Source organism: Nelumbo nucifera, chromosome 3 (genome assembly GCF_055504915.1).
Source record: "Nelumbo nucifera cultivar China Antique chromosome 3, China Antique-T2T, whole genome shotgun sequence".
In the NCBI taxonomy this organism is placed as follows: Eukaryota; Viridiplantae; Streptophyta; class Magnoliopsida; order Proteales; family Nelumbonaceae; genus Nelumbo; species Nelumbo nucifera.
This window is the reverse complement of record NC_142651.1, coordinates 102,158,018-102,293,903: the sequence shown is the minus strand read 5'-3', so window position 1 is coordinate 102,293,903 and position 135,886 is coordinate 102,158,018. Positions and strand designations below refer to the sequence as shown.

The 135,886-nt window shown below is 40.9% G+C and overlaps 5 protein-coding genes and 1 pseudogene across 7 annotated transcripts; 4 read left to right on the top strand and 2 right to left on the bottom strand.

Moving 5' to 3' along the window:
• The first annotated feature begins 20,958 nt into the window (after nucleotides 1–20,958).
• On the top strand, nucleotides 20,959–24,405 carry LOC104599064 ((-)-germacrene D synthase-like). The gene is made up of 6 exons (XM_088900425.1): nucleotides 20,959–21,037; nucleotides 21,122–21,494; nucleotides 22,014–22,232; nucleotides 22,369–22,507; nucleotides 22,615–22,863; nucleotides 24,002–24,405. Exons 1-6 carry the CDS (start codon nucleotides 20,959–20,961, stop codon nucleotides 24,290–24,292), a joined length of 1,350 nt encoding a protein of 449 aa, XP_088756551.1. The 3' UTR covers nucleotides 24,293–24,405.
• Nucleotides 24,406–27,519: 3,114 nt separating this feature from the next.
• LOC104598972 (translocase of chloroplast 159, chloroplastic) lies at nucleotides 27,520–32,376 on the top strand. The gene has a single exon (XM_010261303.3). The coding sequence runs from the start codon at nucleotides 27,860–27,862 to the stop codon at nucleotides 32,150–32,152; it is 4,293 nt and encodes a 1,430-aa protein (XP_010259605.1). The 5' UTR covers nucleotides 27,520–27,859; the 3' UTR covers nucleotides 32,153–32,376.
• An 8,688-nt stretch (nucleotides 32,377–41,064) lies between these two features.
• LOC104599065 (protein SLE3 pseudogene) lies at nucleotides 41,065–42,517 on the top strand (annotated as a pseudogene).
• A 10,450-nt stretch (nucleotides 42,518–52,967) lies between these two features.
• LOC148801790 (uncharacterized) lies at nucleotides 52,968–55,752 on the top strand. Its single transcript, XM_088900424.1, has 3 exons — nucleotides 52,968–53,000; nucleotides 55,378–55,539; nucleotides 55,618–55,752. Exons 1-3 carry the CDS (start codon nucleotides 52,968–52,970, stop codon nucleotides 55,750–55,752), a joined length of 330 nt encoding a protein of 109 aa, XP_088756550.1.
• A 5,680-nt stretch (nucleotides 55,753–61,432) lies between these two features.
• Nucleotides 61,433–63,365, bottom strand: LOC104598973 (stress-related protein-like). The gene is made up of 3 exons (XM_010261304.3): nucleotides 63,099–63,365; nucleotides 62,421–62,645; nucleotides 61,433–62,165 (listed from the first exon to the last, which is right to left on the bottom strand). The coding sequence occupies exons 1-3, from the start codon at nucleotides 63,129–63,131 to the stop codon at nucleotides 61,692–61,694; spliced, it is 732 nt and encodes a 243-aa protein (XP_010259606.1). The 5' UTR covers nucleotides 63,132–63,365; the 3' UTR covers nucleotides 61,433–61,691.
• Nucleotides 63,366–90,158: 26,793 nt separating this feature from the next.
• On the bottom strand, nucleotides 90,159–134,697 carry LOC104598974 (putative histone-arginine methyltransferase CARM1). 3 transcript variants are annotated; one of them, XM_010261307.3, is made up of 15 exons: nucleotides 134,256–134,697; nucleotides 134,036–134,104; nucleotides 133,738–133,843; nucleotides 132,641–132,784; nucleotides 132,312–132,415; nucleotides 132,103–132,201; nucleotides 131,924–131,993; nucleotides 126,603–126,699; nucleotides 115,431–115,485; nucleotides 112,793–112,876; nucleotides 106,256–106,333; nucleotides 105,749–105,852; nucleotides 105,485–105,657; nucleotides 105,243–105,394; nucleotides 90,159–90,463 (listed from the first exon to the last, which is right to left on the bottom strand). In XM_010261307.3, exons 1-15 carry the CDS (start codon nucleotides 134,454–134,456, stop codon nucleotides 90,407–90,409), a joined length of 1,593 nt encoding a protein of 530 aa, XP_010259609.1. In that variant the 5' UTR covers nucleotides 134,457–134,697; the 3' UTR covers nucleotides 90,159–90,406. The 3 variants fall into 3 exon arrangements, with proteins under 3 accessions (XP_010259609.1, XP_010259610.1, XP_010259608.1); XM_010261308.3 differs by having other exon boundaries at nucleotides 90,252–90,442; XM_010261306.3 differs by lacking the exon at nucleotides 90,159–90,463 and adding an exon at nucleotides 99,591–100,444.
• Nucleotides 134,698–135,886: the final 1,189 nt, after the last annotated feature.

Below are 135,886 nucleotides of genomic sequence, written 5' to 3'. Positions count from 1 at the left end.
GAGTTGTAAGAAGAGTGTTGAAGCTGAATAGAGAAGCTTGAGAGTCGTCACCTCGGCTCTTTTTGACATTGCCACATCTCCATCACAAGAGGATAAATGATAAAGATTTGGTTTGGTATTGTATTTCGTGGTTTAATTCTACTTCCACATTCCACCGATGTTAGCTCTCGTGATGCTAGCATGATTTGAGGATAGGAACCAAAGGGTAGCTGACAAAGGAGAGACTTCATTAGAGCCGCCATGGATAATCACTACACCTCGTCTTTGCTCATCTCTCACACTTACGATCCCTCAGGCTCAGCTTGGAAGGAGTACAAATGTATTATAAGGTGTAAAACCTTGTATTTTGTATGTATTTGCACTCTGCAAATTTGCATTTGTACTCCTTCCAAACAGAGCCTCAATGATACCAGTGAAACTCTCTGGCCTTGATTTGTCAACAAAGAGCCCGTCATTGGTTTTCCTCCATCTTCTTCCACTTCCCTTCTAAGTAGGGGTGGAGCCAAATATAAAGTTGAGTTCGACTTGGTTAGGGCAAGTCTGTGCTAACACCGTTCCAACAACCTCTTGTAATCTTGCATTGAGAATATCTACCCATGAAATAAAGCACATAAGTAGGGAGATATTCCCAATGCAAGGCTGTAAAGGTTATTGGAAAGGGCTCTTCCCTGACTAAAGCCAGATTCTATAAAGTTGGGGTCCTTACCCCCCTCCTCCCCAAACATTTTGTTAAAACAAGTAGACCTTTGTATAGCAATTAGTTAGAGGAATTCCCAAAATTATAAAAACAAAAATGAAATGTTTATTTTTCTTACATAAAAAATTCATAATAGACCCAAAACCTCTTGCTTTATTTTTCTCCAAGTCCTATATGTTCTCTATCTAATTTTCTTGTTTTTGCCAAGAAAATAGACCATAGGAAAAACAAGTCAATTACATTGAGAATTAAGTGGTACTTACGGGATTTGGGAGTTGCCACAAAGCCTATAACCAACTGATAATGGAAGTCCTCTTACCCCTAATATCATTTATGCATTTCTAACTTTCTGCAATGATATTTATGTTGTAAATCTGTATAATGTAATTGACTTGTTAACATAATTTTTTCATTACCATAAACCAAAAAAATATTCATATAACATTATTTTTTATTTTGGGTTAAAAAAAAAAACTTGCCCCCCCCCAAAAAAAGAAAATTCCTGTCTCCATAATTGCTTCTAAGAGATTTGAGTGGATGGTAGATAAAGAAAGTTAGATGACACCCAAAGGACATTTGTGTCTTTTCACATGACACTTAATGGCTTGTTAACAGTAGGTACTACATTGGCATGGATGTAGCTCGATATACTTGGGTCGTAATGTGTGATAGTAAGATGTGGTGTGAACTCTATCTAGAGGCTTGCAAGAGAGAGAATGTTAGAGAGCCTGGGTTGTGAGCCTAGGCAAGAGAGCTCCGACGGTCAAGTTAGTGTCGAGCTAGATGATCTGAAAGAGTATGCCGAGTAGAGAGAGCGAAATAAGCCAATTCTTCTCCTTAAGAGAGTGTACCTTGCAAGGGCTAACGTCTCGATGGGTGCCTCCGAGATTTTTGGGAGTAACGAACCTTGATGGCCAGACTCTTAGGGATTCTCGGGAGCATTCACCGGATAGGACGCTCATTGTTTCCCTAAGATGTGGGGAGATTCATGTTGTTATTGCTGATTGTGTGGCACACCTTCAAGGATTTCGGGGGCATTAAATCTTTCGAAATGTATTCCCTGTGCTGACATGGTAGGTCGACCTTATGAGGTCGGAGAACCAATCTAGTGCCTAGGTTGTTTAGGTGTCCCGAGTTGTTTGGGGTGAAACCGAGATCTTGGTCAGTCAAGACGGATTACCTTCAATGACCTCCCGGGGTCTCTTGATAAACACGAAGCCGCCCTAAAGGTGGATGAGTCCAAATCTGTTGTTGCAAATTTTGAGGGTCCCGAGGTGATACATGGCATCAGGTGATTGGCGTGCCAGTTTTGTCCATCATCAAGCACATTTTGAAGTTCGGGGACCAAAGTCAGACTAGGTCCAAAGTACATGGTACTAATCTGTAATTTTCCCTAATTATTATTTATTTCATTAATTACTCCCCCTGAACTCTCATTTGTGATAAAAACCCTCTATCATGAGTATTGTGATAATTACCTCCAAATTTTTATTTACAATAAAGGCCCACCCTAACTTTCACATTGTGATAAATACCTCGTGTCTATTAAGGTCGATGATAGAATGCATTAAATTACCAAAATACCCACATGAACTTTCCTTATTTTATTTTTTTGTCATTTTCTCTTAAATCTTAATTGACCCAAAAATGCCTCTATTTTATTCAAACAAAACCAACTAAAATAACAAAAACCATTTTACTAACATAGGAAAACAAGCTTTTTAAGGCTTTTTTAGAGTTCACCCCCCTTAAAATTGTTTATTGGTTTCCCAAATGTATTTACACCCACCCCCATAAAAACCACCCCCTTGTGAATTGGGAATCTTTCCCCCTTAATAATGATTCAAACTGTATGATCACATTAGAAATTCTGAGGGGGACTGAACTCAAATTACCTTTTTTCTAAATAATATAAAATTATTCACTCCATCATCCAATAAATCAAGAAAAAACCATTTTACTAACATAGGAAAACAAGCTTTTTAAGGCTTTTTTAGAGTTCACCCCCCTTAAATTACACCCCCCCCCCATAAAAACCACCCCCTTGTGAATTGGGAATCTTTCCCCCTTAATACTGACTGAAACTGTATGATCACATTAGGAATTTTGAGGGGGACTGAACTCAAATTACCCTTTTTCTAAATAATATAAAATTATTCACTCCATCATCCAATGAATCAAGAAAAAACAAATAAAAACTTAAATTTATATTTATTAGAAATAAATAAGGGTGCAAATGGATTGGATGACTTGAACTTTATTATTGCATTAGGAATTTTGAGGGGAACTGAACTCAAATTACCCCCCCCCCCCCCTTTTTAAATTATTGTTTCATTCACTCACATGAAAGTCTCTCTTCATCTTAAAATATAAAAAATATTCACTCCATCCTCTAATAAATCAAGAAAAAAACAAATGAAACCTAAAATTTATATGTATTAGAAGTAAATAAGGTGTAAATGGTTCATATCATGATCCATTCCAATCCGAATCCAATCCTATTTTTGTTGGACTCGAATAGCCATTTATTAGATTTTCAGACCGGAGTGGATCGAATAATCTGAAATTTGGATCATCCCATATTCGGTCTAAAAGGATCCGATCCAATCATATATATGTGTGTGTATTTATAAATATATTTACTTATAAGAATACATGTATATATTAATATATTTATTTATAAATATGTTTATATTGCATTTTTTATATTTTTTATAAAAAGACATGCATATATTAATATATATGATGAAAATAGTTGAAAAAATACTAGTATAATATTTTGTTTTTCTTTTTATAAAATCTCATGTTTTTTCTTTTAATAATTTATTAAATTTTCATAAATCGAATCGGATCAAAATCTTGGATATCTACTTGGGATGGCAACGAGGCGAGTATGGGGTGGGGCACCCCCTCCCCGTCCCCACCCCATGGCTAGAATCCCCACACCCGTCCCCGCCCCGTCCCTGGTATCGGGTAAAGGTTCAACCCCTATCCTCAGCCCCGTCGGGGATGAGAAATCCCTGACTTGTACCCGCCCCGCAACCAATGATCTGGGGACGGGTGATCCCTGACATTTCCCTATCCCCATGACTAATCCAACTCTAACTTCCAAAAGTTTAAAGAGAAGATCAAAGTTTTGGTTGTAGAACCTAATGCCATTCATTTTATTGTAAAAATAATTTTGAAATTATTTCTTTTTCAAGCTGATATTTTGAGCTATATATCTCCTTGTTCTACTACGAAAAACCCTATTTTTGTTCTTTTGTTTTTTTTTACACTAGGAAAATTAGAAAAATGATTCATCCTCCATTAAAATACCATTTTCCAAGAAAATCATTATTTTTACAACCAAATACAGCAGGCCACTCCTAGGCCCTAGCTACAAGAAAAGCATCATCTCATTATCATATTTACCTGAAGATTGAGCTAAGTTCTATTTTGCTTGACCAATGACCAACCATGTCCTGCAACAAATTGTTTCTTTAGTCTTTACTGTGTGGCACCATTTCTGTTTGTTTATAGCTGCGATTTGCACTTACCTGATCATACAAGATCTGTACCTTTTCTTCACATTTGCACCCACCGGTAATGTTTGCACTACCTTAGCTTAGATCATACCATAGTGCTTCCAATCACACTCTTACACAAATAACCCCAACCTCCTCTCTCCTTTGTTTCTTATAAAGTGAGTATTACTTCATTTTATTTCTCATTATTTCACAAAAAAATAAGATGCATTCAATTCTGAAATAAAAGTAAACCACAATTTCACAAACAAATGGACAACGAGAGTACAGAGAAATATGCTCACTCTTAATGCGCTACTGTGCCGTTTATTGCTCTAGTAGCGATAGCGATACAGAGGGCTTCTGCGGGCGATTCTGTAACCGCAGGCAGCCCAGGCCCGACTTCATGAGGGCCGCGCATGAGATTGCAAGAGACGAGTTCCTTTATGAGTCGTCCGATGCAGGATGACTGGGAAGTCTGCTGCTACAACAGCGGCGGTGCCCGACAGTCGGCGGACGAATGAAGAGCAAACAGAGGGATGAAGAACTGGGCTGTTAGTGTTAGATCTGTTACAAACGGAGAGAAGAACTCGGCGGTTCCTCTGTGCTACGGCGGTCGGAGGTTCCTTGTGCTACAGCGGCGGCGGCGGCGCCCAGCGGTCGGCGGACGAACGGAGAGCAGACAGAGAGATGAAGAACTGGGCTGTTAGTGTTAGATCTGTTACAAACTGAGAGATGAAAAACTGGGCTGTTAGTGTTAGATCTGTTACAAACGAAGAGAAAAAGAACTCGCTGGTTCCTCTGTGCTACGGCGGTCGGCGATCGGAGGTTCTTCTGTGCTACGGCGGAGGCGGCGGCGCCCAGTGGTCGGAGGTTGTGCAAAGGTTGAAGGAATAGTATAGTGAGACGGTGACTCTCTGAGTCTCTATATGTGCGAACTGAAGAAGAGGACACAGGAGGCTAAGTTTGAAATATTGAAGTCCTCTATGTTGTTTTAATAAATCATTTATTAAACATGGGGATGAAATGGTAGAGGTTTATTTCTAGAGATGCAAATGGATCGGATCATATATTCAAGTCAGAATATATCTGAATCCAATCCAATAGTAAATAATGGAGATGACAATTTTACCTACAAATCGGGTCTCCGATCCGCTCCGAATGAGACAGATTTCTTCGATCACAAATGCATACGGATCGGGTTCGGGGAATTTTCTTTTACCTCGGAACGGGGATGGATTCTGCTTATAAATCCCCAATCCCCGACCCCCTTGTAAATTATAAGCATACCCTTATATATAATCTATTAAGGTATAGGTATTATTATTACGTATTAGGTTTAGGAGCATTCAAATAAATAAGAAAAGGGTAATTAGGAGATTTAAAAATATCTTAAATTATCCCTAAGTTTTAGAAAGTGGATTAAAACCGTCCCCACTGTTTGCAAAATCCCATTAACGTATCCTTAAGTTTTCTAAAATTGAGTATTTCTACCCCTACCGTTATAACACTTTCACATGTGATTACACGTGATTGCTGTAACTTTTTCAAACCCAATTTTGCGTTTTGAAGGTTTATTTTCCCAAACCCCAAAACTAAAGCATCCCAAACCTTTCCTCCCTCACGAAGAGCTTAGCCTCAATGAAACTCCGACATCTCTTCAAATGACGACATAATGGACTGGAAATCTTTGTTCGTATTCTCACATTATTAAGATACTCTTCGACTAAGAAAAATTCGTTCTCCTAGTATCTAATTTGCCTTTTTGTCTTGTCTGGTTAGATATGCTTTGACGAACAATCTCAACTAGTGCTAGAGGTATATAAAATCATCCATTTGTAAATTGGGAATTTGACGACACCGTTGAATTTCTTGTTCTTTTAATTAACCTGAGGGAATCGAGCGGGAACACAGAGAGAATAAAGATGTTTCATACAGAGAAAGAAAGAAACGGGTTCTTGGTTTACTGTGCTGTATTTGGTTTTGTGGGTATTTATTGAAAAAATATCATTACATCAGCGCTATATAAGAGTTGGTGTTTATTGCATATGAAGTAAAATAAAATAACTATTTGATTTCATCATTTATCAAATAAATGATAGAAAATTGAAACACTTTGATTTTTATTCTTAGGCATTTGGGGAAACGTTAAATTCTTGTTTCCCTAATATCTCATTATTTCTTAAAATCAAATACTGATATGACACACTTTAATGAATATTAATCTGAAGTGGAAAATAAAAAACATTTAAAATAAAAATTATAAATAAACTTCTATAGTGAAAAAGTACAAATATGTTTACCCAAAAATTCAATCATTCTCTTCTCTTGCATGCATATCTTGCTTGGCCCGGTGCATAGTACAACCTTTGTTCATTTTCTGCTTTGGTGAGCTGCACTTTCTAGGGAGGAGGAGGAGATTTTTTGTTATCTGTACTCTATACCAAATCCCCATTTTTGAGAGAGGCATAATCTCTACATAGAGTTCTTACCAAAATAAAGAAGAAAAAAAATATATTATGCATAGAGTTACAATACCCAATATGCCTTATTCCCATTTTCGAGATTTGCATAAGCTCTGTAATTCCTAGAAAAGAGGACTAAAAGTCTAACCTTTTTAAGTTAAAGACTGAAACAGGATAAGCAACAATATGAAGTACCTCGCATAAGATCACGTGGCATGGTTTAAAAAAATGACCCAAAAACGGAACTGTTTTGGCCACCAGTTTCTGGGTCGATAGTTTGATCGTCCAATTCGAATGAATGGTCCATTTTGATAAAAAAATTAAAAATTAAAAATAAAAAACGGTAAAAAACCGTTGAACGGATTGAGGGTTCAACTGTCCAGGTCAATGGGTCGTTGACTGATTCAACAGTTTTTGGCCAATGACCGGGTTTGAGGTAAAATGGAACCGATTCCCTAAATGGTTTTCGGGCCAAACGGTTTGACCATCCAAGTCAACAACGACTTGAAAACCATGGTCTTCTTCTGGTGACCACCCTCTTTTCTTGCATTTTGAAGTTAAGTAAGTGTACCATATGAGGGTAAATCAAAGAAGTTGGCCTAAGGTCAATTGATTCATTTCAGGTGTGACATAGAATAGTATCACTTGAAACAATTTCCTACATTTTAGAACTTAGAAGATTATTCTCCTATCTCTTTCTCCGTATATTCTAATAAAAAAAGTTAAAATCGTGAAGAAGGGGAAGAAAAGAGAAGATTGAGCTTGAGAGAATATTCTATATATTTTAATCAAAGGTCATTTTATGCTTTTGATCTGTTGGGTTTTGTTTTAAAAAAATTGAAAAATAATGAAGGGTAAATTTGATATATTGTTATTTTTCTATCAATGTTTAACAATGATGTCAATTGTCAAAAACACTTAAGGGTACTTTAAGGGATTTTGCAAATAATAGGGGAAATTTGTAGTCCATTTTGGATAAGCAATGGGTATTTGTCGTAAAGTAAACGTGTAGGGGATCTTTGTCATAAATAAAAATTCAAAGGATAAGCTATGGGTATTTGTCATAAAGTAAAAGTGTAGGGGATCTTTGTCATAAATAAAAATTCAAAAGTGGTCATTTTATGCTTTTGATCTATTGGGTTTGTTTTAAAAAACTTGAAAAATAATAAAGGGTAAACTTGACATTTTATTATTTTTTCTGTCAATGTTTAACAATGATGTTAATTGTCAAAAAACTTAGGGGTACTTTAAGGGATTTTGCAAATAGTAGGGGAAATTTTTAGTCAATTTCGGATAAGCTATGGGTATTTGTCATAAAGTAAAAGTGTAGGGGTTCAACCACCCAGGTCAATGCATCTTTGGCTGATTCAACGGTTTTTGGCTAAGGACCGGGTTTGAGGTAAAATAGAACCGATTGCTTGAATGGTTCTTGAACCAAATGGTTTGACCATCCGAGACAATAATGATTCAAAAACCATAGTCTTCTTCTGGTGACCACCCTCCTTTCTTGCATTTTGAATTTAAGTAGGTGTACCGTATGAGCGTAAATCAGAGAAGTTGGCCTAAGGTCAATTGATTCATTTCAGGTGTAACATAGAATAGTATCACTTGAAACAATTTCCTACATTTTAGAACTTAGAAGATTATTCTTCTCTCTCTATGTATATTCTAATAAAAAAAAGTTAAAATCGTGAAGAAGGGGAAGAAGAGAGAAGATTGAGCTTGAGAGAATATTCTATATATTTTAATCAAAAGTGGTTGTTTTATGCTTTTGATATGTTGGGTTCGGTTTTAAAAAAATTGAAAAATAATGAAGGGTAAACTTGACATATTGTTAATTTTCCATCAATGTTTAACAATGATGTCAATTGTAAAAAAACTTAAGGGTACTTTATGTTAGACAATGCCTATACTCCAATCAGATTGATGTACAGATCCATTTATTGTAAATGAGTAAATGTACATAATTGATTAATGTTATATCATGTGTCTTTTTGTGTAATTACCCTTAATCTGGACACTTATGAGACTCGTGTTAATTTAAAATGTTCTTAGCTGTTGGATAGACTTAGGGAAGTTTATCCTGCCAAGATTGACACTAATGTACTGCCAAGTAGGTTAGGCAGCTTGTCTAGCTACCAGGGTTAGACATGAAGCACATGTAGTGTGTGTTTATTTGAAACACTGAACCCATACCATTTTCTAGTTATGCCCTGTACCTTGTAGACTGGTGGACAAAATTGTAAAGTTACACATAACCCTTAGACTCGATTATGGTACTGCATTGCGTGCCAGATTGGGTTGTCTTTGATATGCTAATCAGTGAGATCCTTTGGGGGTCAAAACATGGGTATGCTAGGGTTGTCTGAGAATTTACTCGAGTGGCTAATCATAGTGACAGGATCAACCCCTTTGTCGGACAAAATGAATGATCGGGACTGCACTCTCTCTAATGGAAACCAAAACTACCACCAGTCGATTTCAAATTTGTTTGAGATTTGTTTTGCAAAATATATCTATATGACATATAGATTTTAATTCCCATGATCCATCCGAGTAGAGAGTGCAACACTGCACCTTGCAGCCAGGGGAGGGGTCCTTCCCTGTCGAGTAGTGTTTGATTATTAAGGGCAGAGAGGTTAAGAGTAAGAGACCATTTAGGGCTAGTTTACTTGATGGGCTATATATCACTTAAGTTCATTGTCCATGGGCCTTCATAAGATGACTGAACTCAATGACCGTTTAGTGTAAATGTTGGGCACATTAAGAGCCCATGCTGATGGACTCAGGGGTTCATTATGCTTATCAGTGAATTCGACCAAGTTTTTTTCACAGAAGCTGGGTTGAACCCATATGGGCTTATGTAATGTCATTGTTGGGGTCCCACGCCATACAAAGGGAGCCAAAATGGCCAACAACTAATTGGGGACGTGAGCCACTTACTTAATGGGCCTAAAGCCCATGATTAATTGGATTAAGTGGGATGTCACATGACTGCTTAAAGATCAGCACTCCTAATCCAATTGGATTAATTGGATATGGGTTTGGATAAGTGTGTCTGGAGCAATTCACCTCCTCCTCCTTTTATAAGCCTTAAAGATCAGCACTCCTAATCCAATTAGGAGGAGTCTTTAATCCAAATCTTTATTTGGATCTGGACTCTTTAAGTGGATAAGAGTTGTCCTCTTATCCCAATAGATGATCCAAACCCATATCCATACCCATATTTGCCAAAGTCACATGATCGCTTAAGCTGTCATGTGACATCCTTATTAGTCCAATTAATCATGGGCCTTAGGCCCATTAAGCAAGTGGCTCACGTCCTCTTTTAGTTGCTGGTCAATTTGGCTCTCTTTGTATGGCGTGAGACCTCAACAATGATCTCACATAAGCCCGTATGGGTTCGGCCAAGCTTCTATGAAAGAGCCTGGCCGAATTCACTGATAAGCACAGTGAACCCCTAAGTCTATCAGTATGGGCTTTTAATGGGCCCAACATTTACACTAAATGGTCCTTGAGTCCAGCCATCGTATGAAGGCCCAAGGACAATGGACTTAAGTGAGATATAACCCATCAGGTAAAATATCCCTAAATGGTCTCTTACACTTAATCTCTCAGCCCTTAATGATCGAACATTGCCTGACAGAGAAGGACCTCTCCCCTGGTTGCAAAGTGCAGTGTTGCACTCTCTGCTCGGATGGATCCTGGGAAGTTTGAAATCGACTGCCAGTAGTTTTGGTTTCCATCAGAGAGAGTGTAGTCCCGATCATTCACTTTGTCTGACAAAGGGGCTGATCTTGTCACTATGATCATCCATTGGAGTGAATTCTAAGACTTCCCCAACATACCCAGGTTTTGACCCTCAAAGGATATCATTGATTGGCATATCAAAGACAACCCAATCGGTCACACAGTGAAGTACCAAAATCGAGTCTAGGGGTAATGTGTAACTCTCTAGTTTTGCCCACTAGTATCCAAGGTCCAGGGCATTAACTGAAAAATAGTATGGGTTTAGTGTTTCAAACAAACACACATTACATGTGCTATGGGTCTAACCCTAGCAGCTGAGACAAGCTACCCCAACCTACTTGGCAGCACATTCGTGTCAGCCTTGGCAGGATAAATTCCCCAAGTCTATCCAATATCTGAGAACATTCTAAACTAACACGAGTCTCATAAGTGTCTAGTTTAAGGGTAATTACACAGAAACACACCAAATATAACATGAATCAATTTTGTACTTTTATTCATTTACACTGTCTAATACAATCTGGTTTGACTAGACCGATCCTAATCCAAATGGTTCAACCACTCTTGATGTGACTAGCTTGAAGACAAATCCAGTTAGATTGTTCAATTTGGTTTAACTGATTTGAACCTAAGTGGTTCGGTCAAACTAAAACCCGAACATAATCAATGGCTTTGCCACTTGTGTAAAATTAATATGCACTGTAATGTAATTTGAACCTTCACCACTTGTGTAAATAACAACTATTCTTACAACCAAGGTACCGCCAACTTGTTTATTAAGTGGGAGTTAGTTTTTAGTTTTAAGTACAAAAATATAAGACTAATGGGTTTGGGCAGGTTGGATTGAATGAAGGCGGGTTTGGGTTGAACCCAACCCATTTAATTTTATATAATTGGGTCATTAATGGGTTGGCGGGTTAGATGGATTAGGTTGAAGCTCAACCCAAACCAAATCCAATCCACCCAATTGCCACTGCTATTTATAGGTGAAGAGCTTATTGAATGATGACAAGTCTGGTAATGTTCCCCTAGTTGGGAGAGTGGATGTGCTCCTTACACATGGCACCTCACACTGACATCACAGGCACATCCCATAGTGCATTGAGAACATCTCAGTACTTATGTGTTATTATTTACGAGAGATGTTCCCAATGCATAGTGAGGTGTGCCTGTGAAGTCGTTGTGAGGCACCTTGTCATTGTATCGGATTGTCTAAGGATGCTATGATGTAGCAGCGGGCAAGGGAATTTTTCTCTTCCCATTCTTGGTAATCCCTCCTACGAGCCTCAGAAGCCCTATCACCCGGATGTTCCGGAGCAAGATTTTTATCTACTTTGTCCAACTTTTCTGATGTCAGGACCAGCATAAGGTTTCGGTACCAGTCAGCGTAGTTAGGGTCCTTAAGTTTGTTTTCATCCAACAATTTTGCAAATTGTCCGTTTGCCATTTCTGATAAGAAGCAAATATTAGTCAACAACCTTATTTGATTCATGTTATCTACATAGATATGGCTTTTAATCTATGTTCCATTCCCATTTGTTCATCTCTGAGATTTTCCTCCTATCTCAGGAATGGAGACTGCGAATTATGTCTCTAGAAATGTAGGAAATCACATAGGGTGCATGGAGCCAACTGTTTCAGCTGCATAACCCCACCACCTTTTGTAAAGGATCAATACCCACTCATCTTATGAACTTTCCCTTTGGCTTCTATCAAACAAGGTTCAATGCCATTTTAGGTTAAACCTTTCTGTCTAGTGAGTGCTCATCCATCATATTCGTGAACGCCAAAGTACCGTGAGAGAGTCTTCCAGTTTAGGATAGCCCCTCCCACATCGGTCTATGACGCCCCTATCATCGTATGAAACATTCTAACAGATCCAACAGCAAATGGATAGCCCAATTTTATGGTGTGTTTCCTCATTACTGAAGGACCCATCTTCATGCTAATGATGAAATGCGTTTAGAGAGTTCATCATATAAATCTCCCTATCACCTACACTCATATTTCAACGGAGGGAACGAAATATTACGCCCTAGTTTAATTTAGGTCAAACCAAAGTGGCTCCCACTGGCTTTCATAAAGCCAGATTTAGGTGGACCCTAAACGGATAGGGTTCCGCACGGTTCTTCTTGGGGAGGTGTGGGGCCCACCACGAAGAGAGATCATCCAATGATCTTATGGACACCATGACAATGATGTGCATTCAGCCATGGTATGCGCAAGAGCCACTATCGTATCAGCATGGGCCAAGTACTTATGGCCCATGCATGTTCCACATCACACATCCATACATCACATACATGAAATAAGAATTGATCCAATCAATTAATATCTATAAAACCCATAATTAAAGCCCATAATTATCCATAATATTACTGATTAATATTATCTTTAAATTATATCATTTTTATTTAAATCATGACATTGGAAATCGAAAATGTAAAGTGAGATAGTTCGTGCAATAGTTTATTATAATTTCAGACGTTTATGCATGGAAAATTGAGGTGGAAATACCTTTCAAATACAATAAACAATATTAAACATCATTCACTCAGCACCCCTATAGTCTATATAAAGAATAGTGTGACCATCAGAAGTGAAATATACCCAATCAATTACATTTGACGCCAATAGAAGAAGAAGGCAAGAGCAGAAGAAGGCGTCAGTCCAACTGTATGCTGTCCTCTCTCTTGTATCAGTAAGATTGAAGGATGATCTAGAGGTTCGCCCTGCTCCTCTATTTATACCCTTAAAGAGTGGTTCTCCTAACCCCATTAGGAGTTTCTTATTCCAAATCTTGTATTTGGATCTGGACTCTCTTTAAGAGATAAGGATAATCCCTTATTTAATCTGTAGATAAAGATCAACCCTCTTAATCTAATTAGGAGTTTCCAGATCTAAATCTCTATTTGGATCTGGACTCTCTGAGTGGATAGGGACAATCCCTTATCCTATCTGCTGATCTAAATCCCATAACCGCCCCTCTTTAATTAATCTAATTAAGCCAATTCGGATTGGGCTTTAGGCCCATTAAGTCTATGTGCTCATTTATCCTCAAAACTGCTGCCCAGTTGGATGTCCTTGTATTGCGTGGGACCCAAATACTAATCTACATATCAGCCACATGGGTTCAACCTAGCCTCTGTTACAAGGCCTGGCCGAATTCACTGTAGGAGACAGTGAACCTCTGAGCCCATTACCATGGGCTCTTAATGGACCCAACATTTACACTAAATGGTCCCTGGGTCAAGCTACCTTATAAAAACTCACGGACTGTGGGCAGATGCAAGATTAACCCATCAGGTATTACCCTTAATGGTCTTACACTTAACCTCTCAGCCCAGAATGATCAAATACTGTCCGACAAGAGATGACCTCTCCCTTGGCTGCAAGGTAGAGTGTTGCACTCTCTACTCATATGGATCCCGAGAATTAAAACATTTTGCAAATAATTTGAAACCATAATATATATATATATATGTATATCTCTATATAAATATATTTTGCAAAGCAAATTTCAACTGTTGAAATCGGATGTCGGTAGCTTTGGTTTCCATCAGAGGGAATGCATCCCCGATCATTCATTTTGTTTGACAAAGGGGCTGATCCTGTCACTATGATCACCCACTCAGATGAATTCTCGAACTGTCTCAACATACCCAGGTTTTGACCCCCTCTAAGGATCTCACTGATTGACATATCAAAGGCAGCCCAATCCGACACCTAGTGTAGTATCATAATCGAGTGTAGGGGTCAGGTGTAACATTTCAGTTTTGCCCATCTATCTCCAAGGTCCAGGGCAATATTGGTATTCTGGTCCAGTTCAAGGTTTCAAGAAACCCACACTGCATGTACATCAGGTCTCACCCTGATAGCTGAGACAAGCCACCCCAACCAACTTGGCAGCACATCAGTGTTAGCCTTGACAGGATAAATCTCCCTAGATCTATCAAATAGCTGTGAAGATTCTAAACTAACACGAGTCTCATAAGTGTCTAGTTTAAGGGTATTACACAGAAACACACCATAATAACATGAATTAAATATGTAATTTATTCTTTTACATTAAATGTCATAATGTACATCATTCTGATTGGAGCTAAGGGCATACACTGTCTAACAGCTCCCACTTGAACTTAGGTTCAATCTGGTATAAGCCGGAGTTCCATGCTTTCCACGTGTTTTTCAAACACTTTCTATGTCAATGGCTTAGTCAATGTGTCTATTACATTTTCTATTGATGCTCCTTTTTGAATTAGGACGTCCCCTTTTCCAACTATCTCCCGCAGTACGTGGTACTTCCTCTCGATGTGATTCGACTTCGAGTGGGCTCGTGGCTTCTTAGCTTGAGCGATAGCTCCAGTGTTGTCACACAACAATGGAATGGGTGATGTGCTGGATGGAACTACTCCCAATTTGTGAATGAACTTCTTCATCTAAATGATTTCTTTGGCAGTTTCACTTGTGGCAATGTATTCGGTTTCGGTTGTGGAATCCGCCGTGGACCCCTGTTTGCTGCTTTTCCAGCAAACAACACACGATCCTATCGTGAAAATGTATCCAGATGTAGACTTTCTATCATCTGGATTTAACTTGAAGTTGGCATCAGTATACCTCTGGATCTGTAGTGAACTACTATTGAATACCAAACAAAACTCTTTTGTCCTTCGAAGGTACTTGAGTATGTTTTTCACAGCAGTCCAATGCTCTTGCCCTGGGTTTGACTGGAATCTGCTTACCACACTCACTGCCTGAGCGATGTCAGGACGAGTGCACAACATAGCATACATGATGCTCCATACGGCTGAGGCATAGGGAACGTCTTTCATGTCCTCAATCTCCTCAGGAGTCTTAGGAGACATACCCTTGGAGAGAGTAACTCCATGCCTGAAAGGAACATTTCCTTTCTTGGAGTTCTCCATGATGTATCTCTTGACTATTTTGTCAATGTAAGCAGATTGGGATAATCTTATTATCCTCTTTGATTTATCTTTATAGAGCCAAAGACCCAGTATATAGAAGCTTCTCCTAGATCTTTCATGGAGAATTACTGTGAAAGCCATACTTTCACCATAGTCAACATTCCTACATCATTCCCAATGAGTAGAATGTCATTTACATACAGAACCAGGAACGTAACCTTATCCCCACAGGATTTCCTGTAAACACAGGGCTCATCCGGATTTTGCTCATAGTCAAACTTTTTGACGGTAGAGTCAAACCATATGTTCCAACTCCTAGAAACTTGCTTAAGTCCATATATGGATCGGTTTAATTTACATACCATGTGTTCCTGACCAATAACTATAAAACTTTGTGGTTGCTGCATATAGATATCTTCACTAAGATTTCCATTCAGGAATGCAATTTTGACATCCATTTGCCAAATCTCGTAATCAGGGTACGCTACTACAGATAGCAGGATCCTAATGGATTTAAGCATGGCCACCGACGCAAAGGTTTCCTCATAATCGATTCCTCTTTCTGAGTAAACCCTTTTGCCACAAGACGAGCCTTGTAGGTCTCAACCTTACCATTGGGGCCCTTATTTCTCTTATAGATCCATTTGCAACCAATTACTTTTACCCCAGGGGCGGATCTACTAGAGTCCAGACTCCATTGGTTTCCATTGAGTCCATCTCGGCTCTCATGGCATCTACCTACTTCAAGGAATCTATGTCCAACATAGCTTCCGTATAAATTACGAGATACTACTCACTGGTCGTGGCTTCCACCAAGTAACTATCCTAGTCATAGCCGAAACGAACTGGAGGCCTAGAAATCTGGGTAGATCTTCTGGGTTGGTCATTACCTGGAGTTTGTGGGACATCTGTCACTACCTCTAAGCTCACCTCATCAAGATCAACTTTTGACGATGATTGTTCAGGATGTAATCATTTTTCAAGAAATGGGCATTTCGACTACATAACACTTTCTGTTCTCCTGGGTCATAGAATAGGTAACCCATAGAGCCTTTGGGGTAGCTAATGAATAGGCAACGACTGGTCTTGGATTCCAATTTGTCCGCACTCATTCTTTTAACATGTGCCGGACAACCCTAAATCTTCAAGCATCTAATGCTTGGTCTTTCCTCTGCCTCTTGGACTTAGTAGCTTTCTTCTGAGGCTTTTTCTTAGCCTTCCTCTTCTTCTTGCCTGATTTGCCAAATTCAACAAGCATGGCAATGGGCTCATCCTATTGATCAGTTCCTCGGCCCTTTGCAACATATTGTTGAGTTTCTGGATGCTAACATTTAGCTTGTTCATGTTATAGTTCATGATGAACTGATTGAAGAAAGGAGGCAAAGAATTTAGGATGGTATCCACCTTAGTGACATAGTCAAGCCCGGATCCAAGAGCCTCAAGTTCATTGATATATCCCATCATCTTAAGACAATGGCCATGAACCTGCTGGTTCTTGGACATCTGTGCGGTCATGAACTATTTCAAGACCTTTTGACGAATAGAACGATTCTGCTCCTCATATATCATCATCAAACTGTTCATCGAACTGTCATTGTATCGGATTGTCTAAGGATGCTATGATGTAGCAGCGGGCAAGGGAATTTTTCTCTTCCCATTCTTGGTAATCCCTCCTACGGGCCTCAGAAGCCCTATCACCCAGCGTTCCGGAGCAGGATTTTTAGCTACTTTGTCCAACTTTTCTGATGTCTGGACCAGCATATGGTTTTGGTACCAGTCAGCGTAGTTAGGGTCCTTAAGTTTGTTGTCATCCAACAATTTTGCGAATTGTCCGTTTGCCATTTCTGATAAAAAGCAAATATTAGTCCACAACCTTATTTGATTCGTGTTATGTACATAGATATGGCTTTTAATCTATGTTCCATTCCCATTTGTTCATCTCTGAGATTTTCCTCCTATCTCAGTGATGGAGACTGCGAATTATGTCTCTGGAAATGTGGGAAATCGCATAGGGTGCATGGAGCCAACTGTTTCAACTGCATAACCCCACCACCTTTTTGTGAAGGATCAATACCCACTCATCTTATGAACTTTCCCTTTGGCCTTTGTCAAACAAGGTTCAATGCCATTTTAGGTTAAACATTTCTGTCTAGTGAGTGCTCATCCATCATATTCGTGAATGCCAAGGTACCGTGAGAGAGTCTTCCATTTTAGGATAGGCCCCTCCCACATCGGTCTATGACACCCCTATCATCTTATGAAACATTTCAACAGATTCAACAGCAAATGGATAGCCCAATTTTATGGTGCGTTTCCCCATAACCGAAGGACCCATCTTCATGCTATTGATGGAAGGCGTTTAGAGAGTTCATCATATGAATCTCCCTATCACCTACACTCATATTTCAACGGAGGGAACGAAATATTACGCCCTAGTTTAATTTAGGTCAAACCAAAGTGGCTCCCACTGGCTTTCATAAAGCCAGATTTAGGTGGACCCTAAACAGATAGGGTTCCACACGGTTTTTCTTGGGGAGGTGTGGGGCCCACCATAAAGAGAGATCATCCAATGATCTTATGGACACCATGACAATGATGTGCATTCAGCCATGGTATGCGCAAGAGCCACTATCGTATCAGCATGGGCCAAGTGCTTATGGCCCATGAACGTTGCACATCACACATCCATACATCACATGCATAAAAACAGAATTGATCCAATCAATTAATATCTGTAAAACCCACAATTAAAGCCCATAATTATCCATAATATTATTGATTAATTTTATTTATAAATTATATCATTTTTATTTAAATTATGACATTGGAAATCGAAAAAGTAAAGTGAATTCATTTGTGCAATAGTTTATTATAATTTCAGACGTTTATGAATGGAAAATTGAGGTGGAAATACCTTTCAAATACAATAAACAATATTAAACATCATTCACTCAGCACCATGGTGTGACCATCAGAAGTTAAATAATACCCAATCAATTACATTTGACGTCAAATCATCCATGGCGCTTATGTGGAGTCAAAACGAATGAACATGCAAAATTGTCCATTGCAGAAAACAAGTCTTAGTTTAAATTAATATGCATGTGATTTGATTCATTTGAACTTTATTGTTATGGGTTTAATTCATTTGAACTTTATTGTTTGAGAATGAATAAACGCATGAAGCTCATGCATTTTGACAATTTGGCTAATCATTTTCTAAGGAGTAACTATGTAAAAGTTGCCTGATTTTCTTCCACAGCATGCTTGCAATTGGGTTAGGAATGGCAACAGGGCGGGGCATCCCTTCTCATCGCTGCCCCGTGGTTAAAATCCTCTAACCCGTCTCCGCCCCATTTAGATTTAACTCCCATCCTCGGCCCTGTCAGATATGGGGAATTTCCGACATGTATCCACCCTATTACCATTGAACTTGGAAACATATAATCCCCGATATACCCACCCTGTTGACTGTTACTTCAAAATCTATTATACTCTCTTTCTGTTTTTTTTTTTTTTTTTTTTTTTTCTCATTTAACTAAGGTTGGTTTGAGGCTGTTCTCAATCTATAAGATGACATCAGTAGATTGTTTTCTAAACACTAAAGATTGGTTTACCTATAAACACTAAATATTGTTTTCTCGTATCAAATTTTTATTTTATTTTGTTGAACCTATTTTCAATCTTTCATAATTTCATTCAAACTTTTATGTTATGGTCATTGTTGGATTCATGGAATGCTTTAAACGAGCCATGTCTTTAGATGAAAATGGCACAAGGGATTTAAAATCATGCAATAACAAGCAGGAAATCACTAATCGGAAATCAATATTATTATCTGCGGCACCAAATAAATTGATTTCAAAATTTGTAAACGATAAAATGATTTTGTAATAATCATACCACTACAAAAGACGATTCTGTAGTGGCTATGTAGTGGCCGAGTAGAGGGAGAAACAGAGAGGACGATGGTATTAGTGTCTCATTGTTGCTATGGCAGACCACTGTAGTCTGTGGTCTGCCGAACTGAGAAGAAAATAAAGCCTAATTCAGTAACTTACAAACACACACACGTGTAATTTACAACTGGGTTCGGGGATTTATATGCAGAACCCATCCTCGCCCGGTCCCCGGTTTGGGATAAAATTAAGAAAAAGCCCCAAACCTGACCCGCTCCAATTTTGATCGGGGAAAATCTGCCCCGTTCGGGTCAGGTTGGATTAGGGACCTGGTTTTTGTGGGTAAAACTTCTATCCCTATTTGGGCTTGGTCCGTTCAAGGTTTAACAAGTTTTCACAATCCAATCCAACCAAGTTGCAGCCTCCAGCTCTAGTGATTGAATATGTTACCTACAAGATGTTACAGCTGCGCATCTCAAACATTTTTCATACTTGTAATTTGTCATTAATGGGGTCATATGTGATATCCGGACTTCCTAGTCTTAAGGTTCTATTCGCATTTTAGTAAGTTGCTTGTTTGGATAAGTATTTCTTAAGAAACACTTATCTAGGTAGGTAAGTGTGTATATATATATATATTTGATAAATTGGGTAAATGCATATTTATTCATGTTTTTTTATTTCCTAGAAAATTGGATAAATGCATATTTACTCATGTTTATTTTATTTCCTAGAAAATTGGGTAAATGCATATTTACTCAATTTATCGAATATCCAATAAGGATTCTATTTATCTATCTGTCTATCTAATGATCTATTTCAATCTGATTTTGAAACGGATACCATTTTGCACTTTTATATTTGGTTCATATTCGAATTGGATTCGTTCCGTCTTCACTTTTCACCCTAGAATCAAGTTTATAATTGTCTACCCATCACAGGTTAACAAGCCATAAGCTCACAGGGTTTTTTATTAAAAGCATATAGGGTATTGTTATATAAATATTAAATATTTTTATGCATTTATCATTTTTTTATTTTTCTATTCTATTAATATTTTTCATCTTTTCTTTTTCTCTAACTTGTCTTGGTGACGTGACATAGACTACAGATGATTATGGACTGGGACGAGTTTTTACAGGGTAGTAAAATCATTTTGGGCCTCTCGGGCCCATCCTAGCCCAAACCATGGACCTGGTAATAAGGGTGTCAATGGACCAGTTTTGGATTGGATCCCGTCCAGTCCAAAATCAATTGGGACAGATTGGACGGACCAACAAGACATATTGGATTGGATCAATCCAATCCAAAATATTTATTAGATTGGATTGGACCTGGTCTGTCTGTAACAAATTTATATTGGATTGTGTTGGATTAAGCCAATATCTGGTCCATTGATATAAGATAAGAACACATGTGTCAATGGACGGAGTTTGGGTTGAAAGTTGAAACCAATCTAAATTAAAATGAATTAGAACAGATTGGATGGTCCAGATATTGAATTAGACCAGTCCAAATTGGTCCAAAACATTCATTAGATTGAATTGGACCGGGTCCATTTATAATGGACACACATTGGACTGGATTGGATTAGACCAAATCCAGCCCAATTGACACCCCTACCTGGTAATATATATTAAGGCTGGGATGAGCCGTAAAAAATCTAACAACATCCCACAACACATCCCCACTGTGTATTAGAAACATCTCCCGATGATGGCATCATCATTTCTGATATTACCATCGGAAGTTATTCTCAATACACAGCGGGAATGTGCTGTAGGATGCCGTGGGGGTAATCTCGTGGGGGCTGATTTGATCTCGACTTATTTGATTATGTTATTGTCCATCAATTACTAATTTTCTGCTGGTCAATCAGATGTATTGAATAAATTCAGAGATGAACATGGAAAATTCAGAAATGGCTTAACCAGAGACACACGAGGAATGCTGAGTTTGTATGAAGCTGCACATCTTGGGATACGTGGAGAAGAAATTTTAGATGAAGCCCTTTCTTTTACTACTGCCCACCTCAAGTCTGTGGCTACCAATTCAAGTTCCCCTCTTGTAGAACAAGTGATTCATGCCCTAGAGCAGTCTCTCCACAGGGGTATGACTAAACTAGAGGCACGGCATTATATCTCCTTCTATGAGAAAGACCCATCACGAAATGAGGTTTTGCTTAAGCTTGCAAAGCTAGATTTCAACAGATTACAGTCATTGCATCTCGAGGAGCTAGGTGAAATATCAAGGTAAGTTTCTTCAACTGTCCCCTCCTCCAGTAGGGGTGTCAGTTGGACCAGATTTGGTCCAATCTGATCTGGTCCAATATGAATCCATTACAAGTGGATCAGATCCAATCTAATCTGATGAATACTTCTGGTCATTTTGGACATGTCCAATTTAATGATTGGATCATCCAATCTGTTCATACTGGTTTTAAGTTAGAAAAGTTCCAATCCAAACCTAGTCTATCGTTGACACCTAAATTTTTATCTTCTATCAATGGACTGAATATTGGTTCAATCTGACTCTATCCAATATAAATATATTATAATGGACCAGATCCAATTCAATCCAATAAATACTCAGGATCATTAAGTCTGGCTGGTCCAATTCAATATATTTTATTGGTCCGTGTCTGTCCAATCTGTCAAAATTGATTTTGATTTGGACGAGGTCCAACCCAAAACCGATCCATTGACACCCATATCTCTGAAGTTTGGTGATTACCTTAACCATGTATATGTAATCTATGTATACAATTACAGGTGGTGGAAGGATCTAGACTTGGCATCAAAGATACCTTATGCAAGAAACAGAGTGGTGGAGTGCTATTTTTGTATAATGGGAGTTTATCCTGAACCCCAATACTCCTTTGGACGAACCATCCTCACCAAAGTAACAGCCATGACTTCAATTTTAGACGATACTTATGATGCATATGGTACATTTGAAGAGCTCCAACTGTTTACTGATGCAATTGAAAGGTTTGAAACCAAAACATCTTGATTATCTCCTGTAATTGCTCAGAATTTTAACAAGTCTGGGTTCAATTTCAACAGGCGGGATGTGTCTATATTGTTCTTCACTGCTCTTCTCACTCAATACAGTTCATGAATTCAGGTGGGATGTCGATGAAACTGATAAGCTGCCAGAATACATGAAAGCGATATATCTTGCACTCTTAGATATATACAATGAAATTGAAGAAGAGATGAGGAATGAAGGAAGATCTTATTGTGTCTCTTATGCAAAAGAAGAAGTACGTTATATATACATGGCTCTGCCTCTCCTTTCTGGTTTGTTCCATCTTGAGATCTACCTTAGTTAAGCAAAGGTATCTGACTTTAATTTTTGATTGTGCTCCAGATGAAAGTATTGATTAGAACCTACTTCACTGAAGCCAAATGGTTCTCTGAAGGCCACATTCCTACATTTAAGGAGTCTCTGGAGAATGCCTTGGTTAGCTGTGGTTACGCCATGATACTACTTACATCCTTTGTGGGTATGGGAGAAATTGCAACAAAGGAGGTCTTTGATTGGGTGTCAAAAACACCTAAAATTGTTCGGAGTGCATGTTTGATTGGTCGTCTCATGGATGATATCGTGTCTAACGAGGTACTATTAATTTGTGTATCGATACATATATATTTAATTCTTTTTTTTTTCCAGAATATATCAAGGGATCAGTTTAAAGGCTGTTTAACATTTAAAAATCAAACTTTTGGGGAAAAACCTTATAAAAAAGTGTATCTACAGCCACGATAAAATATACGATACGTCCCATACAAAAGATGTATTGTGTTAAAATTTTGCACCTTGGTTGAAATACTTCGGCTGTATTTGGTTGCAATGCAAATAAATTTGCATTGCTGCAAAATCATAACAGTGCAAATGATTTTAATGTAAATTTTAACTTAATTTTGTTTCAAATTTTAGCTTATTTTATTTTATTGCAGTATAAATAAAATAAATTAAGACATAAAGCAGAATAAAGTAAAATCCGAAACAAAATTAAACAAGAATTTTCATTTTTTATATTTGTACTTACATGCATTTGTACTAGTGCAAATAAATTTGTATTCCAAACAAATACAGCCTTAGGCTTCATTTGAAAGGAATACAAGTACAAATATGTAGAACGTAAAATCTTATAATTTGTATTGTACATATTTGTATTTGTACTCTTTCCAAACTGAGCCTTAGTAGTTAGTATGCATCTATAGCTAGGGGTGTCAATGCAACGGTTTTGGATTGGACCCCGTCCAAACCAAAATCAATTTGGATTGATTGGACGAACCAACAAGTCATATTGAATTGGATCGGTCTAGACTTAATAGTCCAAAGTATTTATTGGATTGGATTGGACCTGGTCTATCTATAATGAATTTATATTGGATTAGATTGGATTTAGCCACCATTTGGTCCATTAATAGTAGACAAAGAATATAGGTGTCAATGGACCAGGTTTGGATTAGAATTAATCCAAATTAAAATAAATTTGAACAGATCGAACAGTGCAAACATTAAATTTGACTAATACAAAATGATCCAAAATATTCATTGAATTGGGACAGACCCGATCCATTTGTAATGTACTCCCGTTGGACTGGATCGGATTGGACCAAATTCAATCCAATTAACACCCCTATCTATAAATCTGGTGTAGATGTACATTTTAAGTGAATTGAGCTCTTGTCTACAAATACAAATATGTTTGCTAATTAACCATGCGTTGTGATTCTTATGTTTGAAGTTTGAGCAAGAGAGAGGACATGTCAGTTCTGCTATTGAATGCTATATGAATGAAAATGGTGTGTCAAGGGAAGAAGCAATCACTGAGATACGCAAGCTGATCAATAATACATGGAAGGATATAAACGAACAGTGCGTCAGACCAACTGCCGCAGCAATGCCTCCGCTAATGCGAGCTGTGAACCTTGCACGCGTGTTCGATGTCGCCTACAAGCGTGAAGATGGCTACACCAACGCCCATGTGTTGAAAGCTCACATCGTGCTTTTGCTCATTGATCCCATACCAATCTGAGCACCCACGATTACACTTGCTTTGTTTCACTTTCACCATTAATTAATAATTTGTATGAAAGTCAAGTCACTGTGTTATTTGACTATTTCAACGAGGTCATTGAGTGTTGTATTTGTGGTTTTAATTAGTTGAGAAATTCAATAGTTCATGTATTCATGCTTGCTTCAGTGGAATCTATATCAGAGAGTTTTGCCGTCCATCTTTTAACAATTTTGGTACGTCTTTAGTCATTACATTACAGCATTTCAGAGAAAGCAAAAGTCACATGACGCCCCTAATTTCAAAGAATACTGAGGCAGGTATTGTTTTGGCTATTCATATAGCAATAGTTGATTTCAAATATAAGCCAGTTTAGGAGATTTTTTTTGTTTTGGCCATTTTAGTTTTTCTTTTCTTTTTTTTTAATTTATTTAGGCCTAGTGTTATTTTCGTCTATGAACTTTAAAATGCGACAATTCAGTATCCAAACTTTCAAAACGTGTTAATTTAATATCTACCGTTAATCAACTGTTAAGTGATATTGGAAAAGACACAAATACCTTTTGAATGCTATCTAATTTTTTTTATCAACCATCCAGATGTTGACAAAAAACGAGCAGTCCCAAATCTTTGTCTCTATCAACCCAGATGTTAAGTGATAGAGTTTTTATTTTTATTCTTTCATCTTTTACTTCTATACGTGCATGGGAAAGCTCTTGATTAGTATCTTGTACTTTGGGCCTAGTGTCACTTTGGTCTCCTGAACTTTAAAACACGATAATTCAATGCTCAAGCTTTCAAAATATGCCAATTTAGTACATACCGTTAATTAGCCGTTTAAGTGGCATTTGAAAAAACACAAATACCCTTTGGCTATCATCTACTTTTCTTTATTAACCATCCAGATGTTGACAAAAAATGAGCAGTCCCAAATCTTTGCCTCTTCTATTCAAGAAAGTTGGGGTCACTAGAATGCCCACTAAGACATGACCCCAACATTTTTGAATAGAAGAGACAATGATTTGGGACTGCTCATTTTTTGTCAACGTCTAGATGGTTGATAAAGAAAATTAGATGATAGTCAAAGGGTATTTGTGTTTTTTCAAATGCCACTTAACGGCTAATTAACGGTATGTACTAAATTGGCATATTTTGAAAGTTTGAGTATTGAATTATCGTGTTTTAAAGTTCAGGAGACCAAAGTGACACTAGGTCCTACAAGATACTAATCAAGAACTTTCCCATGCACGTATAGAAGTAAAAGATGAAAGAATAAAAATAAAAACTCTATCCATATCCAAAGAAGGGAGGTGAGGGGTCCTCTCACCACAAAGCTTACACAGAAATCCTCTCCTCGTTTTTCACACATATGGTTATTTATTTTTGAATTAAATTATTAGAAATAAAATTTAAGTCTATCTTAGGATACACATATAATAGATTGTGTTATGGGCCAAATTATGAAAACCAACCCAAGATAAGGATCCTATCCTGAACTTAAAATGATGTTAATACCCAAATTTGCCAACCGATGTTCCCGACTTGGGTTGGTTTGTATTGGGAATTAATACCCATGAGCCTGAACCCTAATCCAAGTCTAATATATTTGAAAAGTTTTCAAATTAAGCAAACTTGTTTTGCAGTCTTATAAGATGGTATTTGATAACACTTTTCAAATGTCTAAAGTATATAAAACTTATTGCTCAAAGGTAAGAGGTGTTTGAAATTATGTCTATTTTTAACATCTATAATATTATCAAACAATCTATTTTTAAGGGTAAAATAGTAAACTTGATAGTTTCAGACATTGGAGAATTGCTCCAACCCTAACAATCTTATCTTTTCAAAGCCTTTAAAAAGCAAAAAAAAAAAAAAAAATCATTTCTATTTCTTTTCCAAATTTCAAATCCAAATAATAGATTTTCCACCTTTTAGACATCAAAGTTTAAGTTTATCAAATGCCACCAAAATCTAACCAAATTTCTATCTAACCTCATGCATTAAATGGGTTTACTTGCTAATACAATATGGTGCAAGTGAATACGTGATTTAACTTTTATGGTATATGGGGGAAATAGGCTATAACATGTGAAAGCAAAAATGAAAGAGTGAAAAAATGAAAACACTTACATAATATTAATGTGAGAACACGTGCTATGTATATCTACAAATATTAATCATATATAATATATGGTATTTAGATTTAACTTTTATGGCTTATACCAAACCCAAGGCAAGTATATGTTTTATATATGATAAATTGTGCCAATAAACACGCATGGACACCAAGGCAAGTATCCCTTTTACATAGTATAGATATAGATAAATATGACTCCCAAGCTTCTACTAGCCACAAGGCTTCCAATGTATATAGGATAGATGATGCTAGAAAACATGCATGGACACCAAGGCAAGTATCCCTTTTATAGATATAGATAGATGTGACTCACAAGCTTCTAGCTACTAGCCACAAGGCTTCCAATGTATTCACTTTTTTTATTTTTGTAATTAATTCCCCAACAATTTCATAATAACCTACAAAAAATTGAAAAAAAAATCATTAAAACAGAAAACATAGTAGTAATAGAAGGTTCTGTAAGCAACCACTCCATTTCCATGGTCCACTTTTTAAATCATCTGCCCTCACAGAAAGAATAAATTAACAAAGACACCAACAAAAGAACCAGTAAGGATAAAAAAAACTAACTAGGCATAATGTTAGAGAATAAAAACCTATTCAGCAACCTCACCTTATACTAACTACCGGTGCTCATGGTGCTCATGTTATGGTATTGGCCAAATAAGAAGATTTTAAAACAACAATTAAATCATCTCCAAGTTTAATACACAAAAACAAAGATCAGCACATAGAAAGATTATGTGAAGAACATCAGAATCTTTCTTTTTCTGTCAAAAAAAAAAAAACTGGGATGAGTAACCCAGCTTGATTGTTCAATCCATATGGTTCAAAATTATCTCTCTTCTACATCTATATTGACCGTTCACCATTTTGATTGTTCAATCCAATCTGAGTCTGCCAAAACTATTTCTCTTTCCAAATGATGACGAAAATAAATTGACAAGAAATGACCGAGAATTGCCTCACTTTGTAACGGTGATGCGGCAAACACCTTTAACACCATCGATTATGTACGTCCCAAGTCCAAACTTGTTTCTGGACCGCGGCGACCGCCCTGGAGGCCAGAACCAGAAGAATCTACAAAGGGAAAAAACATCTTGTGCAGGGGTAATTATGTCGCCATAATAAACAAATATAAAAGGGATCTTACCAAAAAAATAATAAATATAAAAGAGAAACTCCTGCGAGAAATCTTCCACCTTATCTCACCTTCCTCGAGCTCGAGGCTCTCCGTGCAACCTCATATCAAAGATCCTATCTTTGTAATCCTAACTGCAACCGAGGAGACGGGGAGAATTTGTTGGAGAGGAAGAGAATCGAAAGTAATGAAAAATCAATAAGACAAGTAGACAACGCCAATCTTTTATCATTCCCAGCACTCCGCTCTTTGCTGTGTAACCTCTGCTTCGGCATCTGCGTGTTTTAGTAGGAAACAAAAGCTTACGTCCATGGATTCACAGCCGTCTGTTCCGCTTTACGCAACACAGTCGACCCCATCACCAGCGGAGGAGTCCCAACCGCAACAACCACCATCCGGGTCACCAGGTATCGGAGCTCCTCCTCCTGATTTTGATATCGAAACCTCTATAGAAAACGTTGGTGATAAGCAACGCAATAGGAGTAGCTTCAGCAGTCGCAGCAGCGACTATAGTTATAAGTCCGAGGGCTTCATGAGCGGTGAGGACGAGTTCGAAACCGCTTCCGAGAGGCACCTTGTTGCAGAACCAGAAGAAGGTCTGGAAACAGCTACGGAGGGGGAACACTCTAGCGTTCCTTTCGTTCAACCTGTTTTGGGTTCTTCGATTTTCCCTCTTCCGAAGACTGCGGTTCCAATTAAGCAGCAACCGAGGGACGATGGTGATGTTACTGCCGAGGATGAGGAGCTTGTGAGTGAAGTGGAGGATCAAAGGATTTTGGGCCTTGTTGGTTTTCCTTCCGTCGCTGGATTGGAGGAGTCTGGTGGCGTGGATGAGCTTTCCTTGGGCAGGGATTTTGCTTCTGTTGAAGTATTGAATTCGGGTTCTCTTCGATCGGGACTGAATGGGTACGGGGTTCCTGAGCCACTTGTGGTTGCTGGCAAGGATTCTGAGACTGTTGAGGAAGACGGGAGCAATGAAGAAGAGACCTTGTCTGAAGGTGTGTATTTGGACGAGGATATAAAGCCTGCAGTTCAAGAAAGCTATGCACCGGGAATGCAGGAAGTAGATGGGACTGAATCGGAGGATAAGGTTTTGGAAGAGAATTATACCGTCAAAGTGAATTCTTCAGTACCTGTTGTTGAAGAATTGGTAAGTTCAAATTTCGTTGAGGCGGATAATATGAGTTCTGTGACCGGAGGGGATTCAGTTGATGAAACCAGACAGGCCATTTTATTGGGTTTGGGATCTGGTGTTGGAGATAAGGTCCATAAGCAAGAAAATGGAGTTTCTGAAACTCAAGGAGTGGAGCAATCGGGAGAGACAAGTTTGATCTTGGGTACTTGGTCTGATCAACCAAACCCTGCTGTTGAACATCCTGTTGTTTCCAAGTTGATGGAAGCAGATACTGATGTTACAAAGATAGAGGATTATGGTGCTCTTGAACATGAAACTGCAATAAACCCTGTGCATGAGGCCATAGAACTGGGGCCACTTGGACCAAAAACTGATATGGTAGAAGTGGTGGAAATTGATGGTTTGGACACTGGATCTGGCTTTGTTGATTTTGTAATGAATGTTTCTGCAAATGACCAAAACCAAAAGGGCAAAAAGGATGGTGTTGTTGATCCAAGTGTTTCTATAAATGAAGTTGGTAAGGTTGGAAAACCTGAACTTGAAACTGAGCAACAGACCACACTGTTATCTGTCAATGAAGTTGATTCAGAATCAGGTGGAAATAAGATTCAGAGTGTGGACTCTAACGTTAGTTCCATGGAACCTGTTGTCAAGGAGAAGTATTTGGAGAATGGTGATGCATCAGTCGCTGGATCTGCCCAGAGTGATCAATTGGAAGACAGGGCCTCTAGAAAATCTGAAACACCTCAATCCATGGTACCAGTTTCCATCTTAGACTCAGAAGTGAAGCTGGAAACTGAAGCTATACTAAACCCTGGTCCAGAAGAAGAAGATTATGATGACAATGATGATGGTAGTGACAATGAAGGTCCAGTTTCGGATGAAGATGCTGAAGGTATGATCTTTGGAATCTCTGAAGCTGCCAAACAGATGATGAAGGAGTTGGAGCAAGGATCAGGCACTAGTTCTCACTCGGGTGCTCAAAGTTATCTTGATCATCCTCAGAGAATTGAGGGACAGATTGCTACAGACTCAGATGATGAAGTGGACACTGATGATGAGGGAGATGGGAAAGAGTTATTTGATTCTGCTGCATTGACTGCTCTCCTAAAAGCAGCATCTAATGCAGGATCAGACACTGGCAGTGTTACAATTACCTCTCCAGATGGTTCCAGGCTTTTCTCTATTGAGCGACCTGCTGGTTTGGGATCCTCTATGCAGACTGTGAAGCCTGCACCCCGACCAAATCGTCCCAACTTTTTTATTCCTCCAGTTCTCACAGCTGGGGGGGAATCAGAAGACAATTTGAGTGAAGAACAAAAGAATAAGCTGGAGAAGATACAATTCACAAGAGTGAAATTCTTGAGGCTTGTCCAGAGACTGGGCCATTCTCCTGAAGACTCTATTGTGGCACAGGTTTTATACAGGATGGTTATAGCTGCAGGGAGGCAAACCAGTCAAGTGTTTAACCTGGAAATTGCCAAGAGGACAGCAATGCAGCTGGAGGCAGAGGGTAAAGATGATCTCAACTTCTCTTTGAACATCCTTGTACTAGGGAAAACTGGAGTGGGCAAGAGTGCAACCATTAATTCCATTTTTGGTGAACAGAAGTCAGTTGTTGATGCATTTGAATATACTACAACTTCTGTGAAAGAGATCGTTGGATCAGTAGATGGAGTTAAGATCCGGGTCTTTGACACACCGGGTCTCAGATCTTCTGTGATGGAACAATCCTTTAACCGGAAAGTCTTATCATCTATAAAGAAGTTCATTAAGAAAAGCCCACCGGATATTGTCCTCTATATAGACCGGCTAGATGCCCAGACCAGAGATCTTAACGATCTGCCATTGTTAAGGTCAATCACCAGTGTTCTTGGTTCATCACTATGGCAGAGTGCTATTGTCACTCTCACCCATGCTGCTACAGCACCTCCAGATGGACCATCTGGGTCCCCCTTAAGCTATGAGGTTTTTGTTGCTCAACGTTCCCATGTTGTACAGCAGTGCATTGGACAAGCAGTAGGTGATTTGCGCCTGATGAATCCAAGTTTGATGAACCCTGTGTCTCTCGTTGAAAACCATCCTTCATGCAGGAAGAACAGAGAAGGCCAAAAAATTCTCCCTAACGGCCAAAATTGGAGATCCCAGTTATTGCTTTTGTGCTACTCAATGAAGATCTTATCTGAAGTTAGTTCCTTGTCAAAACCTCAAGACCCATTTGACCACAGGAAGCTATTTGGACTCCGTGTTCGCTCACCACCTCTACCATACCTGTTGTCTTCACTGCTGCAGTCCCGTTCCCACCCAAAACTATCTGCCGATCAGGGTGATGAGAATGGTGACTCTGATGTTGACCTGGACTTCTCTGATTCTGATCAAGAAGAAGAGGATGAATATGACCAGCTCCCACCGTTTAAACCCCTGAAGAAAGCTCAGGTTGCTGAGCTCAGCAAGGAGCAGAGGAAGGCATATTTTGATGAGTATGATTATCGGATGAAGCTCCTTCAGAAGAAACAGTGGAGAGAGGAAGTAAGAAGATTGAGGGAAATAAAGAAGAAAGGAAAAGCTGATGGGATTGACTATGGTTATATGGGGGAAGATGTGGATCAGGAAGAAAATGGAAGTCCTGCGGCTGTGCCAGTTCCGTTACCTGACATGGTCCTGCCACCTTCCTTTGATGGAGATAATCCAGCTTACAGGTACCGATTCTTGGAGCCGACATCACAGCTCCTGGCAAGGCCAGTCCTTGACACACATGGGTGGGATCATGATTGTGGGTATGATGGTGTCAGCCTTGAACATAATCTTGCAATTGCAGGTCAGTTTCCAGCAGGAGTTGCTGTTCAAATTACCGAAGATAAGAAGGAGTTCAACATCCATTTGAATTCCTCAGTTTCAGCCAAGCACGGAGACAATGGATCAACCCTAGCAGGCTTTGACATTCAGAACATTGGAAGGCAGCTTGGATACATCCTCATAGGTGAAACAAAATTCAAGAATGTGAAAAAGAACAAGACAGCTGCTGGATTATCCATTACTTTCTTAGGAGAGAATGTAGCCACTGGACTCAAAATTGAGGATCAGATTGCAATTGGAAAACGCTTAGTTTTGGTGGGGAGCACTGGTGCAGTTCAATCTCAGGGTGATATAGCATACGGGGCCAACTTGGAGGCCAGACTGAAGGAGAAGGATTATCCAATTGGTCAAGACCAATCCACTTTGAGCCTGTCTCTGATGAGATGGAGAGGTGACCTGGCTCTGGGCGCTAATCTGCAGTCTCAGTTCTCCCTTGGTCGGAATTCGAAGATGGCTGTTCGTATGGGATTGAACAACAAGCTCAGTGGACAAATCACAGTTAGGACAAGCTGTACGGAGCAGCTTCAGATTGCACTTGTGGGTATTCTTCCAATTGCCAGTGCTATCTTCAGGACCATCTGGCCTACTGGTGAGACCTACTCAGTGTACTAGATTGTGTTTCCCTTAGCCATTTAAGGTCACTATAGGATTTAAGCTAAAAGTTGAGCATGGTTTTGTCACTATCTTATCTCCTGAGTAATATTTTATTCTAGTTGATGTAGAACTCCTGCTATTTGAATTCATGTTCTTAGGATGAGGTGGAACCAAGAGGGCATTTAATAATGTTTGATTGTTAATGAATTTTTTAATCTATTTTATCTAGTAATTGATTTTAAGCTCTCATTCTGATTTAAAGTTTCATTGCTAAATTGATTTTGCCCAACAAGACTGGTTGAATTTATGGCTGAAGTGGTTGTGCTGTAATGAAGGAAATTGAGAGGTTATGTCAGCTTGGTTGAACCAGCCTTAGTAATTTTGTGATATTTGTATTTATGTGTGTAGGAAAAAAAATTGTATTTTGGAGTTTAGAAATGTGAATATAAGAAATTCAACAGAAGGCTTCTATCTTGCATCCCTTTTTATGCTTTCATTGTATAGTATTATACAAAAATTATACAGCATCTCAATTCTTTTTAGCTTACTCTTTATTTTCCTTTTCTGTTTATTGATTTTGTGTAGCCATATTTTAGGGTTCTTGTTGTATTGTCCAATTCAGAAAGATCATCAATTTTCCATGTCGTGTCTTAGAATTTGCTAGTTACCTTACATAACAAGAGGCAATTAGTTGCATCATGATTTCTCAAGGACAATTTTGTCCATCCAATTTAGTATTGTAATAATTGATTTTTAATATTTTACCTTTAGGAAAATAGTATGTTAGATACCACATTATTTCCCTTATAGATTATTGCAATTTTAGTATTTTTACCTTCAAAATAAATATCACACTTAAGCTATCATTTATATTGTTTTCCTTATCTTTGTTCTCTTCCAATTATGAACTCCTTTTTTCTACACCTTTTATGGTGGATTTTGTTCAGCAATACCTTGAACCTTGGTTTGGGATTTAGACTAAACAATCTTAGCGCAGGTGATGATCTGGGTCAACATTGAACAATGGGTTGAAAACACTGCTGTCAGATCATTGGGTTCATCAGTTTAACTGCCTGAATAACATCAGATTGAAAACATGTTCAGCCTTCAGGGCATAACTTTTTCAAAAATAAGAAGGCTGTTGGAAAGTAGAAGATTGATTCTCCATAATTTTAGGTCCATCGGTTTAGGAAACATACATAAGTTAGTTTCCTAGAATCATGGAATATCCTAGAATTATGGGATATCCTAGAATCATGGGATATTAATTGGAGAATCCCACTGATATAGAAATTAGTTTTCTAGGAAAAGTTAGTTTCCTATTTTATCGCCCTGTAAGCTAGCTCTGTAATTCTATATAAAGCTGTGTATATGCTCCTTCCAAGACAATACAATCAATTCATTTTTTCTCTCAAATTCTCTCATGGTATCAGAGCTAGTCACGACCTAATCTACACATAGTATCTCTTCGGTCATCTTTGTTGCTGCTGGTTCAAGAACTCTCTAACAGTATTTGGGAGGTTCTTGAGTGTCCATTCTTCTTCAAGATCGGCTACAGATCTGAACTCTACATTTTTTTTTCTTCTGGGCTGCTACGCCATCGGATTCATCCTTTTTCTTGGATCTCTTTGTAGAGACATCGGATCAGTCTGAAATCTTAGATCTGGTGTTGCCCAGAGCATATTTACTGAATCCCTTTGGTTTGGTTTGGATCAGTTTGAAATTTTGAGAGGTTTTGATCCACTCTTCAGTTTGGTGGAGCATTACAGTTACCTTTTTTTGGACATTGGCTGAAAGATTCTTTAGGCCTTCATCGCCAACCCTTACTAAATTTTTCAGACCTTCATTGTCTGTTTTTCTCTCTTTTTTGAAGCCCGCCCAATATGTCAGAAGCCACTGTATCAAATACCACTGCACAATCGGAAGAAGTCTCCTCCCATCAAGCATCTAGCGACCTGCAAAACATTTAGGCAGCATATAGGTTGAACGGGAAAAATTATTTGAAGTGGTCTCAGTTTATTCGAACATATTTAAAGGGAAAAGGAAAGCTTAGCCATCTCTTAGGGACGAGATCGAAGGAAGGAGATCCAAGATTTGATGCATGGGACGAAGCTGACTCCATGATCATGTCATGGTTATGGAATTCAATGAACCCTGAAATCAGCGACACGTGTATGTTTTTATCCACGGCTAAAGAGATATGGGATGCCATCCGACAAACATATTCAAAGGCACGTGATGTAGCACAAGTATACGAAATTAAAGTCAAGATTGGAGCGACTAAACAAGGCAACAGGACAGTTACCAAGTACGCAAATTTACTGTAGAACCTATGGCAAGAACTCGATCATTATCGGTGCATTGAGACTAAATGTGCAGCGGATGCAGCAATCCTAAAGAGTTTTATCGAAAAAGATCGTGTTTGACTTTGTTGCAGGACTCAATGCAGAATTTGATCAAGTTAGGGTCTAAATTCTCGGCAAAGAAGAGGTACCATCTCTAAATGAGACTATTTCTCTGATTCGTGCTGAAGAAAGCCATAGGGGGGTTATGCTTGAACCCCAAGTACTAGAAGGTTCAGCCATGGCTACAAGGATAGAACAACCGAAAATACTGGAAGGAATGAAGACAGATTTGTCCTCTGCACGGGACAACAAGGAGTCCCTTTGGTGTACCTATTGCAAGAAACCAAGGCACACCAAAGAGAAGTGTTGGAAGCTGAATGGTAAACCATCAAACAGGGAATGGGGCTACCGAGGAGGACAACAAAAGAGTCGAAATCAAGCTAACTTCACCACGAATCAGCCGAGCCAAGAAAAGCCTCCAGACAAGACTGAGTTCAATAAGGAGGAGATCAAAAAGTTAAGGGGGCTTCTGGGACCGTTGGAGAAACCTAGTGGTGCAGGTTCTCTTGCAATCTTAGGTAAGTTTTCTATTCCTCATGGACTAAATGTCTCAGATGAACCTATTAGGGATTTATGGGTTATTGACTCAAGAGCCACAGATCACATGACTCACTCCTCACTACATTTTAGCACTTATACCCCCTGCCCAAGCAATCGAAAAATAGCCATTACAGACAATTCCCTTACTACCATAGCTGGCCTTGGGGATATCCATATTAATCCATCACTTACACTAAAAAATGTCCTTAATGTTCCTAAATTGTCCTTTAACCTGGTATCCATCCAAAAATTCACCCATGACATGAACTGTAATGTGCTTTTCTATCCTTCTTACTGTATATTCAGGACTAGGATTCGGGGAAGAGAACTGGACTTGCTAAGGAGAAGAATGGACTCTACTATCTTGAAGAATCATGCAAATCAAATATTGTCCAGGATAAGTTATCTCTGTCATTCCTTTCATCATCCAACAAAGACACCATTTGGCTTCATTACTTTAGACTAGGACATCCATCTTTTGGAATTCTGAAAACTATGTTTCCCTCCTTGTTTAAAGGATTGAGTGTTGAATATTTTCATTGTGATGTGTGTGAATTTGCAAAATACAAGCGTGTGCCCTTTCCAATTAGTAACAAAAGAAGTTCAGTTCCATTCTTTTTGATCCATAGTGATATATGGGGACCCTCTACAATTCCAAATGTGTCTGGCTCACGATGGTTCGTCTCTTTTATTGATGATTGCACTAGGGTCTCTTGGATCTTTCTTCTTAAATCTAAATCAGATGTAAGTAGTGTACTCCCAAATTTCCATAACATGATTCAAAATCAGTTTGGGGTCAGAATCAAAAGATTTAGATCGGATAGTGCACGAGATTATTTCAACCAAACTTTATCCCCATATTTTCAAAAAGAAGGGATTATCCATGAATCCTCCTGCATTACTACTCCACAACAAAACGAAGTAGTAGAAAGGAAGAATGGTCATCTACTAGATACAACCCGAGCCTTACTTTTCCACCAGCATGTTCCAAAAACCTATTGGGGAAGCTGTGCTTACAGCCGCACACATTATAAATTGATTACCTTCGAGGGTGCTGGAATTTAAAACACCAATGGAAACACTTTCTCAATTTTATCCCGATCTACGTACAACAAATAATCTCACCCCAAGAATCTTTGGATGCATTGCTTTTGTCCATGTCCATAGCCATAATAGAGGGAAGTTGAATCCAAGAGCCGTCAAGTGTATTTTTGTGGGTTATTTGTCCACCCAAAAGGGTTATAAGTGTTACCACCCACCTACCAAAAAATTTTGTCTCTATTGATGTCACTTTTGAAGAAAAAACACCATATTTCACTCAACCTTATCCTCACGGGGAGTCCTTGTCATTCATTGAAGATAAGACAGAGATTTGTTCCCGCTTGGTCTACGTACAGTTTCTCAATACCCAAACTCAACATCTATACCAGTTCAATCCGTATCTGCACCTATCGAACCACCTCAAACCAAACCAACTTCTTCACCCATTCATATCAGACCCATGATAGAGAATGATGAATTTTGTGACTCTATGAGATTGCAGGTATATTCAAGAAGAAGAGACCGGGATCCTAATCTTGTGTAGGTTCAAGATTCAACTCCTAATCCTGAGGATGAGGTAAATACAGTTCCAGAAATTTCTTTTGAATTAGCATCTGACCAAGATCTTCCTATTGCCCTTAGGAAAGGCGCAAGAGAATGCACTAAACATCCCTTATATCCCTTAGAAAATTTTTTGTCCTTTAAAAAATTCTCACCATCACATAGGAGTTTCCTAGTTCGTCTAAACACCATTCATATTCCTAATACTTTATCTAAGGCATTATCTGATGAGAAATGGAAAGATGCCATGAGATAAGAGATGCAGGCTCTAGATAAGAATCAAACATGGGAAATTGTTGACCTACCACCAGGAAAGAAACCCGTGGGCTGCAAGTGGGTTTTCACAGTAAAGTACAAGTCAGATGGCTCTCTAGAAAGATACAAGGCAAGACTTGTGGCAAAGGGATATACACAAACCTATGGTATTGACTATTAGGAGACATTCGCTCCAGTGGCTAAGATGAATATGGTAAGAATTTTGTTGTCACTAGTAGCTAACTTCGACTATTACTTGGAGCAATTTGATGTAAATAATGCTTTTCTTCACGGTAATTTAGAGGAGGAGATATACATGGATATTCCTCCAGGCTTCAAAGGAAATCTAAAAGGAAATAAAGTTTGCAGGTTGAAGAAAGCACTATATGGTCTCAAGCAATCACCTAGGGCGTGGTTTGGAAGATTTACTAAAGTTATGCTTGCCATCGGATACAAACAAAGTCAGGGAGATCATACACTCTTTATAAAGCATTCGGATGTAGGGGGAGTCACGACTCTTCTGGTATATGTTGACATAATTGTGACAGGAAATGATGAAAAGGAGAAGGAAGCCTTGAGAAGATGCCTAGTCAGAGAATTCGAAATAAAAGAATTTGGGAGATTGAAGTATTTTCTAGGGATTGAAGTAGCTCATTCAAGAGAAGGCATATTTATCTCACAACAGAAATATGTAACAAATCTTTTAAGAGAGACAGGAAAGTTAGCATGCAAACCATCATCCACACCGATTGAGCCAAATCACAAATTGGGAGAAGCAAATGAAGATCCAACCGTGAATAGGGAAATGTACCAAAGATTAGTAGGAAAACTTATATATCTTGCCCACACAAGGCCAAACATAGCATATGCCGTGATCATGATTGGCCAGTTTATGCACAACCCAAAAGAAGTTCACCTATAGGTGGTCTATAGGATACTACATTATCTAAAGGCTAATCCTGGCAAAGGAATCTTGTTTAAAAGAAATACTAGATTAGCCCTAGAGGCATACACCGATGTAGATTTTGCAGGCTCTCCCATTGGATAGGTGGTCCACTACAGGTTACTGTACGTTCCTTGGAGGAAATCTTGTGACATGGAGGAATAAAAAGCAGAATGTGGTAGCTAGATCAAGTGTGGAGGTAGAATTCAGGGCAATAGCTCAGGGAGTATGTGAATTACTATGGCTCAAGATAATTTTGGAAGACCTAAAGATCAGATGGGAAGGTCCAATGAGATTATTCTGCGACAACAAGTCAGCTATTAACATTGCTCACAATTCCGTCCAACATGACAGGACAAAGCACAAAGCACATTGAGATAGATAGGCATTTCATAAAGGAAAAGTTGGATAACGGATTAATTTGCACTCCATACGTCTCAACGAATGGTCAACTGGCAGATGTGCTAACAAAAGGGCTTTGCAGTGTGGCATTCCAAGGACTTATCTCCAAGCTGGGAATGAATGATGCATATTCACCAGCTTGAGGGGGAGTGTTGGAAAGTAAAAGATTGATTCTCCATAATTTTAGGTCCATCAGTTTAGGAAACATACACAAGTTAGTTTCCTAGAATCATGGGATATCTTAGAATTATGGAATATCCTAGAATCATGGGATATTAATTGGAGAATCCCACTGATATAAAAATTAGTTTTCTAGGAAAAGTTAGTTTCCTATTTTATCGCCTTGTAAGCTAGCTCTGTAATTCTATATAAAGTTGTGTATATGCTCCTTCCAAGACAATACAATCAATTCATTTTTTCTCTCAAATTCTCTCAAAGGCATATGGAGGGCTAACTAACATCTAAGTTATTTGGAGGGCATGGATGGTGCCAACTGGCCCAATTGGTAAGGTCTCTGTCTGGTATTAGCAGAGACCTGGGATCAAATCCGGACGTTCACCAGGTTGGGGGAGTTATGAATAGGGTGACTGGCTACCCCTGTTGTGTAGCCCCATGAAAAAAAGAAGGTTATTTAGAGGGAATTAGAGATTATAAATAGATCAAGTATTTGGGTGCAACATGAGATTCTACCAAAATGAATAATTCTAGCCTGAACTTTAGGTCTTATCTTCTACGTTATTCTTATTCCTTTAAAGTCTTCTTCAATCCATTGTCTAAAAGCAATTAATTACAGAGGTGATACAAGCTAGAAATATTTACTAGGGTCAAGACTAAAGATTTTTTTTGAAGACTTAAGAATTGATGAGTTGATGATACCAAAGAAAAGTTCATTCCCCTTTCCATGTCATGTAGCATCCAAACAAGCTATAAAGGAATGAGTTGATGATACCAGTGAAAATAAAGCGATTTTAAGATTGTAAGATAAGGGTTCTCATCTTAACCCAACGAACTGGCTGCAATCCATTTTAAATGAATAACCATTTTTTTTTACTTGATTTATTTTTAAGTTGATTCAGCAAAACTCTAGGAAACTTGCCAAGTCCGCTCCACTCTACAGCGTCAATCCCAAGTTTTGAGTTTTAAAACTATGTAACACTTGATCTTTATATAATAAAATCAGCAATTCTGCTGATCTCCATATGAGAAAAATCTTTTTTTTTTTCTTTCCTCTGATTTTGGCAAAAGCTTGCAATTCACAAATGGGTTTAAACAATTCTCTTGGGAATTGAAAATGCTAGCCATTCTCTACACTCCAAAAATGCTAGAAAATCAGTAAAATAACCACTTGAGATATTTCGATTTGCAATATCAAAGGGGAAATAATTGGTGCTTATTAAAAATTTTAGACATGCCAAACACAATGATTCTCAGTTAATTCTCCAGGGTGGTTAGCTGTTCCCTACAATTGTTTTAGTGATCGTCTTGAGTCTCCCGCAAGCCGCAGGGTGGTAAGCCCTCTCATTTCTCTGCTATTTCAATTTTACTTGCAAAAGCTTGTAGCAATGAAGATGGTATAGAATTCCTCCCCTCTAGTGGCACAAACAGTATAACAAGGCAAAAGAACTGTATATCCATCCTTTAAGTAAAAGAGCGAACAATTACAGATACTATGTTACAATTGAAGCTCTATTAGTAAAGGGAATAGAACGAGCAATTAACCAAACTATCCCACTAAATTATGCCATCGCAATGAACAAATTTCAATCGGTATCACCAAAAAACAATTGTGGTAGGACCGTGGGACCAAGACTTACTGGCAACAATCCTCCCATGGAGAAGTAGGGAAGGAAATTCTGGTGGAGGCTTCCTCGGCCTGCGTTCCTTTGCCAGACACAGGCAAACCAAAATACAAATAAACAAACGCTCAGAAAGAAGTAAAGAAGCCATATGAGAAGCGGGAGAAAGAGCACTCGTTCAGTAAATCAAGAAATTCATTCAAAAATCGGAAAAGGAGTTCAACTCAACAATGAACCAATAACTAAATAGCAAAATCAAGAAGAGTCGAGAAACAGGGAAATCTTGCTTGACTGAGCAGGAATTGACAAGATCTTGGGATAGTTGAAAAGATCGAGATATGAAGGAGTATCTAAATCGGAAGATCGGGGGAGTAGAGAATCGGAGAAGTTGCAGTCACTGAAACAAGCTTCGAGAGAAAAGGGTCCCGAAGGTCCAATGGAGGCATCAGAATTATGGCAGTGCGTCCGCTGCCAATGCTGCAATAACTCCTAAAGTTCCGTCATAGGAGAGGAAGAGAATAAGATAAATGCCAATGGCAGATGCAGTCAAGTCGTCATTTTTGCTCATTTTTGTGTTTTCGGTTTCCCTCTCTTTTCTGTTTACAAAGACCCACCTGTACTATGGGGTCTGTGACAAAGATCACCCTGTACTTTGTTTTGTGACAAAGACCCCTTGTACTATGACCATGAGACAAAGACCCTCCTTGACCATTAAGTCAAATGCCGGAATGCAATGCATTAAATTATCAAAATACCCCACTAAACCTTTTCTATTCTCTTTTTTTTGCCCTTTTTCTCTTAAAATCTATTTAACCTATTATTTTCCCTTTCTTCTCTTTTCCCCTTCCTCACCGTCCTCTCTCATTTTTTCTCTCTACCAACTCTCCAAAATGAAAGGACAGAGGAAACTCATTTCTCATCTTCCCTTTCTTCTCTTTTCCGTCTTTAATCTCGTCTGTATAGCTGTCGCAGATGATAGTGAGAAGAATGGCATTCGGGCAATAGAGAATCGAACTTGACGCCAGAGCCAGGCAGGGAGAGACTGTAGTCCCTGGTGGAACTGGAGGGAAGAGCCTCGTAGCACAGGAGCATCTCACCGAAGGGAGGAGCCGTGGAGGGTAGACGAGGAAGGAGTAGCTAGGCACGGAAGGATACCAGGTGATGGGGCGGAAGGGTGGACTTAGCACAATGGACCAGTCTGGCGAGGAGCATACAATGCAAGAGGGAATTGACATCGATGAATCCAAGTTGTAGGGTCTGGACGCCATTGCAAAACCGACGGAGCTTCCAATCCCTTTCGATGATTTAGCTTGTTCATGGCGCTTGAAAGAAGGCCCTAGAAGTGCTGAAGAAGAGGAACTGAATCGTCGGAGCCGAAAAATTTAGCCTGCAAAAAATTTCTCCATCTTTTCCTCATCGTCATCGTCTACTTCTTCTTCTTCCATGGCAACTAGTAGAGGGAGAAAAAAATGGCGAAACGACTTGTAGTTGACAGAGCCGGAGACTTTCTTCCTGCAGCACTTGTGGAGTTAGAGCCGCCTCCCCTGCAACACTTGTAGAGCCGGACCTGGCGTCACATCCCGACCTGAAGACCCCGTCGCCGCTGCTAATTCTTCCTTTACTGATGGCATTACCACCAAGGACATCCACATAGATGCCTTCACCTCCCTCTCCATTCGAATTTTCCTCCCCAACACCTACCTTGCTGCCGCTGATTCTGAATCCCATTCCAATTCTAGGGCTAGGGCTAAGACTTCTTGCAGATCACCAGATCTCGATTCGACATCTGCCGCTCTCGGTGCAAATCCTAACCTCCAGAATCTTCACCGTAACAGCAATGGCGCTTTTGGAATGCCCAAAACCTATCATGCTGCAATTTCACGATGACGGAAGTTGCCTATCCAACCATTTGAGGACGGGTTGAAAGTTTTGAACTGGTCAGGAAAGCAGGAAAATAGAGAGAGAGAGAGAGAGGTCGGGATTGAATTAAATGGGTTCAATCTCGACGCTGTTCAGGGGAAGGGCAAGAAGAGAGATCGGGGGAGAGAGAGGAGAGAAAGGGAGAAAGAGAAATGTGAAGGAACGGAAGGGTAGAATCGGAAGGTTGGGGAAGATGAATAGTGTTTTTCTCGTCTTGTTATTATAAGGGTAGTATGGGGATTAAAAAATATTGTAACGACCTTTTTGGATGGAAGGCTAATGGAAGGGGGTCTTTGTCTCACGATCATAGTACAGGGGGGGTCCTTGTCACAAAACAAAGTACAGGGGGGTCTTTGTCACAAGCCCCATAGTATGGGGGGTCTTTGTAATTTACCAATTTTTAATCCCTCCTTATTCCCTTTTTCCGGACTCCTTATTGAGTTGGGATCAACTGTCAACAAAACAAGTTCCAACACCCTACCAACTTGATCCGGCACTGTACATCTCGCTAAAAAACTGGGGCCCACCATACAAATGGGACCCTCCATGTATAAGATGTGTGTTGTCAGATGTTATTGGTAGGGTGTTGGAATGCATTTTGTTGGTAGGTGATCCAGACTCTTGCTTATGTGTTGTGCCATCCCTCAATCAATGAGTTGGGATCACTTGCTAACAAAATAAGTTCCAACACCTTACCAACAAGATCCGGTACCACACATCTCACCATGAGACTGGGATCCACCATAAAAGTGGGACCTGCCATGTATCATGTGTGGTGTAGCATTGTGTTGGTAAGGTGTTGAAACGTATTTTGTTGGCAGGTGATCCGGACCCCTCAATCAATTAGTTCTAATTAGGTAGGCACACTGCACACTCAGGGAGCACACCGAGCAAGTATGGATTAGCTGAACACTATAGTTGTTCAGCACGTGGTTTTAGAATTATAGTTGACTCAGATGGTCGGACCATTTGGCCTAGAAACCATCCAATCAAACTGGTTCCGTTTCACCCCTGACCTGGTCCTTTGCCAAAAAATGTTGAATTGGTCAACAACACATCGAACCATCAACCCGTTCAACCTGGATAACATTTTTTTGACATTTTTTAATATTGTTTTCATTGAAACGGTTGTCCATTCAAACCGGATGGTTGAACCACTGACCCATAAACCAGTGGCCAAAGTGGTTCCAGTTCTGACTCGTTTTTTAAAACATTGATTGAACTGGCTACGGAACCAATGGTAATTCTCCTACTGTTCACGAAATTGACAAGCTGTACCCTTAAGTTTTCTAACAATTGACATTCTCGTTAAGTGTTAACAAAAGAAACAAAATGTCAAATTTGCTCTCCACTATTCTTTGAATTTCATACCTTCTTCTTCTCTTTCTCTTTCTTCGGCTGCTTCTTTCTCCATTTTCATCCATAGGCGTCATCGTAGCCGAAAATAACGGCAGACATTACTGTTTTGCCTAGAGACTGTTGTTTTGCTCAGCACAGGCGACGTCCCTTCTTTTTCACCATCCCTCTCCCAGGGCCGTCGGTAGTGCATCCGTGGTCCGTCCGGTTACTGGTGTCAGAACTCAGTGCTATTGCTACTGAGAGTTTGCCATACTTGGTGTCGGAACCCAACTGATGTCAAATTCGCCATCGCAGGTTTAGGGCACTAGCGGTGTGGTGGACGCGGCTGTCACAGCCATCGCAGAGAGCAGCCTCGTCGGCGGAGCAGAACAGGGAGGCTTCATCTTGATTACAAACATCGCACTGGATCTTCATTGTGTATGTTATTTATTGATTTGCTTTTAGCTTGGCGAGAGAGAAATAAACAAAGAATGATGGAAAAGAGAAAAGGAAGAGCTTAAACCAAACTCACAGAACCAATCAAGAGTTTGAAGTGTCGACTTATAAGAGGAAGAAGGCGACACTTTTGCTCGATTTAATGGATAAAATATGATGAGATTGAGATGGGGTTGTAGTGGACCTGCAGCCGATTGAACTCAACAACTGATCGTCGTAACCTGCGCTTGCCGCGTTCCGAACTGGGTCTGGGTCAGAGTTTGACTACACACTGAGCCTTGCTACTGAGGTATCTGAACTCAGCGCTATTGCTAGTTTGCCATACTTAGGTGAGGTGGGCCGGAAAGAGAAACACCACCTAGTGGAGGAGGCATCCCAGGGCGGCGGAGGAGATGGCATACCCGGTCTAGGTGGAGGTGGCGGTCCCCTCCAGAGTGAAGAAGAAGAAGAAGAAGAAGAAGAAGAAGAAGAAGAGAAAATGCAGGGAGTAAGAAGAAGAAAAAAAAAGTGGAGAGAGCAGCGGTCACTGTTCACAGTGATGGAAAAGGATGGGCAGAGGAATGAAGCAGAAGAAAAAAAAAAGGAAAAGAATAAGAAGAAGATCACTCTCTCTCCTTCTTCTTCCAAACCCCGATGAGAGCCACCGGGTGGAGCCACTGGAGAAATCGAAGGCAGTGGAGATCTGAGAGAGCATCCTCAATCTCTTGTCATACCACAAGTGCCCAAAGACCTGCAGACTCTGCCCAATCAAAGCTGAACGAGACAAACCCCACCACTCACCGCCGAGACCTTATTCAATTCATCTATGAAACACTGCTGGAGCCGCGATCCATTTTGCAAGCAACACTGTCGTCTTCCCGTGTCGGAGAGGGATTTGTTCTTTAAGATGATGGACCAGATACTGAGGATGCAGCCGGCGAGCCCAACCCCGATGGTACCAAAATCACTGATTGAGGGATTCATTCGGAAGTTGCAGAAGCCGTCGGCGCCTATAACGATGATACGAAAATCATCGCTACCGCTGCAACTTCTAATAACGGCGGTGAACAATTAGGATATTTTAGGAATTTTAAAATGATTCACGCGTGAATGGAGTATCACGAAAAATTAAAGATTTTAATCAATTATCAGAAAAATTACAAGATAATATCAATACAGTTTGTTAATTTCATAAATAATAAGGATAATTTAATAGATTCACCCTAAAATATATGGCGAGAGTGAGAGGTTGAATTTTGATCAATACCACTTTATTGATTACTACTATTTGTGATTCTATGATACCAAAAATTCCAATCAAAACCTCCCATGAATTTTGATGAATACCTATTTTGATTCCAAATTACAATTGATTGGTTACGTTTTATTCTTTTGGATGTCACGCCTCTTTGTTGTCATAGACTCTTTTGGTACTAAAAAGGAATGTGGATTAGGAATTCCATTTCCATTTCTTAAGGATTCCGATTTCGATTCTGGTTCTGACCTAAGTATTGTTGGACTAGACTATGCATGTTTTTATGAGCAAAGTACCCAAAACAGTGTGAAGTTGGGCCTGGTGGGCCACTCGTGAACAAGCCTAATCTTCACCCCCTAAATTGATTCATTTTTAAGTTGATCTCTTTTAAATATTACATTAATAACTAGTAGGGGTGGATTCGAGTGGAGCCAAACCAGATATTTGGCTATTTTGAGATTGATTCACCGAAAAATCATAAGGCTTGAACTTGATTTGAATCAAAGACTTGAGCTCGAAATCATTTTAACTCAAAAAGTCGTATTTTCGAGTTTGATTGTGCACCAAGCTTCCCAAAAAATAAAAATATTAATAGACAGAGCCAAATCAAGTAATCAACTAGTAGGACTAATGCCACTCTAAATGCTAAAAACCCATAATGAATCATTTCATTTTCATTTTGATTGCCAAACATGTCAAATTTATGTTTATTCGGGGTTTTATATAAATTTGCTTAGGCGTATTACCCATAACTGAACCGGTCATGACAATCAGGTCTGACCCGATAGACCCAATTACTATAGCTCAGGTTGGGTGTGAATCGATTCGGGACTGGGTGGAACCAGTTCCAAACCAATAATAATCGAGACACGAATCAACCCATTAATTTCAATTCTTGGAATCAGAACCGGTCCAACCGGTTTAGATCCATCGGGTGGGACCCGACTCTTGGCGGCCCTAATTACGGGGGGAATTAGAAAAAATAGATGATTTTAGTAATTTCTAAATGCTAAAAGGGTAGGACACTAGACGAACCTTGAGTTGACTAATCAGACATCTCCCCCAATACCGGTGGGTTAGTTACCACTTTTATAATATCGATTGATTTTATTTGTCAATTTTTCAAGGTATCATACCTTGTAGATAACGTAGGGAGAGTGTGAGACTCATGATTTTAATTCCCTATGCCATTTAGAAATAGTGCAAGGAATTTTGTTTGCATTAACTTTTGAAGTATAAATATCATACAATCTCATCATCATCATCAATTCAGATTTAATCCAATTTCCAATTAAATAGGGTTGGCAACATAAACCCTGTTTTACACTTTTACCATTCCATCCAAGTCTTTTTTTATATACTCCTAACCCTTTTAGCCCCTTCAACTGAAACAGATTAATTTTTCTTATAAGTGTTGTTGGTGGTTTTCTATATACATGACCAAACAATATAACCTATGAAACATAATATCGGATTTAAAAATAAAAAATAAAACAAATAATATCAATCACTAGGTAAAAATTTGTTCTTTAAGCCACAAATAAAAGAGAGTTCTTTTCCAATTTCAATTGTTTACGTTGTTGTAAACTCCAATAATAAATTAAAACCATCAGGTTTGAAAACAAATTGATTCTTAAAATAAAAACATAGAAAGCATAATTTTGGTCATATATGTACTTCTTGTTTCCAAAACTGAGACCAAAAAAGTGTTGTTGATTCTGTTTTTTTTTGGAAACATTATTTGTTTTTAAAACAAAACCAACTTATTTTTGTTTTTTAAAACAATAACACAATCCATTAACATTTTTCCTTTTTTTGCTGATGTTACAATTTCAAAACAAAAACAATTTTGTCGTAAAATACCCATGCTAACACATTTTTTGCTTTCATTTTGGAAACAAAAAATACATTTACAATCAATAGCATTTTTCTGTATTTTTCATTTTAAGAATAAATTTGTTTTAATCCCATATGGTTTTGATTTGTTTTTCGAGCTCACAAACAAACAAAGTTTTAAAAGGCTAAAGACATTGTTGAAACGTAATGAACTAACAAGGTGAGGCATAAGCCTCAAACTTTAAGGAAAAATTAATTAAAGTTAGTAAATCAATGAAAATAACATATAACATACCAAATTAGAATGATAGAAGTTACATGCATCCATCCATAAACTAAATGTTTATAAGCAACAAGTTTTGGAATTTAAGCATTAAGTAAAATAATAACTAATCAACTAATAATTATAAATATTTTACATTTCATGCAAAAAGCTAATTTAGAAGAGAAAACAATTTGGTTGATTTGATCTGTGCAAATAACAACAACAATAATAACAATATATTATTATTATTATTATTATTGAAAAGAGAAAAGATCCATTAAGAGAAGAAGTGAGAAAAATAATAAACTTGGGACATTATATTTAGAATAATAAGAAAAATCCTACTTGATTTATCCAAAATAAACTATGAACTTGATTAGTCCTTTTTTGTATGGTTTTCAAAAATGAATCGGTGACCGAATCGATCAAGGGTCCAGTTACCGGTTTGAACGATCCGATCGTTCGACCTGAACGGCCGGCCCGTTCTGACAAAAAAATTAAAAAAATTGGAAAACTGTTTGAACGGTTAATCAGCCGGTTCAGCGGTTTGCTAACCAAAATCAACGGTTATGGGGAAAAAAGCGGTTTTGGGGGAAACGGAACCGGTCAGGTGACCACTTCCCGGTTTTTCTGGTCCGACCATCCAGTCCCTTTGGTTTTGAAAACTATGCCTTTTGCATTGAACTTTCTTAAAACACTAAGAAAAACTAATAGAATTTGATTTGCCTTATTAGTTTTTCATTTATATATATTTTTTTATTTGGCCCATAATTATTGAAGTGTTTTTTCTATATTTTTAAATTATAAAAATACATTTTTTTGCATTAATTCACAAATTAATCATTAATACATGTGGCTTACGCCTTTTTTTACCCCTTAGGCTATGCCTCACGCCTTGAGGCTTGAGGCTTACACCTCGTTCTGACAAAGCATTAAGCCTCACATCAAAGTTGTGACAAAGTTGTGAGGCTTATCACCTCACCTCAAGGCGTACGTCTCACGCCTCAACGCTTAAGCCTTTTAAAATAATGCAAATAAGATAAATAAAAAACAATTTACATGATAGATCACCTCAATATGCTTCTCCTTTGACATATTTATTGCTTAGCCAAAAAGCCGAAGCACTTACATGAAGACATCAAAATACAGAAAAGAATAGAAAACATCCTCTTTAGGTTTCATGACTCCCAAATCCATAGGTGATAATTTTCTAAGGTAAATTATAAATTACCACCCTATATTTTGGGTAGTGACACTGAACCGTAGGGATGCGTACATATCAAATTATATGAATTTATAACAACCATGGTGCGCTGTAATATTGTCTGTCAGGGCTCAGGGCTTTCCATCCATTGTCTCTGATTGAAGACCGAGAAGGACTTTTTTTTTTAATCTTATTGGATGAGTAACTACATGAACCACAAAGGTTCTAGACCTCTAACTACACGAAACAAAAGAGATGGCTACTAGCACTGAAAAAGGGTACACAGACGTTACTCGGCGTTACACTAAAGTCCAAACCACAACCAATTAACCAAACCCTACATCAGTTATTTTTCTAACCTTTTTTTTCCTTTTTCACAAACATCACATGTGCACTCACAAATCAAAGGGCCATCCATCACTGTCCATCGACAGAGCAAGTGGGGCCAGGCTGATTCGCATCTTCGCTGAAGACTTTCACGATTCTCTCGAAAGGAACCAACGGCAAATAAGCGGACACGGTGTACCCACTGTCCGCAGTATAACATACGGCCTGAGTGTACTTCTCTGACCAGTAAGCTGCCGTAGGGACCATAATCTGAGACACCTGGGGAAGAGAGAAGCCGGTTGAGCGACCGCCATGCCGATACGGCGTACCTCACGGCCACTGGCTCGTATTTCGCGTATAGATCCTTATGGACGGGCTCGCACTTGGTGTACAAGCCCTCGTAGATTTTACGATGGAGTGCGTCTTCAATCGAGCTCTCCCCCAGGTCTCAAAAGATGAATTGGGAGAAGGCGCCTTATTGGAGATGCTCCCCTTGCTTAAAAGTTTTTTGTAGATGGGTCGTACAATACCAAAGGAAGCGGCATTGGCTTTATTCTTCTCATCCCGGACAACTCAACCATCAAATACGTGCTAAGATTCGACTTTCCAACATCCAACAACGAAGTTGAGTATGAGGCCCTCCTCGCCAGATTGCAACTGACAAAAGACCTCGACTCCTCACATATTGAAACCTTCAGCGACTCTCAATTGGTGGTCAATCAGGTAAACGGCGAGTACGAAGCTAGAGAGTACATGTCCAAGTACCTCGGCAAAGGCCAAGAGCTAGCTATGCCATTTCCAGCGCTTTACCCTGCAACAAGTCCTGCGAGCCAAAAATGCGAGGGTCGATGCTCTATCCAAGCTAGCAAGCACCTCGGGCACGGTCCTTGGTCGTATTGTTCGCGTGGAGAAGCTACCGGTCGACCATTGAAGAAGCTCAAGTACTACCAATAGAAGTCGAGCCATCATGGATGGGGCCCATCATTAACTTCCTCCTTACGGAAAAGCTGCCCGACAACAGGAACGATGCTAGACGACTCCGACGTTAGGCAGCTCACTATACCTTGTTTGAAGGAAAATTATATAGAAGATCCTTCACCATGCCTTACCTCTTATGCCTCCGCCCCGAGGAGGGGGAGTACGTGCTCAGAGAAATTCACAAAAACATATGCGGAAACCACCTTGGCGAAAAGGCCCTCGCCTAGAAGACATTGAGGCAGGGACATTTTTGGCCAATACTTCACAAAGACGCAGCTGAACTTGTGTGGAGATGTGATCAATGCTAGAGGCACGCAAACGTATGCCATCAGCCTACAACAACCCTCTCAGCTCTCAGCAGCCCCTGGCCCTTCGCCAAATGGGGAATGGACCTCCTCGGTCCTTTCCCACAAGCAATGGGGGGCAGGAAGTACCTCGTCGTCGTTGTGGACTACTTCACGAAGTGGGTCAAAGCCAAACCCTTAGCCACTATCACAGCTCGGGCAATCCAAAGCTTATTATGGAAAAACGCCATTTGTCGCTTCAGCCTCCCTCACATTTTAGTAACCGACAACAGGAAGCAGTTAGATGACGCCAAATTTCGAGAATGGTGTGCCTCCCTCGGCATCAAACAATAGTACACCTCGGTGGGCTACCCCCAAACAAATGACCTAGTTGAGGTCACCAATAGAACCATGGGCCAACGAACTGAACAACGTACTCTGGGCATACCGAACCACACCTCGGACAGCCATGGGAGAAACTCCCTTTGGCTGACCTATGGTACCGAAGCGGTAATCCCAGTAGAGATCGGCCAGCCGACGCTCCAAGTTGAAGCCTACAATGAAGTAAAGAACAACGAAGCCCTCAGAGCCAACCTGGATCTACTGGAAGAAGCCCGGGAGCAGGCGCTGATTAGGGTACCTCGTCCTCAAAAAGGTCACGGTCCCCGAACCCAGATTAGGAAAGTTGGGCCCCAACTTGGAAGGCCCCTATAGAGTCAAGCGAGTCCTCGGCCCCAGAACATTTCCTTGAAACACTTGGATGGAAGACTCATCCCCCGGAAATGGAACTCAGAGAACTTCCGAATGTACTTTCAATGAATGTAGTTGCCTATGGCTAAGTGATGAACGAATGAAGCAACAAGTTCCTCTTCGCCTCAGATGCTGAATAAATGTGTGTCCTAAGTCTTAAAGAAACCCCACAGCTTGGCAACCTGCCGACACGCAAAACCCTTCGAGGGATGAGTCCTCGGCACGGACCAATGCGGAAAGCTATGACGACCCTAGGATGAGCACCTCGCCAAAAGCATACATGCTAGGGCGAGCGAGGCCTTTTATGCCTCATCACCTCCTCGACGGACGGTGGTCCCCTCGGCACGCCAGGGCGAAAGAGGCCCCAACATGCCTTGTCACCTCTGAGTATGGTGACCCCCTCGGCTACCTATACTTAGTGCAATGAAAGTAGCGACCCAACCACCTCGGCGATTTGCTACGGCTTAAGTCCTTGGCTTCGCCGATGGGACGCGTTGACCTTCCCTGAGGAAACACTTGGTGAGAAACAAACCAGGTGAATTGCACCCCGATAGTGCTGCTCCACCTCGGCTCCTCGTCTTTCCAAGTACCTCGGCAATATACCTCAGTCAACGACCTCGGCTACGGCCCCAGGTCGCCTCGACCTTGCCTAAGTTAACGCTTAAGGAATTTTGGAGCCAGGTGAGCCTCACTTCGGACGTGTGGCCCCGCCTCGGCTCCCAATACCCTAATTACTTAAAGCAAGCGTGCAAACAAAGTATGTGTACTATGAGCGAACCGTGCGTATTTTGTGTGTTGTGGTCTCGTTGTTCGTAGGGGAAAGGACCTCTCAAACAAGAAGAAAAGAAAGAAGAAAAAAGAGAAAGACACAACATAAAGAAGGCACAAGGCATGCAAAAAATGGCTTCATTCATCATTAATTTTCTGTGTTGCCTTTACAAAAAGTTTTTTAAGGCCTCGTAGGCCAAGTATATGTACATTCACACACACACACACACACACACACACAGAGAAAAGAAAAAGAGAAGAACAACAAAAATAATAGCTAAGAGAAAAGGAAAAGTAAAAGGGGGCAGATCCACACCTAAGCCTCGCCACCGGCAGGAGGAGGAACAGAGTCATCAGCAGGCTGGGCTTCATTGGGAGCATCGGGGATCACCTGCAGCCCCTCGACGTCAAAATCTAGCATTACCATTAGGAGTGCCTTCTTCGTGTCTTCAATTCCAACGAGGTAGGAGGACGACCCGTACTCTGCAAGTGCATCCTGAAAATCGGAGGACTTCTTATATGCCTCCACCGCTTCGACTGCTGCTTTCCTAAACTGCTCTGCTAACGCCGTGGCCTCCGCAGCCTTCTTCTCTGCCTCGGCTACCCGTCTCTCAGCCTCGGAGACGATGCTCTCCAAATAGACTCTTTCCACCTGTTCCTTGGAAAGACCTTGCTGCGACTCCAACTGTATTTCAAGGCGCTCACGAACAAACTGCTCATCCAAGAACGCCTTTCTAAACTTTTGATACTTCTCCTCGGTGGTAGCAACTGTCTTTTGGAACTTTTCTCATTCATTCTGGAGCTTCTTCTCAACGGACTTCTTCTTCTTCTCCACCTTGTCGATACGGGACATCGCCAGCCTCGTCCGGTCCTCCAAACTGATGAAGTGCAGGTAGACCTGTAATAGAACCAGTTAGTGAATGAAAGAGTAGGAAGAGAAGGAAATACAAATAAAAATATATGTCTCTTACCTTGGCCAGGTGGTATAGGCCCCCGTTGTAGATGGCCTTTGGGTTGCTCTACAGCAAATAGTAGCGGTCCCTCAGCAAGATTGCCCTACTAACCAGGACCTGGTTGATGCCCTTGTCCGAGATGGAGTCCCCTTCTCGGAGCTGCCACTATGGACAAAATATTTTCTCGGCCCCCTCGGCTCTCTTGGGGAGCCCCTGCAATGATGGTAGAGCTAAGGAAGGCCAGGATGGGCACTCCCCAGGCGTGGACCTCCTCTGCCTGGCGCTCCATGTTGGCCATTTTCAACAGCAGCTCCTCCCTTGGCATATCTACGACGGGCCTCTTCCGACCCGCCTTGGCCCCCTCCATGGGCCTCTTCGGAACCTCAGCCCCATCAGTTGGCTTCTTTGGTGCCTCCGTTGACTTCTTGGTCCCCTCCGAGGGCCTCTTCACGCCACCGTTAACCTCCTGGGGTGCCACCATTGGTTGTTTACCCTTAGCGGTGACCTGTTGATATCCCCCCTTCGTCGGGATAGGGGGCAACCTCTTCTTCTCGAGGGAGTTGACCTATTGATTTCCATGGGCACTTGTGCGAAACAGCAAAAGAAAGCGGTCAGTACACCAAGGCAAAAACATGGAAGACGTGCTAAGTAACAACAAAACCTCTCTTACCGAGGGGGGCAGTGCTAATCCCAGCAAAGACTTGGGGGACATCCTCCTCCACCAACGGCTTCGCCTAGAATGTCCCCATCACTAGTAGATGAGCTACGGTTGCAGCCTCTTCGTCTCGGAGCGGAGGGGGACATCTCTCGACGACTACGCAGGCCTCCCCCCAGTTAGGCCTAAACCTCTAGCCTTTGGGGCAGGAGACGTAGAAGAACTTGTCCTTCCACCCATGGACGAGGGATTGTGCACCAGCTTCCCCCTCCGAGGGTGGAAGTAATACATGTTGGCCTCGGAAGCATGCTTCCTTGGTGCAAACATGGCACAAAACATCTTCAATGTTAGCTCCACGCCTCGAAGCCAAGCCCATACTAACATTGCTACGATGGTCCTAAGGGCATTGAGGATGTGTTGACTGATAGTGATACCGTACCACTCCAACAACTCAGAGATTAAGGAAGGGAGGGGAAACCTATGGCCAGACTCTAAAAAATGCAAATAGACACAGATTTCCCCCTCCTCGGGGGTCCATGGCCTATCACCTATATCGGGGACCCTAAGATCATAGGACCGGGGTATGTGGAACCTGCTCGCTAGGGATTTGACCTGGTCCACATCCAAGTAGGTATCAAACTCCGAGCATGGGACACCAGCATCAGCCACCCTTCGGGCAACACTCCCTCCCACTAGTCCGGCGGCAACCTCCACGACATCTTCCTCCTAGAAGAGATGAGACCCTTCGGGCTCCCTTGGCGACGCTAATGCGGCGCTTTCATGAGGAGAGTTATTACCCCGGCGGCAGCCCTCATTACCCCCCGAGGCTACCCTTTCTCTTAGTACGGCCACCTCCCGCCGAAGGGGGGCTACGGCTAAAGAACCTAGGGGAGAGAGAGGAGAAGGGGTTTTAGGAGAGCTCCCTCCCGAGGTATTTGGGAGTTCATGGCATTCAGGGTCGGAGTTTGAGAACAACATAGTGAATTACCTAAACAAAAGGAGGTGAAGACGAGTTGTCCTGAAGGATGGAGAACCTAGGAAAATCCTGAAGGATCGAGAGCTTGGGAGATGAGTTCACTCGATAAAAAGGGCATCTAAGTTCAAATGACGAGGAAAGTCACCACTAGGGCCCATGTTTAAAGGAAAATGGACGGCCCATATCTCACTGGATTTGACGGCTGAGGCACCTTTGCTTCCACCATCCAACCGTGATGCACCACCCGGTGCTCATTCTCGGAAGACAAAACAATGCCCAAGCAACGGCTCAAATCACTACGGATCTGACGGTCACGGGGACCTTTCACTTATGCGGACTAGCTATATCGCACCTCCCAAAGCTTGCCCTTGGAAGATGAAACAACGTTGGGCGAACCGCGAGGCTCACCCGTTGTAGCCATCTGAATGAACCACAGAGCCTGCCCACCATGACCCATTGGGCGAACTACTCAAGCAAGAAAAAGCACAACCATTCCCCTTATGCGGTCTGACCGTATGTAATACGGGCCATCTCCACTAAGCTGAGGCATCCACACCACATGCATCTCCGAACTGATGAGGAGGGAAGACGCATACAAAGTGAAAGTGACACTACTACAGGATACCTCTCGGTTGACGAATTCGGAGGCATAGCAATCACTACTCCCAAGGACCGAAGCCAAGGCCTTACCCCGACTATCATCTCCATTACTAGCTGAAGCCAAGACCCTGCATCGGCCTCGGAGTGGGGGGCAAGTGATATGGACTAGCCAGGCCCAGCCCATTACGGGCTGGGAGGCCTAGCCCACTAACACCTGACAGCGCCAGCCACAGCAAGGGGGAAGCCCTACTATCTTCATACGGAGCAATTAGGCGTACCTGCAAGGACCTGTCGCCTGACTTCGTACAACCCTCATCTAATGCGTTCATCTCCACCTACCTCGCTTCCTTAGCATTTACTCTTGGGGACCCAGTGCACCCGAGGACCACCATTGAGGCCTCGTCTGCATCTCCTCCTACCTTTCACCTTGTGCTAACTTGAGCATCAAAGCTTCCGCCTCGGGTCTCCACCCGGGGCCTCTGACATCTCTTGTTTTGTAGTATCTCGGACCTCCAGGAACCTCGTTACCGGGACGGCAACCTAGAATCCTCAGCTTCTACCGTATTCAGAATGGAGCACCTCACCTCGACCTACAATCTTCGGCCTCGGCTTACCCTCTTCAGAGCCCTCAAAGCCTTCGTCCTGCCTTCATAACTTGGGAATGAATTTACCCCGTTGCCCTCGGCAAATCTGAGCAACAACATATACCTTTCTATCTACAGAATTTTGAACGTATATCCTTTGACTGTTTCACAGGCTTGGCACCTCTGTGATCCTGATGCGGAGAAGGTGTTTGAGGCCACTAGAAAAGCTGGTGTGAAAATAGTGGTTGTTTCTAACTTTGACACACGAGTACGGCCTGTTTTGCGGGCTTTGAATTGTGAACATTGGTTTGATGCTATGGCAGTGTCAAGTGAGGTATGTAAATCAAGATATGGTGGCTTGGCCATATTATACTACTTCCATTTTAATGGTCCATGATATTTTTCACAGCAGGTTGAAACAGAGAAACCAAATCCTAAAATATTTTTGAAGGCATGTGAACTTTTGGGGCTAAAACCTGAGGAGGCTGTTCATGTTGGCGATGATCGAAGGAATGATAATATGGGGTGCCAGAGATGCGGGGTGTGATGCTTGGCTCTGGGGAAGTGATGTTCACTCTTTCAAGGAGGTATATTACTTGCACTCAGTTCTCTGTCTTTGCATTGTATTACTCTAATATCAAGAAACTGGATAGTTGTTAGTTAGAGTGCTAGACTACTATCGGGAAACCTATGTGTTATAATCAACATCATATATGTGTTAACATCTGCTATGATACCATGGATTGCACTTTATTAGCAAATACTTGTCCAAACTGAGAAAGGATTAAACTATTGCATATCAAAATCTCAGAATAGCTTTTCTTCATTTTTTCTTTTTTTGTTTGTTTTTCATAGTCCAAAAGCAAAAGAATTATCCAAATGGAACCTAAAATGTTGCATATCAAAATCTCAAAACAACTTTTCTTCATTTTTTGTTTGTTTTTCATAGTCCAAAGTCTAAAAGCAAAAAATATATCCAAATGGAATCTAAGATGATGATTATTTTGTATACTTCAATTACTCCATCATAATAAATTGAGTAAATGAGACATAATAAATTAATAAATGAGATATTATTATAATGATTAGCAAAATGTTATTGAAAACATTTTGATTTTATAATTAAAATAATAATTATTTACTAATAAATTAATAATATTGAAAAATAATGGCTGCATAGTTAAAACTACTAAATTAGATTATTTAATTTGGATTAATTGCTTTAAATTTAACAATCAAATTAATTAATTGTTCAAAATTAGTTACTAAATTACTAAAATTATAGTAACTACTTTAAATAACTACAATAATTATTTAATAATAACAAAAAATTAAATTGTAATTACTTAAACTTTTAAAAATGATAAAATAAATTATCTAATTTATAATAGTAGTAGTAGCAGCAGCAGCTTTGGAGGGATGGGTTCTAAAGGTAATAGCTTTGGCCCCCGCTCCCTTCTAAGCCTAGTGGGTTTGGGACTGATAAATAATAAAGGCTTTAAGAATATGTAAAATGCATGGTGATGAGGGCAGATTTGGCCCTCCAGTGAAATTGCGACACGTGGCACCTCGTGACAACTAGGCAAGCACCCAGGCAACATCTTACCAAGTTGGTCTCCCCCCCGGGCACCGGTCTGGCTGGCCTGGCGCGAACTGCACACGGCCCACGGGCGGCCTGCACGCGGCCTGCGCGCGACCTGCACGCGACCTCAATTGGCGCCGTCTGTGGGAAACGCTACGAAAAGCTAAGTTCTCATCCTTCAAAAGCTAAGTTCCCATCCTACCAAAGCTAAGTCCTCACTTTTTTGAAGATATCACTTTATAGTTTACATTTTTTATGAACTCAAAAACTATGCAGGGGGCTAACAGACTAAGTAGCTCTACCAACCTTACTTTCGATTCAGATAATGCCTCATCAGTCCTCTCCGCAAGGTCCCCCTACAAAGATGAGCTATTTGTGGCTTCCGCGGGAGTTGACGGCCAACAGACTACATAGGCGCCCTTACCGGTCGAGCCTTCCAAGGCTCCCGTGTGAGCTGGCAACCTAAAGTTAGTAGTGCTGCCCCCGAAGGTCGAGCTCCTAGTAGCTTCTTGTAGGAGTGGGTGACCGGCATTACGAAGATGATGCAGCACAATCATAGCTCGACACCTCACAGGCAAAGCCTACGGGCCACATTACTGGTTAAGACCCGGTCGCCTCTCCGGCACGGGCAAAGTCAAAAAAGAGTAGACTACGAGTCACTCCCAAAAGCCTACGGGCCACATTACTGCTTAAGACCTGGTCGCCTCTCCGGCACAGGCAAAAATCAAAAAAGAGTAGACTACAAGTCACTCCCAAAAGCCTACGGGCCACATTACTGCTTAAGACCCGGTCGCCTCTCCAGCACGGGCAAAAATAAAAAAAGAGTAGACTACGAGTCACTCCCAAAAGCCTACGGGCCACATTACTGCTTAAGACCCGGTCGCCTCTCCGGCACGAGCAAAAATAAAAAAAGAGTAGACTACGAGTCACTCCCAAAAGCCTACGGGCCACATTACTGCTTAAGACCCGGTCGCCTCTCCAGCACGGGCAAAAGTCAAAAGAGTAGACTACGAGTCACTCCCAAAGCCTACGGGCCACATTACTGCTTAAGGCCCGGTCGCCTCTCCGGCACAAGCAAAAGTAAAAAAAGAGTAGACTATGAGTCACTCCCAAAGCCTGCGGGCCACACTATTGCTAAATATCCAATCGCTTTCTTAGCAGGAACAAAATCAACAAAAGTGAACTATAAGTTGCCCCAGAGCCTAAGGGCTACACTACTGAACTGGCGGGGACCCCCTCGTCTTACTGGCAGCTCGCCACATACAGGCAACTCCCAAAGCCTAACGAATTGGATCAAAACTTACTAGCTCGTCGACTTACGGGCCAAAAGAAATCTACTCCCTTCGTTGAGTTACTCTCAGCTCGGGAGTGGGGGGCAATTGATGAGGGCAGATTTGGCCCTCCAGTGAAATTGCGACACGTGGCACCTCGTGACAACTAGGCAAGCACCCAGGCAACAACTTACCAAGTTGGTCTCCCCCCCGGGCACCGGTCTGGCTGGCCTGGCGCGAACTACACGCGGCCTAGCGCGACCTGGCCGGATCAGCCTGCCACAGGCGCCGACCTGGCAACCTGGCCCGGACACCGACCCGCCAACTGACACCGGCGCCGACCTGGCAACCTGGCCCGGACACCGACCCGCCGATAGACACAGGCGCCGGCCTGGCAACCTGGCTTGAACACCGACCCGCCGACCTGACAACCTGGCCTAGGCGCCGACCTGGCCGCCTGGCACAAGCGCCAGCCTGACAACCTCGAGGAGTTCATCACCGTACCCCGGTTCTGACGGGATATGACGTCTTACCATTTGAAGGCTTTTTCACCCACCTAACCCGCGAGGGCACCACTATATAAGGACTCCGACCCCCAAAGCCAGAGGGGGAAAAAAGGTATGGTAACCCCCGCTCTCTAGCTCTCTCATTTCTCTCCAAGCCCTCTGTAATCAGAATGCTAACTTAGGCATCGGAGAGTCCCCGCCGGGGAAATACCCCCAGGTCCTCTGATTCAGTTCCCGCAGGTCCCTCAGCTCCCGCTGTCTACAAAGGAGAGAGAATCACTTCACGCGGAGGGTAGTCGGGTTGCGCTGCACCAGGGAGCTCCACCATCCTCTGAGTTGCAGACCGCCTAGGAGCAAGTCAAGTGACGAGTTCGCCATCAGGCAGTTCGTCACCAGGCAGTTCGCCATCAGGCAGTTCGCCACCAGGTAGTTCGCCATCAGGCAGTTCGCCACCAGGGAGCACTGCCGGGCAGTTCGCCACCAGGCAGCACTACTAGGCAGTTCGCCACCAGGGAGCACTGCCAGGCAGTTCGCCACCAGGCAGTTCGCCATCAGGCAGTTCGTCACCAGGCAATTCGCCATCAGGCAGTTCGCCACCAAGCAGTTCGCCATCAGGCAGTTCGCCACCAGGGAGCACTACCAGGCAGTTCGCCACCGGGCAGTTCGCCACCAGGCAGTTCGCCCCTAGGCAATTCGCCACCAGGGAGCATCACCAGGCAGTTCGTCACCAAGTAGTTCTCCCCTAGGGAGTTCGCCACCAAGTAGCTCATCACCAAGGCACGTCACCACCAGGTCAAACACGAGGTACTTAGCCAAAAAAATTTTTACATCACAAAAAATGGTACGTGACCAAAAACGGTTACATCACATGGTATCATCTGTTTTCTCGAAAGTGGTGCTTGCTCAATGATCCAATACATTTACAGACTTGCAATTTCTCTATTAGTTTTTTTATTTCCAATTTTTTCTTTCAAATTTATCATCATGGTTTGCCCCATAGCAGGGGCCCCTCGCTAGTTATTATTATTAAAAAGAGAAAAGATCCATTAGGAGAAGAAGTGAGAAAATTAATAAACTTGGATATTATATTTAGAATAATAAGAAAAATCTTACTTGATTTATTCAAAAGAAACTATGAAATTGATTAGTCCGTTTTGCATTGAACTTTCTTAAAACACTAAGAAAAACTAATAGAATTTGATTTGCCTTATTGGTTTTTCATTTATACTTTTTTTTATTTGGCCCATAATTATTGAAGTGTATTTTTTATATTTTTAAATTATAAAAACACATGTTTTTTTTTTGCATTAAGTCACAAATTAATCATTAATACTTGTAGCTTATGCCTTTTTAACCCCTTAGGCTATGCCTCACGCCTTGAGGCTTGGGGATCGGCTTTAGTCAGTGTAAGGCCCGTTCGAACAGTCTTTACAGCCTTGCATCGAGAACATCTCCGTAATTCTATGTTTTATTTCATTGGGAGATATTCCCAATGCAAGAGTATGATGGTTGTTTGAATGGACTTTACACTGACTGAATCCCATTTCTGAGGCTTGAGGCTTGAGGCTTACCTTTTAAAACAATGCAAACAAGATAAATAGAAAACAATTTACATGGTAGAACACCTCCATATGCTTCTCCTTTGACATATTTATTGCTTAGCCAAAGAGACGAAGCCACACTTACATCAAGACATCAAAATACAGAAAAGAATAGAAAACATCCTCTTTAGGTTTCACGACTCCTAAATCCATAGGTGATAATTTTTTAAGGTAAATTATAAATTACCACCCTATATTTTGGGGTAGTGACACTTAATCCTTTAAACTTTTAGATTCCAACACTCTACGCGCTTTATTAGCTTTTTGTCATTTAACTTCAAAAAGACTATTATGTTGTTGTTAAACATTTATAAATCCCTAGGATATTTTTTTTCATCAATTTGTTAGACTATTTTGCCCTTTCTTTTACATGTTCGTATAAATTCTACATAAGTTTCTTTGTTCTTTGCAATGTTTTTGAACCGTCGTTGAACCGGACAGTTGGGCCGTTTGGCCCTGAAAACCGTCTAAACAATCAGTTCTGTTTCATCCCTAACTTGCTCCTGGGTCAAAAAACGTTGACTTTGTCAAAAAACCGCTGACCAAGACGGTCGAACTGCCGACTCATTTAACCCGAACAACGGTTCACAGTACAAAGTTGCAAGAGAGAAACACACGAATTCAAATCTGAGTTCGTGTCTCAGATCTAAAGAAGAAGAAGAAGAAGAAGATCTGAGAACTTAGATCTGTCTATTGCCGTCGTCTCGCCGTCACCATTATTGTCGCCGATGAGCGTCGAACCACCATCTTCTTCCTTCTTCTTCCATCCTTCCCTCCTTCCCTCCTTCCTTTCCTTTCTCTTTTCTTTTTTTTCTTTCTCCTTTCTTTCTTTCTTTTCTTCTTTCTTTTTTTTTTCTTTCTCAACCAATAACATCTCTTCATTCCTTTCTCAAATCTCATTACTCATATAAAATATTTGTCCTATTATGCAAACCGTCCGACCATCAGTTCAGCAAAACATAGATGAGTTTAGTCATCAACATTTGTCAATGAAGGAAAGATCAACCCATTTTTGTGATGTTGAAATAACATCCTTACGCCCATATAATTCTTATAAGGGCATCTTAATAGATACCATTGTGGTATCTGGGTGTGCCATCGTATAGTGTAAAACCTTGTATTTTGTATTTGAATATATTTGCGCCGTACATGTACTCTTTCCAAACTGAACCGTAGGAATGCGTACATATCAATTTATATGAATTTATATTAAGTGCGCTGTAATATTGTCTGTCGGGGCTCAGGGCTTTCCATCCATTGTCTCTGATTGAAGACCGAGAAAGACATTTTTTTTTAATCTTATTGGATGAGTAACTACATGAACCACAAAGGTTCTAGACCTCTAACTACACGAAACAAAAGAGATGGCTACTAGCACTGAAAAAGGGTACACAGACGTTACTCGGCGTTACACCAAAGTCCAAACCACAACCAATTAACCAAACCCTACATCAGTTATTTTTCTAACCTTTTTTTTCCTTTTACACAAACGTCACATATGCACTCACAAATCAAAGGGCCATCCATCACTGTGCATCGACAGAGCAAGTGGGGCCAGGCTGATTCGCATCTTCGCTGAAGACTTTCGCGATTCTCTCGACAGGAACCAACGGCAGATAAGAGAACACGGTGCACCCTCTGTCCGCAGTATAACATACGACCTGATTGTACTTCTCTGACCAGTAACCTGCCGTAGGGACCATAATCTGAGCCACCTGGGGGAAGAGCGGAAGCCGGTTGAGCGACCGCCATGCCGATACGGCGTACCACTCGGCCACTGGCTCGTATTTCGCGTATAGATCCTTAGCGACGGGCTCGCACTTGGTGTACACGGATTTCGCTATTCCGGTGGCGGTCTCCACCACGCCGGCGCGCTGGACTTCGGAAGCCACGGCACGAGCCACGTCGGGAGCCTTCTGAGCCGCCGAGAAGGCATGGCACGATGCCTGCTTCACCACCGATGGCAAGTGGCGTTCGAGCTCGCTGACAGAATCGTACACCTGCAACCACGTGAATGCGAAAGCGAAATGAATCTTCTGTCAGTCTGCCCGCAAAAGATGAAACCAAAGATACTCCTAATTGCCAAAGGGCATTTTGATCATTTCTAGCACCAGGTTCGTGCAACCGGACGATGTAAAAGGAGATTCCAACCACAGTTCCAATCTCGAAGCGGAGATTCGTTTTCCGTTTTCCGACGAGGGTTGGATTGGAATTAAATTGATTAATTAACTGAAGGAAGAAACTGAGAGTCTCACCTTGCGGTCGACGAACTTGAGAAGTTCAAACGGGATGTCATGAAATTTCTCGTACACAGGTCCTATCACGGTCTTAACGGTGTTCTCGACGCTCTGCACGCCTGGCCTCAGGGGGCCGGAGTTCTCCTTCGCGTAGTTGTAGAGGCTCGAGAAACAGATGACCGCTTGCAGGGCCGCGGCTTGGACGAAATCCAGATACCTGAGTCTATGTTCCTTATCTTTGGCCTTCAAACAGGAAGACGAAGCATCTTTCATCAACAATAACCTCAAAAATTTTCAAAAACCCAAGGGAAATCGAAACATATCCATCGATAAAATAACGATCTCCCGGTGGATCTCAACTAAAGAGTAAATATGCTAAAATTTGCTCAATACGGTCGGAAAAAAGAACAGCAAGATAATTATTAGACATCAAAACGAATTTATTTTGATCATCACAAAGTAGACTTAAAATCGTTCACCACTTTTGGAAAGATTTCAACGGGAGTGGAGAATAGATTGCGCGGAGGAAAGTAAAACAAGAGAAATTCAATAGTATACATCTTACGTTCCTCATCATCAAACTCCAGAGAAACAGACGGTCTAAAATGGAAGAAACGAAACCCTAATTCCTCCACTATCGCCAAAACTCATGGATTATTTACCTATGAATCAAAACTCAAAAGAGATTTCACTTACCATTTCTTGCTGCCTGCCATCTCCTTCCGCCATTTTTCCCACTGTTTTAACAAGCACAAGAAATCGTTATAAAAACCCTAGGTGAAACAGAAACACAACTATTCAGAGAGGATCAGAGATGGAAGAGTTTTTGTTTTCTGTTTTGGAGAGGAGAATTTGGGAGAGTCTAGAACACAGAAGCTAACGAAGTTTTGCGGAAGAATCAGTTGCAACAACTCTAATATATAGCGAGGGGAATCAAGAGACGCAATCTCCAGGAAATCAGACGGCTCTAGTGTGTTAACTGAATTGAATTAAGCCGGCTTCCCACGCGGGGCCCGAGTGAATTGCCGGTCTGGTTCTGGTTCAACTCAATGAGTCATGAGTCATGTACGTTGGCGTTGAGGCGTTGACAACTTCGAGGTTAAGGAATTACATACCTCAACGAAAACGCTTCGACGGGACGACGAGCAATGAATCTGGGAGCACTTCAGATCTGCTTCCAACAAACGCTCCCAACATATCATTACAATAGCACATCGAGAATATCTCCCCATGAATGAAGAGATGAGGAGCCCGGATCTGCTCTCACGTAGCGCTCCTCTGACCAATCTAAAGCATATATCAGCGGAAATATCTCCCATATTTCGGAGAAGTACGGGCAGATCTAATATTTTTTAAAAGAGCTAATATACAAAGGAGATCTTCCCAACACACGGTCGGATATGGTTTGTGAGGTCGGTGTAAAGAATGCTGTGTGAATATAAGAAGAAAAATATTCTCGAATTCGAAATCTATTTCTCGAGTTTAGATTTGCGCCCCACAACGTTTCACAGTGCATATCGGGTCTGATATTATCATTGAGAGATGTGGTTTGGGGTGCATATGTGAATTCCTAATTCTCGCATTGCGTCTCATAACATGTTTCATCCATACATTAAGAATATCTCTAATTTTAAATTATAAAGATGTTCAAGATGTACGACTGAAACGTTCAATGAAATCAGTGTGTGGCGTACTCTGTGAGAAGTAGATCCGAACTGGATATTCTCATGAGAACCCATTATATGACACGTGACAGCTGATGAAGTTTGCTGACACTTGACATGGAATCGGATCAGTGATTGATCCCTCTGATAAATACTAATCGGATGGACGTAATTGGAGGCTTGAGTATCACAATCAATTGGTGCACCATAATAGAAACATCTAGAACAATTAGTCAATTAAGGTGGTATTCGGTTCATGGTTATTTAAAAATGGGGTACCATGGTTCTAGAATCATTCTAATTCCATCACTCTCCCGAAATTTCATTGATGGTATGTTTGGTTTGAAGGAAAAGGTAGAAAAGGAAAGGAAAGATAGGGAAACCTTTACAAATATTATATAGATTTTTTTACCTTTCCCTATATTTTCCTTCAAATCAAACATAACCTGAGATTATGATGTGACTGTTTAAATTCATCTAAATTCATTTTACTTTACACTGCAGACCAATTTTAAAATTACAGCCCTGCTATACACTGCATCCTATCCATCGATTTGGTATCAATTCATGGTCAAAATTCATCCCACCTGTCCAATAAGGTTAAGAATTTTAAGATGGATTGAACAGTCATTCTCCTTTCATTTTATCATCTTTTTAGTTTCAATTTATTACTTATTGTGATGTTGGGCATCAATGTCGCTTTCTGAGAAAATAGTGCCACGTGGGCACTACATATAAACCAGTGCTTCAAACAATGCCTTTTTATCTGGTACAGTTTTTTTAGAAAAAAAAATTATTATTCCAGACCATGTCTTATAAATCGGGAAAATATAGTATGGAACAACACCAAATTCAATGTTTTATGAGAAAACGATGCATTGCTGCCAGAAATATAATGATGTGACATCATCTTGAGAATTGGTTAAATATAAATCAATATTGAAAACGTAGGTGTCAGCACTAGTAACAAACAAAACCAGTGATGTTTTCTCATAAAACGCCTATGTGGCAGCACCAATTACAAACAAAAAATAAGCACCATAAGAAAATGGTGCTTACAACTCTACATGCCCAGCACCGTTTTTATGAGAAAATGATACAATATTCCCAGCATCGATCCCAAACACCAATTAAGTTTTTATAGAAATTTTTTAGAGTCCGTTTGATTTTCATTTAAAATCAAAATTACAATCCAAATCAAAATTATAACTTGTTTGGTTTAAACGGAAATCAGAATCCAACTTAGAATCAGTTGGAATGAGTTCTCCTAGGAGGGGAGTGAATTTGAGAAAATGTCATTTCACTAGGTCGGAAACTTAGAATCAAAATGGGCCATTTAAATTCTGAATCTAGACCCTATTACCACGAACTAAACAAGCCCTTAGTTTTTTTTTTTCTTTTTTGCAATTTTCATTTTATAGAAATTTTTTGAATGGATATTTTGGTAAATTAACTTCTTTTGTCCGATTTAACGAAAAAGGGATTTTTTTTTTAGAATCTGAAAATTTAGGGGTTTATCAGAAATAAAAGTTTAGGGGGTAATTGCTAGGAGGGGTTTATCAGAAATCCGATTATCCAAAAGAACCAATGGTCATTGTCAAATGAAAATATTATGATTAGAGCAATATTTGTCTCTGTCATACACCATATAACTACTTATGTTATGCTTACATCAACAACCATGTTTCTTCGCTAAGAAAGCGATAAGAACTTGTATATTGATAAAGAAAGGCCAATCTACATGTTTCGACATATTCCAACAGCATACAAAAATAAGGTTGATGTTGGTTGTGTTCGTAAACCAAAAGCAATACAAACACAAGCACAAACTGAACACCCTTTACTTGGTTGTACTCTCAAAAGTTGAATTCTAACACCATGATTGGTGGAGTATGCCCAACATTTAACAAGAGGGGTGATTCAATTTGTATGTTAGTTGGTTCGTTCCAGTAGAGATGGGAATTCAATTCTACTACTACCAAATTGTTTCGGGTATTAAGTGTGGTATTGTACTGATGAAGGGAAATTTGGCCCGACCTCGCAATCGCCCGACACGTGGCAAAGGCAAGCAACTCGGGACAGTAGAGCGCCCGAAGCGAACATCGGAAGCAAGTCCAAGCTCACTATCGAACCCGAACTCCAGACTGCTCTACTGAGTCCGAGCTCCCTACCAAGAGTCCGAGCTCCCTATTGGGAGCCAGAGCTCCCTGTTAAGAGCGAGCTCCCTAAATAAGAACCCGAGCTCCCTACTGGGAGCCCGAGCTCCCTACTGAGTCCGAACTCCCTATTAAGAGCGAGCTCCCTACTGAGAACCCGAGCTCCCTGCAAGGAGCACGAACTATACTGGGCCCCAAGCCTCACAAAGCTGACCCGAGCTGGCCCATGGCAGCTCGGAACACTCCAAACCGAACTCAAGACACCTCGCTCGCCACTCCAACACTTCGCTTCCGAAACACCAGGCTGACCAAACGTACCCGACACCAAGGACGTCCGTATCCAAGGGCGACGCACCTGACTGATTTGGGATCTGATGCCTGACAGCCGCACTTCAAACAGCTTCCTGCTACCGCCACCTACAACCGTCGTCACTAGCCGCAGAGACGGCTCTGACAAAAGGAGCAGTGGCGGTTCTGTCCGGCCAGAGGAAATGACATCCGAACTGGCAGGGGTTCAGAAGTAATCATTACCGATCTGACGGAAGCCTGGAAGTGAGTGCGCGAGGTGGTTATAAAAGGCTCCTACCCCCCAGGAACGAGGTATGCTAACTTTTGCGCTATCTGGTCTATCTTGCCTTTGAAAGACTCTAACTTGAGCTTCGGAGCCCTTACGCCGGGTTCTCCTCGGAGCTTCTCTTCTCCTTCCGTTTCAGGTCCCTGTCACTCAGTTCAGAGGCAAGATCGTTGACAGCTAAGATCGGCCGGATTGTGCATCATCAATTGGCGCCGTCTGTGGGAACGTTTCAAAAGGCCTCCCTCCAAAACTTTCATACCCCTTTCTTCTCCTTTGAAAAACTAAATACTCATGGCCTCCTCCAACAACGCCGGACGCGGCACAGAGACAAACACCACCGAGGAACAGCCTCAAGTTCCCGTGGTGTGTGTTGGACAGTTCACCATCCCCCTCTCGGTGGACGGAATTCCCTATCTGAATACGCCACAAGCAGTGGCGCCTGCAAACCTACCTGCCACAAACATCCCCTTTCCTCTCCCCATCGAAACTACCCTCACTGAACCAACCGCCATCCCCCTGGCAGCTAGCCAAAATCGGTTGGACGACCTAATGCAGTGCATGCGGGCAATGCAAGCCCAGATGCAACAATTCCAGCAACACCAGCTTCACCAGCACCAAGTGTTGCACAACCTCTCCCAATATCACTATCAACAGCAGTTCCCCCAACTGCCACCGAACCAACCATTACTTCCACCTCGCCACCCTGCTCCGAAGCCGGTCAAGGCCTCTCCGCAGGATGGACGCTTCCACCAAGGAAAGGCCTCCAGGCCCCAGATCCCCCCAAACAGCCCGGCCTCGTCCCCAGGCCGGAGAGAGAGAAAAGTCATCCCCGCCTCGCAGCTCGCAGGCGGGTCAGGAACCTCGCCCATGAGATCGGCACCTCGGGGCTCCAAACCGGAGTTCTCACTCGCGGAAAACCGATTCGGCGCACTGGCAGCAGCGGACTACCAGCACTCCGGGCCCATCGAGCTCGGCAACACGGAGGCCAGCAGCGCCAGTACAAGGCCCACTCAGCAGCGAAGGCGTCGTCGAAGTCGACGAACCACCACCCGCATCCTGTCAGAGCTCAGAGGCAAAGGCGAGACGAGCTCAGACGAGGTAGGAGTTGCCCCGATTCTCTCAGTTCCTTCCCCCCTCGCGTCAAAACTCCTGGCAGTCCCCCTGCCCAGAGATTTCAATTTCCCGCCTCTAGACAAGTATGACGGGTCCTTCGACCCCAACGACCACGTTGACGCTTTCCAGTCCCAAATGCACCTCGCCAGAGCCAACGAATCATGCATGTGCGTGGCTTTCACCACCACCCTCAAGGGGGTAGCCCGCACTTGGTACAGGAACCTGGCCCCCGAGTCGATAAAGTGTTGGGCTCAGTTCGTGCAGGTCTTCGCTGCACACTTTGTCACCAGCAAACGGTGCCCGAGAGCAGAGGAAAGCATCTTCGGGGTAGTCCAAAGGGAAGGAGAACCCATACGGGGCTACATCAAACGATTCAATGAAGCATGCTTACAGATACCACAGTTAGACCCCGCGGTGCAGCTCGCGGCAGCAAAAAGAGGGGTGACGCACAAGGAGTTCAAATGGCACATGGTAGCCAACCAGCCCGCGACCATGGCCGAGTTCCTCAAGCTCGCGGACAAGTTCATGAGAACGGAGGAGGAAATCAACCAGCGAACCGAGGGCGGGAACGAGAAAAGAAAGAGGGATGGCGAGCCCTCTAACTCAACCGACCGAAAAAACCCGGCCCGGGACCCGAAACTGAACCAGTCGTTCCGAGCTCCCCTGCCAGTTCGGACAGATTACACGCCACTGAACACGAGGCGGACCGAGATCTTAATGACGATTAAGGATGCCCCGTACGTGAAATGGCCACCTCGCCTAAAGGGAAATCCGAACGAAAGAAACAAGAATTTGTATTGTAGTTTCCATAGGGACCATGGTCACAGTACCAAGTAGTGCAATAACCTCCGAGACAAAATAGAGGGGCTCATCTGTCGCAGATACTTAAGGAACTTTGTACAGCACAACAATAATGGCAATAAAGCAAATCGGCCAGGCGAGCACGAAAAGGACGCCCCCGAGACTAGCAGCAGGCCTGCCGAACCAATGCAGCGACAGCCTCCGGCAGAGAGGCCAATTCGGGGAACCATCCATGTAATTGTGGGAGGTTCGATGGTAGCGGGGTGCACATCGGCGGCAGCCCGGACTTCAGTTCGCGAAGCGGTCCTCGAGGAGCGGAACCCTCCGAAAAGGCCAAAGACCGAAGAGCCAATCCTCTTCACAGAAGATGACGCGCGAGGAGTTCGCTACCCTCTCGATGACGCGCTTGTCATTAAACTAAGGATCAGCGATTTCGAGGTCAGGCGCGTGCTCGTAGATTCAGGCAGCTCGGCGGACATCCTCTTCAAATCGGCGTTTGATCGACTACAGCTGCCAAGGAGCGAACTAAAGCCCGCAAGCACTCCCCTGGTGAGCTTCAGCGGAGAGGAAGTCAGGCCCCTTGGAAAAATAACGGTGCCCGTGGAAGTCGGCACGTGGCCTTGTACGGTTAGACACAACCACGACTTCCTGGTGGTCGCGACCCCCTCCCCATACAATGCCATAATAGGGCGGCCAATCACACATATCTTGCGGGCGGTGGTCTCCACCTACTATTTGGCCATGAAGTTCCCTACAGACTTCGGTGTGGGGGTAGCGCGAGACGACCAGCTCGAGTCCCGCAAGTGCTACGTTGCCGCCCTGAAGGGAAAGACCAAGGTGGCGAGCGACCTCGATCTGGAGCGGCCCGCGGAGCAAGGCGAAGAACGAGCCTCGCCCACAGAAGAAACAGTCGTGATCCCGACCTCGCCTACGGACCCAGCTCGCACACTCCAGATTGGTGCTTCTGTCAAAGAACCCCTACGGGCTGAACTAGTAAGTTTTTTACTCCAAAATTTAGATATTTTTGCATGGTCCGCAGCCGATATGCACGGTATTGACCCTGGTCTTATAACTCACAAACTTAACACTGACCCTTTAGTCAGACCCGTTAGACAGAAGAAACGGAACTTAGCCCCAGAGCGCTGGAAAGCGGTCGACGAGGAAGTCGAGAAGCTCCTCGCGGCAGACTTCATAAGGGAAGTCCATTACCCGAGCTGGGTGGCCAACCCTGTGCTGGTGAAAAAGGCGAACGGCAAGTGGCGCATGTGCGTCGACTACACCGACCTAAACCGAGCTTGCCCGAAACACTGCTTCCCCCTTCCTAGGATCGACCGCCTAGTGGACGCGACCTCGGGACATGAATTGCTAAGCTTCCTAGATGCCTACTCAGGCTACAACCAAATCCGGATGGACCAATCCGACGAGGAAAAAACCAGCTTCATAACCGAGTTCGGTCTATACTGTTACAAGGTCATGCCCTTCGGGTTAAAAAACGTCGGGGCGACCTTTCAAAGACTTGTAAATAGGCTGTTCCGGCCCCTGATCGGCAAAAAGATAGAGTGCTATGTAGACGACATGGTCGTCAAAACACAGTTTTCACAAGAATTAATACAAGACTTAGATTCTGTCTTCCAAATCCTGCGTCAGTATAACATGAAATTGAACCCCAACAAATGTGTCTTGGCGTCACCTCGGGCAAATTCCTGGGCTACGTTGTCAATCGACGCGGTATCGAGGCCAACCCGGACAAAATAAAAGCCATCCTAGATATGAGACCACCTCGGAAAATAAAAGAAGTCCAGAGGCTAAACGGCCGCATAGCCGCTCTAAGCTGCTTCATGTCCAAGTCGGCAGATCGCTGCCTACCCTTCTTCAAAGCAATCAAAGGCAAAGGGTTCGAATGGACCCAAGACTGTCAGCTCACGTTTGACGAGCTAAAAGGCTACCTCGCCAGTGTGCCAACCTTAGCTAGGCCCGAGGAAGGCAAAGTCTTAGAACTGTACCTTTCGGCTAGCGACGAGGTGGTCAGTTCGGTACTAGTAAAGGAAGCAGATCGGGTCCAACGACCCATATATTATGTTAGTAAAATCTTGCAGGGAGCAGAGACAAGGTACCCGCAGATAGAAAAGCTAGCGTATGCACTGTTGGTAGCAGCACGGAAACTCCGCCCGTACATCCAGGCTCACACCGTCATCGTCCTGACCGACAAACCTCTGAGACAAGTTTTACTCAAACCCGACGTTTCCGGCCGACTGACGAAGTGGGCCATCGAACTCAGTGAGTACGATCTCCAGTACAAGCCAAGAACTGCCATTAAGGCCCAAGCCTTGGCAGATTTTATCGCAGAATGCACGTTTAGCCTCGAAGCCCCTGAGCCGGTCGAGCCCGAGATCTCCAGTTTGGGCGAACTCAGAGCTCCCAAGCCAAACGAGTCCGAACCCCGTGAAGTAGCAGCCAGTATGGCATCCCTCCTGGTTAGACCAAGCGCGAACTGGGATGAGGAGCCCTGGATCCTTCACGTAGATGGCTCCTCGAACCAACAAGGCAGCGGGGATGGAATAGTGCTATGCGGCCCGAGCGGAACAAAACTGGAATACGCACTACGCTTTGAGTTCGCGGCATCCAACAACGAGGCGGAGTACGAGGCACTGATAGCCGGGCTAAATCTAGCGCACATGGTTATCCGCAGTGATCCCCAGCTCGTTGTCAACCAAGTTACAGGCAAATACGAAGCGCGTGAGCTCACAATGATTGCATATTTGGCAAAAGTAAAGGAGGCTCTGCTCAACTTCCAGTCACACTTCATCAAGCAAATCCCGAGGTCAGAGAACGCTGAGGCCGACGCCCTGTCCCGACTGGCTAGCACGAGCCACAACGCCAGGAGAACCATATACGTAGAGGACTTACCTCGGCCCAGCATTCTCGGTGGGGCAAAAGAGGTCGCTCCCGTCACCGAAGCAGAGCCGAGCTGGATCGACCCACTCGCAAGCTTCCTGTTAGACGGAACCCTCCCCGCGGACCACAACGCAGCCAAGAGGGTGCAGCGCCAGGTAGCCAAATACGTCATGATAGACGAACGGTTGTACCGACGATCCTACACGCTCCCCTATCTGCGATGCTTGCGCCCAGCCGAAGCCGAGCTGGTACTCCGCGACATCCATGAAGGCTTGTGCGGCGGACACCTGGGGGGTAGAGCCCTCGCCCAAAAGGCACTTCGACAAGAATACTACTGGCCGACAATGAAGACAGAGGAAATCGAGCTCGTCAGAAAATGCGACAGGTGTCAAAAGCATGCCAGCATCCACCATCAGCCCGCTGCCGACCTCAAATACCTCACCTGCCCATGGCCCTTCGCCCAATGGGGCATCGACCTCCTGGGGCCATTCCCACCAGCGACAGGCGGGAGAAAATTCCTAGTGGTGGCAGTAGATTACTTCACAAAGTGGATAGAAGCTGAACCCCTGGCAATAGTTACAGCCCGAAACATACAGAACTTCTTTTGGAAGAACATTGTATGTCGCTTCGGGCTACCTCGGGTACTGATCTTTGACAACGGCAAACAGTTCGAAGATATCAAGTTCCAAGAATGGTGCCAAAGTATGAGAATTAGTCAGAACTTCACGTCGGTCGCACACCCGCAGGCAAATGGCCAAACAGAAGTAATGAACAGAGCCATCCTCCGCGGACTGAAAGCACGATTAGACCGAGCCAAAGGTTTGTGGGCAGACTCGGAGTAAGCGGGAGCCCCCGTGTGTGTGGTTTCAGCATAAGGAGCCCCCGTCGGCTCCTGCATAGGAGGAACCATCTCGGGCTCCTCTACCGGATAATCCGGCACCTCGGGCTCCGCACCCTGGGATGGCTCAGCGCGAGCTCGCTTAGCCACCCGTTTTCTCCTCTTCATGCCCTGGAACAAGTGCCCACCTCGGGTCCCTCGAGAGTCCATAGTACCTGCAAAAAGGAGTTTGGCATCAGTAAGACGTAAAAGAAGAGCAAGACAGGATCACTAGGGAAAGAACCTACCCGAACTCAGGCCCGCAACAATAAACTTGGCCTCCATCAGATACCGTTGACAATCCAGCCCAAGCCGCGCCCATTGCTGGAGGCCCTTCGCCGTCTCCTTATCAAGTGTGACGCCGGAATCGGGAGCGGCCATCCCCCAGCCGGTCTGAAACGACCACCCCAGCGCACTTCGCACCCCGAAATAGTCCCGCTTCCACGCCGGGACCTTATTAGGGAGTCCGTGTAAGAGCTTGAAGCCCGGGTGAGGAGACAGGTAGTATGCCCGCCTACGCCCAGGAAGGGGACCCGCTTGTTTTTTCAGCATTAAAATAGAGGAGAAAATCTCCAGATCCAAAGGAAAGTTCTCGTCACAAAATAAGGAGATCATCCCCACTAAATTTCTAATAGAGTTCGGGTGAAGCTGGCCGGCCGTCACACCGAAGTGGTTTAGAACCTCGACGAGAAGAGGATGAAAGGGCAGTCGCAGCCCCGCCGCAAGCTGTTCCCGGAAAATCATGATCTCATTAGGACCGTGTTCCCAAGGGAAGCTACCGGTAGGGATGAAGTAACCGTGCTCCCCGGGCAAGTCGTAATAGTCTATGAGGGATTGAAGTCCCTCAGGCATCATAGTCGAAGGGCCGAACTGATCTACAACCCGGCCACGACGGGAGGTGGACGCCGACCTACCCGAAGCACCTCGGGCTGTAGGCCCGACCCCTTCCGCAGGACCTACATCGGACTCACTTGAACAACCGGGGGACGCAAACTGGTTCGTAGAACCTGCATCAGACCCGCTTGAACAGTCTGAACCCTCCGAACTAGACATCGGGAAATGGAACGGGATTCCAAAAGCACTCACCCGGGAAGAAGACTGAAGTAGACCACGAAAGCTCGAACAAGCAAGGAACCTGGGACGCGAGCTGAAAAGCCTTGACGCGAACTGAAACTTAGGCGCGAGCTCAAGATGTACAACAGTAGCAAGGACGGGGGGCCCCCCGCGCGCTATTTATATCCACAGCGGCCGGAAAGCAACGGCCCAGATCGAAGCCAATCCAACAGCCCACAGCCGCACTAAACCACACGTCTTCCGAGGCCAATCAGCGCACGTCTTCCCGAAACTGACGGAGCATCGCGCACGTCCTGTTAGAGGACGGGTGTCAGCACGCACCTTCTCGAAACTGACGGGGTGTCGGCGCACATCTCCTCGCAATAAAAGCGTATGTAGCCCAACTCTCGAACGACTACCGTCACGTCTCCCAAACGCGCGCCCTTTTTTGAAAGTCAAATTAAATCGAGCGCCCTCAGCACGGACAAAAACCCTCCTGCTACCTTACGAACTCCCCGCGCCAAGACAGGACCCTTGTCGCAGGGAGTGGGGGGCAATTGATGAAGGGAAATTTGGCCCGACCTCGCAATCGCCCGACACGTGGCAAAGGCAAGCAACTCGGGACAGTAGAGCGCCCGAAGCGAACATCGAAAGCAAGTCCAAGCTCACTACCGAGCCCGAACTTCAGACCGCTCTACTGAGTCCGAGCTCCCTACCAAGGGTCCGAGCTCCCTACTGGGAGCCCGAGCTCCCTACTGAGTCCGAGCTCCCTATTAAGAGCGAGCTCCCTACTGAGAACCCGAGCTCCCTGCAAGGAGCACGAACTATACTGGGCCCCAAGCCTCACAAAGCTGACCCGAGCTGGCCCATGGCAGCTCGGAACACTCCAAACCGAACTCAAGACACCTCGCTCGCCACTCCAACACTTCGCTTCCGAAACACCAGGCTGACCAAATGTACCCGACACTAAGGATGTCCGTATCCAAGGGCGACGCACCTGACTGATTTGGGATCTGACGCCTGACAGCCGCACTTCAAACGGCTTCCTGCTACCGCCACCTGCAACCGTCGTCACTAGCCGCAGAGACGGCTCCGACAAAAGGAGCAGTGGCGGTTCTGTCCGGCCAGAGGAAATGACATCCGAACTGGCAGGGGTTCAGAAGTAATCATGCCCGATCTGACGGAAGCCTGGAAGTGAGTGCGCGAGGTGGTTATAAAAGGCTCCTACCCCCTAGGAACGAGGTATGCTAACTTTTGCGCTATCTGGTCTATCTTGCCTTTGAAAGACTCTAACTTGAGCTTCGGAGCCCTTACGCCGGGTTCTCCTCGGAGCTTCTCTTCTCCTTCCGTTTCAGGTCCCTGTCACTCAGTTCAGAGGCAAGATCGTTGACAGCTAAGATCGGCCGGATGGGGAGTCTTTCCCATCCCCGTCCCACGAAAATCCCAATCCTTGTCTCTGTCCCCATTTCCACTAACGGGGATAAGGTTATTCCCATCCCCGTCTCCACAGGGATTCCCATCCTTACAGAGATCTCCATTCCCGTGATTTGTTATAATGTTAATCATTTTGTTTTTTGTTTTTTGTTTTTTGTTTTTTGTTTTTTGTTTTTTGTTTTTTGTTTTTTATTTTATTTAAAAAATAAAAATAAAATATTTATAATTTATAATCCTTTTGGAAAAGATTCAAACATATTTAACTATATTTTTAAAAATATTAATATATAGATCATATATACATATATATTAGTGGGGATCCCACGAGGCGGGGATCGGGGTCCCCATAAGGCGGAGAGTGCTCTCTCTGTCCCCACTAACCGGGATGAAAATTTTCCCATTGCTGTCCCCGCGGGGGGAAATCATCCCCATCCCCACCCCATTCGGGAAGGATCGGAGAAATGGGGAAAATTGCCATCCCTACCCTTATAGGGGATTCAAAGGCATCACCAAATACCAAAAAAATAACTACTAATATCTATCAAAACGCATGAGGACTGTTACGGAACAAAATTACAAAGGAAAAGGAGATTTATTAATAGTTTAATGCTATTAAAGTCATATGTTTAAAGGATATATTTTTTATTAGATTGCTATATGTTTAAGTTTTATACAAGTTATTTTAAATTCATTTTGTTAAAGGAATACATTATTAAAGTCATTTTTAGTTTATTTTATCAATCATATTGATGAAGGGTGATTTGGCACGATCTAGTAAGTAAAGGTCACGTGGACACGATCTGCCCGAAGGATGACAACTCAGCAAAAGGAACCTAGTCAGTAGAATTTAGAGCACGGGTGTTCGGTCACCTCAGCACAAAGCCACCTTGGCATAAAGCCATCTTGGCATAAAAGCCACCTTGATACCTAATCCAGTTCGGGGCCCAAGAACCGAAGTAACACGTAACCAACTCCAAAAGCTTCACAATAGACTCCAAACTTCATGGGATCATGCCGTGTAATGGCTGGCATTATCCTCTCCCCACCCGGATCGGACGGAGGCGATAAACTTCGTTAACTGACGCGCTACTCCCCGACTAAAGCGGAAACGAATCTTATCCACTTAGGCCAAAGACCCCGGAACCGTTTTCGTGAGGTCCACGGTAGCTCAGCTATATAAGGGCATCAACCCCTCCGGGTCCCGGGTATGCACAATTATTGGCTCACTAGTATACTTATCACTCAACTTTCAGCTCGCAATACTAACTTAAGCATCGAAGCAACCTTGTCGGGTTAGCCACCCCGGGTTCTCTGAACTTCACTATTTTGCAGATTGAACCAGCTCACCATGTAGCCAACTTCCAGATCATCCTCCATCTAGGATATCCAGATCGTGCTCCATCATTTGGCGTCGTCCGTGGGAATCCAATCGAAAGGTCATTCCAACTTCTATCTTACTCTCAATAGACTCCTCTAGCAACACCGGGAAAGGTATTGACATGAACGTCCCCGGGGGGCAAGATCAACAATCAACTCTCCCTCAATGTTCCACGGTGTGTATCGGTCAGTTTACCATCCCCCTCACAGTTTTGGGGGTCCCATCATTGTCTGTACCGCAGACCATCCCGCAAGTGAGCGTCCCACTCCCCTAGGTGGGCACCACCTTCTCGAAGCCCTCCATGACTACCCTTGGGGTTGGGCACTCCCAGTTCAACGACCTGGTTCAGTGCGTTCGGACGATGCAAATCCAGATGCAACAGGTCCAACAGTTCCAGCAGAACTTCCTCTACCAGCAATATCAGCAACAGTTTCCACCATTGCAGCCAAGTCCACCTCGACATGCCACTCAGCATCAGGGGCAGAATCGGAGCCTGCACAGATTCGCTCAAGATGTCCACCGATCTCCCCATCGGGGTGAGGGGACATCGCAAGTACTAGTACCTCCCAAGAGCCAGACTTCATCACGGGGCAAGACGGACGGGCAGCGCACTCCCCCGATCTCTCAGGGGGAAATCTGGGAGACAGGCTCGAAGTCAACCAGCCCAACAGAAGCAACCAACCGTAGCATTTGCAGCTTGAGAATAGCAAGTCACAGAAAGAAGATCATCAGGTCAGAGCCCAAGGTGCCAACTCGAGGCATGCCCCTTTCGTGCCTCACCATGACCAACGCAGGCTTCACACTCAAGAGGAGTCAACGAGAAGGAACCTCGATCCACCTCGCAATAGTGTTCGGGAGCGCGAGAGATCCAGGGTCGAGGTACCAGACCAGACTGAGGCTATCAGCACCAATGTCGCAAGACTCGCCGCTATTCGGCTAGAAACAATCCTCCAGCAAAACCCAAGCAGCTAGTGGAACGAACCAAAGAAAGACAAGAGGTAAGCTCGGTGGCAACGAAAACTACCCCTACTCTATTGAGTCGGTCATCCCCCCTGTCACCCAAGATCCTAGCGGCCCCGATGCCAAAGGATTTCAAGGTCCCCACGCTAGACGAGTATGATGGGTCGTTCGACCCTAATGACCACGTGGATGCCTTCCAATCTCAGATGCACCTCGCCGGGGCTGACGAAGCTTGCATGTGTGTGACCTTCTCCACCACATTCAGAGGGGTAGTCCGGACCTGGTATAGGAACCTCACACCGGGCTCCATCAAGAGCTGGGCTCAATTTGCCGACCTATTCACGGCGCACTTCATCACCAGTAAGAAGTACCCAAAGTCATAGGAGAACCTTCTGGACGTGGTGCAGAAGGAAGGAGAGTCTATCAGAAGCTACATCAAGCGCTTCAATGAGACGTGCCTGTAGATACCGGACCTCGACCTAACGGTGTGCCTCACGCCAGCAAAGAAGGGGATCACCTACAGAGAGTTCAAGTGGCATGTGGTAGCAAACAAACCGAAAAACATAATCGAGTTCCTCAAGCTGGCTGATCAGTTCATCGGCATCGAAGAGGAAATCAAACAGAAGATTGACAATCCGCTAGGTGAAAAGAGGAAGAGAGATGACGAAGGAACAAGCAACAACAAGTCTCCACATTCAAGAAGTAAGTCCCCCTCGCGTGGCTACAAGTCAAGCCGGCGTTCCAGGACCCCTCCAGTAGAGCAAACTAACTACACCCCCCTTAACGCGAAGAGAGGAGAAATCCTAATGGTTATCAAGGACTCCTCCATCGTTATATGGCCACCCAGGCTAAGGGGAGACCCGGCCACAAGAAACCCGAACGTCTACTGCCACTTCCATCGGGATCACAGTCACAGCATGGAGAACTACAAGAATCTCCAGGATGAGATCGAGGAACTCATCCGCCGTGAGTACCTAAAGAATTACATCCTACGGGAAGAGAAAGGGCAGGGAGATCATCAGGGAGACCAGAGAAGCAACGCCCCCAAGACTAGCAGGAAGAACGAGCAGCCACCTTTGCAGTTACCAAAGGAGAGACTAGTCCGTAGATATTATCACCGGCGGGTCCATCATTGCGGGGTGCACATCAGCAGCAGGGAGGACATCAGTTCGTGAATTGGAGAACGAAGGCGAAAACCCACCAAAGCGACCTCGACTCGAAGAACCTATCTACTTCACCGAGGACGATGCGTGCGGAATTCAGTATCCACATGATGAAGCCATAGTCGTGAAACTCAAAATCAACGACTTCGAAGTGAAGCGAATTCTAGTGGACTTGGGCAGCTCGGTGGACATCCTCTTCAAGGAGACCTTCGATAAACTGCAGTTACAACGGAGCGACCTGAAGCTAGAAGACGCACCCTTGGTAGGGTTCAGTGGAGAAGAGGTCAGACCCCTCAGTCGGGTCATAGTACTAGTGGAGGCAAGCACGTGACCGAACGTCGTGCGATTCGAGCACACTTTTCTGGTGGTCGTGACTTCATCCCCCTACAACGTGATCGTAAGTCGGCCTATCACACACGTTCTATGTGCTATAGTGTCCACCTATTACTTAGCGATGAAGTTCCCAACCGATTACAGTGTGGGGGTCGTGCGAGGTGACCAGCTCGAATCCCGTAAGTGCTATGTGGTTGCCATGAAAAGAAAGGCAATGCTGGCGAAGGACGTCGAACTCGAACAACCAACGAAGCATACAGAGGAGCGAGCTGCCTCGACAAAAGAAACGATCCACATACCGGTTTCCGAGACCGAGCCGACCAAAACTCTTCAGATCGGCACCTTGATCAACGAACCACTCCAAACTCAACTTGTAAGTTTCTTACTCAAAAATCTAGACATTTTTGCTTGGTCCGCGGCAGAGATGCCCTGAATCGACCCTAAAATAATAACTCACAAACTTAATGTGGACCCTCTAGTCAAGCCAATAAGACAAAGAAAACGCAACCTCACCCCGAAGCAGAGAAGGGAGGTCCATTACCCGAGCTAGATCGCCAACCCGGTACTGGTGAAGAAGGCCAACGGCAAGTGGCACATGTGCTTTGACTACACCGACCTGAATAGAGCCTGCCCAAAAGATTGCTTCCAACTGCCCAGAATTGATCGCCTACTAGATGCGACCTCGGGGCACGAGTTGCTGAGTTTTCTAGACACCTACTCCGGCTACAACAAGATTAGGATGGACCCTGCTGACTAGGACAAGACCGCATTTATAATCGAACTCAAGCTGTACTATTATAAAGGTATGCCCTTTGGTTTGAAAAATGTCAAGGGAACGTTCCAACGACTTGTAAATAAAGTTTTGAGCCATTGACAAGCAATCAAGTGGAATGTTATATGGATGACATGGTCGTGAAGACCCAATTTTCGAACTCTTTATTGAATGCTTCAAATGATGTTTTCCAAATTTTAAGGAAGTATAATATGAAATTAAACCTGAGCAAGTGTGTCTTCGGGGTCACGTTGGGTAAATTCCTAGGTTATATAGTGAACCGACGTGGCATCGAAGCCAACTCAGAAAAAATTAAAGTTATTTTAGATATGAGACCACCCCGGAAAATAAAGGAAGTCCAAAGGTTGATCGGCCGAGTAGCCGCACTAGGCCGGTTCATGTCTAAGTCGGCAGGTCGATTTTTGCCTTTTTTCAAACCAATAAAAAAGAACAAGGATTTCGAATGGACCGAAGTGTGCCAACTCGTGTTTGACGAGCTGAAAAGGTACCTAAGTACTGCACCGGTTCTAACCCGACCTAAAGAAGGAGAAGAGTTAAAGTTGTAACTCTCCGCGAGTGACAAGGTGGTCAGCTCGATACTGATCAGAGAAGTAGACCGGGTCTAACGATCCGTCTACTATGTTAGTAAAGTTTTACAAGATGTTGAAACCAGGTACCTCGATATCGAGAAGCTAGCGTACACGCTGGTCATAACAGCCCGGAAACTATGCTCGTATTTCTAGGCTCACACTATTGTCATCCTCACCAACAGGCCTCTGAGGCAGATTTTTCTCAAGCCCAAGGTGTTTGGGAGATTGCTGAAATGGTCCATCAAATTGAGCAAATACGACATCTAGGTTGAGCCCCGCCCAGCAATCAAAGCCTAAGTCTTGGCGGATTTCGTCGGAGAATGCACCTTCAGCATGCCGACCCCGGAACTGACTGAGACCGCCAATACGTCGGAGGCATCGACCAGTGCGACACCGGTCCCGTCAGGGTTGGACCAGCCTGGGATGAGGAGCCCTGGATCCTCCACGTAGATGGCTCGTCGAATCTATGAGGAAGCAGTGCTGGACTGATGTTGTACGGGCCTAGCGAGGTGAAGTTGGAGTACGTTATTCGATTCGTATTCAAAGCGTCAAACAACAAGGTGCAGTACGAGGCACTAATTGTCGGGCTCAACCTAGCAAAGGAGATGGGAGCCAAACACCTCATTGTATGCAGCGATTCACAGTTGGTAGTCAACCAGGTTAACGGTGACTACGAGGCTTACGACCAGATCATGGCAGCATACCTAGCCAAAGTCAGAGAGACTCTGCCGAACTTCCACTCTTTTTTCATTAGGCAATTACTGAGGTTCAAGAATGTTGAGGCCAATGCACTGTCATGATTGGCCAATACCAGCAAGAACATGAAGCGGACAGTACATATCGAAGAGATGCCTCGCCGCAGCATTCTCGGAGGGCAGAAGAGGTCGCTCCTGTGTTGGTAGCGGAACTGAGTTGGATAGACCCGCTCGTCGACTATCTGCTCCATGGGACCCTACCGACAGAACACAATGCAGCTCGGAGGGTAAAGCGACAGTCAACCCGATATGTTCTAATCGATGGAAATCTAGTAAAATTTCACCTCCGTGGCACACCCGCAAGCAAATGGACAAGCTGAAGTAACGAACTGGGCGATTCTCCGTGGACTGAAAGCTCGCTTGGCCCGAGCTAAGGGATTGTGGGTAGATGAGTTGCCCAATGTCCTTTGGGCTTACTGGACTACCATCAAGACCGCGACTAGAGAGATACCCTTCAACCTCACATATGGGACAAAAGTTGTGATTCTGGTAGAGATTGAAGTACCGAAGTTGTGACTCGAAACCTACGACGATGAGCTCAAAACAAACTTGGACTTCGTCGAGGAGGTACGCGATCTGGCCTACATTCGGACAACGGCTTACCAGTAGACAGTAGCTCGGTACGATAACGCTCAGGTAAGGAAGCGACTATTCAGAGTCGGCAACCTAGTTCTTCGTAAGGTAATGGTACCTGAGCCCGACGACCTCGTATATTGAAACCCCACGGATGCATGAAACATCAAATTCCATGCATCGGTGAATCGTTGCCCCCAATGGTTGACTGATTGGTGATTACGTGTATCCTATGTGGTGCTTACCTATCAGCACATACATGAAAAATGGTGATGAAAATCATCTTACCAAATAGCATAGTGTTGCTCACTACCTACATGGCAGAAACACTCCCAAACAACATCAAGGCGTTTTTTTTTTGTGAAAAACGGGTCCTGGAAGCATGGACATTTTTCTTGAAAATCGGTCCCAAAAAATGCCCACGCTTCCAAACACCATCTTAGTTAGTGTTTTCAACCTGCTATTGACATGATTGGTTGAACCGTTTAAAGCATCATTCGGCCAAGATTTCGAATCTGATTTTAGTAAACCTAGAGAATAGTCAAAAACCATTGGCTTGGTAAAAAAAATCGTCCAACCCTGTTTGACCCAGTGATCGGATCACGAGTTGCACATTAAATGTGTATGCAAACTTTGGAAGACCATAACTTCACACTCCAATGTCCAATTGTGGTGGCCTTTTTTTTCATGTTTGATTTTGGGTAACTTTTTGAGATATATATACTGTTCAACCTTGAACGGTAAGGCCAAGCTAGAAGTTAACTCGGATGTCGAGCTATATAATGAAGAGTTGTGTAATTTTCTAGGAGACCTGCAGTGAAATAATATTAGAGTGCTTGGGTTTCTTTACCCGGGGTGGGCACTCCAATGCTTACGTCAACGAATTGGAGATTTTTGAGAGAGTTAAAAGTAAGAGAGATAGAGAGCTAGAGAACTAGAGAGATGTGAGAACTAAATTGCACATGAACCTTATGAGGTTGGAGGTGAGGCCTATATATAGGCATTGTTTCGTTTGGGCTTCACGCACGGCATCCGAGATCTCTGGGAGGTCGTGGCTGGTCGGGCCAAAGTCTTCGGAGGTAGTGGCGCACGTAGACCATGCTTTGTGCCTCCGAAACATTCGATGCAGGAGCTAACTTTTGGAAGACATGGGAGTGATGGGATTCACACACGGAGGAGGTCGGCGAACATGTCTCGCAAGTCACCACCTGGACCTCAATCAAGTAGACAAGTCCTCAAGGGAAGTCACTCCTTGCACTGAGGTCACTTAGACCAGTAACAACGAGGTACCACAGGTCGGCCCTGGGCAAGGTGTTCCTAGCCGCCTTACCGAGGTGCCCAAGTTGTAAATGAGGTCGCTAGCTAGGACTCCAGTTAGTCGGTGGAGGTAAGTCGACAGGTCGGCGAAGGTAGGTTGCCAGGTCGGATTTCAGTTAAGGCAAATCATCACCTACGTGGTGTCAAGGTGTCGTCCAGTTGTTCTGAGATGCCACATCAATTGCCCCCACTCCCAAGCTAAGGTTAGCTCGGCAAAGGGAGTAGCTTGTTGCATGTCCTTTGGCCCGAAATGACTAGTTCGATGAGCTCGTAGGTGTTGGTCAAGTTTGCTCCCCAAGTCGGAAGTTTTAAGGGTTAAATGCAGCCTTATGCAAGACTTCGCAGTCTTGATTATCAGGGCATAGGAGGGAAGTCATCTGCTCGAGGAGAAGTGAAGCAGGCACCCTGAGGACATCTACCTTACTAGGGATGCAACCGTCAAGGAGTTCTGCAATTTGGCCAAATACCTCAAGAGTGAAGCTCGTCATGCTGTCCTCACGAGGGGCTTCCAACTGCGTGACTGCCTTGTCAAGTTGCTCCACTTACATAGACTACAACACAATGTCCCTCATGCCAGTCCTCAAAGGAGTTGCCAACAAGGTCGATGCAGAGCCTAAAACCAAGGTCGAGGATGACTGTGAACAAATCGGCCAAGTTTGCATGTCTACTACAGTGTTGAAAGGAACTAATCTTCCTTTCTTCCGTTTATCTTCTTTTCTTTTCTTTTTTTTCGGTCGGCGATGAGATGTCGACGCCCTTTGAGGTCGATTTAAGCATAGTGGTGGCAATGCTGTCGAGCTAGATAGATGGGGAGCCGACCTGCTTAGATCGGTATACCCCATTGCCATCGTGTTTCGATGTCGGCTTGAGGAGGGCCTTAGCTAAAAAAACGGTATGGCTTTCCCTTAGAGCTCAATTTGACCAGGTCGCCAAAGTGGATGGTCGTTCTGTAGTACCTTTAAATGTGGTTGCATCTATGCCATCACGTGGCATTGGCTCTCCCGGGTCTGTGCTTGCGGGTCAATGCCATACATGTACCGCACCTACTCTTGGAACTATTGGTCACCCACTTCTACTAGAGCCATGGGGGGCTTACCTTGAGGGGGTGGCTCTACTATCTGCGGGTCGCCTACTTTCATGGGAACCATAAAAGGTTTGACCTGTGAGGTCGGTTCCTCGTTCAGTTAGCTACCAACTCTCATAGGAGCCATGAAGGGCTCGATCAGTAGTGAGGCTTCGCAGTTCGAGCTGGGAGACAATCAGAGCCAGATCATTGAAGCTCACCCGGGCTAGTGGTTCAAATTCTTCCCTTGTAATAGCTTTTTTGATACATGCATTGTCGGCGTTGGACGGTAGGTCGGTGCCATGGCTACACCACATCAGTTCTCAGAGATGCTAGGTGTCTACTCCTATGATAAGCCATAGAGAGCTTGACCTACGGGGGCAGCTCTACTAACTGTAAGTTGCCAACTTGCACAGGAGCCTTGGCTCGACCCGCAAGGATGACTACACAGTCCGTTGGCTGCCAATTCCCGCGGAAGCCACGAAGGGCTCGACCTATAGAGGCAACCTCGCAAAACAGAGTTGACGAGGCTCATCTGGGTTGATTACCATTGAGTGCAAATATAGAATGGGTTGAGGTCGGCAAGGCAGCTCCACAGTCTATTAGTCGTCAACTCCCACGGGAACCACGAAGGGCTTGACCTGCAGGGGCGGCCTCACTTCGGGGTGCCTGTCACCGGTCTGCTAGTTGTTTAGGTCGTTCTGTTGTTGATTGTTCCGCTACTGTTGGTCGTTCTATGGCAACATGAATTCGTCAAATTTCTCTCAAGCACACATCTGGAGATTCAAGTTGCAGACGTACTGCACCAGTTCATAGAATTGTCGTGCATCAATCACCGTGGGAACCGCTGATGACTCAACCGTAGGGAGAGGGGCGTTCACTTAGTATAGCTGGAAAGTTGGGTTTGGTACTGCATGCACACCAAGTAGGGCCAATGGTACTATAAATTGCTCGATAGTGACTAAGGGCAGTTCTGGTTAAACATTGGCCTGCTCCAGCCCCCTAGTGACTTGCATGTTGATGTTGTTGACATTAGCAAAATGGTTGTTTTTTGAAGAAGCCATTGAGTTTAGTAGGAGTAAAGAAGGTGAGAACTTGGCTTTTTTGTTGTGGTTCCCACAAACAGCACCAATTGATGATGCACAATCTAGCAAATCCCTGGTGGTTGATGACTCAAAAATCGAGCTGGAGAATTCCTTGCTGGAATGTGACTCGGATGCCAAGATGAGTAAGGCCGAGCTAGAAGATAGCTTGGATGTCAAGCTATATAATGGAGAGCTGTGTAATTTTCTGGGAGACCTACAGTGAAATGATATTAGAGTGGCTAGGTTTCTTTACTCGGGGTGGACACTACGATGCTTAAGTCAGCAAATTGGAGATTTTTTAAAGAGCTAAAAGTAAGAGAGATAAAGAGCTAGAGAGCTAGAGAACTACGAGAACTAAATTGCACATGTACCTTATGAGGTTGGAGGTGAGGCCTATATATAGGCATTGTTTGGCATGGGCTTCACGCACGGCGTCCGAGATCTCTAAGAGGTCATGGCTGGCCGGGCCAAAGTCTTCAGAGGTAGTGGTGCATGTAGACCAAGCTTTGTGCCTCCGAAACATTTGATACAGGAGCCGACTTCCGGAAGACCCGGGAGTGATGGGATTCACACACGGAGGAGGTCGACGAACACGTCTCGCAGGTCGCCACCTGGACCTTAGTCGAGTCGACAAGTCCTCAAGGGAGGTCGCTCCTTGTGCCAAGGTCACTTGGACCAATAACGATAAGGTACCACTGGTCAGCCTTGGACAAGGTGTTCCTAGCCACCTTACCGAGGTGCCCAAGTTGTAAATGAGGTCGCCAACTAGGACTCCAATTTGTCAGTGGAGGTAACTCGACAGGTTGGCGGAGGTAGGTTGCCAGGTCAGATTTCAGCCAAGGCAAATCATCGCCTACATGGTAACGGGGTATCATCCAACTGTTCTAAGATGCCACATGTCACAATGTTAGTGGAGGGCCAAATCTGCCCTCATCAGGTTTTAATCCTTTGCTAAAACCATATCATAGCGAACTTTAGGGAGTCCAAAGATCTAACAACGTTTCTGCTCAATTTTCATGCGTTAACCTTTTGATAGAACTCAAATCAAATAAAAACGATACGTTGCATTCAGAGATTTTACTAATCAAAACCTTAAGTGACTTTTGATAAATGCCACCTGATTGGTTTTGATTTTTATGATATTGATTGTTTGGTTACAAATGTTTGCCATATTGTATTATTGTGGAACCCTTTGGGAAAATCTACGCCACCAAAAACACATGATAGTAGATCTTTGATCAATCAAAACCCCTCCCAATTTTGATAAATACCAATTGATTGGTTACCAACTTTATGATATTAGTTGTTTGGTTATAAGTTTTTCCGGTATCACATTTGAAACCTATTTGTTTTAAGGGTAAAATTTAAAAACCTCTCCTCAAGTTTCTGACAATCAAAAAAATCTCCCCCAAATTTTCACTTTCACAAAAACCTCCCCCATAGCATTGAAAAAACCTGCAGCTACCTCCCTTTGTCATTGTCTTGGACAGAAAATGTTGGTCTATTGCATTAGTTTTTTTTTTCAAAATTACCCATTTTACCTTTATATCTATCAATTTAGGTGGAATTTTACTAAAATACACCCAAAAGAACATTTCATTTTTAAATAAAAAAAATCCCCAAGTCAATTTGAAAAGAATAAAGTAATTTTACTCTATAAAAATTTTAGGTCTAGTGAAGTCTCGAAGGGCAATTCTGACATTTTGAATTATATTGAAAGATGCCCAAATAAGTTGTAAAGTTAATTTTGTAACCTTGAAGTACACATTACTAGGACAAAGATGGAAGGGAGGTAACTACATGTTTTTTTTTAAGTGAAACCTCATGGGAAGTTATTATGATTGATATAACTTCAGGGGATATTTTTCTATTTTACCCTTTGTTTTAATCATATTTTGATATTTTCAATTGATTTTCTTGCCATTTGGATTACGGATGGTAATTTTCCCATCCCTGCCAAGTACTCAATCTCCCCAACTTGATGGGGTTAGGGATGGAGATTAATAGGGATCTCTGGTCAGGGTTGGGAATGGGGAATGAAGTCCTTGCCCCACTCTGACCCCAATTATATACAATCATACATACATATATATTATTCATATAAAATATAATTTTATGATATATATATATATATATTTAAAACATTATTTATATTTTAAATTTTTCCTTTATTTTAAGTAAATTTATTTTTGAATTAATTAAAAAATTTTTGATGATTTGGCATTCAGATCCTCATGGGGAATCCGTCTCCATTGGGGATCGGGGATGGATAGAAACTTTTATCCTCAACAAGGATCAAGACAGGGGATGGGGATTTATTTCAAAATCAGGGTCAAGAACAGAAAATATGATCCCCACTCTATTGTCATTCTTAATATGAATAAGAGTGGAGAAAGTTTTGGCTGTCCGCTTTTGACAGCTTGGGCTGTCAATGAGGCTCTCCTTAATCCCCGCATGACACGCTTGTAAGCGATGGCATCAATTCTGTTACAAGATGCTTGTATGAACTGTCACACAAGGAGAGCCCTGTTTGCAGCATAGGCTGTATAGTTTAGACAGCCGATTCGTTCTTTATCTGATGAACTGTTTTTCAACGTGTCACAACATGGGAGGATTCAAGGGGATTGGATCCCTAATTTCTATTTCATGAGATAGAACCTCAGTACACACCACATTTTTCTATTTCAATGAAAGTGGGCCTCATTTTTCGACCAGGTTGATGGGGGAGTACAGATATGGTGGAACCGTCACCCCTAATGCATTGACGCTTCAGCTCTTGTTTGTGCAGAGAAACTAGAAAGAAACTCAGAAGATCGAAGTTTTGAGAGAGATTGCAATAATGAGAAGGCAAAAGGAAGGACGTTGTTCAGAGAGAGAGAGAGAGAGAGAAGTGCACACAGAATGGGCCTTGTATCTTTTGGCAAGTAACTAAAAGTGGGCCTCATTTTTTAGCTAAGTTGATAGGATAGTCTAGAATATAGTGGAATGACTAGTACAGTCAAAAATTAAATCAGTGGTGGTAGAGGTGTCAATGACTTGGTTTTGGATTGGACTCTGTCCAAATCAAAATCAATTTGGATGGATTGGATGAATCAATAAGACATATTGACTTAGACCAGTCCAGACTTCATAGATTAAGTGGATTGAAGTAATATCTGGTCCACTGATAAAAGATAAGATTGCATGTGTCAATGGACTAGGTTTGAGTTGGAACCAATCTAAATTAAAACCTATTTGAACAGATTGGACGGTCCAGATGTTGAATTGGGTCAATCCAAAATATAAATCAGATTGGATTGGACTTGGTCCATTTATAATGGACTCAAATTGGATTGGATCGGATTGGACCCAATTCAGTCCAATTGACACCCCTAATTCACTAATGCTTCAGCTCTTTTTATTACTCAACATGAACAGCAAGAGAGCAAGAGTAGGGGTGGCCACGAGCTATTCGAGTTTGGCTTGTCTCGGTTTAAACCGAGCTTTGAGATGAGCTCGAGCTCGATAAATAGGCTCATTTGCTAATCAAGCCGAGCTCGAGCCCAATGAAATTCATCTCATGAGGCTCACGAGCCTAGTATAATAAATAAATAATTTTTATTTTATATACATACATACATACATACATACATAGCTATATATAATAGATAATTTTTATTATATATATAATAATATTTTTATTTTTTATGTATAATAGTAAATAATCTTTATAATTCTTAATTTTTTGTATGTAAAATAAAAAATTATATGTATAGTTTTTATTTTTTTACAAAAATCTTGGCTTCAGCTAGATTCAAAAGATTGAAGTTTTCAAAGAATTTGCAATAATGAGAAGGCAAAAGAAAGAACATTGGGGGGGAGGTACAGAATGGGTGAATTCGAAGGGACTGGGTCCCTAGTTTCTATTTCATGAGATAGAACCCAGTATGCAGTATGCATCACATTCTTGTGCTGTCTTTTGGTAAGTGTCTTGAAAGTGGGTCTCATTTTTCAGCCAAGTCGATACTTGATAGGGGAGTCTAGATATGATGGGGGCCACTTGAGCAGTTGAGTGCTAAAGCAAGATAAGAGTGTTAAATGGCACCCACTCCTAATGGATTTAGGATCATTGGAGAATAGATTCTCACACAAATCCAAACTTAAATGTATTTTCAAGATTATTAAATTCATCAAAATTTTGGTAGGTCATCTCCTAGGATTCCAATTTCTTCCGTTATGCATCATGGCTTTGAAATAGATGAACAGCTACTATGTATGTGTTTGACATAACTTTCGTTTATTAAATAAATGTTTGTATTTGATTTATATTTAAAGTTGAGAAAAATAATTGATAATCCGTTTATAGACAATTAGGTGGCATTAAACACCACATCAATGGAACAGTGAATAAATGTTCAACCGTCGGAAAAAGTGTTAAAATGAAACTTCCCCCAACAGTTATACACATAAATCAAAACTCACTTTTGTGAATATCAATGTGTACCGATAAATATGATGGAAAAAATGTTGATTTGACAATAACATGACAATATTTTGATAAACAACTATTACTAAACGTCCACGCTCAACTCTCTCAGTACATATTGAGAAACCTTGTAACTTCTCTAAATTGTACCTAAAAGACTGAAACAAGATCAAAATTGACAGGTCTTGCCTGATGACCCTGTCTATTCAGATATCTCTATTTCTTGGATTTCAGTTAAACATTGCCAAAAGGATCTTGAAGGGGAAAACTTGGGATTTTAAAAATGTCAACGTCACATTCATACGGATCTTATTAAATTTTTGAAGTGGGAAGGTGATGACATCAGCCAATAATAAGGGATGTTTAAAAAATGAGGGGAGCAAGTATTTACATAAAAAATCAAGTTCAGGCCCCAATTGGTTTGCAGGAATAGGGGTCTGGAATCGGAATAGACTATTTCAATTCCAACTGTTTGGTTAGGCGAAATTGGAATCTCATTCCCATTCTTGCTGAGAATGGCATTCCTCCAATTTAAGGAAATGAACCATTCTGATTCTGATTCCGATTCCAATTCCGACTGTGAACCAAGGACCCTTAAGTCTTTTACCCTCAATATAATTATGTTATTCCATTTGGGAAAAAAAAGAAAAAAAAAACATGATCTTACCAACATCAACTCATCTTTGTACCTATTTTGCAACAACTACAGCTCCGGGTGGCAAATAACATAGGAAATGGAGAAAGTTGGTTCATAACTGATTAATTATTTGGTTTGAGTTTCATTATGACAATGAATTGAAACATCAAGCACCCACCCAGCAACAACCATAAAAAGAATTATATATAATTTACAAGGGCAGCCACCAGAACCAGAGCGCGGGAATTATACGCCCGAGGGAGAAAGCAAGTATACATTACAAATATGACCGGCTCTGAAACAGAAGCAATACCAGCCTCCCAAGCTTAAACCTCTGATGGCAGCGCTAAGCCAGTTCGACTTCAACCGCAAGGTCCGCTTCCTGAGATTCAATGGGTATATCCTGTGAAGGGTTGAGGTGATTCCAGCCTTGAGATATCTTAATAGAAATCACGTATATCTACTTTTTGAGCAATTTATACTGCCAAGAACTTACGGAAAATCATGAAAACCATCGTATATGAAACAAAATCAGGAAATGCTGATGAATAGTGATGCAGAGGCAACGGTGAGAATCCACTTGTTTATGAAAAACACCTTTAATATGCCAAATTGCCAAATTACAGCTTCTATCAAGATCACAGATAAGGCTTAAACGAAATCGGATTTGGCCCTCATAAGACCATGCTCACACCTGTGAACGGTGTGAGCACTGAATCCGATCTCGGCTTAAACCCCCATCCGTCAGTTCGTCATTTTGGGAAATTTTAGATGAGGCAGTGTTTCAAGAGTGCAACGCAGAAAAAACGTGCAAAGGCCATTTTGTGCCCGAGGTGCAAGGCACAAGGCACAAATTTCAAAAAAAAAATGCAAAAATGTAAAAAATTCAAAATATATTAAGGAAGTATTAAAAATAATATTAATTTAATAATTTTAAAAATAAATGTTTTAAAAAGCCTATTAGCTCAAAATAAAATACATAGAATAACAGCCTATTGTAAACTAAATGTTTTAAAAAGCATATCATGTCAATCTTTTGATTTATTCATTTCTTTCCCAATTGCATTATTTCAATTAGCTAATGTGATGTTAAACATTTTGCATTCCTGATTCTATGAGCCACCTTTGATTTCTTCATTTCTTAATCCCCATAAAAATGATTTTATAATTTTAATTATATTCCAAAAATATTTTTTATTATGATGAATGAATAAACAACATTAGTAAGGGGGTTATTCCTTGCTTATTCATTTTGTGGGTTTATATTCTAGTTTTAAATTATTTTCTTATCATCAAACTAAAATATTCAATTTTTATTATTTTCTAATTATTAAACTAAAATATTCACTTTTTTATCATTTTCTTATTTGTTAGGGTTCAATCAACACACATGTTGGTGTATTTAACCCTCAAAGACATCAAAGCCTGACCCAATAAGCAAAGAACTTAATTCTGTCCAATCAATACATTCTTCTTCTCATGTATATCTTGTTTTTTAAACTCTAATATAAAGTTTATACTTTTTTATGAAAATTATAGATAATTACTAATTAATGGTTGTTGCTACTTGCTAGTTTCAATGGAACCTAGAGAAACTATCCTAGTATTCATGTTTTTTTATATAAAAAAAACCCATCACCTAGGCAACTACTCAACATGGTGTCCCCAAGGTTCCAAAATATGGCCTATGTCGGTACATTTTTTTAGTTTTATTTTTTTTTTCAAAACCGGTTCAGAGGGGTCGGTTTAAAGCCCGGCTACCCTCTGAACTGGTGGCTGACCCGATACAACCCCTGGAGGGGCGTATTGGTAAGCCATCGGCACGATACGTATCGGTCGATATGGGCCGATACGTATTGGTACTTTGAACTTTGGGTGTCCCCCTAATGCTTAGCCTTGTGAACTATGTTTGGAGGTCATGAAGGCAGAGTAATTCAGTTCCAGAAAGCTGAGATGTTTGAGATGAGGCATATAATTGAAGACTTCTCACAAGCATTGCAGTGACAAGAGTACGTAGTGGCCCATTTTCAGATTCCAGATGACCTATGCAACCCTTTATACATACTGGAAGGTAATCTTGAAGATGAAAACGGTAGTGAAGGTAGTCTTGTTTTTGGGTTAGGCAGTAGCATTAATCAAGAACATTCAGGTCATCACAAACAAATGCAAGAAACGTCCAAGGTAGTGATGGGTTGTTCGCAGATTGGAACTTTTCAGTTTTCAGTCAACTTATGTCTTGCAGTTTTCAGTTACCCATGTGAATCTATGGGTAACTCTGCCCATCAAACTATGCAATCCTGTTTTGATGGTTTTAATGACTTGTTTATTGGTATAGGTTTGAGTATATAAGTCTGCTTTTCAATCAATTTAAGAATTATTACATTGATTTTCAGCATATATCAAAAGGAACTATTTTTGGGTTGTAATCCGTAGACTAAACATCTATTCCAGCTTGGTTATTGTTATCAGTTACTACTTTCAATCTCTTTCTGGGATTCTTTCTGCATGTGTATTGGTGCACCTACACTAGTAATAGAACAAGTTCCCATGCTGGTTTTTTTTATCAATAACACAATTCATTAATTATCACAATAGAATTACAAAGAGGAAGACAAACTTTCTTATCTTCCAAAAATAGCTTGATCCCCAAGAAAGGAAGCAAGAGAGAGAGAAAAATGAAAAAAGAAAAATTAAATTACATCTGTGCCCAGAACATTGAAACCCTGCCCACCCCTTGTTTAGCTAACCCATCAGCAAAAGAGTTAGCTGATCTTTTAACCCATCTAAATTTAACTTCCATTTCTCAAGTCAGCCATCTGAATTTCCTCCTCACATTGCTATAACTCCATAAACCACTGTCATCTTTATTCAGCCAACTTACCACCACCTCCAAATCCCCTTCAATTATGAGTTTCCTGATATCCATCTCCCTAGTTTTCTGAAGAGACGGGATCTGCTCCTCACAAATGGGCGCCTCGCATGCACATCCACCATGCATTGGGAACATCTCCTGTGAATAATAATTAATAAGTACGGAAGATATTCTCAATGCATGGTAGGATGTGCATGTGAGGCGCAAGGTGTGAGGAGCAGAACCGGTCTCCTTTCTGAACTCCAACCATAACTGCTTGGATCTCAGCTCTGAGAAAGTCACCCACTCCAATCGGGCTTGAGTACATGGCAGAAACAACCCCATTCTCATCCCTGAAAACACCCCCAACCCCTAAAGATCTAGGGTTCCTTTTGCTACTACCATCGAAGTTTAGTTTTATGAAACCCGCAAGTGGGGGAGTCCAAGACACTCGTTACTATCTTAGTCTGGGTACAGCTAGCAACCTCACCCCACTTTCTCAGCATATCATCCACTGTATAATCTTTGAATAGCTCTAGGGATTTCATCCAATGTACAGCCCTTATATGGATCAAAGCCCTCAGATCTTCAGCACTTCTCTCTGCTTTCGAGAAAATCCTGGAATTTCTTTCTTCCCATAGGGACCAACAGACTGCTGCCCTCAGTCCTCTCCACGACGTTCTTCCCCTTTTCATATGCCACCTGAAAAAAGGAGCGAAAAGACTTTGCAAGTTTGATAGATAATTCCAAGTACACCCAAACAAAGAGAGAGCCCACTCCCAAATAGATTTTGCAAATTGGCAAAACACCAGTAGATGAAAACCAGTTTCCCCATCAACTTTACAAAGAACACACCAATGAGAGGACAAACAGGTATTGGGTTTCTTCTTTTGGAGCAAATCACTAGTGTTGATTCTTTTCAGAAAGGCTTCCCAGCAAAAACTACACCAAACCTCATTAACAGGAAAAGGGGGATGGGTTACAGGACTGGTGGATTGGGCTAACACTTTAAAGAATGAGGTGCAGGAAAAGGAGCCAGTAGGGGTGGGAATCCAGATTCTAGAGTCTTCCTTAGCAGGGCCTAAGAAAACATCATCAAGAAGTTGGAGGAGACTCGAAATACTGTCAAGGTCTGAATCTCTCACAGCTCTTCGTAGACCCAGATTTCAACCAAACCCGGAACTAGAGGAGGAGAGGGTAAGGAAAGAAGAAACTGGCTCATTCTTCAAAACAGATAGAGCATACAAAGAAGGAAACTGATCCTTTAGAGAGGCATTCCCCACCCAAGTTTGTTCCCAGAATTTTATGGAAGTACCTGAATTCCAATCATACCTAATAAAAGGGGAAAAGGCTGGTAAAATATCATGAATGGCTTTCCAAGGCGAAGCGCTTATGGTCCTAGCACGGATTCCAACATCCCATCCGTTAAGTTCCAGCCATGAATGCTTACCACTATTTTAGCCCATAATTTCTCCTTCTCTAGTGGGAATCTCCACAACCATTTCCCTAGAAGAGCCAAATTCCTTTCTCTAATATTTCCAAGCCCTAACCCACCACTGTTTTTACTCCTGGTTACCACCTTCCAACTTACCCTATGGTCCCTCTTCTCCTCACCTGGCTCCCAAAGGAAGTCTCTCATCATCTTTTCCAATCTGTTAGCAACATTTACTGGGATTTTAAACACTAAAAGGAAATAAATGGGTAAATATGCTAGAGTAGCCTTAATCAGTGTCATCTTACCTCCAAGAGAGAGGTAATTCTTTTTCCAAGAGACAAGTCTTTTCTCAAATCTTTCTACCACCGGATTCCAAAAACTCTCCCTCCTTGGATTATCACCCAAAGGTAACCCCAAGTAATTCAATGGTCATCCTGAAACCTCACACCCTAGCTCTTCTGCACTCTCCCTAATCTCTCCCTCCTCCAAGTTCACACCCACAAAAAGTAATATCACCAATTTCATGTTCCTAATATATTCCAAGTTTCCCCCTTCACAAAACAGAATTGTGTCGTCTGCAAACTATAGATGGGTGAGGGTGGTTTCCTCCCTTCCAACTCCCCATCCTCTAATGACACCCCTAGAGTCTACTTTATAAGTCAATCTCCCCAGAACATCAGCAATCAAAGTGAACATGAATGGAGATAGGGGATCCCCTTGTCTTATACCCCTAATCACTGGAAAGAAATCTACCACTATCCCATTCACAAGTATAGAATAATGACAATTCCGAACACAGCCCATAATCCATTTGCACCATCTAGCCCCAAATCCAAAATTGATCATAACTCTCCTTAAAAAATCCCAATCTACCAAATCATATGCCTTTTCCAGATCCAACTTACATACCACACCCTTCTTTCCATCCTTTCTGACATTTTCAACACTCTCATTCGCAATTAGGATTTGATCTGTAATTTGTCTTCCACTCACAAAGGCTCATTGATTTGGTGTAATGATATCAGGCAATACTTCCTTCAATCTCAGAGACAAAACCTTTGCAAGGATTTTGTACAAGCTATTTACCAAACTGATTGGCCTGAAATCCTCTAGATGGGATGTATCTTTCCTTTTCGGAACCAAAGCTAGAAAGGTGGAGTTCACACCCCGGTTAACCACTCCTCTCCTGTGAAATTCCTCAAACACCATCAACAGATCACCTTTCAATGAAACCCAGCAGTCTTGGTAAAAAGCCATTGTGAAACTATCCAAACCTGGAGATTTTGTTCTATCCATAGAGAATACAACCTCCTTAATTTCTTCCAACTCAAACCTTCTTTCCAACCCCCTCCTGTTATATAACCCCTACATCTGGCCAGTCCAAACCTACTAACCACACCCCCTATTCACAGGCCTTCTTAGAATAGATTTAAAATGTCCTACAAGGGCCCCTGCAATCTCCTCTTCCTCCCATTAGCCAAAGAATGAAAGAACCCGGTATTCCTATCTCCCTCTTGCAACCATTTACATCTAGATTTCTGCCTCCAACTTATTTCCTCCTTATGTAGGCAGTCATCTAATTGTCTTCTCAAACCTCTTCTTTGTTCCTTGTCTACCTCTCCAAAATCTCCCCTTTCTTCTTTCTCATCTAAGCTCTCAAGTAGGTCCATCAAAGTTCTCTTCTTTCTTCAAGCCCTCCAAACTCCAATTGATTCCATTCCTTGATCTTTGCTTTCAGAAATTGTAATTTCTTATGGAACCTCATCCCTTCCCATTTCACCCCTGGATTACACTCATTCCACCATTCCCTTACTCTTTCAGTGAAACCAGGATGAGATAACCACATATTTTCAATCCTAAAAGGGGAGGGTCCACCATTCCACCTTTGCACCTTGCTAATCACTATAGGCCAGTGGTCAAAGGTCAATCTTGGAAGAGCTCTAGAATCTAAGTTCCCCCAATGTTCTTCCCAATCCAAAGAGAACAGGAACTATATAACTTGGAGCAAATGGGATTCAATTGGAGATTTGACCAAGTGAATGTTCTGTGGGCTAAAGGTATCTTTCTAAGTTGAAATGTATCCACAAACCAGTTAAACTTCCTCATACTAGTTGTCACCCTTTGATTGGTATTATTGTTTTCCTCCATGAATCTAATCACATTAAAGTCCCCACCCACACACCAAGGACCATCCCAGAGCCCTCTAATATCAGCCATCTCCTCCCATAATTCTTCTCTCTCTCTATAGTCATTTGGTCCATAAACATTTGTGAGCACCCACACAAACCCATCCTCTTGCTGCTTGAACTTCAGTGATACTAAGTATTTTCTAATTAGTTCCTCCAATCCTTCAACTGTATCCCTCTTCCACATTGTCACCATCCCCCCTGAAGCACCTCAAAAGGGAGTAGCCACCCAGCTAATTCCTCTAGCTTTCCAAACACTCCTTGCCCATCTATTATTAAACTCCATTCTCTTGGATTCCTGCATTAAAACAATGTATGGGTCAAACCTCTTTAGTACCTCTTTAATCGTAGCTCATTTCCTCGCACTTCCTATGCCTCTCACATTCCAACTATCTTCATATTCACTCCTTCCTTAGCTCCCTACTTCAACTCACCACTACTTCCCCTTTCCTTCTATCTCCTTTTACCCCAAAACTCTTATCACCTTCCACATCTCTTTTCAGTCTCTCAACTTCACTCAATTTTCTTTTCTTTATTTTGAATTCCTTCTTCTTCTTTTATAGGCCACTCTTCAACCCATTTAAATCTTCCATTCTACATCCTAGCTTCCCCACAAAGTCTGCTATCAGATCTTCTCTGTTAGATCCCTCCACCATTGTTCTGTCTATATATTCCTCTCCATTTCTCCCCACCTCTCCTTCTCCCCTCTAAACTGATCCCTCCCCTGTTCTCTCCTATAAATCCTTCCTCCTCATCATGTTCTGTTCAACTTCACTGAATATTTTTTCAATAATTTCCCATACTTTCACATTCCTATATCTTCCTTCCATCATTTCCTCACAATCCATCAATCCCTTCTCCATAACTTTATAAGACCCACCATCTTGGCTGGCTACACATTCACGATCCGTTGGACTCGGAAAGGGAGCAGAATCTGGCACATAAGACGCAGAAGCAACATTAGTAGCACAAAAAGAATTCACAAGATTACCTGGGTTTGATTGGCAAGTTAGGAAAGTACACAGGACATTATACCCAGCCTTCCTTCCTTGTTCAGAGGATTGGTCTATAACTGTCTCCCTGGGTTGGTTGGGAAGCGTTTTTGTCCTTTGGACAACATGGCTAACTCTCCTCTCTACCCTTGATTCACCCCTTATTAGTATATTCCTGCTCTGCCTCAGGTTCTCCCGTTTATCCCCTTCTTTTGTGCCCCGTACAATCTGTAATCTTGGGAGTGGGTTATTCCGGCTACTCTCTTTATCCCCATTTGCTTCACAAGACCCAAGCTTGCTTCCACCACCTACCAGACCTTCCTGGCCGTCTGGACTAGACATCCATTTCTCCTCCAAGTCCCCCTGAAAAAAATACGCACAGTTCAGCAAACCCATCTCATCCACATCACACCCAGCCTTCGTCCACCTCCTCTCTTTCTTTGTTTCTTTCTCTTGTATACCATGGATTCGGTTTCTCTAAGAAACATTGCATTGAGCTACAATTCTCTAGATTTCCGCGAGGCATCCATTGCAGACCACCCTGTTTTCCTTCTCTCCGCCGCTGCAACTTCTCATCAGCAAAACTCGCGAATGAAGAAGATGATAGACTGAATTTTCGATCTGCCATCGCTACCTATTCCAAACCCTTGCCCCGACCCATGTGAGGCTTTAAGTTATCATGTGGTTCACTTAAAATGCCTTTCGGTTTAATGGTCGACCCGCCCATCATTTTAAGCAGCTCGGACCATGCATTTCGCCTATTCTGTCCTTTAAACTTCTTCGCCACATCAGCAGATGAAAAGTGGCCCGCACATGGGTACTTTACATTACCGCTCGGTTTAGTATTTGGCCCGCCCAACACCGGTTCATAGCATAAGAGAGGTGGCCCGCTTTGACTGAATTCAATTCTATTAAGTTTACATGCTGGTTATTGTGCCAAATGTTGTTTATTGACAAAATAGTACTAATTGAAAAGCCTAGAGTAGAGATAAATGCACATTGCAAAGACAAAATTATAAAGAAATGCTTTAAACTCAAGAGACACCTCAGAAAAATGTGAGAATAAGACAAAGTACATGCACTGCAAATTTAACAATGGGTAGAAATGATAGTACAACCAAGATTCAAAATTTTGATATGTAACGGGCCATATCGAATGTATCGGGGGCTTCCCGATACGCCCCTGCAGGAGGTGTTTTGGGGTTTAACCCGGTTCAGGGGGTAGACAGGCCTTAAACCAACCCCTCTGAACCGGGTTTAAAAAAAAAACTAAAAAAATAGGGGAGCGAGCCCCGATACAGTCCGATGCGCCCCTACCGGTGTATTGAGCTGTATTAAAATTTTGAACCTTAGGTACAACTAAAATCCTTTACCAAGAGACACCTCAAAGAAACCATGGGGTTGAAAAGGATATCCTACATAACTTGAATCTATAATGACTAAATTTTAAATATTTTGTAAGCAATAATAAAAGCTTTGGCCTTATTTGGTAGTAATTCGCACTTTTACTTTTAAGAGTACAAAGCACATAGCAAAAGTACCAACGTACAAAGCACATAGCAAAAGTAAATGTTGGTACTTATACTTTGAAAACCATTTGGATGAAAATTTTTCCAAAACATGTTTTTCAAAGTAAAAGTAAATATTGGTGTTTAGATACAACAATATGTTTTTTTTGTGTGTGTGTGAATACCACGTGGCATCATATATGGATGCAACATGGCACACACACATGTCAATAACATGTGAATGTCATGTGGCATCTAAACATGGGGTCAATGCCATGTGGATGCCATGTTGTAGCATACATGGATGTCACAAGGCATTTGATGTCAATTATAATATATTTCATGTTGGCAGAATAGATGGATGTCAATGATAATATATGCTGCCACATGGCTTATGAATGTTGAGTCAATAACATGTGGATGCTACATCGCAAGATATAAAGATGCCATGTGGCATCTGAAGGTAAGGCAATGATACATGGATGCCACATGGCACACAAATCACTGAATACATTAATGTGCCTATGCTTCCACTTGGCATTCATATATGCTTCCACATTTTTTTTATCAGAAAAAGAGAACTTTATTTGAATTTAGGATTAGATTAAAGTTTTACAGCTTTGTGTATGGGGGATTAATGCTCACACACTAGTACATATTTCTGTCCCACTTTACATTGCAGCCCAAAACAATTGTTGCCTCAAAGCCCCTTGTTTAGCAAGATAATCAGCTAGCCCATTTGCACTCCTAACCCATTTGAATTCAGCCTCTACCTCCTTTGCAACCTTTTCCACTTCCCTTATCACTTGTTTGAAAGTCCACATGGAGTACTTTTATTGTTTTTAGCCCAAGAGATGATCACCTTGAATCCCCTTCAACCTCAATATGCCTCAGTCCTAGCTGCTTAGCTATCTTTAGCCCTTGTAGCAATGCCATTAACTCAGCTTTTAGAGAGTTGCCAATGCCAACCGGTCCAGAGAACAATACTAATATTCTCCTTTCAGAATTTCTGATTATTCCTCCAATACCTTACAGTCCCAGATTTCCAAGAGAGCTTCCATCAAAATTCAATTTAACCATGTTGCCTTCTGGAGGTTTCCATTCCATCCTTACTTTCTCTTTCACTCTTGAGGATTGTGCTACTTTTGTCCAAGATCTTAGAATGTCGGTGACTAAGAAGTCTTGAAAGATAATGCAAAGATTTTACCCAATGAGCTATTTTAACTTTAATGGTGTTGATTACCTCCTCCATTGTTCTACTCTTCTCCAAGAATATTCTGTTATTCCTTTCTTCCCAAATCACCTAACAAATAGTTGCCTTCATAGCTTTCCACATAACCTTCTCTCTTTTCTTTGGTTGGCTCAAGAAGTCTCGGTTGAAAAGTCCTACAACATCTTGAGGGGAAACCCACCTGCAACCAAAGAGAGTACAAAAAAATTCCCAAATGTGATGCACAGAGGAACAAGATAATAATAGATGTACTAGGGACTCACCACTTTCCTTACAAAGGGAGCACATGTGAGGAGAAAGGCAAGCAAAAGGCCTTCTTCTCTGTAACATATCACAAGTATTTACCTTGTCAAGGAAAATTCCCAACAGAAAGCTTGAATTTTTGGGAGGATAGGCTTACTTCAAATTTCTTTCATAGGGAAATCCCCAACTGGGATGCTAGGTGAAGCAATAACACTAAAAAAGGAAAAACACAAGAAGAGGCCATCTAAAGAGCCTTTCCATATTCTGGAATCTTCCAAGGATGGGTCCAAGTGAACTTGTCCTATTAGATCTAACAACTGAACTGAAGAGTCACGTTCATTTTCCCTGAGGCCCCTTCTGAAACCCGGATTCCAATTGACCCCATTTGGACCAGGTGTTCCCAAATTACATACAATTTCCCCTTTAAAATTTGACAAAGTATAGAGGTCAGGAAAAAGATCTTTAAGTGAGATTTCTCCCACCCAAAGGTCTTTCCAGAAATGAACTTTATTGCCCTGACCCACATCAAGTCAAATGGAATTAAGGAAGGTAGGGTAGATTTCATAAATTGCTTTCCAAGGAGACGTTGAAGAAACATGAGGGGCAACTTTTGCATCCCAACCATTTCCATCCAAACCATGAAAACTCTAAATGACTTTGTGCCACAATCTATCACTCTCAAAAAGGAATTTCCACAGCCACTTTCCTAGCAGAGCTGAGTTCCTAAGTGAAAGGTTTCCTATTCCCAAACCCCCCTTGATCCTTGGGCTTTTTAACTTGATCCCAATTAATCAGGTGAACCTTCCTCTCCTCTCTTGGGTCCCAGGGGAAATCTCTCATGTATTTCTCTAAGTTCCCTTGCTACTCTACAGAGTATTCTAAAGGTTGAAAGGAAGTAAATACGGAGGTTCGCCAAAGTGGCTCTAGTCAAGGTTATCCTTCCACCTAGAGAGATATAATTCCTCTTCCACAAAGCTAGCTTCCTAAAAAATCTTTCAATGATTGGTTTCCAAAACCCTTCTAATCTAGGGTTTCCTCATAAAGGTAAACTCTAGTAGCTAATTGGCCAACTTCTAATTTCACACCCCAAAATCTCTGCGAATCTATGGAGTCAGCCCCTCAAAGTTATCCAATAGCAACTTTAGGTTTACCACTCCTTCCTCATCACCTCCCTCACAAGAAAGGATTGTATCATCTACAAAATTGGAGGTAGGTAACAACCACTTGATTCCTACCTATCCTCCACCCTCTAATCAGTCCTTGGAAATCAACTTTCGCCACCATTCTGCTTAACACCTCAGCCACTAGAGTGAAGAGAAAAGGGGATAAGGGGTCTCCTTGCCTAATTTTCTCTCAACCGGAAAGAAATCCTTCACTACATTAATAAGAATTGAGTAATGGACAGAATTTAAACATCCTCTAATCTAAGATCTCCATTTGGTTCCAAAACCCAAGCTTTCTAACGTTTGAAGAATTTCCCAGTTAACCATATCGTAAGCTTTCTCTAGGTCCACTTTACACACCAACCCTTTTCCTCTACCCTTTCTTTTTTCGGCAACACACTCACTAAAATTTGATCCACAATTTACCTTCCTTCCACAAAGGCACCTTGGAAAGGTGAGATGATCGAGGGTAGCACTTTCTTGATCCTTTCTAAGAGAACCTTTGAAATAATTTTGTATACACTCCCAACAAGGCTAATTGGCCTATAATCTTTAGGAGTTTTGGCCTCCCTCTTCGGAATTAAAGTGATAACAGTGGCATTCACCCCTCGAGACACCTCTCTCCTTTGAGAATGAATTCATTGAACACTTCTAGAATATCAGTTTTCAGCCAATCCCGACATTCTTGAAATAAGGCCATTGAAAATCCATCTGGCCTAGGGGCATTAGATCTTTCCATGGAGAAGATTGCATCCTTGATTTCTTCCAAAGTAAAATTCCTTTCAAAAAAAAAAAGAGAATGCTCTTCTGAAAGCCTATCCCCTTCCATTTTTGGTAGCTCTAAAGTCGCCCTGCTTGAATTTGTGAAAATTTCCTTGAAGTGGTTTACAAAGATCCTTGTGATCTCCTAGCTCTCTCTTACTTCCTGACCCCCCCCCCCCCTCCTCCACACTAAGGATTAGATTTTCCTTTCTCCTTCCGTTTGCAATTGCGTGGAAAAACTTAGTGTAACCATCTCCTTCAACAAACCATTAACACCTTGATTTCTATCTCCAACAGATTCCCTCCTTCCTTAATATCTCTTCCAAATCTTGTTTGATTTTCCATCGATCCTCTCTCTCTTCTTCTGATAAAATTCTGATAGCCTCTTTCTTGTCTAGCTCCTCAATCTTCCTCACTATGTTATCTTTTATTTCCTCTACCCTCCCAAAATGCTCTTTATTCCATTCTTTTATTTTCCCTTTTAGCCTCTTTAATTTCCTAGCAAAGCTTAATATTTTCATACTCCCCAAAGGTTTGAGTTCCCACCACCAATCCTTCAATCTGGTCTTAAATGTGTGATCCTTAAACCACATTTTCAAATCTAAATGGAGTAGGGCTGCCCCCTGGAAGTTCCTTTTCAATGGAAATGGGGCATTGATCTGAAATAACCCTAAGTAGCCCTTTCACTACTATTGAGCCCTACAATTCTTCCCAATCAAGAGTAATGAGAAACCTATCCAGTTCGAAACAGGTTGGGGGGCATTGAAAATTTGACCAAGTATAGTCCACCGGTAGCATCAGAGGTTCACTCAATTCAAAGGAATCAATTAAGCTATTAAACTTCCTCATGTTGGTAGTGATTCCTTGATTCGGGTTCTTTGTTTCCCCCGAATATCTGATGACATTGAAATCACCTCCCACACACCATGGTCCCTCCCAAATTCCCCTAATAGCACATAACTCCTCCCGAAAAGCCTCCCTGTCTCTATAGGAGTTAGGACCATATACGTTGGTTACCACCCATTCTCTCCCAATCAATTCCTCCACACATTCCCTTTCCTCATTCCTCCAAATGGTCAAAATCCCTCCTGAGGCTCCCCATGATGGGGCATACGACCATCTTAGGCCCCTGGCTCCCCAAATACTTCTTATCCATCTTCTATTCAGTTCTGATAATATGGTTTCTTGAATCAAGATCATAGCTGGTCTTTCTTTTCTAATAGTATTCTTCATTGCCCTCATCTTTTTGGCACTTCAAAGACCTCTTACATTCCAGCCAATTATCTTCATTTCAACCTTCTTGTGACCCCTTATCAAAAGCTGCCTAGTATTCCCCTCTTTCTTTTCAGGCTCCTCTTTTCCTTCTTCTCATAATTTATTCCACACTTAAGCTTCTCTAACTCGCTTTGCTTTCCTTTCTTCCTCAAATATACCTTACTTCCTTCAATCTTCCTTCCCACTCCTCTTTCCTTCTGACTCTTCTTTATAAGCATTACACGTGTGGTTGGTGCACATGTTTTAGAAAGTATCAAAAACCGACTCCATTCTTTTTGTGTTTTTTTTAATGTTTAGAGAACCAGACCGGACCGGACGATCAAACCGCTTGAACCGTGACTCTGGGCCATGTCTAAAAACCGATGAAAATCGGCTGACCATCCGATTTAACAGGAAAACCGGTCCCGGTTTCATGAAACCGCCTAGGTCACTAAGTAATTGAATTTCTAAAATGAGTGTAACAAGACTTGAACCCGTGACCTCTTATTTTCATATATTGCTTAATTACCACTAATCCACCTCTTTGCTTGTGTTATTTAATGGCTTTTTATTGTATATGTTACTTTATTACACACATATTTTAAAGAAAATGTAAATAAAGAGACTTGAACCTTGGTTGTTTGCTTTAAAAATTAGGGAAATTGCCATCCATCCACCATATTTAAGTATATTAAAAGTTGTAAAATATATTATATATAATATTTATATAACCCATAATATATATACATATATGCCACATCATCACGATTCAACCCCGGTTGAACCAATGACACGTGAACCTCTCCCTTATCCAGCTCTATGACTGGATTGGTTCTCTAAACATTGGTTTTTATACTTCTACTTCGTGCTTTTTAAAAGTAAAAAACATCAAACAAACGCAACCTTGTACTTTCATACTTTCAAAAGTATAAAAAATACTTTGAAAAGTACAACCAAACAGGGCTTTCAGTTATCAGCTAAAATCTAATATTCCAGAAACAAACTTGAACATGGCCTGAGTTAGAGCTAAGAGCTGTATAAGTAAGCCAAGCTAGCTTAGGGCAGTTTCGCTTCGTTTAAGCTTGGCTAGTTGGCTTATTCTTCTTTCTTTTAGTAAAACAATAATTCTGGGCCTCAATTGTTAGGTATACATTAGTAATTGAAGAGGCTTAACAAAATCTTGATTTAAACAGGCTAATACAAGGCTGTGACAAGCCCAAACCTGGCAAATACTTAGTAGGCAAAGTCTCATCTCATCACCATAGGCTCAAAATGAGCCAAAACCAAGCCTGAGACTAATTATTAGTCTAGGATCCCACAACCAGCTTGGCAAAGCTTGACATATTCACAGCCCTAGGTAGGAGTGATGGTAACTAGCAGTGTTGTCTGGCACGTTTTAAAAGGTTACCATTGATGACAAGTACAAGACTAGGGTGATTGCACCCTGGGAGGATTCTGCTTCAAGCCCCATGATGCATATGGCATTCCCAAACCAAACATTTGCAACATATAATGAGAGTTTAATGCCTACAAAGTCACATGTGACAGGAGCCAAACCTGTGCATGACCTAGTTGATGTGGCTGCTGATCTTGGGACCATGTGTATGCCTGTGGTTGTGACATTCGATAATATGGTTCTTTTAGATCAAATTTGCATGAAGAAGTCTGAAGTATTCCTCCTTGATCAGCACCAGCACCATACATTTTAGCTTTTAGAAGTAACTTACATGTTAGTTATTGATGCAACCCTTCATCAATGCCAAAACAGTACAAACAAAGAGCATAACAAATTCTCCAACCTGACATGGTTAGGTATATAGTATAACTCTGAGCATTATGAGCAACCATGTGAAACCGTCCTGTAATTTCTTGGCCAGCCATAACATATATTGGCTGAGAGAGAATGCAACGTAGTTGGTACCAGTGTGTTGTAGGTGAACCAGGAGCAGTGGTAAGCCACCTTTGTACAGTACTGCAGATTAAACCAGTTGGATGATTACAAGAATAAAAAGCACAAAGGAGCTGCAAAAAAAGAGACTTACAAAGAAAGGCTTCATGATTACCTCCCATTAAACAATACATCAAACCAACAGGCAAGCCCATGCACTCTAGTGCCCCCAGAGGCAATGAAACTAAGTGGGATATCAATTTCGTACAGCTCTTCTTCCTACAGAATTGAAGAAAATATGAACAGACATGTATTGAGAAGCAAAAAATTTCCTCTTTGAATATACATGGACAAGACAGCTGTTTTTCTCAAGGGGATAGACAAGGGAAGAGTCAAGAGAAATGTTTGACAGAGGAGGATCTATGCCATTTTTTTAGTAGGGGTGCAGGGGTGGAGTAGGAGTTTGTTCTGAATATGCATGTCTTAGATGAGAATCCGGTAGTGCTTTGAAGGTGCATGGCTAAATGAGAGGTTGGCACTATTCTGAAGAAACATTTTCAGACAAGAAACAAAAGATTCCACAAAGTGACAAAGGGAACACAGAGATTAAAAAACAAAAAAAAAAGAGCCTAAAAGATTCCTTTCAAGTGGAAAGCAGATCTATTCCAAGAGCCAATTATACCTTTACAGAAGTGAAGTCAATTGTGTGGGATATGGCTGGTGATACCAACAACCTTGGATCAAATGCATCCACCACAGGCTGAACAATAAATGAATTAGGAGAAAAATAAAAGATTAAATCAAAATTACAATGATATATGCATCATAACTAGTACAATAACTGCCAGTATTTTTTTTACATGCTCAAAATGAGAAGTCATTGCCACCAAAACAAAGAAGAAAATTGCACAAAAAAGGTTGAACACAAGGAGTAATGTGAAAATGCCTAACCGATAAAAAAAATTAATTGCTCATGTAAGAAAATATGATCATATATATATATATATATATATATATATATATATATATATATATATATATATACTAAATATCAGTGTCAAACATCTGAAAGAAGAAAAAAAATCAGAGTTCAGTGATCAATTCAGTGCTACTGAATGCCACCCAAGCGACTCACCAACTGAACTTTTGATCATTTGTTATTTTTGTAAATCGAAGATTATCTTCTTTGAATGTGATCACTAACAAAACATTATCTTCCCATCTAATTATGCTGTTCAAGGCCATATATACTGTACATTAAATCATGAGTTATAGACCAGATAAGACTTGTATGACTTGGCTCCTTTCCTTCTGCAGTTTAATACAGTACACACATTTGTCAAAAATAAAATAAAGGGGGTGGATGTGCTGGTTGGATTGTTTAGCAAAGACCTAACAACCAAGGAATATTCTGCTTGAAAACTAGTTCAAGGTCCAAAATGGCCCAACACATTCCTCCCACTCTGCTCTATCAATGGGCCAAATTTGAGCTCCAAAACCCTTGCTACATTGTCAGAATAAAGCCTTGTTTTAGGGGAAGTTTAACAATAAGATACTGAAACATTCAATAGTCTATACTAACTGTGGCGAACACTTACAAAAGGTGGGGTACAGGGCTAATGCAGCCTATAGGATTGAATAATTGGGTAATCCTGAGAATCGAGAGCGAGAGAGAGATGGCTAATCCAGAGGGTACCTTATTTGGTTGATGGATCAGATTAGCCATGTCATCTCTCCAGAGGGGAAGAAATATGACAGGCATTGTATGGAATCCCACTATTTGACCCAACTACTAAACCTTTTTCCCAAAATAAAAAACATCCAACACCATATAATGTTAATCAGCATCTTTTGCATTCAGGCCCACAAGAATGAAAACAGAGGTTCAAGCCTGTAAGTGGCCAGTTGGTGCCAAAAATGTGAATTGTTAGGTCTGTATCTAGTCTAACCCCCTCCCAAGACCCTGGTTGTCCAGGACTGTCATTGGTAATGGCCCTTTAGCAACTTTTGCATTAAGGACCAATCCACCTTATCAGATAAGAGAGAATATGGAGACGACCTCTAACCTTAGTTAGAGATGATGGAACATCCAAGTACAGTTGCAACAAATATTATTCCAATGAACTGTGCCTCCCAAGTTCACTTCCACCAGTATTGCAAGGAAGCAAAGGTGTTTGGCAATCCTAAGACCATTCAAGAAATAGGCACCTCCATCAAATGCAACAAGTCCCCCCCATGTGACCCACTAAAGACCAAAATGATGCAGCATTGGTAGTGACACAGATCAAAGGCAACATTACAACATAGACATGAACACCAAGGTAGTTTCTGATGCTCAAATTGCAAACCTTAAATGGTAGCATTTTTATTGGTATCTTTAATTTCGTTGGTAAGAGAAAAAGTAAAAATGTACAGAAACCATACTGCCCCAAGGGGTGACCACAGTCACCTCAACCAATTCCATCTCCTTCTTGATGTGGCAAGCCCTTCCCTTTAATGTTAATGGTGCTTTCACCAGAAAGAAAAGAAAACAAGAAGGATAAAGGAAGTGACATCGAAGGAAGGAAAATCAACAACAGGTAGAACCAAACTACACAAAACCACCTAGGAATGGTGTCTCTCCAGACCAAAAACAGAACAGAAAAGTCTCACCACAAAAGGAAGAAGAAACCCTTTGTTTTGAGCACAAGTTGCAGAAAAAATTTTGGCAAGCTTTCATTAATTCTAAAATGAGGAATAATGCCTTTTGTAGTGGTGGATGTGTTTGCTTCTGGGGCAAAACCTTAGCCTGAAAAGCAAGACAGCATCTAATAGTATGTTCTCCATAAGAAACTGTCAAGTGGTGGCAAATCCACATATTCTTTTTCTTCAATTAAGCTAGTAAGAGACTGTGGACTTGTGGGTTTGGGCCTACATGTGTAGTCATTGTAGGGCTGCAAGTTGGGTTGCCAGATTTTTAAAAAAAAAATCACCTACACAGGGTTCAGGCCCATTGGAAATTTAACAAATTCCTAAACCCAACCCATCCCAAGTTGCATCCCTAACATTAAGGCCTGCAGACATGACCACATCAAGCCTTCATCCTCAAAAGATACACCACCAAGCCAAAATGTGCCATTTCCAAAAGATTTCCCATCAGGTCGGATCTTGAACACCCCTTGGGCCCCCTCTTCACCCAAAAAAAAGGTAGGATAGGCTCAATACTACAAGGCATTCATGCAAGGTGAGAGGAATGGAGCACACCAATCAGACCATTCCTAGACCACCATAACTAATGCCTCTCATCTCCTTCAAAATTAATATCTATAGGCAAGAAGACAAGGATACACTCTAATGACATCTAAAGAGGAAGATTTTTTTTCAAATACACATGAATTATCAACAACATCATTCATCATCTATAGTCAAGAAAGCAAGGATACACTCTAATGACATCAAAAGAGGAAGATTTTTATTCAAATACAAACAAATTATCAACAACATCAGTCATCCTTCTTCCAAAACCTACAGATCTAGGGGTGGAGGTTGACAGTGAGTCACGAGTGATAATTAGATAAATGCTAAAAGGGGGAGAAGGAGCTTAGTATCTTTGGAATATCATTAGAGAGGCATTGGTTTTCTTTTTCCTTTTTGGCATCAAGGTAAATATCATGTCTCATCAGATACCAGAATAAGCCAATAAACCAGCTGATTCTTTTTCCATACATAGGCAATGTATTAGAGCCAATATACTTCAAATTGTTTGTTTATGGTGTAATAGAAGGTTGGCTTCTCACCCTGTGGCTTTTCTGCCATCTTCCCTTATTGTGACTTATTGTGCATGGTCATAGACACAGGAATCAGAATTCAAAATGTTTCCAAGAGTACTTGGGCACCTGACGGTATGAAAAATGAACTTGGGAACACATCCAAATTAGTATTTACCATTAAAAATTCCATGTATTACAAATCCTGTTATCATATACATGTGATGCAGAAATGGAAGCAAAGAAAGAATCCATGGAGGATTAAGTCAGCTTTCCAATTCCTATATCAATTTCCGAATTTTTGGGTTTAGTATATTGGTACTGTTTCAGTTTTTTATTTATTTCAGTGTCTTAATAACATAGTCTATATCTTAGAATTTTATTTATGTTATTAAATTGAGTCTATAAATAGTCATTGTAATTGGAGTTCAAGAAAAGTCGATTGGAAGAAATAAAGTTTGGTTTAGTGAATTCTTGGTTGTTACTAGAAATTTCTCTTATTTCTTCTAAGCAATTTGTTTCTTTGTTGTATATCCTAGCAGCAAGAGTTCACCTCTTTCTTGCTAATTTCTTACTCATTCCTTGTTAAACAGAAAGCATTATACTTGCTTTCCATCCATATTCTTCGTCTTTAATCATCCACAGCCCCTCATTCACCCCACAAAGCCCACCACCAGATCTTAAATTACTAGGACCCCTACTGCAGCCTACATCACATACACAAGGTTGCATGAGTAAATCTAGAGGTTTATTTTTTAGGGTAAAAGACTTAAACATACCCTGAGTTTTCATAAATTAAATTAAACATCACCCTGAGTTTTTCGAATAGACTTAAATATACCTTATGGGCCGACCCCGTTAGACTTAAATATACCCTTCATTAGTAAAAGTTTCATTTAGTTTATATGTAACGTTATCTCGCCCGTTTAAAACTTGAAAACCCCTATTTTTCCATTCTTTCTTGAATTGAAGCAGATCATTTGTACCAGAGATGCCACCAAAATGCTCCAACACTGGTTTGTTTCCTCCTCTGCCGTTCTTGCAATGCTGTTGATGGTGTCCCATTGAATTGAAGGAATTATCTTACAATGAATCATGATCGACTAAACATTTTACATATGAAATTATAGTTTCTGCAGATTCTGATCTGACATAAAAAAAGGCCTCATTTCTGGTGATTGGTGCTACTTTGAAATTTTGCCTAGAAGGCAAAGCAACCAGCATTTATCCATGGTTTTATTCGTTTGGAAGTATAAGTTTGAAGGCTTTGAACATGTTATTTGCTTTTAGTGCATTCTTCATCCTTGTCTAACGACAGTGAAACAATGCTGAAAAAGTGTTAAAATTCCAAGCTAACTCTTCTTCAGATGAGAAATCTATGGTGTGTACTTGTATGACCCAAACACCTTCAGAATTTTGATAAATGAGCTATTCAGATTAGGAGGCATCAGCCTTCCACCACCAAAGGAATAAAAACTGGGTTTCTTTTCTCCCAGTTTTCTTTTCCGGAGAAATAAAAACTGGGTCTCAAGTCTCTACTGTATCCATTTTGATTTCATATATTAACTGAGGACAAAAAAGTCTTTCTACTGCATACATTTAACACACTAGGAAGAAGGTATATTTAAGTCCAATCTAAAACCTCAGGGTATGTTTAAGTCAATTACCAAAAACTCAGGGTATGTATAAGTCTTATACCATTATTTTTATTACCTAGAAAGTAGAAACAAAGATGAAATTGATCTTGAGTATTATTCTAATCTAAGGGTTTATTTTTATTACCTAAAAAGTAGAAACCAGGACGGAATTGATCTTCAATGCTATTTAAAATTCAGAACTAAGTGGAGGAGGCATTGGATACTCTGAAATAGAACGAGATAGAACGAGAAAATTTTGATTTGATTTGTTTAGTTTATGAGAATATGGAAGGATTAGAAAATTACAAAAATGACACTATTCATTTTGAACAATAAAGATTGATTAGTCCAAGTGTGACAAGTTTCCCAACAGGCCTTACAAGGAACTTTAGGAACTCTGATTAGTTGCTCGATCAATGAGTTACATTCATGCGCCATCAGTGCTAATATTGGCATGTTTAGGGTAATAGAAGAAATACCTAAGTATTCTTCTACTCTAAGGCATTATTTTTTTTTCTTTTGCTTCCAAAAAGGAATTGAGAAACACCCATGGTAACCATAAAAGTCAACGAAATTAGTAATTTTATACATGAATGTTTCGAGCAATATACTAAAGAAGAAAAGATTGCCAATATTGGCATATATTAGATATTATTTTATGTTAAATGAACAAGGAAAAAGAGGAAACTCATATGTACAAGTGTCCCTTTGCCTAATGCATGTACACCAAGGAGCCACTGACACTTTGCCTATTTAGGAAAGTCTATGTAACACTGTTGTAATGGCTGCATTTCTCTCTTGATTAATTCAAAGGGAGGGGGAATATGGTTTACCAACTACCAAAAAGATGACCATACAATTAACTGGAATCTCCTCATCCTAGATGCTAAACCAGTATTAAGCACTTCAAGTGATGAAAACCAATCTCAGTAACTACTTGTAGAGAGCACAATGTTCATGAAAGAGGTGCACAACAGACTCCCCAATCCACTTTTTCTTGCACGTGAGTGGGAATCAGTTTCTGTGCTCAGATCTACCATATGTAGGGAGCATCACTCTTATGATCAAAAAAGGAAAACCCTCAAAGAAAAAAAAAAAAAAGAAAAGCAAACATCCATTGGACATGTATAATGTCATGCTATTCCTTTGTGTGTGCTCTAAAGCATTGTTTCTTCTTCTGTAATGAATGCTTGGATCCACTGGACACATATTATGTCATGCTACTCCTTGTCAGAAAAACTCCCACATCAAGCGCATTCATCTGGTACACCCCTGACAAGGTGCATTTAAGTTTCTTAATATGATCCACGTATAGAAAACACATTTTTGCTGAACAGAATCAAATCAATATCCCCCCCCCCACAACAAAACATGCATTCTTGGCTTCATCGAGCATGATAATATATTTGCTTCAGGTTAAATATGCAATTGATGGTAACAATAAAGGGGCAAATACAAAAGTACAAAAACCAAAAGATATAGAGGCGTCAAAGATATTGGAGACAAACAAGCAAAATATAAATATCCTACTTAGAAGTGTGACTATTAGCAAGTACAAACTATATTCATGATGCATCTTCGGTAATTCAATTTTTTAGATGGTCAAGCAATGGCTGGATGAACTGTGCAATATATAACCTTGAAAGCTTATGGTATAACATTAATAAAGACCATGTTAAAGCCTATAAGATTTCCAGTTGATACTTGAGATATTCAACTCATCATATATACATGGATAGAATTGCAAAATGGTGTCACAACCAGTTGCTTATTAAGGTTCATGATTGAAAACAGAAATGACACCAATATATTTCAGAGAAAAGCAATCATGCGTACCTGAGAAAAATATCCTTGAAATGCAGATCCATACAAGGAAGTGAGATCAACGCCAAAGTAGTTCTGCTGCTGCCAAAAGAGGGCCTAGACACCCCAAAGGAAAAACATACGGAGGACCAAGGGTTAGAGTAAGATGTGAGGAAACAATATAAAAAAAAAAAAAAAAAAAAAAAAAAAAAAAAAACATGTGAACCTTTTGGAAGAAACCAAAGTTGCAAATATTAAGAAGCAAAATTTACAAATGAAACTACACAAACAAGCTGTACAGATAAGAACTCCCACAGGCAACTAATCCATAGTGAAAGTTACAATATCACTCTATACCATACTCACTGAGCTCACATCTGCTGCAACCATGATTGCTGCAAATTTCCAACTGCTCAATAAAACACTGACACAATCCCCATTTTTCAAAATTTAAAACACTGGGGGTGATCTTTTTTTTCTTGTATGACTAGTTTATCCATGTTGGGAGGTATCAACATTTTTTCTGCAACCAAACCGTGCAGCTTCATATTCATGAAAACACATAAATGTGAAGACTGAAGACACTGGAAAGACAATACTTCTTTCATCTTAACTAGAAATCATCAACCAGGTTAACTAAATGTCAAAGAAAACTAAATAACCAAAGTTTAGTTCCGGAAAATATTCCTATACTTTTTTCCAGTGTCAACCATATATATCAAAATCATATTAACCCAAAGTTCAATAAGAAAAAGCAATATTAATAATATATTACTTAATCAACTCAAATTTACACTCAGCCGATAAACAATCAATAAACAGGACATCACAAGGCAAAAACTACTTCCATAGGCACTTTTTTATGGGTAAATGAGAACCTTTGTTCATTATGGAGAAGAATAATTATAATTTAAAATGAAGCTTGCCTAGCAACCCTCTTTTTAGGCCAGCAACTGGTATCTAACCCTTTGTTTACATGTTACATTCCTTGTTCATAATTGACCCTAAAACATTTCATGCCTGTTCACCCATTCTTGGCCAATGTAACTGCCAAGTCATTAGCTGCCCTTGGGACTCAATAGGCATTGATAATCATTCCTCTTCCTAGGCTTCTTTTTTCTCTCATGGTGTGTCTATGCTGCCAGGGTTCTTTGCTACCCTTTTTACCATCCAAACATAGTTTTAGTCCTCTTCAACTGTCACATTACATCCCTCATAGAGTTCCCATGCCCCCTGCCATTGAGCTGTGACTGAACATCTCCATTGACACCTCTAAAGTAGGGGTATAGATGGATTGGGTTAGGTCAAGGGCCAATAAATATGAACCCTAGCCTGGACACAAACTGATGTCAAAACCCAGATTTGCCCTCCAATACATTATACATGGAGTGAACTAATTTTCTTCTTATAAAAGTCTAAAGAAATCATTTCTCCTTTTCATAGATTATTAGGTTTTTCTCTATTTTTTATTAATTTAATGTAGATGTTTTTCATAGATTCTTCTGGTTCAACAATAAAATGTAGTAAGAAAGCACTTAAAATGAGCCTTTGGTTATCTTTGTCAGTTCAATTTTGAAATTGTTTTTTAACTTGGTTATTGATCTCATATTAAGCACATTTTTTTTGCTTTATAGGACTACAGTGGAGGGTAGTCTATTCCCCCAACCTTAGTGGCAGTGATATTTGAATCTCAATAGCTAAAAAGGAAAAGAAAATTCATTTTTTCTAATATTTTATATGTAAAGAACTAGAAATATATAAAAACTTTGGTAAGTCACTATTACTTCATTTTTCCCTTAAAATACATTTTTTAAAAGCAGCCCGTGCATCGCACAGGTCACCGCTAGTATCATTGTATTTTACTAGCTGTTTCTATTTCTTAAGTATTATACAAAATAGTACTTCGAAGGATGGTCATTTTCCAAAAAATACAAGCTCATAGGACAACCACCAATTTATAGATATTATTAAAACATTTTTCTTAGATTATATTCTCATATGTAAAATTTTGTGCATAACTATAAATTCTACAGTTGTTTTTAAATATTCATAAATCTCCTTGTTCCTTACTGTCATAGTGTCCTTATGTAACCTGAACTGAAAGTCTTTTTTCTATAACTGTCAAATTTTATTATTTATAAAGGAATAAGCTCACATATATATATACAAGTTCCTCCACTTGATTTTCTTTTTCTTTTTGCTTACAACTGTGCCCAGAACATTTGTTCCCTCTCTACACTTGGTGCAAAAACTGGGGTAGGTTTAAGTCCAGTCCACCCTTCATAAGGCCCCAGATAGGTGGGACTAGGATTGGGTAATGGCCTTTTTAAAGTACAATTGTATTAATGATTAAATATGAGAGCCCCCCCCCCATCAGTAACTAGATCAAAGAGGTTTACTAACATGAAGTTCCCAATGTCATGTGGAAAGAAGAAAATAGGTTCCTTCTCTTTGGAGATTAGTTAAACTTCTCTCTTGAAACCTGATGTTCACAATTATTACAACATGATAAACAAAGGAGGAACCAACAATGACTCATTTCGAGAAATGATAATCTCAAGCCTTAGAGGAAGCGGACATACATCACTAAGATTATATTCAACAGTGTATCAGTGGAAGAATCAAAGTGTTTCTCAATAAATGAACAGATAATTGCATTGACTAAAAATACCTTGTTTGCAACTTCAACATACAAGTATTCATCACTGAATGGTGCCATGTGTATCCTAGAGCAGTAACACAGTTTAACAAGTCAGAACCAAAAAGCAATTGATACAATAAATCTGAAGAAACATTAGATACCAGGAAGCTACAATCATCATCATCAAAGTCTTGTCCCAACCAATAAAGGTATAATAAACATAAAAAAAGAAAAGAAAAAAGCAAGTCCTCATTCTTCATTTATTGATGATTAATTATATGCATTTGTATGTATGCATTTGAAAAGCTGCAAAACAAGTTACCATCCTATGACTGCCATGGCATAAGGAAATTTGAGAAAGTATCACAATGATGATTGGTTGTGATTAGCCTCTGAAATAATCTGAAAAGTATACTGACAAGTCTAGTGTTTTCATTAGACTGAAGTCTACAAAGAGTAGAAACAAACTAGAAACACAACCACAGTGACTAACAACCAAAAAAATTGTTTCATGGGCCTAATAGCAAGAATATAACAGGGCATTGAAGATATAGTTCTTTATGCATCTAGAAATCTATTTTACAATTCAAAATTTATATCAAAATTACAGGAATAATAATTCAAGAACATAAAAGAAAGAAATACTTTATAGAATTTAGAAAAGAATGACTTCCAAAAATGAGAAAATTATATGACAAGCACATAAAGAAAATTTCCCTATCTGCAATTCAAATGAAAATGCGACTCCATCTCAAATGAAAAACTAATGAAAAGGATATGATAAAAGATACACATAAGGAGGGGGAAGGAAAGGGAGAAAAAGTTCCTCACTCTAGTAAATAAGAAGAAATAGATATTCATAAACCAATATAGGGAAGAGGAGAGGAAGATAGGAAGAGGGAGACTAAATTCAATTTATTATCCATTTGGTGGACCCCACAATTGGAATGCATTTAAAGGTTGAAATTTAAGAAATAATAATAAAAAAAGTCTAAGATTCTATTACCTAACATACAAATTCTAACTTGGCTCTGGAACATATTTTACATTTTCTTTTGATCGCCCTCTGGTGATGGAATGGAACAAATTTTATAATTGATAACAAGTATACAGCCCAAATATAACACATCCAGACAAGTGAGATTCAATTAGAAATTTGGTTTTGTGAAACTCAAATAGATAGGTGTATGTACAAATTTATTAGTCTTGCATCTCAATCAAATTTAAACTTCCAACTCCCAGGAAAAAAGAAGAAAAAAGTAAGATGCAGCTTACACTTGAATGCTGAAAACATTTAGCTGCCTAAAAATATCATTCAGATATAACAGGAAGTCAGGAACATTGTTCTACACCTCACAGTCAACGTTTAGAACCCAACCATGAATAATTCTAGTTAACCAGACCTTTCAACAATTAGTTAGGCTTAAATGATTAAATACATGGCCTAGCATAAAATAAGTTAAAGGGCATAAAACTCAGAATAAAAGACTTAAATTATCCTATCCCAAGAGAACAATCAAAAAATATTTATATAGTGGGGAAATTTGAATAAAAAGCCACTCACTAATTTAGTCCTATGAGGTTAACCAATGCCACTGAGAGAAAGTACAGAAGTATATTTAGTTTATCTTTTCTTTCTTTTTTCTTGGAGAGAGAGAAGTGTTAAGTATTGCATTAATAGCATGAAAGTATATGTAGTTTATGAAGAAATAGTTGGTTAGCCACGAGTGTGGGGTTCCATACCCACACTCAAGCTCTAGTGTGTGTGGTTTCATACCCACACCTAGTTGTTTCTAATTTTTTTTTATTAGTAGTTTCTAATTTCTGTTAAGTTGGGCTGGCTGGCCTTATTATTTCTATTTTTTATTTATTTCCTATTCTTGTAAGGATCCTAAAAGCTATAAATAAAGGAGTGTATGGGGCAGCAAATCATTCACCATTGAGCCCCTTCTTTCTTCTCTCTCTCTCTCTCTTTTCTTCTCTTCAAACCTGTAATACAGTAAACAGTTCTTCTTCTTCTTCTTTCAAGTTGGTATCAGAGCCTTAGATCTAGGGTTTCTCATGTGGATTTAATTCAGCCAACCACATGAGAATTGTTTAGGGCTGAAAGTTCAGAAAGATCCTTATTTCAGCTGATTCTTGGAGGTTGCAAGAAGGTTTTAACAGTTGTCCTAAGATTGGAGAGAGCTTCTTGTAATCAGGAAGAATCAGACAGGAATTGAGTGATCAAGACTGGAGGTGCCGATCAGTTTTTTCTTGGTTCTTTGATCAAGATTCAAGGTGCTGACAATAATCGATTGATCAAGTTTGAAGACTGAAGGTAGCAATCAGTTTTCTAGGCTTTTTTCTTCATAAAGTAAGTATCTTTTTCTTGAAATTGATACTCAAAAGGACTTTGTTATTCATTCAAAGAGGTACGGGTAGAAAATCTTAGGACTGATATCAATCCCAGAACAGTAGTTGACTGTTATCTAACTGCAAAATCATTGTCCTAGGTCGGCTGTTATCAGCCTTGAAATACAGTTTTTTTCTTGTCACGGTAGTTTAAAGCCTCTTCTTAACTTAGAATGGAGTACAAGAACCAAGGGGAAGGTGCTTTTGGGACTGGTTGTTCAGGTAACATGACTAAAAACACCTTTCAGATTACAACTGTTAAGTTTGATGGATCAAACTACTTGGAATGGGCCCAATCAGCCATGTTGGCTATTGGGGGTAGAGGAAAATTGAACTTCTTGCTAGGGGATGTGAAGGAACCCTCCAAGGAGGACCCTACTTATGCTAGGTGGGTCCAAGAGAATTTTTTGGTGATGACATGGCTGTGCAACTCTATGCAGCCACACATCAGCCGAAACTACTTGTGGGCCAAAACAACTAAGGAAATATGGGATGTTATGAAGGAAACCTACTCTCAGCCTCTTAATAGTACTAGGGCTTATGAGCTAAAATGTGAGGTTAAAAATCTGAGGCAAGGAGAGAAGCAGGTCTCTGTTTACTTTTCAACCTTAAAATCCCCGTGGCATGAAATTGACCATCTTGAAACAATTGAGTGAGAGAGTCAGAAAGATGCACAAACATATAGAAAGCAGGTTGAAACTAACAAAGTTTTTGAGTTCCTAGTTGGTCTGAACTCTGAATATGACATTGTGAGACAACAGTTGTTGATAAGAGATAGTGTGACTTTATCACAAGCCTATTCCCTAGTGCAGAGTGAAGAAACTAGGAGAAAGGTTATGTTGTAGCAACAACCCTCCGAATCAGCCTTGGTAGCAGTTAGACTTAAATCGGGGGGGATAAGAAGAAGGAAGCTAAGAAGGACTTAGTATGTGAACACTGCAAGAAACCTAAACATACTAAGGACGCCTATTGGAAGTTGCACCCTCATCTTGTTCCAGCAAAGATCAGAAATAAGAAAGGGAATGCTAGTATGGCTGTCAACACTGATAGTACAACTTCATCAGGCACAAGAGGCACTCCTCTAGATACCCTACCTACAGTCTGAGCTGCTCTGATTCAACTAGAAAATGAATTTAGTAATTCAGCTCAACCTACATCAGCTCAACAGCCTACTTCAGCCTTTGCTCATACAGGTACAAGAGCTACTGCTTGTCATGCTTCTGTCCCAGGTAATACTAGACCTTCCTGGGTAATAGATTCAGGTGCTTCAGATCATATGACCAGCATATCTACTCTATTTAGCACCTATTGTTTATCCTCTGAGAGAGACAAAGTTTCTATTGCTGATGATTCTCTTGTACCAATTTCTGGCAAGGGAGACATTAGATTATAAGATACTATCACCCTACCTCAGCTTTGCATGTTCCCAAGCTTAGTGCTAACTTACTTTCAGTTAGTAGTATTACTAAAAGTCAAAACTGTTCGGTAACTTTTTTCCCTGATCGGTGTATTTTTCAGGATCTGGAAACGAAGAAGGTGATTGGGATTGGCCTTGAGATGAATGGAGTCTACCTGCTAGAACATTCACAACAAGGTTTCAAATGTCGCCAAATGTCGCTAATTCGCCCGACATATGTCGATGTCGAGGCTCACCGACATGAAGATGGATGGTGATATAAAAATTACATTTATGTCGGTATACATTTCCTATATTTCGGAAATGTCAACCAAATTGGTCCAAATAACCAAAAAAAATACAGTTTTTCCTATTATGTCGACAAGATGTTGACTAATGTCAACAGGATGTCAACTAATGTACATTAAAAATATAATATATTAGCATATTATATTAATATAATACAGTATATTAATATAGATTATTCCATTAATATTTATATTTAATATTTCAAATAAAATATTTATAAAAAGAATTAACAAAATATAAAAACAAAAGAATAAATTAATTACTTTATAATATAAAACATAAAATATTTTTCAAGTAATAAAATATTAACTAGTTAGTATTTTTAAAATATTTTTAAAATCAGAAAATATTTATTAAATTTTATAATAAACCATATTCTACATTTAATATAAAAAATCAGAATAAATTTAATAAATTTTATACTAAATCATAATTTATTATAAATTTAGTATTAAAAATCATAATAAATTCATTAAGTTTTATAAGAAATCAGAATTTATCATAATCTTAATACTACAAAAAGAAGAATCAGTTTATTAAATTTATAATAAAACATAATGTATTATAACTTTAATATTTAAAAATCAGAATAAATGTATTTCTATTTACTAGTGTGAAATAAATATATTAGAATTTAAAATAAATCAGGACTAAAAATAAGAAAAGAAAATATCAGATAACCTTGTAAAAACATCAAAATGCATAATAAATCAGTAAATCGTCATTTACTAATTTGTTATTGATCTTAGTTTCTTAGCTTTATATAATGGTTGGGAATAAGATGATAGTCTAGAAATATGTATAATGCTTCTTTTATCATTTTGCAAAATATCTTTGCATATTTCATAATATTTCCACAATGTCTCTAATTTTTACAATATTTCCCCTCGACATTTCCGACATATGTCCTATATTTTGGTAAGCGACATTTCCATCGACATCGACATTTTAAACCTTGATTCACAGGGGGAGTAGAGTGAAGCAGGGAAATTGTTTGTTTCTTAGTCTTGTAGTAAGATTATGCTTTGGCACAACCGCTTAGGTTATTTATCTTTTGGGTCTTTAAAGAGTCTTTTTCCAAACTTGTTTGAGTCAGTAGAAGTGTCTGGGTTAAAATGTGAAAGTTGTGAATTTGCAAAACATAGTAGATCATTTTATCCTTTAAGTAATAAAAGAAGCAACCTTCCATTTGAGATTGTGCATATCGATGTTTGGGGGCCCTACCATACTCCCACCATGGGGCCATGGGGGGTACAGATATTTCTTATTATTTGTTGATGACTATACCCGCTTTTCATGTGTCTATCTAATGCACTCTCGAGATGAGGTCCCCTCTCTGACCCAAGCTTTCCATCAGATTATCCTAACTCAATCTGAAACCAAGATCAAGATTCTTAGATCTGATAATGCCAAGGAATACTTTGCAAAACCCTTGGCACCCTATCTCCTTGATCATGGGTGCAAGAGAATTACATGGTAATGTCCTGGATGTGTAAATCTACGTTACCTCATATTGCAAAAAAAAAAATTCTATGGGCTAATACTGCTAAGGAGATTTGGGATGGAGTGACTGAAACCTACTCTCAGAAGCAAAATGGAGCCAGAGCCTATCAGTTAAGAAATCAGGTGATAAGTATGAAACAGGGAGAAAAACCTTTTGCTGTGTATTTCTCCATGCTGAAAACCCTATGGTAGGAAATAGATCACTTAGAAACTGTGGTATGGAAAAGTGTAAATGATGCAGCAACTTATCACAAACTAGTAGAGAGGAATAGGGTTTTTGAGTTCTTGGCAGGGCTGAACCCTGAATTTGACATTGCTAGGCAGCATATTCTTTCTAGGGAGGGTGTGACACTCTCGCATGCCTATGCTTTTGTCTCTGGAGAGGAGAGTAGGAGGAATGTAATGCTGAGACAGCCTGGGATTGACCAGTCGGCTATGGTTGGTACAACAAAACCTAAGCCGAATGGAGACAGGGGGAGTAGTGAGACTAGAAGGGAAGATAAGGACTTGGTGTGTGATTATTGCAAGAAGCCTAAGCATACTAGGGACACTTGTTGGAAGCTTCATTCAAATCTTATGCCTGCTCGGATAAGAAACAAGAAGGGAAATGCAAATGCAGCCACTACAGGAGACTCTTCAGCCCCTCTCTCCCAAACTGATTGGGAACCCATTGCAGTCGCAGCAGTGAGAACAAAATTGGAGAGGTTTGGACATCTTATGAATAAGAAAGATTCACCCAACTCTAGTCTTCCAGATGGACAGCAGAATGCAGGAGCCAACTACACCACTTCCTTTGCACATACAGGTAGTTCATATGCAACTGCAAATCTTGCATCCACTTCAGGTAAGGAGGGACCTCCCTGGATTATAGACTTGGGAGCATCTGAGCATATGACTAATGCCCCTACCATTTTCAATTCCTATCAGTTGTGCTCTGGTAGAGATAGAGTCTCTACAGCAAATAATTCACATATGCCCATTGCTGGGAAGGGGACAGTTAGAGTGACCAATGATATAACTCTGTCTTCTGTTTTACATGTCCCTAGACTTCATACCAACCTACTGCTTATTAGTTCTTTGACAAAAAAATTGAATTGTTCAATGACCTTTCTTCCTGGTAATTGTGTTTTACAAGATATGGAGTCAAAGAAGATGATTGGGAGTGATCGTAAGGTGAATGGAGTCTACGTTCTGGATGAGATTCCGAGACATAAGGGCCATCATGTTAGTAGCAGCGGTAGTAGTGGGTCAGAGTCAGTGAACCAGATTATGCTTTGGCACAATCGCTTGGGACATCTTTCTTTTAGTTCTTTGAAATGTCTTTTCCAAAAGTTGTTTGAGTCTGTTCAATTATCTACTTTGGAATGTGAGAGTTGTCAGTTAGGAAAGCATTGTAAACAGTCTTTTAAACCAAATAATAAAAGATCAGCTAACTGCATGGCTGATGTTCTTACTAAAGGGGTGGCAAGGAACAAGCTTGAACATGATCTATGCAAGTTGGGAATGTGTGACATTTACTCCCAACTTGAGGGGGAGTGTTGAAGATTAATTAGTTTTATGTTGTTTTTTTTAGTAGATGTTTTATGTTAGTTGTTAGATAGGAGGTGGGGACCACAGTAGTTATGTGAGTCTAATTTTTTATTATGTTTCTGAGTGTTATATATGTTGTTTTATGTTTTGCCGCCCTATAAGGGCATAGTTCTCTGTATTGTTCTATTATTTTAGTATAAATAATAAGTGACGGGGGCGGTCAGATTATTGCTCTCTTTTCTTTTCAACTTCTCTTCTTCTCCTTCTCTCTTCCTTCTCTCTTCAAGATACTACTTTCTTTCATATTTTTTAATTCAATAGATTCCTACTATCCCAAAGCCACTAAGTGTATTTTCCTTGGGTATGCACAAAATCAAAAGGGATATTGCTGTTATGAGCCAATTTCAAGGAAGCGCTTTGTATCCATGGATGTCACCTTCTTTGAGAATATGCCCTACTATCATAAGGCTTCTCCTCAGGGAGAGAATAATGAGGAAGGGATTTCAGTTTCAGCTCCAAGAGTGTATCACAGAAAGTGGTGGAGGTAGGTTGATTCTCATACTAAACAACAATCCAGGCCAATTCCAACATCTTCTACAACTCCAGATCCAAACACTACTACTGCTCCCACTGTTGATCTCACTATTACAGAGGTTCAACCTTCACCGACAGATGACCTTGATCTTCCAATAGCTATTCGTAAAGGAAAGCGTCGTTGCACCTCATCCACTGCCCATTGCACCTCCAAGTTCCTTTCCTATAATTGTCTCTCAGAATCTTACCCAGAAAAGTGCAAGAAGCTCTTTTGATACCTGAATGGAAGGAAGCAACGCAAGTAGAGATGGATGTTCTTGTCAAGAACAACACATGGGAACTAATTAACCAGCCTGAAGGGAAGAAACCTGTTGGATGCACATGGCTGTTTACTGTGAAATATAATGTTGATGATACTATAGAAAGGTATAAGCCCAGATTGGTTGCAAAGGGATTCACACAAACTTATGGCATAGACTATACAGAAACCTTTGCACCTATTGCAAAAATGAACATTATCAGAGTTCTTCTATCCATTGCTGCAAACTTCTCATGGTCACTATTTCAGCTAGATGTTAAGAATATCTTCCTCAACGGAGACTTGCAAGAGGAAGTATACATGGAGTTACCCCTGGTTTTTATAGTACAGAAGCAGGAAAGAAAGTTTGCCTTTTGAAGAAGGCCTTGTACGAGTTGAAACAATCCTCGAGAGCTTGGTTTGATAGGTTTAGACTGGCTTTGGACAAATTCAAATACATACAGGCTCAGTCAGATCACACTCTCTTCTTTAAGACAGGTCATTCCCTAACTCTACTTGCAGTCTATGTAGATGACATTGTGATAACAGGAAGTGACACTAGTGAAATTGAAACCCTTAAATAGCACCTTCACAAGGAATTTGAAGTCAAAGACCTAGGAATTTCAAATTCCTAGGAAAGTTACACTATTTCCTAGGAATTGAGGTAACTCGATCTAAGCATGGCATTTTCATCTCCTAAAGGAAGTATGTTCTGGACTTATTAGAAGAAACTAGCAAGTTAAGAGTGAAACCTGTTGATACTCCCATTGAGCCTAACCATAAGACAAGTGTAAAAAGTGGAAAACTCCTCGAGGACAGGGCTATGTACCAAAGGCTGGTTGGGAAACTTCTTTATCTCTATCTAACCCGACCAGATATTTCTTATGCCGTCACTGTTGTCAGTCAATACATGCATTCTCCTAGGACCACCCATCTCCTTGCAGTAGAAAGGATCCTTGCCTACTTAAAGAGATGTCCAGGGAGAAGTATACTCTTCAAGAATAATAGTCATATGAAAATAGAAGTGTATACAGATGCGGATTGGGCTGGATGTGTTGATGATAGGAGGTCCACCTCTGGATATTGTGCATTTGTGGGGGAAATCATGTTTCCTGGAGAAGCAAGAAACAAAATGGTGTTGCTCGCTCCAGTGCAGAAGCGGAATACAGATCCATGGCCAATGGTGTTGCAAAAGTGTTATGGCTGAAATCCTTGCTTAATGAGTTGGAGGTTGATTATGAGAAGCCTTTGATGTTGTATTGTGATAATCAAGTTGCAATTAATATTTCCCACAACCCAATACAGCATGACAGGACTAAGCATATCGAGGTTGACAGACATTTTATCCGAGAGCGAGTCGCATCTCAAGAAGTATGCCTTCCTTACATTGCCTCGAACATGCAGTTAGTTGATCTCTTCACCAAAGCAGTCACAAAAGGCAAATTGGAGACACATCTACGCAAGTTGGGCATGACAAATATCTACTCCCAACTTGAGGGGGAGTGAAGAAACAGTTGGTTAGCCACAAGTGTGGGGTTCCATACCCACACTCAGGCTCTAGAGTGTGTGGTTTCATACCCACACCTAGTTGTTTCTAATTTCTTTTATCAGTAGTTTCTAATTTCTGTTAAGTTGGGTTGGCTGGCCTTGTTGTTTCTACTTTTTGTTTATTTCCTATTCTTATAAGGATCCTAAAAGCTATAAATAAAGGAGTGTATGGGGCAGCAAATCATTCACCACTGAACCCCTTCTTTCTTTTCTCCTCTCTTCACTCTTTTTTTCTCTCTCTCTCTCTCTCTCTCTTTTCTTCTCTTCAAACCTGTAATATAGTAAACAGTTCTCCTTCTTCTTTCAAGTGTTTATCAAGAAAATAGGTAAAGATAAAATAAAGAAAAGAAGGTAAAACCAAAGAAACTTCAAAAATTAGGGAAGAAAATATTTCCTAATAGAGCGGAGGCAAGAATGACAAAATTGATTACCTAGAAATTTAGTGCCAAAATATACTAATAAAGTTGCCAACAATTTGGCTAAGTACCATGATATGAGGGTATCCAAGTCTGGTTGTTTGCTTCTGTATACCCTGATCAATAATATCAGGTGGTTCTCTGAAGCTATTAGCCAATTATGGAGTTAGGTTTTTTTTTTGAGACATTCTTTTATATACCTTATCCTCTACAAATCCCACTATAAACTGAGTCAACACTTTTTAAAAATATAAACTCAACTATTTAGGGTTGGCTACACGAATCATGCCCTGCCGTTATGCTCTACTAAGAGATTTTTTCTGTCAAACTAAAAATATATTTTTGCAAATTAAAAAAGAAGGAAAAAAACAAAAAGCAAAAGTAAGAAATTCCTTATGATGACACTGATAGAAGTACTATGCACATATAATGGAACAAATTTTGAAAGGCAAACTCTGGGTATGGTGAAGGATCACAGCCTCAATCTGAACAAATATATTTTGTGTGATTGTGTCTATCATTTGAAAGAAAACCTCTTTTTGCAAATGCACATTTAAGTAGTTAAAAGAAGGGCCAATTGCTTGGGGGAAAATGGTAAGATATTGGGATAACATGCACGAGAACACAGGTTTGAGTTGGAGAGCAGATATTTTTCATTATCATCATCATCATCATTTAAGCCTTGTCCCAACCATGTGTAGCAACTAGAAGAATCCTGTTTTATTAAGCAAAAAAAACTAGAAGAATCCTGTTTTGCCATTTTGTTCTGTTGAGTATTATATTCTTTGTTTAATTATGAGCCCTTAAATCATCTCTTACAACTTCAGTCCATGTCCTTTTTGGTCAGACCCGACTCTTCTAGCCCCTTCAACTTGTAACAGATCACTTGTCTGTACATGACCAAACCATCTTAGTCTACTTTCCCTCATTTTATCACCAATTGAAGCTATTCTTAGGTTCCTTCAAATGATTTTCACTATCTTATTTGCAATTCAAACTTGAACATTTAATGGTATACGATACAACAACAGTGCAATCTAAAGGGGAAAAAAGCATATAATATAAGTCAGTTAGAGTAAATACTGCTACTAATGTTTTTCAGCTTTGATAAACAATAACAATGCTACCAATGTTTTGGGATTAGTAGATAAAAGAAAGGCTTGATTATAACCAAAAGAAAAGGAAATTGAGAAGCCAACAAATGAAAATTTTGAAAAGCACATAATAGAAAAAATTCAAGAAGCATAGACGTACATACAGTGGCTGCATGTTACCTTCCTATTGTTGGAAACATTTTCCCCTTAGGGACAAGGAATCGATCTCTTGCAATCACATACGATTCCAGCATTCTTTCATTGACCAATAAAGTACCTAATTAGAAAAACATAAAAAAACATTAATATTTGTTTGATATTAAATTTTTTGTGTATAGTAAGACGTAGATAATGTTCACATGTAAACTTTTGGTTTTTGAAAAGGTATTGTATCGATCAAAAGTGAAACAGAATAGCCATTGTACAACTAGGCACTGTACATTGGAAATATACAAACTATAAAAGTATTCACTGTATCATCAGTCCTTATGTTTACAAAAAGATTTCCATATTCAAAAAAAAAAATTGTAACTCCTCACTATAAAAAGTTTGTGATTCACCAACCATGAGTGAATCACTCCTACTACTCTTTTTTTTTTTTTTGGATCAGTAAGATGAATCCATTCATTAATTAAAGAGAAAGTACAACAACAGGTTGTGAATTACAAACAAAAATCTAACATGACATAGTCCCCACTATCTCACCCCTTCCCCAATCTTACATTTGAGGCCTAAACAATTATTGCCTACTTGCCCCTTGCTTTGCCAACCCATCAGTTAAACTATTCGCTGACCTTTGCACCCATCGAATTTCAATCTGCATTTCTCTTGAATATCAATTAAATCTTCTGATTTCATTTCTGAAGCTCCATGATGCACTTTTGTTCTTCACTAGCCAACCAATCTCTACTTTTGATTCAGTGGTTCACCTTCAATGACCAGACTTTCCACTCCCATTTCTCTAACCTTGTGCACCCCAAAAACTATTGTCATTACTTCTACCCTAACTGAATCTCCTTCACCTATTAGAGCTGAATGCATTGCCCTTATCGTTCAATTTTCATCTGTTATTACACACCCAATTCCAGAAGGCCCAGGCTTGCCCAAACTGCTATCTTCAAACTTCACCTTCATCCACCCTCTATCTGGTGGTTGGCAGTGCAATTCGAACCAAAAAAGATGAAAAGATTTGGGATGAGTCTAATGGATAGACTACACCAAAGAATAGTATTTATATTAATGTGAAGTAAAAGGACAATTCTGTCACAAAAATACAAGAAGTATGATACAAAATAAAAGAATGAAAGAATATATACAATAAGAGGTAAAATTATAACTTCAACCCTCACTATCCCTAATATCTACACTCCCCCTCAAATTGATGTAGAGACACTAGCATTAGTTTGCCCATGAGAAAGGTATGTCTGGCTCTAGTATCTTTTGTGAAAATGTCCACCAACTGAAGGTTGGAAGATACATGAGGAAGTGAAATGCAGCAAATAGTGAGGAGTTCCTGAATAAAATGACAATCCACTTCAATATGCTTCATACTCTCATGAAAAACAGGATTAGAAGACATGGCTTGATATTGAAGTCACATAGGAGTGACTGAAGCCAAATGATTTCACTGCATGTTGAAGAAATGGCTCGATATTCTGCTTCAGTAAATGACTTAGAGACTGTTTGTTGCTTCTTACATCTCCAGGAAATAAGAGTCACCCAGGAATTTGGACAGCATAAGATGTCCAAGCAAGTGGCATACTTCTACAAATTAAAAAAGTAACCACTGGAATTATGATGAACTTCCAAGCCAGAAAATGTCACTGGTCCCAGATCCTTCATCATGAAGGACTGACTGAGAAGGTGTTTCAGCAGATAATATATGTCATCTCGGTCATCTCCAGTTATGAGAACATCATCAACATAAAGCAGCAATAGAGTAATACCTTGAGGGCGTTGTGAGGTGAAGAGTGAGTAATCTCATGAACTCTAAATGAAACCAGCATCAAATAATAATTGATTTAAACCTCTGAAAACCAGACATGGGGAGCCTGTTTGAAATCCCCATGCAGGAAAACATTTTATCCATTTGATGAATGACCCAACTTTTCACTGCAAAAATAGTAAGGAGAGGATGAACTGTGGTCATCTTGGAAACTAGCGCAAAAGTCTCATTATACACTATCTGTTAAGACTACCATCAGACTTCAGCTTAACTAAGTACACCCACCGACTGCCTATGACTGAAGCATTAAGAGGAGGAGGAATTAACTCCCAAGAATCATTCACAAGAAGAGAATCTATCTCAAAATCCATGGACTCTCTTCAGTGAATGTGAACTATAGCTTGTTGGTAGGACCTGTGAATATCTATGGTAGACAATACAACATAGAAGGAACTATGGTCAGCGGAAAACCATAGCAGTAAGGTGGTCTAGAAATTCTAGTAGTGTGTCGTAAGGTAGGAATGTCAATAGGTGGAGTAGCAATAGTAACAGGAAATGATAGTATATTTACAGGAGTTAGTGTAAATGAGGTATCATGCCCTAGAGGAGGAGGAGAGGTGGGGATCGTAGGAACTAGAGAAAATATCCACTTCCTGAAATATGTTTGATGCAGCAACTAAGAGATGGTGCTTCTAAAGTACCTGTAGGCTCAAAATGTTGCAAAATGAACACTGAAGGAGTAGAAATGTTGGTGATATGCTAAAAAAAATGAAAGATTTTCAAGGAAAATACATTATGAGAGATCATAGTCCGATGAGATTTCAAATCATAACAAGCAAACCCTTTATGATCAAGGCTATATCCCAAAAAAGCACTAAAGGCAGACTGAACAGATAGCTTAGTACACTCATGAGGAAGATGTGCAAAGCATATGCAACCAAACATATGAAGCATAGGAACATTAGGAGTTCTAAAGAGGGACCGATGTGGAGACAGGTTACCAAGATGGAAGAAGGTTAATGAAATGCACAACAGTGCTGGCCGCCTCCACCCAGAAGGTTGCTAGAGCATGCGAATCTAAAGAAGGGTTCTAACATCACTCAAAATATGGCTATTCTTGTGTTCAACAACTCAATTTTGTTGAGGAGCCAAAAGCAGAAAAGGCAGAGGAAATTGTTGAGGACATAAGCTATTGAATCTTATCTTCAATCGTAACATTAGCAGTGTCACTCTTTGTCTGATCAATGGAAGATAAAGCATCATCGCATCCCCCAACAATAGTCTGGTAAACCCTATGCTGATTTGCTTTGCTCCAAATCGGTTTCCCTTAGATGGCCTAGTAGGACATTCAGTAATAATATATCCATGTTTCTTGCATCAAGTACAAGTATTCTTCTTTCCGTAGTGAGATATCACATGCCCAAATTCCTTTCATTCATAACATTGTACTTTGGATAAGTCCTTTGATTTGGACTTATCTGCTGCTAAAAACATATCCTCCACTCCATCAATCTTTGCATTCATTGCCGACTAAGTGATCATCCTAGTTTCTTCCCAAAGCAAATCACCAAGGATAGTGTCAAGGGTCGGTACAGTATCCCTACAAAGAATATTTGATATTATTATTTCATATTCAGGACGGAGATGCATCAGAAAGTGCATTACTTTTCTCCTATCAAAGTGTTCCTTTAGTGCCTTGATACAGCAAGTTGAAGATATCTCACAAGTATGAACAAGTTCATACTCTATCCAAAGATTGTAAAAACCAGCATACTCCTAAATTTTCCTTTTACCCTAGCTGTATGAAAATTTCTCAGCTTTGATCTGGTACTGCCTTGAGATGTTAGACTGTTGATAAACCTTTTCCAGAATGCAATCTGGAAGTATTATTAATCCTCCAAGATTGCAACCCCCTTTGCATCAGTTTTCTCAAGCTTGGTGGGGGTTCCATCAATACACCCTCACAGCCCTTTTCCATCAACATAAAACTAGAAATGAAATTCCCACAGGGCATAGTTGGTGCCATCAAACTTTTGACAGTCCAAAAAAGGAGAGTTCTCAGAGAAATCGAACAAGAGAAGGGAACAAAACCCTAGAAAAACAGATTTGATCTTCACCAAAAAATTGTGAATCCTAATGATGTGCTATACTATCATAGTCCCTATTGTACTTTATATACTCTTTATTTCTTTGTTTGCTTTCTCTTTAGCCCTGTAAGGGATTTTTTGCAATTGTACATATATTTATATATATAAAGGGCTCTTTGGGGGTGGGGGTCGATTCATTCTCTTGACACCCATGAAATATATGTTTTCTCTCTTATTCGAACCACCAAGTTGACATGGTATCAAAGCAGACGATTCGATCTACTGAGAAAGAAGTTTGATTCTTGGGTTTAGAAGAGTGTTTCAAGGGTTTCTTATTCCATCTTCGGTTGCTGGATTGAGAGCTCTCTGGAGACTATTTTGATCAGTCCAAGAAGCCGTTGTTCTACCTGGAAAAGACGCCTCACAGGTTGGATTTTAATAGTTTTCTCCCAATTGGTTGATCCAATCAGCTTAGGTTTTCAGATTTGGTGTAGGGTTATCTATCATATCTATTGCCTGGCTCAATTTTGGATTACTTTTTGAAGGGTTTTTTATCCCTCCTTTGGATCGGCAGTCCTGAAACCTTCCTATTTTTTATCCCTCCTTTGGATCCTTAGTGCTATTGTGCCTCCTGTTGTTGTACCTATGAGGAGAATGAGGACAACCTATGAGATGTATACTAACCTGAAGATTATTGTTAGTCTAACATGTCAAGGTAATATCAAATATAATCTGAAATCTTTGTTTATTCTCAAGGAAATAAGAGGATACAGGAGTATTATGTTGGGTTCCTTGACTTGTGGGCTGAATATGAATTAGTTCACATTGATCCTTCTAACTCTTCTGAATGTGTTAAGTACCTTCAAAAACATTTTGAGAAGACGAAGGTGAACCAGTTCCTTATTTAATCGGAAAAAGAAGAAAAGACTAATCATGGTGGTGATTATTCAAATCATAAAGGGACCAGAAGGCCTCTTGATTGCTACTAGTGTATTTGGATGGGTTCCTATTCCTAATTTCCTTTCTATCCTGCTTCTCCAAACTTTAAAGCTAGACAAGTGTTCCTGACACTTTAAAAACTTTTTTTTCTTATTTCATTAGAGAAAGAAGAGACTAAGTCAGGCACTTGTAAAAAAATAACTTTTCTAAATTTAAGATATTGATGCAGTTTCACAAATAAATCAATATAGGCTACAGTTATGCAAGAAAATAATGATATTGAATATTTAGTTTACAGTCACTCCTTTGTTTCCCAGATAAAAAGTGCAACCTTAGATGTACCCTTTGTACTTTTGAGAACATCCTTGCTCTCATCTCAACCTTGGTTCATTTGGACACTCTTAGCTGTGATAGGTAGAGTGCGCAACACAACTCTCCAGTTGTCATTAGATAAAGCAAAACTTTTTTTTCCAGAAAGAATACCACCTTTCCCTGCTAATGACAAACAAATTGTAAACCAGTAAGCTTACCCATTGGCTCAGAAATCAGAATGTCTGCTTTCTCAGGCAATTCAACTTCTTCAACTTTGCCTTTGATCACCTGCAATAGATAATAAAATAACCACAAAAAATGAGAATATGAACCAATAAAGGCATTACCTAAAAACTTGAAATTTAGCTCTGATTCTAAGTGGCAAACTGAATCTTACTGTGATCCGTTGAGCTAGCGATGGATTCCCAGCAATAAGCTTCTGTGCATATTCTGCCATTTCAGATGCTTCCACTGCATAAACATGCTTTGCTCCAGCCTAATGCAGAAACAGTACCAAAGAAAACTTTTGAAGTTTTCAGCATAAAACATAGAGATGCACATACATGGAACAGGCATAAGCTCTTGCACAGAGCATCATGGACTTACCTGAGCAGCAAATAGTGACAGAATACCACTACCTGCACCCACATCAACCACTACACGGCCAATAAAGTCTGTGCGATTCTCAATGACAGCAGCATAATATGTTCCTGAAGCCAATAGAAACATTACTTGGATCAACACAGATTTTTCTTGGTGGATATTTTGCACATACACCCGTATTCTTCTATGTTATCCACAAATGCTGACGATAAATCTGAAAACATTTGCATTTTAACCTTAAGAGCATAAGAACAACAATGCAGTTTCACTGAGATAGAATACACACGAGTCTCCAAGGGAGCAGCAACAAAATTACAGGTTTATGGTATAACCTGTTCTCACATAATCCTGTAACATATTTTGTTGATGCAGCAGTTGTCCATAGTAATGGAAGTACATTTTAGCAGAAGCTGCCTCTACTTTGCTGTCAAACTTGCTTTTAGAAGTTACAACTTTTCCATTTTCTAAGCATGCTCCTGAAATGGAAAAAATAAGCAATTACAATCCTTGTAAGTTAGATTCAACTGTAGTTCTATGATAGAAATGCATTCAACCAAAAATTATCTGATTTGCATTAGAAAATTGCACACAAGAAATCAAATTCAGAAAGAAAATGCAGAAAACTAAAATTTTCACCAGCCAAGACAAATGAGCTCTGTCAGATAATGCTTTACAATAACAGTTCACAATACTTAGCATATTATGAGACCGTCAAGCTTAAAAAGCTTTCTATAAAATGCCCATGTTATATGACCATAAAACTTCCATTGGTAACCAACTTCCTTGAAGTGTGTTAATCCAGAATCCGTGAGTAATGAATTTTGCAATAAGCAACATGCATTGTCAAATATCCTAAAGTTTTTCCATGTTCAATAACGCAATCTGTAGTCCTAAACTCCCAACAGCTTGACTGGATATTTCTTAAGGAAATAGTCTATCACAATATGAGGAAAAAAACATATGAAAAGTCAAAGTGAATATGTTTCTACCCAATTCATGCCCTGAAACCTGAATATGCAATAGCTTGAACCCATTTAGTCACTACATCTTAGCAAATTAAAAAAAAAAAAAAGTTTTAAAATAATTAGTTCCTTTATCTTCAAATCAAACTTCACTACCTTAAATATCAGATTACATTAAGAAAGAAATTAGCCAAAACTTCTTCCGAGGGATGGCAGTAAAAAGATTAATAACATGTTTAGTCATTACAGGAAAGGAACCAAAATAGTAATGACCTTCCACGTTTAATAGGAGATAGAATAGATTTTTTTAAGTGTTCAAAGAAGCAACAGATGAGATGTGGAAATAAAGTATCACACTTTATTTCTGGTGACATGTTTATCAATACTTTATGTCTGACAACGTATTATGATGGTGATGATTTGTGCACCAAATAAAATGGCAAAGGAATTAGGAGTAGGTATGATACCAGCACTAGCATCAACTGCTTTGCTCTTCCATTGTTCAAATGCACAATGGAAGGCTTTGCTCTCGTCTTCTGTTCTAAATCGAAGAGTAATTCCCCTTGAATAAGACTGTCGGTTGAAAATGAAATATAGTATAAGAAAGATGCAATACAAATAGAATAGTGTAAACAAAATCATATACAAGGATCAGAAGGAAGAACAAACTTCATACAACGGTACTACTGTGCTAGAGCCCCGGATTACCAGTTACCACTCGATAATACATTTTTTATATCTTAATTCTTAAAATAGCTGGCCTACCTTTACCATCCTGTTGCCTTCAGAACTTTCGCTTATGCATACGGACTTGACAGGGCCTAACTTGAAAAGCTGAAACAAACAACACATCGATCACAATGTGCATGTTAACGCCATTGCTGAACAGATTTTCGAGGCCATAGAAAGTAACTAAATAAACCCTCTATTAAGAGGAACTTCGGGCACGTAACAACTTCAGAGAATTACACAATAGGAAACCAACCTGTGCGGTAGAAATATCGACGTGAACAACCTCGGCAGATTCTGATTTTTGGTGGAACTGAAGCTTGGTAGCTCCACACTCGGTGCTGAAACAAGCCACTGCTGATGAACAAGAAGGTGAAGAAGAGGATGGTAGTAGAGAGAAGGATAATAATGTGAACTCGTGGTGCTTCTGTTTTTGCCCCAGAGAAACCTCCATCATTGGAGGCTGGTTTTTATTTATTTGCTTATTTACTTAATGGTGATACTCTGGAATTGATCAATGGTGATACTCTGAAACTAATCAGTGGTAATACTCTGAAACTGATCGCTATGCTGAAATATCTGCGAAGAGAAACTAGGGTTTATGCGTCATTGTGGAACTTAGGTGACAAAAGCTCGAAGAAAAGAATCGCAGCCGCCAAAAAAGAGAAGAGGAAGTGCAAGTACTTATTTGTAGTCTTGTTGAAATGATTTCCGAATTTGTTTTTACCCTCTCTACTCCCCTTGTGGGTCGCCGATGTGAAACTCCCCTTAGGCACGCAATGGATACGGTCGTTACTTTTTGTTTTGGTAAATCATAAAGACCCCTTTGACATGGAGTTAATGACAAATACTTCCTATACCCGAATTTTTCTTTGTAACAAACATCCCTGAATTTTCACTTTAGGCTGTGTTTGTTTCAGGTGTAAATTCAGTTTTACACCCAAGAAAAAGTTGGCGCCAGTTTAGTGATAGATGAAGCCGCCATGAAGTGAAAAGCTTCTACTTTGTTTTTGCTATGGAACTCTTCCTCAAGGATGTTACCAATTTTGCTTCAATAAACTCTAGGGCTCTGTTTGGTTTGTGGAAAGATTTGAATGGGATGGGAAAATATGAGATAGGGAAAGTGTAAAAATTTATCTTTCCATTGTTTGGTTTTATATATGGGAAAATAATAGGAAAAACACTGTAACGGGTTGGTTATTCGTCGGAGTTTCATCGGAGCTGAGAAAGCAGATCTCCATGAGTTGCAGCGGTGAGAGTTGTCGAGAGTTGAAGAACAAAGCTCCATGAATTGCAACAGCGAGATCTCCATGAGTTGCAACGATAAGAGTTGCCAATAGTTGAAGAACAGAGCTCCATGAGTTGTAGCAACGAGAGTTGAGAAAACAAATATGGTGAATACGGGAAGAATAGGAGTGCCCCTCGCAAATCGCCGCAAATCTAGTGAAGACGGGAAGAAGGTGAGGGAGAAGAGATAAGAGGAAGATGGAGGGAGATCACCACTGCCCCTCGCATTGGTTCCTTTCCAGGTGATGAAGGAGGCCAATAACAATGGTTCTTTCGATGGTAACAGTGGTTTCTCAAACTTTTCCAGTGGGATCGCACGGTTTTGATGTGACCCCAAATCCATGATTTTGGGATCTGAAATCCCACATTTTCCTCATCCCATCCTTTTATCTCCCTCAAAACAAATGAGAGAAAAAAGAATATTCCTTTTTTTTCTCATCCCCATCTCACAACCCAAACGAAGCCTAGCAAAAAAAAAATCACTAGGAACTCTAGAACTCTTCCTCAAGAAGAAAAAATCATCAAGAACTCTGGAACTCTAGCAAAAAAACCATCAAAGAACTCTGGAACTCTAAAACTCTATCAGTCTTGTGACATCCC

Bases quoted from the DNA above. Each gene is read 5' to 3' on its own strand.
- LOC104599064 (XM_088900425.1), top strand. From the start codon at position 20,959: ATGGCATCATCATTTCTGATATTACCATCGGAAGTTATTCTCAATACA. The intron at 21,495-22,013 runs GTAAGTTTCTTC...ATACAATTACAG, and splicing joins GAGCTAGGTGAAATATCAAG to GTGGTGGAAGGATCTAGACT. The intron at 22,864-24,001 runs GTACTATTAATT...TTATGTTTGAAG, and splicing joins ATGATATCGTGTCTAACGAG to TTTGAGCAAGAGAGAGGACA.
- LOC104598972 (XM_010261303.3), top strand. From the start codon at position 27,860: ATGGATTCACAGCCGTCTGTTCCGCTTTACGCAACACAGTCGACCCCA.
- LOC104598974 (XM_010261306.3), bottom strand. From the start codon at position 134,456: ATGATGGAGGTTTCTCTGGGGCAAAAACAGAAGCACCACGAGTTCACA. The intron at 132,416-132,640 runs GTTATACCATAA...TATTGGCTTCAG, and splicing joins ACAGGATTATGTGAGAACAG to GAACATATTATGCTGCTGTC. The intron at 132,202-132,311 runs GTAAGTCCATGA...TTTCTGCATTAG, and splicing joins TGTCACTATTTGCTGCTCAG to GCTGGAGCAAAGCATGTTTA.
- LOC104598973 (XM_010261304.3), bottom strand. From the start codon at position 63,131: ATGGCGGAAGGAGATGGCAGGCAGCAAGAAATG. The intron at 62,646-63,098 runs GTAAGTGAAATC...TCCTGTTTGAAG, and splicing joins ATGGCAGGCAGCAAGAAATG to GCCAAAGATAAGGAACATAG. The intron at 62,166-62,420 runs GTGAGACTCTCA...ACGTGGTTGCAG, and splicing joins TCAAGTTCGTCGACCGCAAG to GTGTACGATTCTGTCAGCGA.
- LOC148801790 (XM_088900424.1), top strand. From the start codon at position 52,968: ATGGGCACTTGTGCGAAACAGCAAAAGAAAGCG. The intron at 53,001-55,377 runs GTCAGTACACCA...ACTGTTTCACAG, and splicing joins CGAAACAGCAAAAGAAAGCG to GCTTGGCACCTCTGTGATCC. The intron at 55,540-55,617 runs GTATGTAAATCA...TTTTCACAGCAG, and splicing joins CTATGGCAGTGTCAAGTGAG to GTTGAAACAGAGAAACCAAA.